Raw genomic sequence first — 140,252 nt, 5'->3', positions numbered from 1 at the left:
CCCCTTCACAAGCTCAGTCCTGGGCTCGATTCTGTCGACTCTACTGCTTCATTACTCCTCAAATGCAGCTCCCGACTGTGTATAGGTGCTCTGAAACCAACCAGGTTTTTTCCATTACACTCTTAACACAGGGATCAGTCAAATGCCACTAGATAGGAGCGTCATACTCCTGGAGGAAGTCCTTCAAATTATGAGGAAGTTGGTCTCTTTTGGAAGAAATGTTCAAATGTCCATTGACGGTTTTCCTGCACAGGTGCTGCAAAGTGGACATGCAGCAGGAGAGAGGTCGGATGAGCTCCAGAGGGATCTTCTGCCCACTGCAGTAAATGTAGTAGATATTCCCACTTTGAATGTTCCCTTTATTCTGAGCCATGTAGAAATGAACCAGCTTGAGAACGCAGTCAAAGTGGGGAACAGACTGAACGTTCTTAGGGTCAGTTTGCAGGTAAAAAGAGTTTGAATCATATTGGATGCGAAGGTTCTTGGTGCCTGAGGCCGTTTTGACACTGAGGGTGAAAAGGTGTCGGTGGTCAGCGCTGTCACGGATCAGAAACGTGCCCACTTTCTCGGAGGCCAGCATGGCATTGGCCTCCTTGCCGGTGATGGTGCTCCAGTAGAAGCCACTCTCCTGGAGCTTTTGAAAAGTGGACAGGACCATCTGATACTGAGTTTTCGAGGTGAAAGTTTTGTAATGGTAAGACAGCCGCATTTTGGAGTCCAAGGGGCTGCTACTCATCGCGGAGTCAAACTTGCTGTGAGTTACCATGGCGCTATGCCCGCTTTCTTGGCAGCTTGAGGAGCACCGGGTGCCGCACAGACGAAAGAAGAGGTGAGGTGGAGAGGGTTGTTTGAGTAGGCAAGAAGCGGTCTGTTTTCAGCCTTTGCCTGAATGAAACACCTGAAGTAAAGAAAGAAGAGGCTTGGGTTAAAACTCAGTTTTGATCACACAGACATTAAAATTCTGATTTAAACTTTAACTACAAATTCAACTTGAATACTCTTAAAACTCCCAGAGGCACTACTGGAAACTTTTTTTTCCTTCCATAACTGTATGTCATGTTTAAAACTTTGGGGCTACCCAGCCTTACTCTGCTCTCCCTGTTTGACTAATATCCTTCAGCTAACTTCCAGCCGTTTCGGGGAAACTTTGTGTATGAGTGTGTATGTGCGTATGTGTGTGTGTAATCTGCCCTCGGGATTGAGGCACCACGGTCAGTTCCAGTAAAGACAGCATAATATTCATTGCGCAATTTACATGCCACGGTCGGCTTCTCTAAACAGTTTGCCTCAGTTAGTTAAACACCCTTGACATGAATTATACATTCTGGTTATATAATAAGGATTTTATGCTACAGAGAGAGAGTGCAAAATGAGAAAAGAGACTGGTCCGTACCTGTGATGTTTCTCCAAAGTCGCTCTTTTAAGTTAAATCCAAAAGCTTGCTCAGATAGTGAGTTGCCCTGCCTCCTTTTGGGTGCTTGAGAAAAAACTTCAAAGTTTTTTTTTGTCTTGCCTTTTCTTTTTGGCAGGTTAGTAAAGAGCCTTCTCTGTGCGTAACAAGCTGAGTGCGCCTCTCAGAGAGCGGTGAACCTTTTTATACAGACGAGGCTGAGTCTTCAGACCCCGCCCCCTCACTTCCAGTAAAGCTGCTCTCCTGGCAGATTGACAGGAAGCGTGTGTTTATTTTTTTTAAAGGATTCCTGCTATGAGAAGCGCACTGCCCCCCTCCCCCCGCTGCTGTTCCTCCAAATGAAGTTAGTGAGGAGTTCCAAGCAGTCCTCCTGCACCTTTGTGTTTTTGTTCACACAAAACTTTTAACTTCATTGTAGATTTCGAGCCTCGATGCTTATTGACGCCGACCATAAATCTATATTTGGCTATGTAGTCATTTTTTTCCTATTAAAAGTTCCTCTTTTAGTGATTAGCGTGAGGTAATGATTCAGCTGCGACGCTTTGTGCAATCGGTTTCTGAGAAATTCATAGTAACAGAGGGTTGAATGCTCATCGCTGCCTTCCCATAGAGGGCGACAGATTTTGGCAAACTTGATTTTATTTCTCAACCGGCAACAGCTGGTTTCCAAGGGCAGCGGATTATTGTTTACTTCTTGTCGTCAGATGGTTTAACAGTTTTCCCGTTTGCGTTTGTGCACTTTTAATGAGCGCCCTGAGATATTTGAGCGCTCTCTTATAAACCTTGATATGCTTTAATGTGACGCGGTGATCATTTGTAAGGTATTTATTATGTCTTGAAGCTACACCTGCATAGTTTGTATAATATTGGACATCAAATAGAGCAGTTTAAGTCCTATGTTAAGCTCTTTATACACGTATTAATACCAGTTTCCATTTTGCTTCTCTACAGAGACTGTGCTGCTGTTTTTCAGCTGAAAAAGTGCCTTTGCAATTGTTTATTTGCCCCCTTTTTGGTGGGTACACATGAATAAAAACGGGTGTAAAGGCAGATTATAAAATAAATGTTTAAAATATGTTTTTAGAGACACTTTGAATGGGTGTTATAAGCCAGTTTGTAGAACTGTTAAACAAGGACTTTTTTAAAAAATTCATCAGAAGTCAGTTGTTCAGTTGTGGAAATGCCTATCTTTGGTAAATTGTGACTGATAGAGTGCTCACACTGTCCACCTCATCTTGTTCCCTGTTGACTCAGCTATGACCATCAGCTTCAGCTGGTTGTTCTGCTGTAGATTAACCCCAGGCTGTTTTTTCATGTCAGGATCTGTATACAGCTTACTCATTAATGCTGAGATCTATTAGGCAGGGCCATGGAATCGTACAGGAATTTGACATTTCTCAACACAAACTGGAATCCATAGAAATAAAGAGAGAAAAACCCAATTTTTTTTCTGTTTTTTTTAACAAACTTCAGGACAAGAGGGGGAGCTTGAGGGAAATAGAGTGACGCCAGAGTGCCTGATGGCCTTTGTTAAAGACCAGCTGTGTCCACAGAGGTGAGTCAGGTGCTGTCTAATACAGGCAAGCAGGATGGGAGAGGATCACTAGGATAGCCCTGTAACAGCGTGCTTGTTTCCAGAAAAACTATGGTGTCATCAATGTAAAGTATTAATTTGGTATTCAAAGGCTCCCCAGGGTCCATACTAGGAATGACTGGAACAAAAATGAACTAGTAAGCTGACTGAAGCTGGGAAAAAGAACCTGCCTTCCCAGTGCTCAACAGGAACAATTATGCACACTATTATGGGATGCTGACTTGGCTGTTTAATGTGTGTACTGTAATTTTACAGGTCGATTACAATAAACTGAGGCTGTGCATACATTTGTCAGTCAAGGTGGCAGGCGAACCAAGTGACCTGTAGCTGAGGCAGCTTTCTTCCCTGTTGCTGTAGCACACTGTGGGACTCCGGTTAAACATCTGTGGCTGGAAGGTTTGGCAATGACACATTTGGTTTTTTAGGCTAAGTGTGTGTGTGCATGTGTGTGTGCCATTCCCTGGCGTATATTTATAGTAGTCTTAGCGAATGAAAATACTACACCAAAAATGAGCATTTGTTCATATTTAAAGGTTCGAATGCATGAGCTACTGACAAACAAATACATCGACAACAACCAAATTTTCTGTGTAGTTCTTCTTAGAATTAGTTCTAAGTGGCTTAGACAAGGCATCACATGGCAGCGGATGCTAGCTTTTAGCTATAAACCACTGGTTAGGGAGAAAAAAAGAGACAGCTGTTTAGGTTTTCCCAGACTGACTCGGAAATTTACCCTAGCTCGTGGTTCCCGTAAACCCACTGGGTATGAGGGCAAAATAGCAGACCTATCAACTGGAAAGGGCAGCGAAAAGCAAAAAAATATTATTCAACAAAATATTTTGGAGCTGCTTTTCTTTTTTTCTTTTTGTGTTTGCACAGCTGAATGCACTGATCCTGAATTCCAGTTGAGTCAACAATACTGGTAACAGCGTTTTTCTTTTGTTTTTTCCTTTTAAAATCCTATTATGCACAGAAGAGCCAGAATAAAATCGTTATTTCCTAATGCGCTAACTTACACAGACATTGTATTTCACGAAAGGAAGGACTGTAAAAGGAAATCTCAAAAGTTCCCGTAGAACTGCTAGACACTGATGAACTAAGGTAATCTGGTAGATTCCTGGTATGCCTGTCAGTCTAAAATGTGCTAGTCTTTATAATGAATGAACAATGGCACTTTGTGTCTCTACCTGCCTATTTCCCCTGTTTCTATTTGTCCACTTACCGCCATTTGGAACTAAATTACTGTAAAACTTCCTTTTTTTGATTGGGCAGGGCAACTTCTGTGTTATTACCAATCATTCAGTAATGATTTCCTGGTAACTTTTTCAGTGTCTTTCTTACAGTGTCGCTATCAATGTCGGTCTTTGTGCTTCTGTAAATTATGGGAAGTCTTATGCATGACCACCGCAGCTGAGAATGCCACAAAAACCCAGATGGCAACATTGTTTTTCACAAGCTACTCTTCTGCTTCTTCTTCTTCTTCTTCTTCTTCTTCAAATTTATATGTCCTTGTATATGTTGATGAAAACATATCCATGTATTTTGTGTTTACTGTAACCATTGTGGAGTTGTCTTTCACGACATACGAGGTTAGTCCGGGAAACACTTGGGAATATTCTGTTCATGCGCACTACGAATACCATTCATCACTCTGATTGCGCAACTCTTCTGTTGCAGATGTGTTCCTGTATTTTGACAGAGACGAGTGCTTTCTTATTAATATTTACTCTTTCCTATTAATGAGAACTGACGACACTACATGAGAAGTAAAACGGTTTTTTTCAGGAAAAAGAAAGAAATTCAAAATAAAATTCCAAAACCGAAAACACACCCTCCATTCAAAGCTCACAGACAATCAGACTGTGCAGATTTTTTTCTCTTTTATTGAATATGCATACTGCCACATAGTTGACTGTATTTCTCTGTGCACGGGTGATTAAACGTGCAGGTTTTTTTTTTTTATAAATGGTTGATTCCCACTTGATGATCTGTAAAGTTGTGAAAGCTGGCACTGACATTGGGTGTCACGTTTTGGCACAGGCAGCATTCCTCGCTTAGTATCACATGGTGTCTATTTATGAATGTCATAGCTGCCTTCTGGGAAGGGCTAAAAGCAGAACGTAGCGCTATTAATTTACTCTTCACACTAAAACTATCATTGCAATGTTTGACAGCACTACCATGGGAGATAAACACAACTCTTTAATCATGTTATGCACCCAGTGCATAGATTATTATCTCTGGACAAAGTGTTAATGTTAGGCTTATTAAATTGCTGGGAAAGCTTCATGAATAAATTATTTTCGATTAACGACTGCAAGCAAACGACCAGCAAACTTATCCAGTCCAAGCAGTGTTGCAATATTTACATTACAACACACTATGGTCCATTTCTGTATAAATGCCAATTATTCTTCTTCCTTCTAGATGAGGAAGTGGAAGTGGAATATACTTGCATTTGCATGTTCACTGTTGGCCTTGAGATCATTTTTCCAGACGCGGGTTTGTTTTCATATTTGCCATCATCATGAGACAAAGGGAGGAGTGCTGTTTTGATCAGTTCAATCTGAAATATGCAAATAGTCATTTTAGAAAATTTCCAGTAAGGATGGAGCTCCTACAAGATTCCTGACATCTTTAAATCATATAAGTCATACAAATCTTAGACCCCCTGGGATTAGTGGCTTTTTCTGACACTGACGTGCATAATAAGCGAAAATTGATTCAGGAAGGCTCTGCGATTGTGTGATTCATTCACTCTGATTACTGTCAAAATTAAGGAGGAAAGGGAAAGAAAAGGAACAAATGGCATCAAGAGTTGTCGCCTAGATCCACATAATTTTCCACAGAAAGTGGCTTCGGGTTGGATGTTTTTTGTAGGTACAAGTGAAGCTTTCTCACAACTGATCCATACCAGTACATCCCATTCTTCACTTCAAACAATAACAGGCCAAACATGCCGAATCTAATGCAACTAAAATGCATTTATTGTTAAAGAATAGTTTCAATATTTTGGGAAATATCCTTATTTATTTCTGGCCAGGACTTAGTTTGCGTAGCAGGCCCTGAATATGCGGCTACATAATGAAATTCCTGGCTCTGTCCAAAAGTAACAAACTCTGTGTACCAATGCCTGTAAAGTTCACTAATGAACCCATTCTATTTTGTTTGCTTAATCCATCTAAAAACCAGAGTGTAACAAGAGCACTTTTCTTTTTAGTGGCCTAAAAGTCTGGCACACAACCACACCATGAAATGAAAAATTTGGGTTTTTAGATATCAGTTTTTGTCATTATGTTAAGTCAGGCGGTGGCAACATATTGAGTCGTATAAATCATCCAGCTCTCAGCTGCGGGAGAATATCTGTGTTTTCCACTGATTTCATTCAGATAACTTAATGTATGAGTGATGCACAGCTAATACACAACCTGAAAAAAAAACAAAACAAAAACATCACATTGGGTTTCACAATCTGCACCTCCTTGATCACTGCATAAGTATGTTAGGGCATACAACCGTGCACAGACCATGAGCTGTCTCTGAAGAATGCACACGTGGCGCGTTCCTTGAAATGGCCGGTGTCCAGATGTGATGGGTTGCCTCAAAACATTCAGATCGGTGCAGATAATATGATTGATGTGACGCTGTCCGCCTATCTTGGCTCATCTGCCTCTGCCGCCACCATTCTTTTATCAGTATCGAATGCTTGGGGACAGAGGGAGCTAATGACATAATCGGGATCTTCAAAATGGACTTTGATTCCCACAAATCCCAGAAATAGCTGGCTGATGTCATTCAGGCAGCTGGTAATAAATCTGTCTGCGCCATAATAGCAGGTTTGCTGAGGGATACTGTTAACCGAGAACACCTTGTTTAAATGCACTCAACTGAGGGGACGTGCTGCCAAAACACGCATGATCGCCCTTGTGTTGCGAGGAACACACACATACGTGCATGCAGACATTTATTATATGCAGATGCTAGAATGATGTAGGGCTCATCCAAATGCACCAACATGCAAACACAGAAACGCAAACTTCCTCTATAACGCAGTAGTAGTAATTTGATCCCATGCTTTGCCAGTAAGCGCGATATTTCCGGAAGGATTTATTGTGTATATGTGCAACGCTCACACACAGGTTTTGTGGTTACTGTTGAGATAAAAGTGCTGATGGAGCCTTGTGATACGGACTAGGGACAGGACAGGGACATTTCAGTGGATCAGAGGGGGTTAACCTGGAAGATATTCTCAAACTGTAGATCAACCTCATCTCAAATGAGGATTTTGCATTTACTGACATCATTCTGGACAATCTAAAAGATCCGACTCAGATATGTGAGAATACGTCTCGGGATATATCAGTCACACGCGGGAAAGCTTTGATCGCAACTATTCTCTGTATCTGTAAACATTTCCGTATGTCTGTGAGACCTCATTGACCTTGCACGTGATCTCCGCGGATACAATGAAGTCATATCATGAGACTATAAATGGACTAAATGTCATTCGCTGGATTGAATGGAGCCTATTGTTCCTAGCGCAGGTGTGTTTCTGTCTGACTCTCTTTTAGTGTTAGAGGAACGTTCTTTCATCTTTTCCATCATCATCTGCTAGTGTTTGTTTCCTTGTGTGTCATAAATCAACAGCTCAGGACAGATGCATTTCTTCTCCTTTTGCAGTTCTGTTTTCTCGATAATCCTGTTTTTTGCTGCCCTGCATCAGAGAAATGCAACTCCTACACTTTGAGGTTTGCGGCCTCCGAAAACAGCAGCTCAGTGTTTCCAAGAGGCCCTAACAGAGGGAGGCCCTGTCTGCATGGCCTTTCCTGCGTATTTCAGATATGTTTTGTGATTACATATTTTACAAAGAAGGACTTTTTACGCTGGCTCCGTGCCTAAAATACAGCAACATTTGACTCATTAGCAAAGACATTAATCACAAAAAAGAACAAGTGTTAACCGGCCCTGAGTTAGAGTTCAGAAAAGTGCTTTGCAACTGCCAGACCTTTCCCGTTCTCTTTCTGCAAGGCATTTCCTTTTGTCCTCTTCTAGTCGGGCACTCCCTATAGACAGGAAATTCTTCTGGACTTGTTCCAAACCACCGCCTCCTTTCCCCTCATTTTCCTGTTCTTAACTAAAAATCTTGGAAGCAAGGTACAGCCTGTTCCAAAACATACGCTTGCATGTAAACAAACAATCTGGCGGTTCCAGAAATTACTCCAGCTTATCCCAGTTTCCTGGAGTTCTAATCTCAGGTTCTTCGAAGTCCTGTGGCTGCAAATTATACAATACGCTTCAATCGACATGAGGTAATCTACAGGACATTTCATTTGGACGTGAGATTAAACCACGCGAAACTCGTAGGGAAGAAAAACAATGTGCTTCTCTTTCTCGGTGCACGCACATACTTACTCACACAAATATTCAGTTTCCCAGAATTAGATCCACCCACAGCTCAACGAATGTGCAGAAAAATTCATAAATTCCTGTTTTCCCACTGAAACAAACAACCTTCTGTCTTTTTTTCCTCCTCTCCATTACTCCATTGCTGTGTGTTAGCAAGTTCTACTCCTACTCAGCTGAGCACTCAAAGCACCACTCTTAGCACTGGTTAACATTTGCACTCTGATATATGCACCGGGGTCAACTCATAGTTCTGTGCGTCGCCCAAGGATACTCCAGAATGAGAGCCTCTGAGCGTCAGCATGTTAGATGCCCTGCTCTATGGGTACAGTCCAAATACATGCATGTTAGGTTAACTGGCGATTCTAAACTGGCTGCTGATGTGAATGTTTCCAGGTGGGTAACAAACTGCTTGGTGCATGGATAATAATAATAACAGCAATCCAATTTCAACCATGAGCCCATGCCACCATTGTTAACTCATACTGAGTAAAACTTTATGCAGAGAGTTGCTAACGCTGCTTTGCTGCTCTCCTCTGCTCTCTGTTTTGCTCTGGAAGCATATATGAAAGTTTGCACTCAAAAAAGTCAATCACAAAATTAAAACCGACCCCTCCGTCACACAAGAATCGTTAGCCCACGCTAAGCCCACTGTCGTGTTGAGTCTCTGATGCGGCTTTGCTGCTCACCTCTGCTTTCTGTTTCAGTTTATGTGAAAATATGAAAGCTTTCAAGAAAAAAAAAAGAAACGAAACAGTCACAACCATTAGTCCGTGCTTGAACACTAAAGGATGCTGAATGGCTGTGATACGCTGCAGAAAGCCCACTGATGCAAAGGCCAAGCCCTTTGACAAGAGTCTGCTCTATAAACCGTCAGGCGAGGAGAGCAGCAAACCCCAGCGCAGAGCTGAAATGGAAAAAAGTGGCCCCAGCGCAGGTTTTGCGTTCACTTTAACGCTCTGTATAATTATATCCAGAGCTACCAGTTACAAAGGAAAGAATTCACATGTAGATGAACTCGTTACCAAAACAGAAGTCAGAGAAGTTTTTGTTATGACACGAACAGAAGGAGTGTAACCTCAATTACTCCACTATATCACAACTGTGTGTACAGACAAGTGGCTGTCTCATTTCTCAGCTACAATGCCGGTAACTGCAATCAGCATACTTTCCTTACAGGTACTAATCAGTTACGCATCCTTTAGTGATCTTTACAACTAAATCATAAATCTACCAGTAGACATTGTCACCTTGTTGATTGTTAAGAGGAACCTGTTTGTGAGCACTTTTTATTTCCTCCAAGCTCTCACAACTGGGTCACTATGTCAGCGATAAAGAGGACGTCCTCAAAATGTATGGGAAAAACTATATTGTTCAGGGAAAGTAAGCAACTGTTAGGAAAGAAGAGGGTTTTTAAGCGAACATGTCTGCTGTTTTGATTTTATCAGAAAGGTTTTTTGTCACGTATCTTAAATAAAAGCTGGAACACAGATCTCCTTCAGTTGGTGTTAATTAGACGTTTTCTGAGATTTTTTGTGCAGGAAACTTTTCAAACGTACACAATTGCATGCTTGAGATAAAAAACACACGCACAAACACTTTGAAAGGAGATGAAGTGAACTTTTTGTTCCATGCAAGCTATGTTTTCCTGCTGTTGACCATCACAGTTTTAAACAGGGCTCCCAACAGCTAGCTTATGCACAACTCACTGCACAGTAAATATGCTGTTTGCATAGTTATAGGGGTATGTCAGGCAGAGTGAGATGTAAGGGGAGAGACAGTTGAGGGTGTGTGTGTGTGTGTGTGAGGGGGGGGGGGGTTGTGTGGGGGGGGAGTCTTGTCTTTGTTGTCTCTTCCTTTTAACTCCCTTTCTCAGAAATCCTGCCCTGAGGTTATATTCATTGTCCTTTACCAGAGAGATTGCTAAAGTGATCTGAGCGGGATCTTTTCTTCCAGTAAACCACCGACACATGTGTCAGCACAGCACCTAAAGTGTACATGCACCTTGAACGCTGCACAATCCTGCATTTGAAAACATGCTTAATTGCCACCTGCAAACGGCTCCAGCCTGTCTGTGTGTCGTGCTTTGTCTCTGTGTGTATTTGTGTTTGCTCAAGCATGATTCTTTTTTTTCTTTTTAGCCATTTGAGATCAGGTTCTTCCCATTGTAGAAGAGCAATGCTGCTTAACATGAATGATGACTTTTAGACTTACTAGATCAGCTTAAAAAATCCCAGACAAACAACACACTCCTGTTTTGGGTTGACTTGGTAATTTTATGCAAACCCGAGGCCCAAGAGAGCAGTCAGAGCAAATGCTGTGCAGCTGTGGATGGGTTTGGGTGAAAACATCCACAATGCTGTGTTGCATCTCTCTTTGCATGTCACAGTGTTTGTATGCGCATGCCTTTCTATGTGTAACATTCTTTGCTTGCATGAACCACTACGAGAGAAGGCCCATTTCATGCCAGCTGAGGTCAGGTCTGGACACCGTGGGGTGCACCCTTCTCCCACAGAGGTGGGCTGAGAGGCAGGGGGAGGATTCCAGTGCTTCTGGGAAATAGTCTGGGCCTAATTGGAGCCTTACTGGTCTCACATGTCTCCACTTACTTGAGAAGACGGAGGATCCTTCTCCCTGGCCTATAAGAGCTGCAGTAGCCCCAGACCTTCCCCCTCCTTCCTCAGCTTAACCACAGAGAAGTGAATCCACCAAGCAAGCCTAAAGTGACAGCACAGCCGAGTGGTGTGTGTTTCAGCGCACAAAGGTCGGCTATGTCATACTGAGCCATGCCATTTATACCGTGCCTTTGTTTTTTTTTTAAGAATATTTGGCTTTGAATAATATTTGTGAATACAGTTTGTTCCCGGGATCTTCTTTCAGTACAGCCCGTCCACTCCTTTCTCCACTCCTAATGAAGAAAATATCACCTTTCCCTTTGTCACGCACACTCCAACGTCGAGTGAGACATGCGAGAAGCGAAGAAGAGTGCAGAAATGTAAAAAAAACAAAAAAACAAAGACTTCCCTGCTTCTGCCGCCGCTTCGCAACCACCACACGTTCAGTTTTTCACTTTTTTTTGTTCTTTCAGTGGCAGCGTGCCTCTCATTTCCCATCAGTCACGATCACCTCCTCGCTCTTGCTCTGCAATTCTCAAAAATCACCCTGTTTCACAGCACGGGTGCAAAATATTACTTGAATGCGGCTATGCAAAGATGATCAGGGGCCATTTACCAACCACTTTGATTATACAGTAATGCACTTAATAACAGAATGCATTGATGCAACGCAGGAATTCAGGGCTACAAATCTCTTGTCTTTGTCTTCAGTGCACATCTGGAACAAATTGTTGCATAATTTGTACCCGTGTTTTCACAAAACACTGCAGGCAATGGCCCAGAGGAAAATATCAAACAAATAAGCAGTTTTATTTAGCCTTGTTTTTAGACATCGCTTGTTTGAAAGGAAAAAAAAGCAACAAGGTTTTAATCTTCCACAGATCACAGAACTTCTGTTTTTTGAGGGTTTTTTGTGTTTTCAGTTAAGATAAACACGTTTCAACTTTAAAACATTTCGACTATCTACATTAATTAAAGCCCGAGAAGAAACAATATGTAACTTTATCAATCCATGTACTCAGAAACAGCTCGTATGCGCGAGGACAATTTAGCATTTCCTGCAAATATTTAGATGGGATTGATTTGTTTAACTTGTGTTTTTGCAGCTGAAATGTTTACCCAAACTACTTTGAAGGGTCTTGTGTGAAATTACACATGGACTGCTGAACATGATGGAAAGAATAGGGAAGAAATATGCAGACCATTCATCAAAGATGGTGTTTTTTCCCCCCACAGAAGCAGCAGGATTGTGACTTTTTTTTGCTTCCTATCATTTACTGCTTTACAAAGTCATTAATAATAAGAAACAATCACTTTTCAGCCAGTTCTTTCCCATGACACTATGACACACGGCATCAAAATGGAACACAAATCCAGCTGCATCTTAGCCTTTGTGACCCCAGATGTTCTCCCTTTGCACTGCATCCCAACAGTTACATCCTGCTGGTTCCTGCATGCCTGCTCCATTGAGAAAGTCATTTCTATTGATTTGCCTTTCCAGGCATCATTTAATATGATACATATTCACTTGTGAATATCGACCTTTCCCTGCTGTCCTGACATTTCTGCCATAAATACTTTGAAATCAAGCCCGTGAAAAGATATGAAATGTTATAAGGGTAAATAAGGCCTGGTTTTAAACAGTAACAGAAGGGGAGGGTGGATTTTATAAGGGCAAATGTTCTTTGGGACTTGTGTGTTCGTTCAGGACACAGAGGGCATGATTCAAATTCAAGGCTGCCCTCAAGTGGAAGTTATAATCACAGCCATATATACCATACCATACCATACCAACTTTATTTCTAAAGCACTTTAACATAAAACCAGAGTTTCACAAAGTGCTGTACATGTTAATAGCATACGTAAAGAAAATTAAAATGAGATACAATAAAATAAATAGATACAATAAATTGAAACATGTTAAAACAAATTGAGTCAACCCCTCTAATCAATGCCAAAGGCTTCAGCGAATAAATATGTTTTAAGAAGACTTTTAAATTCAGAGAGAGAAGAGGCCTGCCTAACATGCAAGGGCAGATCATTCCACAACTTTGGAGCAGCTACAGCAAAAGCACAATCACCTTTAAGTTTATACTTAGTTTTCGGTACCTTAAGGAGTTGCTGATTGGCGGACCTAAGGGAACGGGCAGGTGTATATGGTTGTAGTAGCTCCGAGAGGTAGGGGGGGGCCAGGCCATTAAGAGATTTAAAAGCAAATAAGAGAATTTTAAAAACAATCCTAAAATGTACAGGTAGCCAGTGGAGTGAAATTAAAATAGGGGTAATGTGCTCAAACTTTTTTGTTCCAGTTAAAAGACGTGCTGCAGCATTTTGCACAACCTGCAGGCGCCTAATGGACGCATCACTAACCCCAAAATAAAGTGCGTTACAATAATCCAGCCTAGAAGTAACAAAGGCATGGATTACTGTCTGAAAATGCTGTTTCGATAAGATAGGCTTTATTTTGGCTAATTCCCTCAAATGAAAAAAGCTAGATCTTACAACAGCTCTGACCTGGCTTTCAAGTTTAAGATTTGCCTCTATTTTAACTCCCAGATTAGTGATGACTGGTTTAACATACTGTGCCAGTGAACCAAGATCTATAATAGTGGCCTCAGAAGCGCCACCAAAAACCATCACTTCTGTTTTCTGTTCATTAAAATGTAAAAAGTTCAAAGCCATCCAAGTCCTTATTTCATCAAGGCATCTGAGCAGCGGGTCTACTGAGAAGCCATTTATCTTTTTAAGTGGGAAATAAATCTGGGAGTCATCGGCGTAGCAGTGGAAAGAAATCCCATGTTTCCTGAAAATAGACCCAAGGGGTAGGAGATATAGAGAGAAAAGAAGCGGGCCTAAAACTGAACCCTGTGGAACCCCACATTGAAGAGAAGCAGTAGAGGATACAAACTCCCCTAGTTTCACAGAGAAAGTTCGCTCTGCCAAATAGGATCTGAGCCACTGCAGTGCGGTACTCCGCATACCCACCAACTGCTCTAAACGGGAAATTAAAATATTATGATCCACTGTATCAAAAGCAGCAGTTAAATCTAACAGCACAATAATAACACAGTCACCTGAGTCATTTGCCAAAAACACATCATTAAAAACTCTTAAAAGGGCAGATTCAGTACTATGTAAAGCTTTAAAACCAGATTGGAAAACTTCTAAAATACCGTGTTCTTCTAGGAAGGACATTAATTGCTTGTAAACTACCTTTTCAAGAATCTTTGAGATAAAAGGCAGTTTGGAAATAGGTCTGTAATTCGCAATAATATCAGGATCAAGAGCAGGTTTTTTGAGTAGAGGCTGAATCACTGCATGTTTGAGATTGACAGGTACAACACCAGAGGACAGACTACTATTTACAATGGATTGTACAGCTGATGCTATAGTGAGAAAAACCTCTTTGAAAAATCGAGGAGGGAGAGCATCATAAGGGGAACCTGAGGGCTTCATGTGAGCAACCAACTCCTGCAGGCAGAGCATGGAAACTGGCTCGAACCTGTCAAAGACAGCAGAACTAGGGGCAGGGGTAGAAGGGTCGGGAACGGACTGGGAAGTCTGCGCTTTGACAGATAGCACTTTATCAATAAAAAAGTGTAGGAAGTTTTCACAAATTTCCTGAGAAGACTCGACAGAAGACTGTGGAGCATGAAGGACCATGTCAATAGTCTTAAATAAGACATGAGGCTTACGACAATTTGCCTGAATAATAGTAGCGAAATGTTTCCTCTTAGCATCTTTTACAGTTTTCTGGTAAGAATTCCAGTAATCTTGTAACATTTGGTATGACACCTGAAGTTGATCCTTCTTCCATTTACGTTCAGCTCTCCTGCACTTTCTTCTGGCAGCCCGGGTGTCTTCATATATGTGGCTGACTGGCAACATTTAAACCATAATTTGATTTAGGCATCGATTTGGGGAAAGTGCATTAATTAGCAGCATAAAAGTGCACAATAAACCATTTGCAACGGAAAAAATAGCACGCCTGTCTTTGCAGCACAATGGCCAGTGATCCTTATCACATACTGCCACCTGGTGGTGTCATGTTAAAACTATGATATGCTTCAGTGCTCTATTTAAACGAAACAGAATACAACAGTCAGCATTGTGACAATTCGGTCTTTATTACAGCTTGGTTAAATGGCATTGATAGAAACCTTAACTCAGTCATTCTAACAGAGTGCCAAAGGAAAATGGCAAAACAAATAAACAAAATTAGAAACACAATACCCACTATACATTTAAATATGTACAACTTTGATAAATAAACCAATACTGTCTAGAATTATGATTGTTTTGCATTTTTGCTTAATCCTCTAGGAGTAGTGCGCTGGGAAGAGCAGAGAGGAGAGGAGGAGACCAGGAAACAGGACGGCTGGGGGTGGGATTAGGGACAGCAGGCACAGATGAGATGAGAGACAACTGTGGAGCAGTTGAGACGATGGCTTGGTGTACAAATCAGACCCTATTTGTTTAACTGTACCCTCAAAACTAGTTTTTGCTTTTTTGGTGCCTCGCTAATCAGCCATTCTGCCCTCTCTCTCTCCATATATATATATATATATATATTTTGGTTCACCACAGTACATTCTTCAGTATTGTTTCACCTGGCACACTGGATCCTGAGACAGGGACTAAGACAAGGATCAGATTGTTTCTATAATACAAACTTTTATTTCTGCTCCTTTAAAGCAATATTCATAAACTACAGTGTGTCTTAAACATAACGATGAATGAGGCTGTGCTGAAAATGTTGTTTAATTATAACAGTAAAAGCAAACCTCTAAAGAAGCGTGACAGGTGGGATGAGTGGAACAAAGGAAGAAAAATATATATCTAAATTACTTTTGCTAACCAGCAGCATTTCTCATCACATTTCATCTAGGGCACCAGGCACTGTGCAGCAGTAAAGTAAGTTTTCTGACATTTCAATGACTTTTGCATGATACGGGAATATAATGATTTGGTTTTAGAGTCGAAATGAGACAACGAGGGGGGAAAAAATGGGCCGACTTTTTGCTTCTCCCCCCCCCCCCCAAATCGTCAGACCTCAAAAGCCCAAAGCGATAGACAGGCCCATAATCCCCGGGATGCATCCCCTCCCAGACAAGCAGACGCCTTCTCTGCAGTTTCACATACAAACACAGCTCAGCCCGGGCCTCCGTCGTGCCTTTGAATGCATCTCTTGAGTTGTTTACATGATCCAAGTCAACCCACCCTGTAAAGTCTCTGAACATGGTAGCAATCTCCTGAGTGGCAACTTTTTTTTCTCCTTTTAAAAAAAAAAAAAAGTTTGTTTTCTTTTTTCTATTAAAAAAAGAAAAAAAATCACTAACAGTTGGCAAATTATAACCCTCCCTCCCTCTCATAGCAGCCCCTTTACAGCTTCTATCTGAACATTTTATTCTACAAAAGCAAACAACAAAAGGCTCGAGAGGACTTGACAGTAAAAGCTGTAAAAATAGACACGTATTACCAAAACATATTAAAGCACGTCAGAAAAGATCTTTGCTTTTCTTCCACACAGTGAGGAATATTCTGGTTGGGGTGCCACACTCGGTCAGACCTGCTGAGTTAAAACAATGTGTGCGACGGGGGAGGACTCCATGAAAGTATGCTTGTTGTGATGTTGCGTATGTATGCAGTGTATATGAGAACTGTGTTGTTTTAACGTGTCTTCAAAAGGGACTCTGAGTTGCACAGTAACACTCCCTTCCGGTCTCATAGACAGAGCACATATAAAAGCTGAGAGAGAAAGCAACACATTCAGACAGGAGGTTAGAGGAGGCGCTCAGCCCAGACTCTTATCTAAAAACCCAGCATGCTTTCCTGTTTTTTGTTTTCTGGCCTGCAGAGTCCAAAAGTCAGACCTGTTGTGTATCCTAGAGAAAAGCCTTGGGGAGGTCAGAGGCAGACCTTGGTCATGACCTCTGCAATGGCCCAGGAAGGGCCAACAGACCCCGCGCCCCTTATTCTGTCAAATGCAACGTCCGGAGAGCCGAGTGCCCCTAATGTCTCTTCATGGATGACACCTTCTTCTTCCTGGCTGCCAGCATCTCGTAAAAGGGGTCCCTGCTGATGGCAGCTCTGTGGGTGCAGAAGCAGAGAAAAATGTCAGCAAAATTTCATAAAATGTGCAAACTGACGCACTCATAAAACACTAATGTTAGACACGGCTCAGCTGTGCAAGAAGGTCAAATTTTTCTCTTTTTTGTCTGGAAAAAAAAACATTCTTAGGATGAGTCTAATTAAAGTCATTTGGAAGGCAAAATTCTTCTTCTGTTTAATTCATTCATTTAGGAGCTAGTCAGCATAATCAGACTCAATATACTGTTCTGTACTTTTGAAAGAGCGAGGACAAGAAATCAAAATCTGTTTAGAAAAATATGTGCCTCTGAAAACAAAATATTTTGGGAGAATTAAAAGAAATGTGAAAAACGGACAAAGATTTTACACAAATATGTTCAGATTTAGCAGCTTTAAAAGTCGTTTCATTGCTTTGCATGGCTTTCACAGATATCAGCAGAAAATAATCCACCCAGTAGCGGTTTTTGATATGGGCGACACGGGCGGTTGCCCAGGGCGGCATCACGGGCATCGGAAAAATTTTTTTTTTTTTAATTTGCAAAATTAAAACCAAGAGGAGGAGAAACGAAAGATACAGGTAAGCAGATGTGTCATTGGATAATGGCGGGTTATGTATCCTGAAACAATCAGAATAATACTTTTTTAATCCCTAAGGAAATAATGTGGGTTACAGTTGGTCCAAGAAGAATTGGTAAAAATAGTAACAAACAATACATTATGTTACAGATTTTAATTACAGCCAAACAGGCTAGGACCGCCACTGAATCCACCAATAGTGTTTTTGTACATTTCAGGGCACCTTACAACTGAAAGGTAAAAACTGATTTGTTCTCACTCTGTGGTTGGGTCACTCTTCCACTCTTTAACACCTCTGGGTGTTAAACCCTTATTTCTATTTTCTGAAGAGAGCAGTTTCTGTCACATTTAAGGACTGCAGACTCCAGAACAAATGAGTTTCAATCAGAAGTTAGTGAGGGTGTTTTCTGCCTATACAGCTTACTAGGACTACTCTTGGAAAAACCCTAAACCTTTATTTATATAAACTGAGCTGTCAAAATGTATCATTCAGGAGATCAAATGTTGACTTTAATGGGAGAAAGAGTCAAAAACTCATGTTTTGACATGTGGTGACATTCACTGCCATCACTGAAATTAAGCTACCTCAAAAGAGGTAAAGTAATTAAAAACATATAAATTACTTGATGCTTTTCATCCAATCTTCTTTCTCCTCAGCTGTGGGGGCTGAGATGCGGTAGAAGGTGTGGTTGCCCTCCACGACCCGTCCGTCAGCCTCAGTTTTGCATGCCTTTATCACCTGGTCCTTGCTGTCAGGTATGAAAAGCTCAAAGCAGTTCTACAGAAGTGATGATGATTTAAGTTAGAAATGACAATGCCACAAAAATAACTATTTTAAAAATAACTTGATTAAAAATGCTATTTTGAGTCTCTAACTGTGGGTAATCCACAGATGAACCACTAGAGGGAGCTGTACGTACAGGCTTCTTGTCCTCCACCTCCTTGATACTCAGGTTCTCCAGTGGGATGATTCCTCTTGGCTCTTTGTCCTGCACAAATATAAAATGAGAGCACTGCACGAAGGAGCAACAACAGCAAAGGAGGGTACTCTAACAGAAAAACAACTGTACTCACTGTGGTGTACTCGAAGTAGTACAGACAGTTGTCTGTGAGAATGAACCACCTCCTCTTCCAAGTTTTAACTCGTCCCCCTGTTGAGCACACAGCAAGCATCAGAAATGCTCAGCAAGAGAAAGCGATATGGAAAGAGAAACGAGCACCAAAGCACCGTATCAAGCAGCAGACAGGCAGACAGATGTATGAGCAGACAGACAGATGACGGCTCCAGAGGACTCCCTTTACCTAAGGAACCCCACAATCCACCCTAATCCACATCCATGCCATGTGCTCCCCATCACCACACCACTTGTAGCTATAATAACTATTTTATCATTTTGCTTGTATTTGTTGATTTATGGGCCTGATTGCTATTTTCCAGTCTGATATACTGTTCATATGATAAAGAAACTCCTTATAGGTGATAAATGCATATAAAAACTACCCAGAGTTTACATCTGGGGATTGAGTTGAAAGCTGTTTGCTACTTTTCAATCATATTTTGACATGACTGAAAAAACTGGCATCTCCTCTCTTGGCTCAACACCATTTTACTCAGAGGGCTAGAGAGCCAGAATCAATAGGGAGCATACAGATCTATATGCTCTGCATTCACTAAGCTTGATGAACCACGTATGTTACTGGGCAACAGTTAAAAAGCTGCAAAATCCATATATAAGGGCTGAACATAGAAAGTGAGGAGGGACTGTGGATTAAGTTCTCTTCTTCATTTTAAAGTGCAGCAGGGGCTCATTACTTGACTCTGCTCTTGTTGATCTCTAGCTGAACTCTTACCCCCTTTGTCACCCTGCTTCCTGTGAGGGGAAACATGATCGCAGTACCAGATGGCAGCCACACTCTGGGAGGATAGGATGCCAACGAAGAGAGAGGCAGGAAGCTCAGTGCCTGAAGTTATGCTTAGTCTCTCCACAGGCATTTCAATCTTAAATATCCTGTTTGGGCTTAGTTAAGCAATTTTGCATCTATATAGAAACAGTATTTAGTTATTGGTGAGTGGTCCTTCTAACGATGACCGTCATAAGCCTACTAAGCCAAGTCTAGACTAGGTTTTCCCACCACCAATGTTAGTAAAAAGCTGCATTTTGAAACCCATTTACCAAAAGCAAGGGTTTGAAGATGTTTCTATTGACATGTAGAACACACTTGTATTATCATATAGCAGCAGACACGCTGTATATGATATCCCATCATATTACAGACATCATGACAGGCACAACACTTCAGTCTACGTTTAGTAGCTACAGAAACTGTCGACACGCCTGAACTGGCACACGGAAATGGAGATATAGGGCTCTTCGCCGCACCTTGACTCGTCAGCATGTTGCAACAGCAAAAAAAAAAAAAAAGAAAAAAAGACAAAAGCAGACCGACAGAGACCACAGACGCGATGGCAGAATCACACAGCTGACGGGCTTAAAAGTTGATTGGGTTGGCTAAAAGTAGCGATTGGTCTGATGGCCGTGTCAGTTCCTGTCACTCTGAGAAAAATAAAGAGTTCACTGCCTCCTGTGCAAGAATGTCTGGGACGAGGCGGGACGTCCCAGCAGATTGTTGCAGAGAGGTGTGTGGACGGTGCAAGGCCCGAGTGGGGCTGAGTGGAGTGAGTCACCCATGCAAGATGGGACTGTGAGAGGCTGGACGAGAGGAGGTTAAGAGGTGGTTGTTTATTTGAGGATGATTTTTCTCATTCTGGTCAATTAGCAATTGATGATTAACAAACCCCGAGTTGAATTTAGTTACCCCCTTTTTTGTAATTTAAAGAAAACATGCACCACTAACACCAATATATAAATTTATCATTAAAACAACGTCTGGCTCCTTTCAGCACACTCCTCTGTCCATGCCATCTTCCCACAGCTTGGTCCAGTCCAGGCCAGCACCACACCAACCTGAGCCACAACGTTAACCTTCAGATCCACGTGTAGGAATTATACAAGGAGATAAGGAAAGCTGCATTGATGAAAAGGTGCAGTATTCCCTTTCCATTCAATCAGAGAGCAAACAACAGCTTCCAATGTGTACACTGGTTCATGATCAATTTTTCAAAGCTAAGTCCTTTGTTGCGCTCGCTGTATGGAAAAAAGGTATAATGCAGCTTCCAAAAAACGGGAGATCAAAGAGAGTGACCACCACAGTGCAAAGAGAGAAAAAAAAAAGGCCAAATTGCTCAGTAGTGTGGTCACAAAGCAGTAGCTCCCCGAGTCGAGTCCACAGGGTGACAAATGCACCTGGCGACTGCCCGACAAAGATAAAAGAGCATGGACAAAACCACCAGCTCCATGAGAGACTGAACAGACAAACAAACATCTGAAGTTCAAATGAGTCAATGGGGAGACAAAAAAAAAAAAAAAAAAATCTACACACAAAATAACTCTGTATGAATGTAATAAACGAGGAAGAGAACGAAAGCATGGCAGGCCACCGAAAGCACCTGAGAGCTGAGAGACGGACTAGCGTTGGGGAAGAGCAGGTGTACATACCTCCTGAGGAAAGACAACAGCCAAAATCATGGGAACAAACAAACAAACGAAGAGGAAAAGAAAACAAAAATAATCAAATTAAATGATAAAGAAATATACCACCACAGTCCTTTTAATCTGGTCGCAGTGAGGCTTCAATGCACTGCTTCACAGCTTTCGCCATCAGCAAACTTTCCCATCTGCTGATATCAAGCCAATCCACAAGAGGGCGATCTAGTCTATGTGGACTTAAGAAAGCTACTGTGAAGCACTACATGAAATATATCCCTCACTGGGTTCTCACCTTATTATATCAGGTAATTTTTTGACCTTCCACCCTGATTATTTTACTCAAATCTGCCATTTAGGAGTAATTGGAAAGAGATGATTTCTGACTCCCTTAGTACAGTCTGTTGTAAAGATTCACAGTGACTGAAGGTCTTCACTCTATACATTCATGCATTCTTTTGTGAATTTATACAACAGAGAGAGATATGTCAGAGGAAACAGAAGATGAAGAATTGGCATCCAGGAGTGATTTGAATGTGACCACTGAAAGGTTCGTTACCATCCTGTAAACATTTCTAATGATACAGGTTATGCCTTTGCTTATGTCAAACTATACAGTTGATTTACACATGAGGGACAAAAAGGCCATAGAAATGTCACTAACATTTTCAGATTGTCCCAATCTACACATCTCAAATATCAAATTCAGTTATAAAATGCACAGAAAATGAGAACAGCTTCCTGAAAATGTCTGAACTTCAGAGTGTGTTTTGTGTGTGTGTGTGTGTGTGTGTGTGTGTGTGTGTGTGTGTGTGTGTGTGTGTTGACTTGATTTACAAGTTTTGAAACGCAGTATTTGTGTGCATGTCAGGCGTGTCCATATGCATCATCGTAAATAATTCAAAGATCTCCACATGTGGTGGTCTGATCTCAAGACCACATTTATAATACATTAAAGCGGGGAGACGTGTCTCTAGCCATTCGCGTGTGTTCACAGTAACCTTTAACACACACCCACACTCAGAGGCGATTTACCTCGGGGGAGACACTGGTTATCGGGTTATGCAAAAATATGTGCAGCTTTAATGACACAACAAAGTCATCTATGGGAGCAGTCATGAGGGTGAAAATAGCCTCTCTATGTTCTCGTGTAGCTGTGTACACACTCACCCAGTTTTAGCAGCCAGCCCTCTCTGTCCGGGTTGAAGAAAGTGTGTGTGAGGTCATTGCCGTCGTCTTCTGGTATTTTGAAAGGCTCGTTCTTGATGCTCTCATACAAATTCTAAAACAAAGAGTAAAGAATGTGTGAGATTAAGGAAAGAAGGGTGATTTCAGGGAACAAAGTTTGGGAAGGGCTACCCACCCTGAGCAGATCTTCAGGCAAGTCACCTCCATCGTTTATGCCTCTGTTCATGGAGATAAACCGTTCCACGGTCGGCTTGTCCTTTACATTTGGATTGTGGAGGCTGGTGTTTAGCATGATGATGGCGAATGACAGAATGTAGCATGTGTCTGTAAGAAAAAAACCCCAAACAAAACAAAAGTGGGATCGCACTATGAGAGGGGGTGAGGTTCGAAAGGCAGTGAAAGGTTGCCGTTTACCATAAAAATGGTGTGGGTGTTTAATGTTGCGTTTAAATATGAATGTAAATTAGTCGAGCTGAAAGGACTGCACTTAGGGGACTGCAGTCAAACTGGGAGGAAAAAGGCAGATGTAGCTTCATTAGGGCGCAGAGTGGGCAGGAGAGGAGGACTGCATGTGGGCAACCAAGTATGCATGTGCTGTCTAATGTATGAGTGTGTATACATGCATAAGCTAAAAGACATTGAGGCGAAGCACATGGCTGAAACAGCAGCACTTTATAAAAACCTGTTAAGGCAGTCCCGTGCATTATTTACATCCACCAGCATCCATACTGGATGGAGTTGTCTGTCTGCTAGTGTCATTATTTCCCAAAAGCCAGACACTTCCTGACACAGTTCACCACAACAGACTTTGTGTCTGCTAAATGATCCAGCTTTTACATGACTTCCATTGACCTGTCACTGGATTGCAGCTCAACATGAAAAGGTATGAGTTTAAAGAGATACTACTGATTAATTGGGGTTGCTGTGGCTCAGGAGTAGTGCAAATCGTCTACTTATTGAAAGATGGATGGTTGGATCCCAGGCTGCTCTAGTCCACACGTCAAAGCATCCTTGTGCATGATGCTGAACCTCAAATTGCTCCTGTTTATCATACTGTGAATGTTAAATAGAAAGCCCTTATATGCAGAAATAAGTGAAAGTATGAATGAATGAGACACATTGCATAAAGTGCTTTGAGTGTTCAAGAAGAGTAGAAAGGTACTACATAAGAGCCAGTCCATTTAATCAGGGTAACACAGAAGACATTTGAGGAAATTTACATTCACCAACTCCGTTGGCAGATAATGATCTATTCAACAGGCCAAGTTTAACATCTAAATCTGTATTAAGATATTTTATTAGGAGAAAGTATGAAGTGAAGTCATTTTGTTCTGTTTCACTGCTCTAACATTTATGGTTATTTCTGTTTTTATGACAGCACTAAAAGCTGGGCTAGAAGACACGACGGCTATACCTGTAGACTGGAAAACACCAGGGTTGCAATGGCAGTAGCGCTGAGCAAAGGTTTCCATCATGCGGTCGATCTTCTGGGCTTCTCCCGGCAACCGAAAGCTCCATAGGAACTGTCTGTCAAGGGACACAACTCTGCAGTGAGCAACAGACTTCCTTCAAGTGTCAAAGAATTTATTTATTTATTTCCTTTTCTTTTCCTCCTCGAGACTGAAACTGGCAGCTGCATCCTTACAAACTGCAAATGAGGCTGTTCGTGAAAACTGATGTTAGTGCAGGTGATTTACATAAACCTGCAAGGAAGCAACAGTATGAGGAGTCAGCCGGGTGGCTAACAGATGTTAGGAGGATATCTTACCTTAACGCCTGAACCAGGTTGAGGTCTGTGAACTCATGAAGCTCCACAAAGGCTTGGAGTACTTTGATATTGAAATCATCTCTAAGGTAGATAAAAAAGGGTAAATTGTCCTGTCAGTGAAAATGTCCATATTATATTCTGCTAATAAGTCTTAAAATAATAAAATGGTAGTATGCGTTTGATAAAATTTAGCATTAAATGGGGGGGGGGGTTAATCTGATAAGCAAGAGGTTGTGACGATACAATGGATGCTCCCAGCAAACCCCACATAACGGACCACACACACTTCCCAGCCCTCTTCACTTATCTAAACTAGAGCATGACATCATCCCCGACCTTTATGCCCTTCACAGAAAACAATCTGCCCTCTGGGATCACAGCAAGGCTTTAAAGAGCTCAGAGTCATATCCACTCAACACCATCTCAAGTGGACAAATGACCAATCGTGTCTTAAGACTAGCATGCTGCCACAGCCCCTCCTTACAGAACCAGATAGCTTGATAACAACCAAAAAGCATACGTCAACAGACCACACCCTGCCTGTAACACTGCCATCCCTACAGTCCCCGAGCAGTGCATACCGTACATTAAGCCCATCAATATTTCCTGTATTATGTGTTCACTCTAACACGGATGATCTCTTCACTCGAGTGAAATCTTTAATTGCTTTCAAACACACACATTCCAAAATTGTGAGTCTATTGACCAAGTTACTTGTGAGTAAGATAATCAAGCACAGATGTTGGCTTTAGAGTAACGATCATTGTCTTGAGAGGAAGGTCTAAATGTGGAACCAATAACCTGTGTTTGGGAAAGGATGGGCGTGAGCTTGACCAAGAGGAAATACAGCAATAAGGAAACTATGTGTTCTCTATTTGATACTTTTATCAACCACGTGTATGGTTGCTGACTAATGGGCCAGCATGAATGGAAGACAGAGAGAGAGTGGATAAAATCTTCTTTCTGACCTCTCTCCGAGATAATCTCCGATGGCTGTTTTGTTGAGGCCCTCTCCTTTGTAGAGGAACTGAGCAATGTCGTCGCTGGTATTCTTCAGTAAGTCATTCTCAATCAGAAACTGGATCCCCTGAGAAAGAAAGTGAACCCCAGGTTATATCCTGATTACGAAAACCACAACAAACAAATCATATTTCTAATTGAGCCACGGTATCTTTTTTACCTACCTTTTTGGGGTCCATGTTAAACTTCTTACGGCCCATGGCCACCTGTTTATTCCTCTGCATATTTTTCCTTTAAAAGAGAGAGTTTGTGTTGTTATTTATACTAACATGAACATAATGCAGAATAGTTATACTATGATAACCTGGTGACACAATGACAATGATGGACATAACAGATATTACTTCATTATCAGTTATTTGGTAATTATTTACTGATCAATCAACAGTCTTGTATGCAAAAACAACAATCAACTGATCTGAGGAGAATCAGGCAGAGCTTAAATGAGTAAATCATGACTACAAAATAAATTAGATTTAAATTGCATTGTAATATGTTAATAAGGACCCAGAGCTGCACATATCAAATGTTAAGGAAATCTCTACGTTTTGTATGTTTGAAAGAATAAAATACATATATTGAATTTATACATCAGTTAATATCGGTATCTGTCAGGCTCTATCACCTATATTAGAAAATGGTGAAAAATGCTTGATCAATAAATAATAATCAACTAAAGCAGTATTTTTCAGATCTAGTATATATGAAGCAGTGACAAGAATTTGAAGCTCAGAGTTTTAGATAAACTGAAACACACTCAATTTACTGCTCAATTCACCTATCTCAGTGTCTGTCTCTTTTTAAAAAGGTCTGTCAGGAGCGTTCCCATACTCCGTCTCAACTGTGATGACAAGGTGTTGGTCAGACACAGTTGTTAAAGGTTAGCATGGATATGGGAATGTGTGGTTTCTCAGGCTTTGAGTAATTTCAGGGTCAAAGTGCAATCCTAGAGTCCGCAGTCACCATGGTTACATTTCCATCTCTCCCCACCGATTCAGTCACACTAGCATTCCTTTGGCTTTTGTCAGCAAAAGTCCAGCACTCATGTGAAGAGCAATAACACACACTAACTACTATGTACCATCTCCAATCAATGGATCACAGAAATATCTGATCATAAGCACCCCTAATGGGGTTTTAGGTACCACTGAGAGCGTTTCAGAGATTTCCAGCAGCTGATGGAATCCCTATCCACTAGAGTAGACCAAACCCAAGCACTCCCTCCCCTGAGACCACCTATTGTCTGCTTCTGCCCGAACACCCACTGCATTATTCAATGAGGCCTCCCATCATGAGGGTGTGCCTGATGAAACATTTAAACGGCTTTAAAAGCATAGCCAATTTGGTGAGATGGGAGGCCCAACTTAGCCATCAAACATGAATAATTGACAGCTTCATTTGCTAAGTTAATAGAAAGCAAGCAACTTAGACACAACAGAGAAAGAAATGTGTTTGCAGGGGAGGAAAGTCACTCCAGTTCTCTTACCTCTCCTCAGTGGAACCCAGGTTCTCAATTTCACTAGTAACTTCTGCTATCTCATTCTTCAGCCGCTGCAAAGGAAAAATATATATATATTAGCCTTGTTGGGAGTCAGGAACAGGTTAAACATATGTCCATCAACTTCCCTCGAAGAGGCGTGGAAAGGGATAACCGATGCAAATAACATGCAAAGCATTTGTATTTACAACCCCCCCCTGTCTGTAAGTCAGGTGGCCTTTTGTTGCATAAATACTCACATCAGAGCAAACAGTTTAACAAAGAGAGAAAAGTCACTTTTTGGCCTCTTCAGATAATGCTGCACATGCAACACTGTGTATGCTCCTTAAACTATAAAGTGATAGCAGCTCCTATTTCACAGAAAGTCTGCTAGGATGTGTCTGAGCCAAACAATCCTCTCAATCTGAATTTCACTGGGCGGAAAACATTAGGGGATAACCTCAATACAAATGGAGTAAGTAAGCATGGAAAAGGATTATATTTTGTGTGGTATTTTACCGATTAATGGTCTCAGAGGCAGATTTAGTTGCCAGACCTGCTGGTGCCAGACTGGCACAGTAAAGGCAGAGGATGCAGAGGATGAGATCAGCTTGATCAAAGCATGGGAGAACAGACAGTAGCATAAGAGAAGTCAAATATAGATCTCGTTTGCCTACTAACAGTAATCATCAAGCCTCTTCCTTTACCATGCGTGACAATGCAATATTTCTTGTACACAATGCCAACTTACCAACTGTGAAACCACAAAGACAACATCTGTCCATTCAAGGCCTGCGCAATCACAACGCATTCCTCAGATGCTTATCTGCACAAACAAAGGCTGTGCTCATACAGAAAGTAGAGTGGGTGTGGTGCTGAGGCCTTCACATGCGGGGCCAGCAGAGGAGAGTGTGGGAGCCAGTGAGGAGGAGAGGGGTCAGTGTGCAGAGCACCGAGAAAGAGACGAGGACAGGATAGAGGCAGCGCCGGCAGCCATAGAGGGGGAAGGGCAGTGATGGTGGCCTAAGCTCATAAAAGAAAGGGTGACAGATCACACCTCAAACATCCACTGGGGTCAGCAGAAGCCAATTTGCCCACTGGGAATTCAGGACACCATCATAATTCATTTCAGGGCATGACAGTCTCTCACCTTTGTTGCGAGCTATTTGCTTATTATCGCTGCTTACTGAGTGAGAGGACTGACCTACAGATAGAGCTAGATTCACGAGCTATGCCCTGGTCTCAAGTTTGAAGCCAACAAACATCATCGTGGGCCATGGACAGGAATCAAATAAACCACTTTATGGAAATTCAGCAGAGCTGCTTTGAATCCTGGCTCTGCTTGTAAATCAGGAGGGATATGCTACTAGCTTCCTGCAAACGTGCAGTCATAAGAACATAATCACCTTTTATCTGTGTGTGGAGCCGTTTTTGTCAGATTGAGATTAAGATAACTTTATTTATCCCCAAGAAGGGAAGCTTACCCACTCAACCTAGTCACACAACATACAGTCTTTAAGCTGTGGTCACAAACACTGTTGCACTGTTAGCACAGATCAACAAACAATCAGGATAAAAATAAATAAATAAAAAGAATAAAAAGGACAAGTCTAAAAACGAACAACGCCAGAAAATAATGAAACTAAAATAAACCCTGTTCAGGTTTGATGATCTAATAACTGAGGGAATGAAGGATCCATTTGTTCTACACTCGGGGTATAAGGTAGTGACGAGCAGAAAACAACTTCCTGAACTCAGATGACAGCACATGGTCAGGATGGTTGATGTTTTTTGCCTTCCTTGTCACCTGATTTCCCCAGAGTGAACGCAAATCTCTCTGTTTGAATACCAAGGTTTTCAAGCATGAGTTAAGAATGCTGCTGAAGGAGTTTCTATCCTTGAAAGATAAAACACTAAACTGGCAGATAAAAGAAAATGTTAAAATGTTAACACTTTCAATAAATGAACAATAAAAACGACATCCAATTTCCTTACTAACATTAAAAGAGTCTCTTTTGACGCTGCCTACATATCCTCCTCTAGGATTACCTGAATGTCCTCCAGCAGTTCTTGCTTACGCCGGCGGATATTCTCCAGCTCCTGCTGCTCCTCTGGAGTGAGGTCGTCCGGCACTAGAGACACAAGAGAAAGAAGATGAAGGGTTAGAATAACCAGTGAAATACTGTCCCAGTGTGTGAGGGCTGGTAATTATCCACTAGGGTTAAAGTAACAGCAAAGTCATGATCCAAGTGTGTACATAAGGCTGTACGCAGACAGAGGCATACCATGCAGACGTGCCTGCACAGACACAATACAAGTGCCCTGAATGTGCATCAGTCCTCCACAAGGAAAAGAAACAATACAATAATGGCAAGTTGTCAGCATGCATAGATGACCATGTGCACGTCCACTATGTAGCACAATCCCTGCCATTTTCTATAAATAAATGTCCCTGAAGCATTTCTTCAACATTCCAAAAAGTGATTACACACATAGCAAGGAATGTGGAAGATGGTACGAGGAACAATGAAAACCAGCGGTGATTTATGAGAAGACATTTTCAACTGCAGGGGCTACCGTAAGTCGTAAGACAATACAGTGAAAGTCCTTCTTTGTTAAAGTGTTAGTGATGGCTCAAATAAGCCTTTGCATTACAAACACTAAAGAGTTCAAAACGCCTACACCAACAGAGTGACCTAATCAGCAGCGGTCACATGCGAATCAAACAGGAAATCAGCTATTGTGGAACTACAATTTTTTTTAAAAAATGTCTGGTCAGCCAATCAGCACTGAGCATCAGTGCATAAGAAGCACAAATGTGACAGGTATCAAAGTGCTGACAGTCCTCCTGTCACTCACACCTTAGTTATTATTAGCCTGTTTGATGGACAACGTGCCTGCTTGTCCACTTGAGCGAAAACTAGATGCGTGGACACAGAGCACTGTAAGCACAGCAGCACTCCAAACAGTGCGTTTCATTTGCTTTACATTTGAACAAGAAAGTTTACATTTTCTCTTTAAAAAACAGTGACAGTTTCTTAATAAAGCAATCAGGCTATTCTGTCAGCAGCCCTATTAAGACCAAGCATAACTTTAAAAATATGCTAATAATGACTTAGCTGCATCTTGTGTGTTTGTGTAATTTATATATTTAACATAGTCAATTTCTAAAAACAAGTATTGATTAACTGGTTTACTTGATAAACAAAATGTATGCTATACCATGTAAAATAACAAAAACTAATGGTATGGAGTAAGGGAAGTAGTCACAAAGTGTAGTAGTAGTAGTAAATGTCATTAATCTGCATTGTTCGTAAGGTGGATTCCCGATGGGAAACAACACATAATGACATTTCAATATAAAACAAATAAGACATTGATGTTGACGTTGCTATTCAAATTGTTTCAGTGGCTTCTCTCATAATTAAAATTTTTTCCAAGAAAAAGGTGTGTGCCCAAAACTGTCTGCTCTGCTGTAAAGTGTTGCTTGATAATCAGCTGCCTTTAAATACTTGCATTAAAAAGACAGAAGATACATTATTTGGCATGCGAGGCCATTTCTCCAGTTCCTGCAGTGGCTCAGCACAAGATCTGTTCTGTAACCTCCTCGTTTCATTTCCTCAGCAGAGTTTAAAGGTTAAAGGGGGTCAAAGGTTGGATGACTCTATGGATCTCAGTGAGTCTTCAGCAGTTAACAAAGTAACAGATATAAAGAGACGAAAGCTGAGGACAGAGGACTCAACATAACTGTAGAGGTAAAATTCTTGATTCAATGAGACTGGGTAACACACAGTGTACCACATGTAGAGCTGGGCGATATGAGATTTTTTCATATCACGATATGTTTTTTTCATTTCAGGCGATAACGATATCTATCATGATATAAGCCAAATAACTATATTTGTAAGATTTAAATGTGCCGTTGCTCATAAGTAAAATGTGAAATAATCAGCAGCTTGTTTTTATTTAAATATTTATTTCCCATAATAAGTTCAACAGGGTAGATGTACTTAAGGAACATGAGACTTTTTCAGATAAATAAAGGCAAATATTGCAAACTACACAAAAGGCAGCCACTAAAGCGTTTAAGTTTCAAAATAGAACAAACGAAACAGACTAAATTGTCAATTCCACTTAGAAACAAAATATTAATTCTAAAAATAAATCTTAGTTTGTTTTACAGAAGAACAGACAAAACTGACTAACTTTTGTCAATATCAAATAAACTGAGAACTAAAAGGAAATTCTCAATCTCTCCTTGTTGTATAGCTTAGCTTTTCAAACAGTTTTAACAGTTACTTTAGTCTGACAAAAGCCGAATGACGAATTAGCGCTTCCAGTCAGAGACTGAGGCTACGTCCACACGTACACGGGTATTTTTGAAAACTGAGATTTTCCGTTTTCGTTTTAAAAAATAATCCCGTCCACACATAAAGGCAGAAATGAAGGAAAATGCTGCTATGAACATGCCAAAGCAGCAGGTGGCGCTAGATTCCTAACCGTGCAGAAATGTTGGCCAATCAGAAGTCTAGAAGCCTCGGTGGGGAAAAAGTAAACAAAGCTGGGGCATAGAAGCAGAACCGAGTCGTATGTGTGGACGGACAGTAACTGTGTGTATTTGTAAGCATTTAAACACTGCAGAGAGTAGAATTAACAGTATTGTAGAAATTCATTTCACCGAAACAATAACGTGGCGCACAGTGTGACGCATGCACCAGTTTATTGTATTTCCAGACTTGCTTTCGGCACAATTTACAGTGCACGCTACTCTGTTTTTTGTCAGACTTGAAATAGCCGAAATACCTTCCCACTACGGAACTTCTATGGCTCTTCCGTTCGACAATCTCTCCGGCATTGGAACCATCATCTGTTTTCTCTTCGGTCACGCTCGGTTGATTTTTCTAGTCGGCACACTCATTTCCTCCATTATGCGCTGGCTCCATTACCCGCTGGCTGCTTCCCAAACAAACACGTGCGGCTTGGCACTTGTGCTGTACCTAACAAGTCACGCGACGTGACGCTGCGGCTGTGATTGGTTGGGCTCTGCGCTACTTAATTTGGATTGGCTGACCTTTTTTTTTTTTTTTTTTTTTTTGAGGACAAGAGCGGCGAGGTCTATCGCGATAGCTTAATTTCTCTATCGAGTAAAAGTTATATCGCGATACATATCGTTATCGTTCTATCGCCCAGCTCTAACCACATGTAAAAGTGTTAGTGGAATGATGATGGTTTTATATTAAAAAAAAAAAAAAAAAAAAAAAAAAAAAAAAAAAAAAAAAAGAGAAGCAAGCAATCGAAGGATACAACTGACATTCAGAAATTATCCTAAGCACGTCACTCATAAATGACGAGACACAAACATACAAAAAGCAAAAAAAGAAGAAAAAAAAATCCAACTTTAAATATATAACCAGCAGAAAGAAATCTGTATAACTGAGGATGCTTATTTTAATAAAAGAAGCAAGTAAACCTAAAGACATTGGGGTAAATAACTATGGCATTTCCCAGAATTTCTGATAATATTTAACACAGGGATGATAGACGATGAAAGTTAAAAAACAGGGACTGCTTTAGAGCAGACTGAAGGAGCACCAAAACAATGCCATGCTGTCTTCCTGTTTTGCTTTCAGACAGCTGGGGGAAAATGGGAGTCCACATGAAGCTGACCTTTCACACATCAAACCTCGACACCTTAAGTAATTCTGGCATACCGGACATATACATACCGAGCATTCTGCTATTTAAAGTCACAGTGGGGTCTGAATAAATTTTGTTTATAAGCGGGAGCTGACAGGATGATACTGAGCAAAGACAAACCCAAATATATATGTGCATTTTTTTAAAAATCTGGTCACAATTCCTCCTCGCAGATGCACAAGAAGGCACCACCTAACACACAAACAAAGTGGTGATAGGTCTGAGAATATATGGCCCTCCTTGCATTTAATGACCTTATCTCCTGATTGCCTGGATGAGTTAGTGTCACAATGATGAAATCCAGAGCAGGGGCTTGTGTTCAACAGCCTAAAAAAATAACAACAGGGAGGATGATCTCAAAGACGAAAATTCAATTGTCTTTCTAGAAACACGATGTCAAGTAGGGGGCCTGGCAGACCCTAAAAAAAATGAACAGGACACAGCACAGGACAGCAGGTCCCAATATGAAACAGCCACATTGCTCCAGGCCTTAGAGGAGGACTGACATTAGAGAAGAGCTGCATACAGGACTGTAATTTCACTCCAAGGAGAAAACTGAAAAAATTAGCAAACTAATAATTTTAAGGAAGGAAACTGTTTATACACTTTCCTCTTTTGAGAGCACATAAAAATAGTTTGTGCAAAATCCATATGACAGATGCACGATGGCACCCAGATCCTGCAATCAAAACGTACACTGCATCCCGACATGTCATCTGAATCCGCATAATCACGGAGCAACGTGGTTGAAACCATCGATGCTTTCCTTGCTCCACCCAAAATAACCATAACCACAGCACAGCAGGGAAAGGCCCTAAACATGCTTGCTTCAGAGGTGGGCACCAAGTGGGTGTAATTTCCCAGAAACCAGCAGATGAAGAGGGAGTTCATCAACGTAAGAAAATGCTTGGAGCACTGCTTGGCTCGCATTCAGCAAACCTCTGCACTGACACAGCCGATGAAATGTGGCTGTCATCAGAAATAGGCAGGACGTTAAAAAGAGAGTCAGAGAGGGTAGAGGAAGAATGAAGGGACTATTTGTTTTTGGAACAATGAAAATAAATGGTCTTATTAAAAGATACTTTGTGATAACCACCTACTATCCATATTTTATTGTTGGCATTACAATATTATAGAAAAGGGATAAATTAGGCATTTCCTTCCACGCACACCACGCCTCCTCATCTGTCTGAATTCTTACTCTCTCACATGCAAAAAGGGCAGGGTCGAACCTGTGATGACCACAGGCTCCACAGACTGTTTCACAAGTAAAACACATGACGCCCACATCTCACTGCTTTCGGAATTGCAATGCGTGAAAAATAAGTCATCTAGGGGAATTACATGCAAACGCACATGGGGGCGTGTTTGCACATAGTGCCGTCATGCAGAGAGACCAGGGACAAGTAACATGGACTTGCACACCCACATATAAACTAATGATCAGCACTCTTGCAACTTGCTTTTTGTTTCATTTTACAGCACTAACACCATCTGACTGTCATTTCCAGCACATCATTACGAAACTGTCACTCCCAAAGTGTGTTCACCTCTATTCAGAGGTCAGTATTACAAAGTACTAAATTTATTTTATTTTAAACCAAAGATAATGCGTTCCATTTATATACCTTGCTGAAAAAGATGACAGTGTGAAGCAATTGGTTAATGGTACTGACATAAGTGCTCTTTTGCTAAATCTGGCATATTACAATCAGAGCTCTGTCCTGCAGTGGCCTGGCCCTCATTACTCCTGGGTGCAGTTCAACCCAAATGCATGACTTGAAACACTCAATGCACTCTGCAAGAATAATCATGGCACTTACTCCTGAACTGGTACATCCCACTTCTTGTCAAATACATTCTGTACTTTAGGTAAAGTGCTTAAGAAGTTTTTTTTTAGTTTCCCCAAAGCTTCATTTGAGCCCTAAATCAGGTATAAGAATAATACCTTGTCTCGGTGCACCCTTACTTTTTTAATCTAAGAGTGCAGACTTCCTAGATGGGTGAAGCATTTTTTTTTAGTGAAGGCTGGGTCAGCAGAGCGCACCAGGGAGGTGGCATCAAGAGAGATACCAATTATAGATCACTCTCCCAGGGCAGCAGAAGCCACTAATACTCATCCTGATTGCCATCCTGGCAAAAGAAGCAGACGTCTCATTTCCACCCAGATCACTGAAGAACTCTCCTTGGAAAATACGGAAATTAGAATTCCGAGTGCTCGTAAGATCTTTTAGCTCCCCCTCCCTGCTGATGTGACCCAATTTAGGGAGCTCCTCCAAGCACACAAGGACCAAGAGAAAAAAATTATTAACTAGGTAATTTCCTTACTCAGGCTGCTCCAGCAACACAGATACTAGACATACGTACGTATTGCATGTAAGGAAGAAACTAATGCTGAGCGATCTTTATAGTAAAATGACAGTTTAGTAGACATGTGTATTGGTGTTTTACAGCAGCAGATGAAGACGTCAGGAATATATTTACACCTACAATTTGCTGAGTGAGGGAATATGCGAAGACACACAGATCACTGTTTTTATTTTGATGAAGTGCACACAGTGATGGAGGTAAACAAATGACACTGTCAGCAGCAATCATTCTTTGCACAAGGTTTTGTTGTTGTTTGTGTCTGCAGGTTTTCTCCTTCATGCACCATCCTTCTGGTCTGACCAACTCCTATCTAGGCTTTGCACTCCCTTCTTATTCCAGCCGATCTCATTTGAACTGAGAACATCAGTTTTCTCGAGTCAACATCTACCTGCTCCTCTCCCCCCATTCCATCAGGTTTCTGTTGCTGCTGTTCAACATTTGACCTTATATTTACACTGACATTCCTCCCTTTAAAACCTGGCCACTGGCCTCAAGAGCCACGTAGGCTCCAATCAATTGACCCCTAGCCAATACCAATAAGACCAATGGTCAAAAGAAGCAGTCCACTTCTTGATAAGGTTTAATTAATTCAGCACAGGACACACACAATCGATTATGGTGCTGATTTTCAGTCTAATAAATAACTCTAAGCTTTCTGATTCTTGCTGTGGTCTGCTTAAACAGAAAGTGATTTAAAATGTGACTATCTCATCCACATATCTCAGACTGAATCTCATTACTTTAGCAAATCCCACGGGTACCCTCTCTCATTTATATCTAAAAGCACACACACACACACACACACACACACACACACACACACACACACAGGAATAGACATTCTATAACAAAGCAGATCAAAGGCAACAAAGCTAAGGCTGTTTTGAATGTGGTCACCAAAAGGAGAAAAAAAATCATTCATCTCTGACCTCCTCCTCTAGAGCACACAAAGAAACAGAATCCACACACCGGACTGAAAAGGACCACCAGTTATGGATTAATAAGAAGAAAAAGGCCCAAATCCATTCATTCTGACCTGTTGGTATGAAATGTGAAGGGGGACTGGCAGAGGAGAGACAACAGGAGAAGAAGCCCTGTGTTTAGCCAGGGAAGCGTGGGACAGCAAATGGCAGAAGAACACAGAAACTGTGAGAAGAGAGGTGGGATGATCACAGCTCTCTCTTTGTGTCGACAAGTAGCTTCATTCCTTAACAAGGCCCAAACACATGGGCTGATGATAAGGAATCGCCTTTACTTTTACCAGCTTGATCCTTGTCAATTTTGTTGAATGGACCTATCCCATGTGCGCCATACAGACCCCTGATGATGTGGTGTTTAAGTCCAACTTCTACATACATCCGTCATCAAAAGGGCTTCATTCATACCAACAAACTCACCACTGCTGACATCACTCTGTTACCCAGTTTTGGGGCTCCAGCTCTGGTATACAGTCAACACAACAGGCCAGCCAGGAGATTTAAAACACATAAATATTCATATATATGAATCATCTCCCAGCAGTTTATTTATAAAGCATGCATTTTTTCCAGCTTCATTGATTTTACCCTCAAAACTGTCAAAGGGCAACTGCAGGCACAGACTCAATGAAACGTGACCAAAGTCCCACATGACAGCAACATGACAGCAAGCAACAGAAAACAGCCTTGCAATTAATTAATCAGCTAAACACAGAAGCATCATCAAGATTTGGTGCTAACCTGAACAAGAAAATCTCCCAAGTGTTACTTTTCTGGGTTTCTGAAGAACTCCACTTCTTCACTCCACCTTGTTGTACACAAACAGGCTCACCAACCCTGGCTCCTGTCAGATTCTACCGCTTAATTCTGGCGATTCAAAACATCCACACGTCAAGTAACAGAAGGAAGAGTCCTGCTCCTCCTGACAGGGAGAGAGACACTGCCTGATTTCCTCAGCACAACTATCAGCTGCCAGCCGGCTCAAGGCACACAGCCACTGATACAGTCCATTTGGGAAGGAGCCTTACTCACTAGCTCACCACCTCCTCGCCCTCCCTCTTTCTCTCTCTCTCTCTCTCTCCACATGCTTTCCTGTCTCCACGACAAACATGGTGGCTCCACCCGGTGGTCATTCCTTTAGCTGCTGCCCCTTCTCCCAAAAATATGCTGCATACACACCTGTAGGCATACGTTCAACCCATGCTTATAACTCAACATGCTGAGTCCTAGTTAGAGGATGAAATACTTTTCAGGTAGTAATCAAATTACTCCCCCCCCCCCTCCATTTCAGATTTTTTAAGTGTGGAAATTTGCCCTATTTGTATCAGGAATAATGAAATTAAAAAGCCCAGAACCATAAGACTGAAAAAGAAAAAGAAAAAAAATCCAGCCTTTCTTATGTTCGTAATGATGATTAATAGTTAAATTACCAAATAACTACATGATGATTGGTTCCTCCTCTGCCGTCATCTCCCACAGAGACAGCGATGATATATTCTACTATGAGCTGGTGTTGTGAGTAAGCAATTCAAGCCAGTTCTTCATTCTCCTGACCAGTCATGCAGCCAAAATTACCACCTCCAAACTCCACTTTAACAACGGACTCTGTGCTGGAGGCGAGTATGTGTTTATTGTTAAGTCTAGGCCATGAGTATTATCCTGAGTCTAATGATCTTTTAAGAGAATGGTTCTCAGCACTGCTCCTCACTGTGTGTGTTTTTACAGTATGAGTGTACACTTGCCCCGGGTACGTCTGCAGCACAGAGCAGACATGAGCGCTTGTCTGATGTCTGTATAAAGACGAATGAGTCATCCTGGAGCCCTCTGCCGTGCTGAGTGCACTCTGCAGCCTCGAAGTGACTGAGCTTCTTCTGATAGCTGTCAGGATGGGATCCATGTGCTGGTGAAGTTACACCCATTTTTCACATAATCCCATCTTAGACAAGAATGGAATAGCAACAGTAAATTCACTTGTAGCATGCCTCAGGATTACAATGATCTATGTTGGAGAGTCAAAGGTGTTATTCTCCTAATGAATGTTCCAATAAAACATAATGCAATACAAATGTAAAGTGATTTGAGAAAGCAATAAGACTGACAGATCCCTTTCTTCTGCTTGTGCCATCAGTGCCAATCTCATTATTATTATTATTAAATTCCTAAAAACATCAGTATTGATTTTAAATAAAATTCTAAATTTGAGGGGCTTCAGATGTCACCTACTGGTCACTGAAGTCCTGTGGTGAAGCCAATGGAAACTTGACAAAAGTCTGCCCTGAAGCATATGCTGCTTTATCAACATTCTTGACATTAATGGGGAAATAATTTAATACATACACACCATATTGTACTAATATACTTGAAAATAGTGACTGTGCCCATAAATACACGAGGAAAGGGCTTAATTAGGTCACAGACAAGTGATCTGAGGAAACATCATCTCATGGACTTCTCTGCATCTGGGGTTTGTTTTGCAATCAGAGGACACCCTGACGTTTATTAGAAGGAATGCCACTTTAAGGAGGAGCACTAGTTTCACTTTTCAGTGGATTTTTCCCCTCTCATGTAGTCCAACTTGGTTGTCTTCCAGAGCTCTCAACAGGTGAAAGTGCAAAGCATTTTGTGTTTGTGTGAGTTTTTGTGTTAAGAGAAGATGTTTTACACCCTTTAAAAAGGCACATTAAAAAGTCAATGCCATCGCAAAAGAAGACTGGTCAAACAGAAACGACCCCATCACTCCCCTGACAGCCCAGACATAGTTCACAGTGGGTTGGCTAGCTTTGTTGACGCTGCTGTGCAGGAATGTAGAGACCCAAGGATGTGAGGGGGTGGGAACTGAGCCTGAAGAATGTATAGCAAGGCCTGCCACCCTACACACTGTGTCAGCGTCAGATTCAGTGTAAAGCAAACATGCAGAGTGCCCAACAGCAGCATAGCAGCTGCATGCACATACATAGACATAATCCACGGTAGCAAACACAAAAGATGAGCTTTTTTTTACATAATCCCTGCTCTGTTTTATTGACATTAACTTGTTTTTAGAAGCAACCGAGGAGGCAACTGTGTTTTCCCTCAAAAGCGGAAGTGCTATTTCTTCCCACAATACATGCCTTTGTCCTCTGATGCCGTTAGCCTTGATTCTAATCAGGGCTTTCCCACTAACAACATCCTGCCTTCCCAGTATAACACACACGTTCTGAAAAACATGTGGTGGAAAAGCTGGAAGAGCCAAAAATCTTTATCTTTTAGCACCTTTATTTTTGCCTCAGTGTTGCTTTTTCTGCTGTAGAAGAGTGAAAAAATGGACCCATCACACAAATTCTAGGATGCCTCTTCCTGCCAAGCATATCATCAAACCCTTAGTTTCCTGTTTGGGAGCTGCTCTAACAGATCGGCGGAGGAGTGAAAACTGCGGCGAAACCCTCCCATCCTGTTGGGAAGGGAATAAAATAGGCATTGGTTCACTGTGCTCTGAACAGTGGAGAAACACCAGGAGTAGACCAAGTATGCACAGCTCAAATCCTGAGCTGCTGCACAGCTGCTTGATTGGCAAATCAGCATACTCCTTTAAAAAGGCATCTATCAAGAAGTTCCTCCCAGCCGCCATTTTGGATTCTTTCACATTACCAGCAGAAGTCAGACTTTTTTTTCCTCCCCTTCCCGTAATAAGACAGCAACTCCAGGCATGTCTCTACCTGTTGCAGACGAAGCTGAGTGTCACTAAAAGTCAGTAACTTTGAGAGAGGTGAGGAATAACAAACTGCTAAGCTTTGAGATTGCAGTGTGATTTCCACTCCTAGAGAAAGAATAAAGGAAAAAAAAAAGAGAACTTGACACATTTCTTTCTGAGAAACCGAGAAGGAAGTGAAAACAGCAGTTCAAGTCTTGCTACACCCTTATCTGCACTCTCAGCATCATGACAAGATGTCACGAAATGTGGACAAGAACACAATACTTTTCTTGATTAATCTGCGAAATTTTTAAAAGGAGCTCAATTTATGATTAATAAATGTAAACTACGATAGCTGAAATGCTTGGCCAGAAAGACTTGGACTTCATTTATCTGGGATTATAATAATGACCTGACCGCAAGACATGACAGACTTCCCCAACTAATCATAGCTCGCCATCGTGACGTTACGAAATCATGATGTGCGTCACATGATGTCACATGAAGACCAAGCCCAGTACCAAATAGAAAGTCAGTTGTAGCTGACCATAATAACAATGCAGGTAAATGACAATCCAAAACAAACTCCCCCCCCCCCCCCCTTGCCTTGACTAATTAGAAAGAAAAAAAAAATGTTTGTTCAGCACAGACTCTCATGAAACCATTGCAATATTAATGTGACAGGTCATAGTTTTAAATCTGCACACCCTTCATTTTCTCTCCTCTTTCAGTTGCGAGATCACTATCAACATCAGCGAAAACAGCCAACCAAGTGCTGCTGAGCTACCAAACAGACTTTCAACAACACCTCACTAGTGCTCTCTGCTCTAAACACATTTTCCATTTCAGCACCAACAACGCAGAGTGAACGATGGTCTGAGTGGAAAGGAGCGCTGCAACTGATGCAGAAAGAGAGCTAAAATATGATTATGGCGAGATGATGACGATTATCAAACCACGGGGGCATTAGTGCCAGGGAGGGTACACTGTACCAGAGGCCCCATTAGAGCTCTCAGCGCCACTCATTAGGGAACCATTAGTGACAACTACTTTAATTTCCCAGACCACCCACCGCTAAGTGGCAGAGACAAATGGACTCAAAAGGAATCGAATGGACCTCTCGCTCACCTCGCTGCCTCCAAAAAACAATGCAGCTGTGTGTGCCAGCCAGGTTCAGCCAAGGCTATGGAAGGAAAAGAGAGAGGGGGGCAAAGTGTGCAAGTTCCCAAGAACAATAAAGGAGCAGCAGCATATAACAGGATCAGCCACTGTTCTCTAACAGGATTATTAGTGACGCAAGGCAAAGTTCCTGATTAATGCTGCCAGGCTAACCAAGTCAAAGAGAAAAGATGAAAGAATGATGCTCAGCAACAAAGGCTTTCTGTCTCACACCAAAGGCTGCACACTGGCTCATTATGACTGCACATCATCAAACTGATGTAAAGGAATTACAGCCACAAATGTAATTTGCAACAGTTAGCAAGGCTTCTCTGGCATAATTTCAACTAAAGGTGGCCCATCCAAAGGCTGGAATGATGAAGTATGACTCATGTAAAGCTTGCTGGAGGAGTGCGCGGTCTGCTCTCACACCTGTTGCTGAGTATTCAGTGAAAAATGACACCGACGATATTTACTCTGACCGTGTTAGAGTCTGCATTAAGTCTACAGAGTGTTACTACTAAAGTGCTTGATAATGTTGACACCAGCACTGCTCAAAACTAAATGTGAAAATACAGCCAGCTCTTTGATTTAGTGTACAAATATGTGGTAATGTGCTGAATTTTGTAGACAAGGATCAGTCAATATGATATGGATAAACAAAAATAGACTTTAAAAAAAACCCCAAATGATTGTGTATACATATTTTTTATTTGCTATATAAGGCTCAGAAAAGTGCCGCGCTTACACAAGCAGCAAAGCAACAATAGGAGAATAAACAATGTCGCCAAGGACAGTTACAGTCCACTGAGATTTTCCATTTTCATACCGTCAAGTTATTATCTCTGATATATATATGTATATTTTAAAGGCCATGTGGTGCCATTTAAATTACTTTCACACGAAGTAAAACGTCTCTCCCTGAGTAGCTCACTCACCTACGCCGTCTTCCGACTTTAACACCATGATGTCTGTGCCTCAAGGTTTCGAGTCCGAAAAGTTTCTAGAAGATTTCCGAGAGTCAAACCTTTCGCCGAATACAATTAACGACAGCTTTATTGCCTTTTCAACTCTCAATTGGCGAGTTAAAAGTTACTCCGAGGATTGACTTCTAGCCTAAAACAAGACTGTTTCGGTCCACGACTCAAGGGAGTGGTTTGAAGTGACGGACTTTGACCAACCAGCTTTTGCTCCTGAGAGCGAGAAAGTAGCAAGAGGAGCAGGCTTGGCACAGAGGAGCGCTTCCGGTTGTGCCTTTCAAATTAAAACACGTTTTAAAGAATGTTTACAAAAAACTTTATTTGGATTACACAGTTACAAATTTTTGTTGTTTCGACTCTTTCTGTGATTTGGTATTCATAAAGGCACCATTAGCCAAACCAGTTATCTTCAGGACAGTACAAAACTTAATATAAATTCAAGAAAACACTACTCTTAAATTACAAGAACTTTATATTGATTTGAATATTGAGGTGTATAATGAGACTGACTCAAGACATTGTGGCACCCAAACAAGCATTCAACTGGCTAAATCCCCGTCATCCTCACATCCAAATAATTTCAAAGAATAACTGTCAGTTATTAGTTTGGAATTGCCCTGCAGCATTGCCACATAAACTTGGAGAGGTATACCAATTTACAGAGCTCAAAACTCCTGTTTGCATATGTGTTGGTGCTGGTATAATCAGACCATAACTTTCAGCACATAACTTTCTTCTTTTCTTTTTTTTTCAAATTAGGCTTATCCTGCAGGATCCTACAGGTTTATGTTTTATACAACAGTTTTGATTTGTGTCTTTACGATGCCAGTGAGTAGATGAGAAAAAATAAACAAATATATAAATATATACATGTGCATATAAATATATAATGTACATATTACATTTTTAAATGATTCAGTTCTTCAGCATAAACGACTTCCCGTTTGGATTACTGCATTGGTCTTTTTACTTGTTTTAACAAATTAGCTTTGCATAGTCTTCAGACTTAGTTTTAACCTTTAGGGCCCTACATGGTCAAGCTCCCCAGTATATATCTGACCTGCTGAAACCACATTCATCTTTCCAAGCTCTAAGGTCATCAGCTCAGAGACTGCTGGTGGCCCCACGCGCTGGATTTAAAACTCATGGAGATCGGGCCTTTCTAACCCTGAAGACTAGATTTCAACTAATTTGTTGTTTTATGTTGTATTTTACTGTTTTACATTGTTATTTGCTGTATTTCCATTCTTTTTCATTTTCTTTCTCTTTATTGTGAAGCACTGTGTGATTTTTATGTGTGAAAAGTGCTATATAAATAAATTTTACTTACTTACAAAAAGTAAGGTAGGTGTCAGTAGTTCATATACTGGACTTTGTAATTGTAAGTGAGACTCTTATTTTGAAAGGAATTCGTTGCCTATCTCCGTCTCCTGATTATGCAAACTGATTAGAGCGCAGCGAACGTGCCCTATGACGCGTCTGCCCCACTGTGTTGCCACCCTGTTGCCTTCGGCTCTCTCCCACACACGCACACACACACATGTGTTGGGGTTTGAGTGGGGGCAGGGAGTGAGTTAGACTCACCGAGGCAGAGCAGTTTACTGCTGCTGATCTTGCTCTTTTTAAGGCTTTTGATTCACCACATCCGCCGAGAGTAGACGTGTGTGTGCAGTCAAACGTTTACCTCAGAAACAAATGTTAAACCGTTCTTTAGAAAATAGCAACAACACCTGCACAGACAAACACTTGTGAACACCTGTTGGATATTCAAACTCGCTGCACAGCCTATTCTCACATGATATTATTGCAATAAATAAACAAATAAATCAAAATGTTTCAGTCTAGTGCTTTAATGGCTCTGGATTTATTTCCCACATTATCCTGTATAATCTTTTGTTGTTGTTGTTGTTGTTGTTGTTGTTATTATTATTATTATTATTATTATTGGGGATGATTGAGTGATTCTGAAAAACAGCTGATTTTCATTGCACTCTTATGATTACACCACAACAATGCAGGGGCCTACCAGTAACGATGAAACAGGTTTGGCTACATCTTGGTGATACTCACCAGAATGTTTGTGCCTAATGCAGCTTTACAGTTTTGATGTCATGACCTTCACCTTTCCCCCCCCCTGTGATCAAAGGCTGATCAAAGGTTTGTTGAAAGGTCGTTTTTTCCTAGTAGAGAGATATTTCTTGGCGGCATTTTTTAAGGAAACTATGAGGGATTTACAGCCCCCTGTTTGAAAGTGAGTAAATTAGTCTTCTGTTTGTGTAACACCTGCACAGCCATACTGCTGTCAGATAGCAGAGGATTGAGCCTGTCCTTGCCTGTTGATGAATACCTGAGAGCCAAGAGGAATGCTCCACTCACAGCCAATGACAGAGGCCAGGTAAGGGGAGAAAACAGCTCATCTGTTTTGTTTATCTGACGTACGGTAGAAAAATGTGTATGAGCTGTCCAGCTGCATTTTAAAAAGATTCTGAGCACCGACCCAGGAATCAGGACACAGCTACTAAGAAGACTACGGTAAAGTGCTACAGTCTGCACTGAATCTTCATTTAGGGGGGATCTCAACTTCATTCTGTGACCCATGAATGCTTCAGCTGTGTCGCGCAAACTCAACAGCTGACAATGCAGCCTGTGTGTAGCGACCCCCGTACACACAAAGTTTCAACTCATTGTTAGAAGTGCATCCATTCCCCCAAGCAATGCTGTAAATCTGTGCTCAAGGACCCAGAACAAGAGCACACAGGCAGCTGCCTGACCTTTAAATGAAAAGATTATGAGATGACATAGACACATGAAGATTACAGTTATCCACAGCTTCCTGAACGAGCTAAAGTAGAACGGATCAGCAGATAAATGGAGGATTTATGCACACTTTAAATCAAGACCAAAAAAAGAATAAAGACTGTGCTAAAAGGTGCAGCAGATTTTGAGTTTCAAAGGAAAAGAGAAATTCCTCAAATAGACAAAGGTCTGCTCGTCTTAGAATCTGTAGGACGTTAGTTCTTTTTTTCAGTTTTAAAATTAAAATACCATTACCGCAAAACCTTTAACTATGACCTATAAAAGTCTCAACTATGAGGTCAGCCACAACCAAATGGGGAAACTAGGTTTACCTGTGTAACGCAATATTATTTTCCAGTAAATGCAATAAGATTTATATGAATTGGTGTTGATGATATGACACATTTACTGAGGATATCTTTTTATTACAATTTTATTCATATATTATTTAGAGCATGTATGTATGAAGACCACAAGACAATATTAATTTGTCTTCATGTCAGTAAGTTTGTGTGAAGTTGTTGGCTTTGTCCAAGAAACTGCATGGTGTCTGTAACAGTGCTGCTACAGCAAAGGTAAACATTTACTTTAACACTGCTTAATTATTTATAACTTCTAGATATCCCACGCATGCGTTATTGCTGCAGGCATAAGATTACATTTTATGCAGCATTTTGCAAGATGTACATGCAGGACACATTATATATAAATCAGGCTGTGTTGGATTTGTAGCAAAGCTTTTTCTGACAGCTTTCTGGTATCACCCTCTAAGTCTACATAAGGTGACTGTAGCTCTCTAGCCTCTAGGAATGTTCTGACCTCACACAAGTCTGGCTCGTATTGTGAAATAGCTGTTGTTCAGTCTTACGGTGCTATGTTAAGAATGTGGATTTCAGGTGTGATTGCAAGTGCGAGTCTCAAAAAAGCTTGTGGTTTTAAAAGGTGCCCTCAGCTGAGTGTAATGAACACATGATTGAATGTTTTGACTTCGATCATTAGCACTCATTACTGATGTGCAGGTCACTACCAGGTTTTTAGTATTCAGCGACACCATATAAAGTTTCGTAAGTAGTGATTTCAAAATATGAATCAAGGTTGCAGGATGTGAAAGAAAACGATTGTCAAGATAATTCCAACAGAGGGGCGAATTTTATTTTATGTCTGACCGAGCTCCAAAACACTCCACTTCACAAAAACTACAATTTGCGACTCCCTGGAAGAGGCCCAAAACCAAAGTCCTAGTTTATAAGGCAGGCTTGCCATAAAAATATAGCCTCCTAATCCAAGAAACACTGATGCAATACGTTTTCAAACATCAAAAAAAGTCTTCAAAAACACAGAAGTTGGAAAGCAAAATAATGTTTTGCTTTTTGTGTTTCTGTGTGTGTATATATGTGTAAAATCGGTTGTGGGTGTGCCGGGGCTATTATAAGTGAAACCACAGAGTCAAAACAATATCCTGGCAGCTCCTGAACTAAAAATACATCTTTATTTTAGGCTTTAAATTGCCTGAATTAGATGGAAAATTGCTGTGTGAGAGAAAATAATCCCCATCATTAAGACAAAAGGTACCAAGAGTGACTCCTGCTGATCATTTGTATTAATTACAGCTGCAGGAGGGGAGAAAGAAACCCACAAAGGAAAATTTTAGAGAAATTTATCTTTATTATCAAACAGCAATGATTTCAACCAAAAGCATTTCAAAATTAACTACACTGCGTCATATTGAAGTTGGGTCACTGTACAGAGTCATGTTGCTTTTTTCTAACTTACAAAACATGCAAACAGGAGGTTTATTGAGAAACAGGGGGTTAATATCCACAGACGAGCTCGAAACAAGGCATGAAAAATGGTTCTGCCACCACGACAATTACAAACCTGCACGGCAAATATTCTTTGGCATTAGACATGGCTCTGCTGATCTGCTGCTCGACGCATGAGTCACTGCACAAGTTGACTTTGAAACCACTGCTTTCCTTTTACAGGTGCAATCACAGGTAATGAGACCTTTGGTTCTATGCACTCTGTAATTTTCTGGGTTAGACGGAATTCAGGACTGAACGATTAATTACTGACATGAGTCATGTGCAAAAAAAAAAAAAAAAAAAAAGCAGAATACATCTAACTCTGGTGCTATTTTTCTGATGTTTGCATGTCAGAAAGAACTCTGTGGGCGGCCAATCAATTTGCAATTAAAATAGAGAACTCTACACAGCTTACAGCAGGACCCACCTACACGCAGTAATACTGCTGCCAGAAACTGTTTCAGGAGGAGCATGCAAAATTTCCAGAGCTTCTGATAAAACATGACAGTTGAGAACCTGTTTGCATAAGAAAACGTACTCATCTCATGCTAGTCGTTCAGCGTTCTGCACCGCACAAAGTTTTGACATTTACATGGTGACCCCAACAAGAGATGGCACACGGTGACAAAGCGACTGCTTATCTTTGCTGAAAAATTCATGAGTTTGACTAATAAGCACTCCAGAGAAATAACTAAATATACATTTTGCTCTTTATAAACAGGATTCTATCTGAGTCATAAAAACTAAAAGATCGAGGGCAGCAGGTGCATGCTGCTAAGCAGTTAGCGTTAAAGGTGAAAACTGACGGTCATGTCAGATATAGCCAAAATAGCACAATTATGAACATCAATTCTTTACTGTCCTATCCGTTGCTTGTTCTTTCCTAGAGCATTTATCAAGACATAAAAAATATCTTGAGACATATCCTCCCATAACACCAAAAGGAACCCACTTAGTTAGGTTTTGTGAGTCTCTCTATGTTTTCATACACTCTTCCCTGAAGGAACTTCCTGTCAGACTTCTCACTGTCAAACTCATTCAGCATAAACACTCACAGGACACTTTATTGGGTACTCTGTGCAACCCATGCTTTTGCTTCCAGAAATGCCTTATTTCTTTTTCACACAGATTTAACAAACACTGGAAACACTCCTCACAGATATTAATCCATATAGATATGATAGCATCACGCGGTTGCTGCACATTTGTCGGCTGAGAATATCCTGTCCACCACATCCTCCGGGTGCTCTATTAGACTGAGATCTGGTGACTGTGGATGCCATTTGAGTGCAGTGAACTGTACATGATGTGAATTTTGTGACATTACGCGTTATCCTATTGGAAGCAGCCATCAGAAGGTGGGTACACTGGGGTCATAAAGGGATGGACATGGATGGACAGCATTACTTGTGTTTCTAGGCTGTGGTATTTAAAAGATGCTCAACTGGTACTAAGTCCTCCAACGTGTACCAAGAACATTTTGCACCATTACACTGCTGCCTGCCTGAAACAGGGCCTATATGCACCGAGTGGCTGCCATGTGATTGGCTGATTAGATATTTGTGTTAACAAACAGCTGAATAGGTGTACCTAATGAAGTGGCTGATGACAGCATTTATAGCTCTAGCTCAAAAAGAGCTCAACCTGTAGTGGTTCTGGATGTTGTTCATTGTACCTTTTTTTTCCGTCAAAAAAACTATTGATTTTATCTGACTTGTGAAATATCTCATTATTTTAATAATCAATAATAAACTGATATAAAAGCTGTTAAAATAGATAACAGTACAGTGTAAGGCTCCCAAACCAAAAAAGGCTGGTAACTGCTGCCATCACTACAGTCTCATATATAACAAGCTGATAGGGCAAATATTCTCAAACACACGCTGTTGCTGACGGCCTTGTTGTGCTTTCGCACAGATCAGTGTGTCCTCAGCTGTCCCTGGAGCCCACGAGAGTAATTTCCGCGTCAGAGAGCCTCGGCAAATCCGGGGCACACCTGGCTCTCTGCACAGATGACTGATGGAGCTGTGCTGATATCACTCGGAGAAAATTTCTATCATGTCTTCTATAAACAACACAGTACTTGGGATCGCTGTCATTCTGTGGGCTATGATGATTATTTAAGCATGCCGACTCACAGTGACTGTCACTGTGAGCGTTTGGTTAACAATAACAATTACATTGTGAAAGGTGCAAAACAGTGTGCGTGTGACTCAGTAATTTAGATGCAAAAGGGAACTGAAGAAAATAAATGATAAAATAAAAGTCTGTATTTACTTTGGAGTCTGATATTACTACATGAGAACAGACTAAGAAGGAAGTAATTTCTTTTTACTTCTTCAAAAGACAAGACTAGTTTAATTTCAATATACATTCTCCTCTTAAATAAAAGCATTAAGTATTATTAACATGTCTTATTAGAAAAATCTGATGTAAACAGTTATTGTGGGCAGAATACACTCATTAACCACTTTCTTAGATACACCTGTTAGATACACAGCCATTTGTCGAGTGGCAGTTCTCTGGGTCAAAATGCCTTGCTGATGTCAGAGGTCAGAGGAGAATGGACTGATTCAAGCCACAACAACAGAAGACCACACCAGGTGATATTCCTTTCAGTTAAAAAAAAAGAAAACTGTGGCTACAATTTGCATGGGCAGCATGTTTGGAAAACAGAAGACTGGAAAAATGTTGCTTGGTCTAATGAGTCTCCATTTTCACTGCAACCTTTGAATGGTGCGGTCAGGAGTTAGAGTAAACAACATGAAAACATGGATCCATCCTGCCTTCTTTCAGGCAGGTAGTAGTAGCTCCATCAACCGGGGTTTAATGGTCCGGGAAATATTTTCTTGGCACACTTTGGACCACTTGGTACCAACAAAGCATCATCTAAACACCATCTACCTGAGTGTTGTTGCTGCTGACCGTGTCCATCCCTTTATGACCGCAGTGTACCATTTTCTGATGGCGGCTTCGTGTCACAAAACTCAAATCATCTTAAACATGACATTGAGTTCACTGTATTCAAATGAACTCCACAATCACCAGATCTCATTCCAATACAGCACCTTTGGGATGCAGTGGAATGGCAGATGCGCATCATGGATGTGCAGCTGATAAATCTACATCAACTTTGTGATGCCGTGATTTCAATGTGGACCAAAACTCTGAGGAATGTTCCAAGCAACTTGTTGAACTGTGAAGGTAAAAGGAGTGTAACCCAGTACTAGAAAGGTTTAACTGACAATGTGACCAGTGAGTCAGTAGATAAATTATAGTTTCCGTCAAGCAGTTTTTAAGAGCTTTATATGTTGTGTGTGCAAGAGAGTAAAGCCACCAGATAAAAGTACACCATTTCCTACTGAGATGTCATAACAGCGAAATGTGATGCAATTTGTACGCAAGTACAGAAATCAAATAATTCCCCAACTTATTTCAGGAGTGGTTTACAGTGATAGCTTAGATGACACAACGTGAACTTGCCTAACAACAGTTGGATGAGCCACACATGAGTCATTCGTGATTCACCATTAAAAGCAGAAATACCAACACTAACAGTATCAGCCAATGTCATTACATCACAAGTGGCCCAAACTCTTAACGGTTGCCATCACAACACAAACTTCGTTTTATTGCCGTTTAATCAAAAAACGTGACACAAGGCAGGCAGTTGGCAGCTTTGGTAATACGCTGCCCACAAATTGCAGGGAAGGCTGAATGTACAAATGCAAGCCAGTGTTTTATCTAAGTGACTAGAAACACCCAACATGCCATTCAGTTCTGTTGGCCTGACAAAAAATAAAATAAAATGAGCAAAAGTCTGCTGTCATCACATTTAGTACCAGAACAATCCAGATTACTTCCTCGTTGAATATCCAAATCGACAGGCAGAGCCCTGGTGCTGATGTGGATATTTTGAAATGACTGAGGCAGCAACGCTTCCACATGCTTCGCACAAAGTCAGCTGATTCACTGCCACCCAACAAAGCTTTTTAAGTCATGTCAACACGCAGTTTAAACACCCCCAATGGGAACCTGCACACCATCCTGCAGTGCAATGTCATCGCGGCGCTTAGCAACCAATCCAAAACAACAAACACGCGCACATCAGCTCCATCGCTGTCCAGATGGTGAGTAGCAAACTTCTAAAGAAACCAACATCTTAATCTGTGTCTCTCTGTGTGTAATTAAACCGAGAAACACAGAAAATTCATTTTACCCAGCTTTAGGAGGCGATCACCAGTAAGCACAACACTGCCAGTCCTCTTTGTTAAAGGACGGAAACACAAGTCTTTGGCAGAGCTGAGAAAGTCTGGCTCGCAAGCTGAGATTTCACATGTTGTCGGCCAACATAAGGATTTTATGTACATGTGTGAAAAAGGAATGTGAAGTCATCAAGAAGGAGGCAGCCCTGCTGCAGATTCGATCAGCTGAGTGAGTAATAACATTAGCTCACGCTCTATTAGAGTGCGTGCACGCACAGGGCAGAGGTTTAAGCTGTGCTAAATGAGAGCCTCCCTGAGCCTCGAGAAGCTCCTTCTATTTCTGTCCGACTGTTTGTTTTCATCTCTGGTTTAGTCATGTGTTCCCGCCAGTGGTCACAGAAGCACACATGACCACGCTCACAGGTTGAAAACACATTCAAAAAACAAATGCTCGTGATAGTTTCAACACTGTAGGTTTATAGTAATGATGCCAAAAGCCAGCAAAATGAAAAATGATCTTCCTGAAAACAACTTTTACTTTACCTGGAGCTTCCTCGAGTGGCTTCACAGCAGGGCACAAGAAGGTCTGAAAACTGGACACACATAGTTCACCGACTGTCCCCATAGCTCCGGCGTGTTAATCTCCGTATCTGAGTGTATGTCTCAGACTGCAGCTGTGTATCGTCCTGAGTTCCTCTCTCCTTATGACTGTGATGTGAAAGAAAAGTTGTGAAGATCCCAGTCTCCCCAGTGCACCTGTCACTCCTTGCTCCCAGCTGTTCCCTCCATGGAAGGATTCCAACTGTAAGATCCTGCACTGTGTCACTTTGCTTCACCTAATCCCCCCCCACCCCAAGTTGGATGACGCTCCTCGGCCAATGTCTTACACTAACCTACTTTCTCTTCCCCTTTGTTGAGAATGTGCAACTTGCTATCGGATGCTAAAATCACTTCTGCTTTCTCCCCCGTTCCCCTTTTCCGTTGGTATCTGAACCTCGCTCTTATCCTCCTCTGCTCCCTCTCTCTCCCTTTCTCTTTCTCTCCCACTAGCTACCTCACATACTAATTCTTGACAGGCTGCACACAAAATATATTAACGTATCTGCGACTGCTGCAGCAACCGCGTACGACTGGTCCAATCTGAAAAGTCGCTTGAAGAAGGGATGGAGTTCTGTTGTTTTCATGGAAATTATGGCAAAAATAAATAAATAGATGAAAGTCAGCAGTATGCTTTTTTTTTGTCCACTCCAGATTTTTATTTCCATCTCCACCCTCTGCTGCTTTTAGCTTTTAGTCACTCTTGGTTTTTGGCTTGAAAAGCATTTAAAAAAGAGACAAGATTTCATTGTTGCTTGGCAACAGGATAGAAGAAATAACTAGCTCCTGGGCCAAACACTGTGAGCCATTTGTTTTGATTAGATTATTCTCACACTCGGTGAGGGTTATTCGCAGTGACACGATCGCATTTTGGGGCTGTATAACGCACATGGGTTTCACAACAACAACAACAGCAACGAAAATGTGCTCGTCAACGATCTGTTTCAGATTCTCGCTTCCTCTCGTGGAACAAAATGCAAACGATTAGCTTCCCTCTTGAACTCGTGTCACCTGCCACTCTGCATTACCCCACTTGTCAGTCACTCCTTAATTACTCCTTCTCTGCGAGTCATTCATTAATCCTTCAACTCCGCCCTCTCTGTCAATCATGTTTCCATTGAAAAGCAATATAGGGGTGACTCGATAAGGAATGCAATAAAGTAAGACGTGCTTCGTGGTTATGGAAATCATTATGATCTAACAAGCACTGCCTAGTTCATTATCTGAGGGCACAGTGCTTCAACTTGACCTCTGTATGAACTGCAAAGTCAGTTCTGGGTACTTTAAATGCTGCAGCTGCACATCACCTAGACAGAACAGCTCTGTCACCAGAGGAAAGGCACACAGTGAAGTCAGCACAAATCTTCCGCCTCTTTTTTTTTTTTTTTTCTAAATGCATATTCCTCCCCCCTCGCTCGACAGCACAACACAAACACACTGAAAATGTTTAAATCTGTGTATTCCACTGAACTTTTATGGAGCTATTCTAGTCCACAGAGCAAACTTTAAGTGCTCTAATGAAACTCATAAAAGCCAATTAGCCAAATTGACAACAGTTCATTTGAATTAATTATTTTTGCACTGCAGTTTATTATGGACTAACGAGGACGTCAAGTGCAACACGCAATTAAGCTGCAAATGCAGTCATTCAAAGAGAGATCCCCAAGATGCCCAAACTGTCACAGTTTAAATGCTAATACTGATTTGTTATATAACACACTTTAGATTGCTTTAGTCAAAAAGGCACATGGTAAGTCACTGATTGATTCCTCATGAACCCCAAATGGGAGAAAACATCTAATGACCCTCAAATATGTGAGTAAACTAAAAATCTACAGCAATGCATTGATTACAAAGTAAACTGCACTTTTTCTGCAATATGTAGGATGGCATCGCAAAAGAATTCCCTAAACAAATCAAAAGAGTTTAAATTATACAAATAATTTAATGCATCCATTCCTAAGTGATTAAACCACTAGGAGGCTAACGACTGTACTCTGTCACACCCGATCCAACCCCTACTTGTCTTATAGTGACGGTGCAAGAGTCTGGGTGTTGTCAGGGCTTAATTGCTTATTGTGTTCATCCAACAAAGTATGGATGCCACTTCTTGGCCTCATGCTCTCTGGGCTGTCATTTTTAGCTGAAGTCAATCAAAATAATACCAAATAAAACCAGATCTGGTGTCAGTCTCCACTTTATGTTGTGCTATTGAGCCAGTTCGTAACAGCTGAAGCAGTTTGCTTTGATATGTAAGTCTTGCCACGTACAGCATGAAGGCCTTTTGCGTTTAACTGGCCCCAGATGAACCACTTCCTTGAGCATGGCATGCCATCATGTGGACACTGCATGCAACAACAACTCTTATTTTCACCTCCCCAAGCAGGCTACAAGTCTTCTGGAGTTAGCAGACCCAGATTTAATCTAACTATGAAATCTATGTGGGCTGAGTGCAACAGTCATGAGTAAAAATTGCAATAAGAAAACCGATAACTTCCCCAGAAGATTACACGATTCTGATGTGAATCAGTCATCAGTAAACGAGTAGACAGCTACGGAGGTGAACGTGTTTTCTTTTTCGATACAATCATTTCCCAGGTGGAAGATAAAATCTACAGGAAGCTTCCTGATCTGTGTTGGTGGAACTCCTACATGGCAGCCTAATGATAGCATCACCTCTGGTGACTAATAACTGGCTGAGTGGGGGCAGAGCCAGTGTCTCTGCTGATACAACCAGAGTGAATATGAAGGCTAGAGCTTCTACACCTGAACAGGCTGAATGAGCTTCACAATATCTCCACAATAGCAACATGCAGCACTCGTTGCTCAGCTTTGAGCACTTCTCTTCATCTGCGTCTCTTTTTGATCGGTGCAAATGAAATCCCATTAAACAAACCATTAAATTCATTTCGCTTCTTATTTCTGGAGTTATTACACGATCAAGAAAGTAGAACAGCTGTAGCATCTTTGGTGTGATTTTTATGTAACTACTTATTTCTTGTTATTAAGAACAAGTTGTGTCTGCATAAGCCCGCTGAGAGTTTGCTGCTTCCGTGACAGTGTCAGTATGCTTTGAACATGAGAGGAGCTTAGAGCTGGAGTAAATGTGTCACATGGCTGAAGAGTGACAGTTTAAGGGAAAAAAATTACAAAGAGAAAACAAGAAAAAATACACACACACACGCAGCATTAAGACCAGCAGAAGCATCTCTATTTCTCAGACGAAATCACTCAGATAAAGAGGAGAGGTCAAACTGACAGAGAGAAAGATGACACCCATAACCACAGAAACCACATATACCTGTCACCCTAGAGCACCAGCGCACCACACCTATGAGCAGTTGCACTGTTTCCTTTGTGCACATTTTATTATGCAAAGAGAAACCGAACTGCGCTGACAGGTGCAAGTAGATGGGAGGGGGTGCACACAAAAGAAAAAAAACATTTTGACACCCTGCAGCTCAAAGCCTTTTAAGTAAGTCTTGAAACCCAGCCACGCCTCGTGAATCCCCAGGTAGTTGATTTAGGGCGCCAGCACCTAGCAACATCACTGGAACACAGTTCAGAAACCTGTTTCAATGATAATCCTGCTGTAAATGTAAGAAGGCAGCTACGCAGGTGAAGCCACGACGCAATAAATTATACAAATTACATTAGAAATATAGGCAGCCTCCAGACGAATGTTGTGTTTTGTTATATAAGTCCAGACTAATAATAAACTGCAGTGGGGGGAAAAAAATTGTGCCAAAATAAAACGACATCTCCACTTTTACTTCCATCTGCTTCCCGTCTTCTTGCTCACAGAGGAGATGATATGCTTTGCACTTCTTCATTCAGATTCTCAAGCTGTCGATTTGACTAAGAAGGTGTCGGGGACAGCGAGAGTGTTATCTGAATGCGCTGGGTGCTTCAGCGTGTCTCTTTTCTTATGCCTCACACTTCAGCAGATAATTACATAATCACCAACTGATTCTTTCAGCTCCTTTGCAAATAGGAAGTCGCTGACGGCATATCATTATCCTGTTCTGGGGCTGACAGGAAAACACCCTGCACGGGCTACCCAAAGTCACCACCTATGGACTCTTTATAGCAATTGCTCCTTTGTTAGGAGCTGTGATACTTCCATTAGACTAAAACTTCCCCTCATTTTTGGAAAAGAGATGAGAAGCATCATCCCCCTCCTTCTCCCTTCAGCAGAGCATCAGTAGAATTTTTTTGCAATGAGGCCATTGCTGGAGGTTCTATTTTGAGATGCATTAAGCTCACTAAAAAAAAAAAAAAAAAAACTACTAAATAATTGAGACGAAGGCTCTATCATATTCTAAGCTGAGCCACCAGCTAGCTCATCCCGGTCTGACATCATCAGGGATGTCACCATACACTTGATGACATGATGCTGAATTTCCAGTAAATATGGCTCACATTTTTTTTCAACACAAGTAGTTGTATAAGAAGGCATTCTGTAAAAAAAAGAAAAAAGAAAAAAGAAAAGAAAAACTATGTCAGCCTCAAAATAGATCCCAGCCTGATATCCTATAAATAAATAAGTCCGGATCATGTAAACTCCCAAAAGAGCAGGAACTTTTCTGTTTCTCCCTGCTGTTGTTTTTGAGTGTAAAAATCCGATTTATTATTATTATTATTGTTTTCACAGCTGTCACCCTGCTGTCATAGCTGCAGTGAGATGCTAAATCATTAATTGCGTCGACCTTTTTATATGTGTGCATACCACAGAGACCACCTGTTTTAAAGCTGGCTTTAGATTGCATCCTTCTTCCTGTTCCTGTGTATGCGCTTAGACTACATAAACACGGGCAAGTGTAGGATGAAAACAACACGGCATACAGGCCTGCTGCGGACTAGGACTTACTTTGAAGTGTGACACGTTGTCATTTTTTAACACTTTCACCAAACAGACAGACAGTAGTGTGGACATAGCTCAGTGGGCTGCATTTTTTTTTTTTTTTAATCTCTTGGCACAGCAGGAACACGGACACGCTACGGCAGTGCTGAAAAGCATGCGCTCATGCAGTGTCAGGCTTTGGATCAAAGCGTCTGCTACATGCGTGAAACAGTGCGATGAGGACAAACCGTAATTCTCCCCCTCCATCCCGGTGGTGCTGATGCTGCTGCTGCTTCTGCGGCTGATGAAGGCGTCTCTGTCCGGGGATGTCTCTCTCGAAGCGCCCGCAGCAACTCCGTTACCTGCCGCCCTCCTTCCCTCCCTTTCTCGTCTCTTCTCTGGCTTCGCCTCACCTCCCAGCTCTCAACTTGAAAGCAGGCGTAAGCTTACTTTTGTTTTTTTTGTTTTCTTAGCTTGTTGCTTTTCTGTTTGTCCCTTTCTTTTTGCCGTTTCAGAGGTGTGTGCTGCCGATGCCTGGCTGCTCCGCTGTTATGTAGCTCTCCAGAAAAGCCGGTGCACATGCTGGCCCCTCCCATCCCAGATGTGATGTCACGCTCTAACTTAGCTTCAAGTTTACTAAATGTCCTGCTGCTAGGTTTTATAACTTGCTGCTTATTTGACGGGCCCTGTAACGTGTGCATACAACTATTCATATAATCCATTAAATACAACATCCAGTGAAAATATGAGAAAATTACTAAATGTAATGCGAGAAGCAAAACAGACTTAGGTGATCCTCTGTTTATTGGAGCGTTATTCAGTCTCTTTTAGCTCCCAGACGTAAATAAATCTTCCTTTTGAGCTAATGAATAGACTTCAGTTGCTCACCAGAGCAACTTCATCCCTGTTTTCCAAGAGAAAAACACAGATGGAGTAGAACAAACTCAGTGGCCGCTGCTAACGATAGTCCTTTGTGGCATAAAGTGAACACGGTGCAGAAGTGGCACCTGGTGTGGTCTTCTGCTGCTGTAGTCCATCTGCTAACATGCTCTACATGTTGTGCAATTAAAGATGCTCCTCTGGAGCTAATGAGTGGTTATTTGAATTACTGTTGCCTTCCTATCAGCTTGAAGCAGTCCTTTTCCTCTTACTTCTTCCACTCATAAATATTTGCTGTTTTTCTGACCGTTCTCTGTGAACCTTGGACCCCTGGTCTGACCCCAACATGCCATGTTCGAAATTACTTAAATCACATTTCAATAAGGAGAGAGCTAAACATGATTTACTGAGATAAAGAAATTAGCGTATTGGGCGATTAGACACCAAATGACCCATCATGGCAGAACAGAATCCCAGCAGTGATAGGATTTAAGACAGGACCTCCACAAATGGTGGTAAAGATGAAGACTGAGGCTTGAATAGAGCTGTGGCTGAGGTAACTGAAGTGGAGATGGGGAGGAGGTGGGTTGCATGAAAGAGAATCTGAAAGGGAGAATGGCAGGGAGCACAGATTTAAACCATGCAAAGCCGAGGCTTTTGGCTCAAAGAAGGCAGGCGAGAATTGATTGGACTAGAGTAATGATGTCAGAAATGAGATTGACAGCATGGGAAAGCAGTAGTCCTGTAAACAACAGAAAAGCAGCTGAATACACAGGAAAACAGACAGATGAGTGACTACAGATACCTCCTTATTGAACTTACACTTAAGCTTAATTTCTGCCTCATTCTGATGCTTACCTTGTTTCTCAGCAGGTGATCTTGACCATCTCTACATGGCTAAATGCATTGGGTTACTGCTATGTGATTATATGATGTTGGCATTAAGAAGCTGCTGAACCACTCAAAACACTCTATACTGCAGCAACATTACCTTTGCCACACATATTCACACAGCACTTTATTCTGTACTTGCATGCTTCATCTACCTTGCATTTACACCTGCAGCCAACTGAGAATCACCAGTTGACATATTTTTGTAATTCAGGAGGAAACCAGAGTAATTGGACAAATCCCACCCAAGCACAGGAAGAGTATGCAAAGTCTGCTCAGGAAGCCCTAGAAATCTGGAAGGGATTGGGCATCCATAAATCCAACTGGTATCTCTCATACATCATAGCCACAGACTGGAGGTAAAAGATGGGTTGGTCTGAAATGTCAAATAAAAAAAACAAACCAAAAACTCCCCAACTTAGTTGGTCAGCAGCATCTCCCCCTATTACAAAAATAAGTGATTATACAAAAGTGAATGAGAGACTTGATCTATCACCCACCGTAAACGTCCTGCTAATGAGATCTGGTTTCCATCTGTAGTTTTAGGACTTGTTAGGTTGTTCATCCTGTAGATTAGAGTCCTTTTCAGACAGAAAAAAGACAAGAAAGCAGTGTATACTTTAGAGCTTTGCCTGTGGGTTACAAGTTTTTGGTTTCCCAGTCAGAGCTCACCCTAATTCGTCAGATCTGTTTAAATCAAAATTTGAACATCATGCACAATTTCTTGCAATTGCATTGAGCACCATGTTTCCTTGAAATGGTACACAAATGGTTTTGAGGTCCATTTTAAATGTAACCCAACCAGCAGCATGCTGTATTAACAAGAAAGTGCAGTAAGTGGTTCAGCTTCCATAGATAAAGGCAATACAACATACATGCACCTCTTTTGGTAAGTCAGACTTTCTTAAAGAAAGAACCCTTCTTAAACAGTGATGCTGACCCTATTTGTGCTGTTTACCCACATACCATTTGTATATTTGGAAAAAGCAGAGGAAGACAAAGAGAAAAAAAAAACCCCACAATCAGCTCACAAAAGTCACAACTTTATTGCACCTTTTCAGTTAGCTATTACGAGGTAAGAGCTACTTTCATTATGAAAGCTCTCTTCTCTGGTCAGAAAAGGTGGTGCAAAATATGGAACCATCAATGCAAACATGTGGACTGTCCATTCACGCCAGTAAATGTTCATCTGCCAGTCCACTTCACAGCTATCCTTTGGAAATGACACTGCCCCTCTTGTACTGTACACATTACAGTGACATAAGGAAGGACTTGCATGAAAAACAAATGTCTCTCTTACACACAACTGAACAAACACACTTGTAGATAAATTCTCAACACCCACCGACTACTCTGAGTATTTAGTAGCACAGTAAAGATCTTCTTTAAATTACATATTTATAACATTAAAACCTATGCTTTTTATAGCCAATTCAAGGCAACATCTCTAGAATGAAAAGAAATGCGTGGGTAAATCTTTACAGCGTTGTCGGGGTGGGGGAAACACTGGTAGCACAAGATGGACTGTACAATCTACACTGGCAAAGCATTTGTTTATTTAACTTTAGTTTCTCTACACATCTGTGCCCAAACTGGTGCAAGATGATTAGATGGATTCCACACCTGATATATTTTGTATAAAACAGTTGTTTATAGGATGTACAGGATGCAACGAGGCGGCTTAGGTCCAGGGATGACTCCTACATGAAATGGGGTCTGATCAAGGGTGGAGATGGGAATACAGGAGGTTCTGGGTTCCTGAGTCTCAGCCCAGTTTCTAGACGGCGAGCATGACTGTCAGAAAAATTGCATAGAGGTATAAGATACAAGGGGACAAGAAGATCTCATCATGTAGTTATCGCATCATAACACAGTGCCAGAAGTATAAAATGTAACCCTTTAATTGCAGTATAGTGGTGAAGGAGTTTTTTTCCTTCTTTACAGAAAACAAAAACATGTTTCCAAACTGAGCTTCTCTAAATGAAGAACTGATGAGATGAGCTACATAGTTGGATAGCTGCACAGTAGAAAATTAACTGCGCCAACGAGAGTTCCTCCAGAAACGCCGGCCTCTACGACGCACACAACGATTGCACCGAGCTGTAAGAAAACAATAACTCATGAATAAAAAATAAAACTAACAGCATCCGATGCGTTTCCTCCATATCGATGACACCGAGCATTCCTTTGTATTATTAATGTATTAACATTAAAGCTGAACTTGGTAAGGAAGGGAAAAATCACGTGTGTAACAAGAACTGCGCAACTACAAACGACCCTTCATTTAAAATGGGTTTTGAACCAGTTTAGGCATGCGTAATGAGGAAACAGTGGCTATTTTAAACCTCAATTTTACCAACAATATGCAGGCAAAACTCGGTCCTTAAAAAGAAGCAGTGTGGTACAGACACTAGAGTACAAAATAAAATCCCAACTTATGAGAAAAAAATAATAATAACATAAAAATATTTAAGAAATCTAAAACAAGAATAATGAATGAGTCCAGCTTTGTTATTTGACATAGAATAATTTCATTTTTTGTTAAAAAAGTCACTTTTTTTGCTCAGATTGCGTTTTCAGCGCAGTTTTCAGCGAGGCCAATGAGTCACAGCCTACCTTTCACAATTACGGTAAAGCTTTTTGTATTTCATGGTAGCACATTTTCAGGGAAATAATCGGGGCTCAAAGGACACAAATCTAGCGCGATATTGACGTGATGTTCGTGATGTAAGGATTTTCAATTAAATACTGAATGCATAGAAAACTTTAAGCTGCTCATGGCGGCATCTAAAGGGGAGATAGTGAAATTCAGCTGTCTGCTGAAAACAATATTTCACATTGATTAGTTTAAAAGTTGTGTTGGCAGACTGCTGATGCAGTAATGTGTACTGCTTTTGGCACATATCTTATTCTTGAATATGGGGGATTAAACAAACAAAAGACAAAAGAAAAAAGAGAGAGAGAGAGAGGGAGAGAGAGAGATTGGGTAAATGAGTTTGGTAAGAAAAGTATTTTCTGTCTCAATTTCAAGTCAGCAAGACTTCAGCAGCAATCTGGACTCTCAGCGTCGGACTCCAAAAACTCTCTTCCCTCCGGGTGTTACAGACCACTTGTTCCGCCTGTCCTGAATCTTCTGGAACATGCTGCTGGCCCCTCTCCACTTCTCTCTTTTATACTGCTTTACTTTCTTCACCTGTTAATAAGAGGAAAAGGGGACAAAATTAAAATTAAATAATTGCATATCGTCTCGGAGAAGTATTTTAGTTGTTAATAATCAAAATACTAAACAGGAAAGCAGGGTAAAAACTGGCCATCATAGAGAGAAATAGGGGCGCTGTGTTGTTTAATAACAGAGATTACAACAACACATTTTTAGACAATCTTTCCAGGGATCGTACTTGATTGCACAATATACATGCAAAGTGTCACAAGTAACTGTTTAGGTCCCAAGAGCAACAACGTGTCTGAATCAGAATCAGAATACTTTATTGATCCCTGGGGGAAATTATTTTTTGTTACAGTGCTCCATTTTAAACCAACATTAAGACAAGACAGACAATACGCTAACTAAGAATAGTACAATAAAAAGTCTGGTTAGTGGCACTAAATTTGCCTGTGAAATGACAAATGTAACTTTGACCTCATGCACGTTTTGAGTAAAGACCCATTAGGTGATCACTGTGTGCAAGTTTCACTGAAATCTAACTAATTCTAATGCAGCAGTACAGATTCTTGTGAACTGAACAGACAGACAATGACTTTTTTCATGTTGCATTTCACCCCTCACCTTTCCCCTGTCGAAGTCTTCATCCCACTCGTCGATCACAGTGTCACACCTGGCATCGCGGGCATCTTCAATGGCATCTCTGCTGACAGCAGAGACCTCACCATCCCAACTGAGGACTAGTGAAGACAAGACACTGACACCCTTTAGGGTCTTTAAAAACACATTTTCTTTAAAATTGCATTTAAAAACACAAATATGACTCTGCATCTCACCATTGGCTCCGTAGGCTTTATCCGACGCGTTCCTGAGCAGCTCTTCTACCACACTACTCGTCTTTTTCCCATCCCAAGCTACGGGTGCGGCGCGGGTCGAGCCATCCGATGTACTTCCATCAGCCGCTGGTGCCACGCTGCGCTTGTAGCCGTCCTTCACTTGGCTGTCCCACACTACCACTGTGGCTGGGAATTGAGAAAAAACAAAACAAAACAAAATCACAGAACTGTGATTAAATCTGACATTCTCAAAATGCAATGAGTCACACTCTGCACGAAAGTAGAATGACTGGTCACTCCACAGAAAGGCTGAAAGGCTGCAGAGGTGCAAAGTGATTTTGTCAAATGGCTCCAATCAAAATTTTACATTGACACTCCACAGGTAATCGATGTAATGTTAAGTTCTCGCTCACACACCTGTGCTTTCTTTGTTTATTCTGTCCTTCTCCATCGTTTTCTTTTTGTACGGGGGCTCCGATGCTTCAGTCTCAGCATCAGGACAATGCTTGCTCTCCTCCCACTGCTGCATCTCTTCTTTTAGCCTCTTCTTCACTTTTAATTTCTTTTTTACTTTTAATAAATCTCCTGTATCTTTCTGGCTCCCTGTGGGCTTCATCTCAGAACTGCTTCTGGGGAAAAAGCAGATGAGAGATCGAGGTAATGAAAGGCATATAGCAGAAGCAACTACTTTGTCTCACTCTTAACCCTTAAGGGTGAGAAGATCAAATATTTAATGAAAAAGAATCTTATTTCAAGTCCTTTATGAGAGTTATGAATAATGATAACACATTTAGAAAAGTTCTTGATTCCTAGAGTCAAGCCAGTAATGTAGACTTTCTGAGAGCTTTACACACGAACTCAACTTCAGGTGAAGAACAAACATAACCAGACTCGAACCAACCTTTCTGTTGTAGAGCGTGCAGACACTGTATCCTGCAGAGCGTCTCCTGACTGACCCACATTGTCTTTCTTTTTCTTCTTTTTCTTCTTCTTCAACACACAATCCGTTTCCTGCTTTTTCCGGTTTGACTCACACTGCGATGGAGTTGTAGCGGATAACTGAGGCTTTTTCTTAGACTCTTCTGCACTGGACTGAGGGGTCAGGCTCCACATGCCACTCTGACACCAGTCCTCCTCCTGGCTTGACGTGTCCAAATGAGACGAGACACACGCCCGCTCCTTCGCCTTCTCTCCGTCTTCGTCCAGCCGCTTTCGCTTCTTCTTTTTCCTCTTGCACCTCTTCTCGCCATCGGACTCTGCTGCAGTGCACTGTGTCTGTGGAGCTGGGGATGTGACTGGCTCTGGGACGCTCTCCACCTCAGAATGCCGCCGCTTCCTCTTCTTCTTTTTGTGTTTGACATTTTGAGCGGGAGGGTCGTCAAGGTCTGGTTCTTGAACCACTGAGTTGAGCTTGTTGGAAGACTTGGGACTCTTTGGGCCTGGACAGTGAAGACCGTTTGTTTTAGGAGGAAGGCTCACGCTTGGCTTTTGCAGTGTGGAGAAAAGGGACTGTTTCTGAGGACTCTGCAGTTTGAAGGATCCAGTTGAATGGGCTAAAGGTGATGATTGGACTTTACATGAATGGAATGGATCAGCTCTGGAAAAGAAATAAGGATCGTCTTTGTTTTTGGGTGTCAAAATTTGAATGGATACACTCACATTAAGAGTATACTGACCCCCTAAGTGGCAGAGGACTGTACAACTCAACCATGCCTAGTGTGAGTATTCGCAATACGAAACAGGTTTCCATATACATACCTGTGAGTGGGAGTGGGTGAGGCAAGGGTGAGGGAGTTAAGTTGATTTTGATGCATGGGGTCACTGGACGGCAAACGGGGCAGAACATCAATGCTGTTCGGACTCCGGCTGCGAGCCTGCAGTTATCGACATAAATAAAAACTTGGTGGTCTAAAGAAAATAGCCATGAGTGTGACAAAAATAAGGAAGAGAGTAAATAAAGGAAAAAAACAGGGTGATTAAAAGGATGATTGGGGGGGGGTGGAGAGAGGAAAACAAAGTAGAAAGGGTATGGCAGAGAAGAATTAGAAATGATTAGGAAAAAAGAACAAACTAAAGGAAAAGAAGACAAACTTTAAACAAGTGCTAACATGTGGTTGATTAGACGGTACACTGGAGAAATAAGACATTACATAAAAGGCATAAAACGTAACACAACACCACTCTTTAACTTGCCTGAATAAAAAAGACTAATTGAAATCAACGGTGCAATTTGTGACAGCAGGTGTGGCGTTACACGACAGGAAGCAGAATTATTATGAGTTTGTAGTAAGACAAGAAGTGAGGCAACTGCTGTGGATGGGGATGACGTTCACCTTCTTGGCCGACAGGGCAAGCTTCTTGGCAGGTGGAGGTGACATGGTGCTGGTGGCTTCAGATGTGATGTTGCCGAGAGCCGGGGGTTTAATTTTTGCCGTCTTCTGCTCCTCTGTGCTCTGAGAGCGCTCCACGCTCCTTGCTGGAGACGCCAGGCCGCTGGAGCCTTTCCGAGGAGTGGAGGGAGTCTCTCCTACTGGTGCACTTTTGGGACCAACGGAGTCCTGGTCCAGAGAGAGAAAACCACAGGTGGCGGTTATGCTTTTGTGAAGCTGCAGATCTGATCTTTTACATCAAACATGGCTTCTGAAATGTGAGAGAATCCTTGTTTTCATGCTACTGTAGACTGAATCTCTGTAGGAAAGCATGTTTCCCTAAAGAAATGCCACTGCTTTTCACAGCACTCAAATATTTTGAGTATTTTTTATTACCTGATGATCAAAATTAAAAATCCCTGTCAAGATTTCACCCTTAATGTAACATTTGTATTCATGCTTGTTGACTTTATACCGTACCTTTGACTCAGTGGTGTCAGCAGAGGAGGAGTCAGACAAAGACTTAAATGAGGTAGACGCTGCCATGCCTCTGCCTTCTCCACCTTGTTTTTTATCTCCCTCCGTTCTGCTGACCCCGTTGTTGGAAGGGGTCGGAGTGCTGCTGCGGGATGGCAGCTGGCTCTGCGAAGAGGGCTTCTTCACCTTCTTGAAAGGTTCCTCTATAACTGCGGGTCCACCCGGCAGCTTTGGCAGACCGTTGGAAGAGGATGTCCAGTTGGACAGTCGGGGCTGTGGCTGAGTGCTCACACCGTTCCTGGAAATGGGCAAACCCAAACCACCGTCCATCGACTGGATCTTGCGCAGCTGGGCTGGCTCAAGTTTCTATCAAGAAAACGAGGACTTTTCTTACATTTTTTATCCAGAATGTTAAAAGCTAGAAAGTTTAACACATACATTTACTATTTTACAAAAAGCCAAATATTTCTTATACCTTTTTCACCTGTGGGGAAGAGAGAGGCCCGTTCAAGTTGGACCTCTTTATCTGTTCCGATGGTGCCGTATTCTTCCCGGAATACAACATCCCCTGCTTGGTGGTCTGCCCATCTGCATTTTTCTTGGTTTCAGGTATCCTTTAACACACAAACACAGACTCTAGTTTGTTGGACTGCACATCCAGGAGGTACAGACATCTTTTTTGATCTCTTGCATCACTCGCTACCGTCTCACCTCAAGTAGAAAAGCACATAAGCCTGCTGGTTCAAGACCACTTTGATGTTACTTGAGTGCACCATTGAATCATTCATTTGGTACCATTGTCCATTGCTTGCCTGTGAGGATAAAAGAGGGAAGAAACATAAAATAAAGCCATTTTCCCTGTAAAGATAACTAAAGCTCTCAAATCTTAATCACTAGTTTAGCTGTGAAAGGGATTTGTTAACTTTTAGCTTTTAAAAAGGAACTGAGAGAAACCAATGTGACCCTGACTTTTGGTGAAGATCGATATTTGGCAAAAACTGGCAGCTATCTGTGTAAATGTGTTGTACTGGTATATTCGATGGATACAGCTTGTTATCCAGGTCTGCTATGGTAAGCTATTAACAATCCACTCTCTTGTCCACATATAGTCACTTCTGACTCCACAAAACTGACGTATTAATGGGAAAGTTTCACAACAAGCTTTCACAAACAGTGTAGAAAAGGAACTTTAAATTCAGATCGCTGACACCTAATTTGTCACCTTTCCCGATCGGAATCCACAAGACGGAGTGGAAGGATTTTTAAAGCCAATTTTCCTTCACGTTCCTGTCACACGCACACTAAAAAGATTGTTTATCTATACCGTCTTACCTTCACATAGCAGTAGTAGTGTCCAGCATGACAACTGTAGCCTGAATGCACCAGAACAGCATAGAGGCCGTACATGACAGGATCGCCTGAGCTCTGAGACATGTAAGGGCGGATGTTTAGAAATTCTGGGTAACCAACATCCTGAAAAAGAAGAAGAAAATGACAGAAAGGTGTGAGATATATAGAGGAATGAGGCAGTTTTGCTAAAAATCAGTCCGTGTCGTGAAAATTCTTTAACCTTTGTTATTTTTCCACCGCTGAAGTTTGCAAACCTCTTCAGTGAAAGGGTGAGTACGTTGGATGTTCGATGCACTGTGAAGCGCTTGGTGGCCGGCACTTTCTTTTTGCACCTGAAGAGGACGAAAAATAAAAATTATGACGACACTCTTTAATCTTTTTTTAATTTTAAGACCTTTTCCCCAAAAATTTTAAGATTTACACTCACCACTGACTTTGTTAGATACACTTGTTCAACTGCTTAATGTAAACATCTAGTCAGCCATTCACATGGTAACGACTAAATGCATTTAGGTACGTACACATGGTCACAACGACCTGCTGAAGTTGAAACTGTGCATCAGAATGGAGAAGAAAGGGGATTTAAATTACTTTGAACGTGGTTTGGCCCGTCTGCCATCAACAACCAGTCTATTTCGGAAACTACTGAGCTACTGCAGTTATACTGATCTGCATCACGGATGTGCTACCAACAAATCTGCAGCTGTGTGATGCCATCATGTCAATATGGCCCAAGAGGCACCTTGCTGAATACGTGCCACAAAGAATCAAAGCAGCTCTGAAGCCAAAATGGGGTCCAACCCAGTACTAACAAGGTGTACCTAATGAAGTGTCTGGTGAAAGTATTTTGAATCATTTCTGACTACATGAGAGGGGAACTTACTTGGCACACATGTAGGCATTCTCTCCACTTAAAACATCTGGTTTAACAAACAGTTCCAAGGCTCGCACTATGTTTGCTGCTTGCTAAAACAACACAACAGAAATTACGTTACCAAACTTTCCAAAGACAGAAACATGAACATTTCCATGAAAATAAACGTTATACAATAAGGAGATATCGTGCAACATACCCGAATCTCAACGGCGATATCCAGGTAAGGATCGTACGTATCTGAGACACTTTTACAAATAGAGCATTTTACTGAAAGGCAAAAAAAACAAGTCTCACTCTTCTGACAGTACTTGTAAGTAAAATCTGTTGAAGCTGCAGCAACCTCAGTTCAATTTCCTGTAAACATGAAACTGTCAGGCACCTCAAACAACCTCATCTGACTATTAGAGCAAACTTTAAGGGGAAATTCCTTTTACATTTTAACTCGTTTCTATTTTTCCATTATAGAACAAGCGAAACTCTTGAACCCACATAAAAGAAATTACACGAACTGTTCCTTAACCTCTCACTTTCAATATGAAAGTTAATCATAATGAATGTCTCTTTTAATAAGATTTAAATTCAATTTAAATTAGAATATTTGAGCAGTGGGTTCTTAAGTAAAACACAGAGATTGAATAGTTAAATAAATTTTGACAATGTAGTGTCTTTTTCTAAAAAAATAAATAAAATAATTACACAGGATACCTGCATCTTAAGCCAAGGTAAGATACACACATATGACACCTCTCTGTTTTCCATGCATGACTAAAAAGATTATATTAGCCTAATTTAGTATATTGAGTATTAACCTGCATCAAACCATTAAGACTTAATCTGAGCTGCGTGTTTATTCATCAGTCAATACCTCTTGACCTGAGGTAACCTCCAAAGATCTGGTGAACCAGTGTCGTGGCCTGGGTCTGCCTGTCAAGCCTAAAAACACAAAGACAAAAGTTATTCATGTAATGACTAATGACTAAACAAATATCATAAGAAGCATAAATCCTTACTTCGGATAGCCATTGAGACAGGCTTTCTGCATGGCATCGATGGTGTACCGCAAAAATTCATGGGCGTCCTCTTGACTACCAAAGCGAAAATGTCTTGCAATTTCTGTGGACGACAAAGAACCTGTCAGATTTCATGCTTTACCAGAGTTACATTTTTCCTCTAGCCTCGCACTTACTGAGACAGGGAGGCTCAGAGAAAGGCGTCTCTCACTTTCCAACTTGTCAATAATGTTCCTTGTATTTGATAAAATGTTGATGAACTGCAATGACCCACAGGCTCATTAAAGAAATAGATCAACCACTGACTACCCAGATTATCTGACTGAGGTCACAGACATTTGTTACATATCGTGATTTCTGACAATAAGTGAAAGCAAAGCAAGAAACTGTAGAGGTTCATTAAAAATAAAAAAACCTAACAAAAAATTCATTTCTTATTTATAGCATGACAGCTTATCACTTATGGCCTGATAGACACCAAAGTAAACCATTAAAGGTCACAAATTGAAGTAATATTTTCATTATTAAATAACAGAAAAGTTATTGTTTTCCATAATTTTCTACAGAAATGTTTTTATTTATACACAAACAAAATGTAAAAACTGAATTTTGCTGTTAATTCAAAGATTTTTTTCTATTATTTTTTTTATTTTTGTTGTTGTTTTAATTACACGTCAAAGATCAGGAAGGAGTTACAAGTGCTTTTAATGTTTACAACTTTATTTCTTATAGACAAAGTCTAACAGCAATGCTTTTTACTTTCATTTACTACAGCAGCATTTCTTTACAATGCAGAAACATGAAGACTTAAGGAGAACACATCAGGTTTTTTTAAATGGTCATTAGGTGATTAACCGATTTGTCTGACCCACTGAGATTTAACTGAACTGGCCCACAACGTAAAATTAGGTTCTCTCTATAGTCTTCATAACAAGAATAACTGATTATAGTCATTTAACTATTAAAATATGACACGGCACATGTGCACACTTATAAAGTGAATGGCTAATACAGATAGTAGTGATGTACAACAATCAGTGAGCCGATTCATCGGCTCTCTCTCGGCACTCAAAGGAAATACATGCATGTCGAGGTAATATGATAAATACCACTCCTTTTATAGGCTGGCACTATACTCTTCCTACACTGGCAAACTGGACAGTACAAAACTCTAGCAGTCCTTTGTTTCTTCCTTTAGAAACTAGCACCTCCTGTCCTTTGTGTCCAGTCTCTTTAGCTACACTCCAGCCATCCAAGTTGTCATTTTCCCCAGGTTAACAGTCACACTTTTTTGTAACTATTATAGAAACAGGTTAGGTCAGCACATTCATTTCAAACAGTGGGCTGGCTGTTTCACTGTAACTACATAAAGGTCCTTTATCAGGAAATACAGTACACCCTGCAGCCAATCAAACTAGAGCTTTCACCCAGACCATGGCATAATGACCCAATAAACATGTTATGGTTACAGAGCGGCGTCTAATCTGCAGTAAGAGTCTCATAGTAGAGATAATGTACCCTACTGTTATTTCCTAATGGAAAACTGGATGAGCTATTAGAATGTGGTCATCAACATATTCCCAGCATAGCACCCCTGCACATTCACAACAATGAGTCACCCGAGAGTGGGGAAAAAGGAATATAATACATCAAGCACTAATGATCTATTCCAGGCACTTCCAGGAGAGGAGAGAGGCAACATCTTGAAGACATTAAAGCTGTGGGCATTAATACTGGTGTGTCGTGTTTTTATTTTGTTTGTGAAACCTCAGCTGTGAGATCTGGTGGCAGTTCAGGAATCGGCAGCAGTAAGCTCTTTTGTTTTTGTGCAGTGATATGGCACTGTATTAATGGCCTTTAGAGTTGGACTAGAAATACCGAGGTTGATATTTCAATGTGTGCATTTAAACTGTTCCAGCATTAGTGGCACATTTTAAGCTACAGAGGAGGCCACTAGCTAAATCAATGTATAAAAAACCTGAACACACATACAGCGCATCCTGAGCTCTGATGGGGGGGAGAAAGCAGGTGGCCTGTACATTTTTGTGCTAAAGCCCGCAGTCACAAGGAGACAGAAAGGGCATTGGGAAAGGAGGGAGGCAGAGAAAATGAGGCACAGGAGGTGGAGACATGATTGCAGCATCACATAAGGAGGAAGCAGCCAGGTAGGGAGGGGACTAGGGTGCAATGAAACTACAGCACAGTAACTCGCCGTGTCAGGGCACTACTCACACCTCATCGCTACTGTCTACGTGGGATTCATTCACTAACTGCAGTCTCACTGCTCCACTTCTATACTGCAGTTACTGCCCATTGTTGTCATACGGGACACTGTTGCAACACATTACCCTTGAGAGTAGCCAACCAATAAATGTGACGTCTGAGATAAACCTAGAAGGCATAAACTGCTCAGGCACTGTTAAAGGAGGGCGATCTTACTTTTTAAGTCTCTGATGAAGGAGACGGGCTTAATGGCGTTGCCTGTGTTGGCGAAGGCTTGGATGATATGGTTCTGCATTACACAGATCATACAGAAGCCTGACTGGTGACCTGAACAACAAAGAGGAAGAGGAGTTACACATAACATAAAAGTATAAGCAGGTGTTAGCATTAAATACAAAAACAATACCTTTAACTCAAATTTAAGGGGTTAAAAGGCATTCCACAAACCAGCTGCTGATATTACAATATGTTAATCTTTTATATAGAGTCTGTTTGAATGAGATGATCAAAACGAGTAAAAAAAAAAAAAAACGCTCCAAATAATAAATGTCTTGATGCATGCACAATCATCCAGGTAAGGAAATCCCTGGATGATTGGGAGCTCAAAATAAACTAGCTGAACCAAATGAAGCTACACTTCTTGTTTTTCCTTCTTCAGGCACACACAGGGATATAGGCCAGGTAAAAGTAATTCCCCAAACTGTGTGAGAAACTGTTAGTGTTTAAAATAAAATAAAAATAAGTAAATAGGATAGTAAATCTACTCACAGACACGGCTGTGCTCCTTTGAGAGTAAGTAGTTGGCAAGTGGCGGCGTGTAGGTGAGACACTGCACTGTGGAATTGAGGAAGCAGGTGTTTCCAAGGTTATGGAGGCCGGCTCCCACCCTGTACACACGCTCCCACTTAAGGGTGATCTTGTTCCCCGGAAAGAGCATCTTCTGCGGAGCAGGGATCCCATCGCTCTGGCCCCCGACCACATTCTCTAAGACTAAAGAAGGGGTACAGGCAATTTTGTGACATTAGCCGAGGACAGAACGCCAGAACTGAGCTTTCAGGGTAAGCATCAAAGAACAAAAGGTCAAACATGGAAAATGTCAGGCCATCAAATTCTGCTCAATTTTCAGTTCATTTTGAGAGCTTACCTTGCCTCTTAATTTGAGCAGGCTCTGCAGCTTTCTGTGCTGTAGCACCCTCAGTCCTAGGATTGAGGATCACATACTTGTTCTTTAGGCTGTCGAGCTGATAGGAGAACCCCTTGGTGGCAGGCTCAAACTCTATTTTCTGCAAAAGGACCTTCTTGGCAGAAGAGGCCAATAGCTTGTTGAGGTCACCCTCATCGCCTGTGTCCTTTCGGCCAGGTTTTAAAGCCTCCTTGAGTTTATCCACTATCGGCATTGTTGGAACATCACTGTGGGGACAAACAGATTGAGTGTCAGCATCACTTCTCAAGACTGCACAAAAAAATAAAAATAAAAATGTACCATTTCAATGATATCAATGACATGCCATCCTTTTTTTTTTATATCTGCAAAAAATGCTCACACAAAATTACTTTGTTTCAGAGTTAAACATGAGCAAAATTAAACCTGCAAATACAAGTTAAATTGCTCTCATAGCTAATAAATTAAGCCCGTTTGTTTGCCCTCCAGTGGGCACCTCTCTAGGCACATTTTCTGACATCACCTTACAAGAGAGATAAGGACTGAGTGCTTCCAGCTGGGTCTTGGCAGCTGTCCCTGCAGTTATGCAAGGCATCAGATGTAACATAGGGTGGGGGAGTGTATGGGATAGGAGAGGGAGAGCATTTATGCTTACACATAAGGTGTGAGCAGCTGTAGTTAACTGCCAAATTACATTTATACAAGTCACATTTTGACCTAATCTAATTTTTTGTCATCCTCTCGACTCCAGTGAGTGCATAATCAGCAAAGCTGTAGCTCCTTAAATTTTGTCACAACAGTTAGAGATCTACAGTAACAAGTAATAACAGTAAACCTAAAAGTGTTTTCCATGTACTGTTTCTACACATAAAAAGCAGCTTAATGTACACAAAGACCATTTTAGTGTTGAGAACTGCTGCTTTACACCAGGCAGCTGTAAAGGAGCTCTGATTCAGGCTGCTAAACTAAACAGCTGATGAAGGGTGTTAGTCGATCAAGTTGACTGGCCGGCTGACTGCAGCGGGAAGAAATGAGGAGATCAAAGTCCAAAGGAAAGAGTGACACATTGTTTACACAGCTGATCATTGCAGTTAACAGAGAGCAACTCCAAACTACGGGAGTATTAGAGGGTCGGAGAGTAGGTGACCTGCAATCCCTCGAGTAACACATTCAACTATCAATCGCTGAACCTGTGACTTACTTTTTAAACTTACGAGTAAGCTATTATTACACAGCATAGCAACGCCATATTTTGATGGTGAGTGTGTAAAACATTCAATCTTCTCTCAGTTTACCCATACAAATGATACCGTCCCCCCCAGATAAAGACAACAAAACATCTAAGGAAAAAAAAACAAACAAACAGAAGCGAAGGCTACATCATAGAGACAATACAGCACTACGACTTACTCATCAGAGTAGGCAGTGACGTCATGAAGAGGGAAGGAGGGCCAAACATGCATTGTATGCACAAGGGCATGCTGACCTTCACGTGCTGCTGATACTGATACAACTAAGAAGCACAGAGCCCACAGGGAGAGGGAGCTAACTGCAGTGATGCAACCGTCCAAACAGGCAGCTCTGCTGATGCGCTGACCAAAACACGGATGTTTAATCCGATTGTGTCACATTACTAATAACACAGAAACTTTCTGACTGCTGTTTGGGATATGCTGGTTGCATAACTAACAAATGATGCTATTTAAGACACGGGTCATTTTAAGGTGAGTGAAGGTTTTCACAAACAGTGATAATCTGGGAATAATTACTTACACCGATGCTTAATTTGAGAAAAAAAAGAAAAAAAAGAAAATCGATTAAATCCAAAAATAAAACAAATACAATTCCTCGTCTTGTCAACTCAAGCTTACATCAAGCATAAAATTACACTGGTAAAGCTTTTTAATGTTAAGAGTACTTCAGATATCTTAAAGCCAACTTTAATAAGTTTTCACTTTATGTGGTAATTTATGTTAGCATGGCTTTGTTTTCTGTTCCACTTTCCATCAATGCCCTTTGCCTTTTTCATTGTACATGTACCATGACAATAAAGGGCTATTCCATTCAATGAAGGAAGGGATGTACACAGGCAGACAGTCATTAAGCATAAGGTCTTGTTAAGCCATTTTGCCTATGTAATCAATATGTAGTGCAATGTCAAACTAAACAATACGACTTAAAGCCTATTTACAGGGGTTTAAAAACTTATAACCTGGTTGTTTCCGATTTTAAAAGGTAATCCTCACACTGATATGAAAATATTTCATTCAATTTGTAGGAACACAACTGATATTGAACTTAAATTTAGATGTTTAGAAAACTGACTCGTAAAGGATAGATTGACTCCATATTGCACAGTGAAAGTTCGGAGAACCTCAGTTTGATCCTGAGAGTTCCTTCTGGGATTGCATCACGAAGGGCATCCTGTGTAAACATGCGGCGCGATCCTTTCCGAATAAGTGAGCAACCAAAACTAGCTTTTACTTTTGTAGGATAGATTGCAGCTGAATTAGTTTATTAAGTGCTTTTATGGACAGTCAATAGCAAATTATGTTAGCTACTAATATTTAAACAAAGAATAAAAAAAATAAAAAAAAATGTAGAGACAGTGGGATTACTTTCAAGTACCCTCCAGTGAATACTTGCATTACCCAATACTGACTCTTTATTTGCATTTCGTAAACTATGCATACATAGATCGTGCACATATCCTGCCTAAACTACTGCTGGATGCAGGTGACTTCAAGGGCTACCAAAAATGTTGAATTATGACACAAAACAAACTATGAGAACATTTTTAAAAAATGATTCTTTTTGAATATATATATATATATATATATATATATATATATATATATATATATATATATATATATATATGTGTGTGTATGAGGCAATATATCATTAAAAAAGGGCATTTATTTACAAGGGGTCACCACAGCGGGTAGCTTTACATGTTTTATTTATTTATTGTCTTGTTGAGCCACAGAAGCTTTGGATAATTAACATTACTTACTCAGCATAATTTATCCCTGAAATAATTCTTTCTCAACTACTACTCAAACGACAGAGGAAAAAAAAAATCCATAAACTATTAAAACAAAACACCAGAATATGAAAACATGCATTCAGCCCTCACCTTCTCCCATATCTAAGTCACCCACCACCACTAGAGGAGCATTGGGCCATCCTATATGTTTTTAAAACTGAGGGTTCAGATCACTCTTAAAGAACTTGCTGCAAAGGTTTGTCTAATGACACCAAAAAAACCCCCAAAACTGGACTACTCCAGGTTTAATATATAGATCTACAAAAAGCTACTCACTCGCTTCAACACACTCCCACAAGCACACTCAAAGTGTAGAGATTTCACTTCTTAAATCCCACAGCTTATTGTTTTGACCTGCTTATAAATCTACCTGGACGCATAATTTAAGCTAGTTTGAGGTCTTGTTTTTTCTAAAGGTCGTTAAGAGCTCCATGAAGTAGCCGGTGTAGCTGCTCACCTACTGGTCCCACCACTATGGGCCAATCACCAAAGCTTGAATGCTAGTTTGCTTATCTACAGCCGCAGCTAATCTCGCCCTGAACCGTTTAAAATTTATACAGGAAGCGTCGCTAAATATCGCAACTGCTCGATATTTAATCGTTTATCTGTCCCTGCTGTCGACTGATTCGTGTTCTGCTATTCAATCGTTTAACAGTGGAGCAACGCGGTTAGCAGCCAAGCTAGCTTAACGTGGCGAAAGCCAGCCAGCCTCCCTCAGTGCTGCAATGTGGTTAGCATCCCAGCACCCAGGTAGCTAACAAACCTCCCTAACCGCCACATCTCGCCTCTTAGCCCAACGACAGCACCACGTAAACAAGCAGCGAACAGATATTACACGAATACGCCTTTCCGTTCACTTACCTTTCACTCAACGGGACAAAATAATTTAAACTAGAAGCCTCTGCTTCCTCAGATGAAGCTCTTCAATCTAGTATTTTCGCCCATGCTGCATTATGAGAGGGCGATAGAAAAAAAATGACTGACAGGAATCACGGACCAATCAGAGCACAGGTCACGCTGTAGCCGAAAGGTTCAGCCAATCGGCGCTTAACGTGACGTCGATCTGTCGGGAGAGGGCTACACGTGACTTCCAGCCAGCGCTGTTTACCATTGATGCGCGATACCTGATTATGTTTTTATATAACAACAAAAACGCGCGGAAACATGGCAGGGCCTGAATCACACCGCTAGTCATGCTCATGAAAATTCCCAGAGGAGGGCAACCCCCCCCCCCCCCATTTTACATTTTTAATGATGCTTTTTCATTTGCTTTTCTTTCTAAGATTGCATTTCATTCGATTGTCATTGCAAAGACCAGCAGTGTTATCCTAAGAGTAGGACATTTTAATGTTAGAATAGTAACGCATTTAAAATCTACAGTGAAAAAGGATTGCATGCTGTGAAATGCTGAATGGACTCATGTTTGCTTGATCTGGGCACATGGATTGGCTCGTGAATGTCACGTTGCTGTTGTCTCCAGTAGGCGGCAGTAGATTGCCTCAAACGAGTCTCTAAATTACAGATTTAGTAAGCTAAAATGATGCATGATGATCTGCACTAAATGCACATTCCTAGGCATTTAGATTTAGCAGCAAAGTGTGCTTGCTGCATGTACTGGTATGAAAATACTGAGCACACCGAAAGAGGTTTATGAATTTAATTGTAAGGGTCAAATGTACAGTAATGTTTCAGATGGCTATGCATACAAAAGTCATCTTATCTTTAAAAAAAAGTCCCATGTGAAACCAGCACATCATACTTGACTACAGTTTCAAATGACGAATCTTTTTACACTCTCATATTAATTATTCATGTCACATTTGCGCCACACTGACGGCAATCTTAGTACCGTCAGTGCGAGAAAAATGATTGGTTACAATCTGTTATTCCCAACAAAAATGTATTTTACTAATGTTAAGAAAATATATGGTGTTCTTTATTTAAATATACTGCAACAAAAATTAAGGGAACAATTCAATGATCTTGTTGTTTTCCACTGACCAAGCCGATGAGCCATTAAATTTTTTTCCCACAGTATATACATACACTTACATTTACATATTTTATTTATCAAAAAAAGAGAATTTAAGTGTTTTCCCAATAATTATTATATGTAGTACCTTAAATAAAATATGTGCTCACACGTACTAAAGTATAACAGTGCCTAGAGCTGTGATCTATATATGCAGAAACAAAACAAACAAAACAACAAACCATGGAGGATTTGATCCTCTTTTAATTCCAACATGTTTTTTTCATTACAGACAATATGAATGTTGCGATATAATTATGTTCAAAGTGCCTTCTTGTCTATTCAGGATTATAGTATAAGAAAAGCAGCGACTGTGGTTAAAGAGTCGTGCTTTAACACAAATCAGTTGCCACACATTTAAAAAGCATGCTCCTGTTCCCTGTGATAGCTCTGCCAGGATGATTGTTTCCTGGTGTTATTTATCAAAGCAGATTCACAGAACTTTGATCAGTAGGTACATGTTATTTTAATTATAGAACCCTTTAAAACTTGAATAAAGAATTACAGATTAATAGCTCAGGAAGAAATTGTATCATTGAATTATGGTGTTTTCCCCCCTTTGTTCCAGCTGGAGGAGAAGTGGTTTATGAGGATGTGCTTCAGATTCAGGGGCCGGTGTGGCAAAAAGCGCTGAGCTCATAGGAATGATAAGTGAAAACATGAGATCTGCAATTAAAACCTTTTTTTTTTTCCTTTTTTAAAAATCCACTCTACAGCTTTTTTGATAATTAAAAGAAGGGGAATTTGATGAGTTTTTTATTTTTGTTTTTGATATTTCTATGGTGGCATATTTAAACTGCAGACATGTGCACAGTGGTAAAGTTAAGGGTCTTCGATGTCCATGAAATCCTTTTTGGGCGCTGCAGAGCCTTTGTACCAGGCACAAGAGTTATCACTCCTCTTGATGCATGCATAGTGTTTAGCTTGTCTTCCATTTTCAGTCTTCTCCATCAACCAGTCCAACCAAAGGCACTCGGATGGGCTGTTGATCATGCAGGGGATGGAGCTGCAGGAGGTGATCTGAGGATCAGAAAAAGCACAGTGATCGTTACAACATCGTGCATCTAGCGGTGATTTGTTTTATGCAACTGGGAAGTGATCATCTGGTAAATGTAAACTTTAACTACTCCCTTAGACTTTTAATCATAAATTTTCCATACCCTGCATTCGCAGCCCATTTGATAGCGCTCAGTCAGACCCATCTTCTGAGTGGTAGTCAGGTTGTCCCAGGGTTCAAATAAGCCACACAGAGTGACGTGCATTGTCCCATCAGCCTCCAGCATTCCTACAGTAGAAGGAGAGCAAAGTGTAAATCTAGAGGATATATAAGAATCTATATGAAGCCACATTAAAGAACATGTTTGTTATATTACACAACATGTGCCTTACACTGCACTGAAAGTCATACCTGTGATTAGATACTCTTTCCTGCCGTCAGTCTCCAGAGACACTCCACACATCGCAGAAGAGCGAGCTGTGTAGAAGGCATCGATAGCGTTGCTGGGACCTTTGAACATCTGGGAATTCAAGCAAAAACATTTAGATTCCACTGAAGTTTTTACACATGGAAGAAAAATGATAAATGCAATAGCTTTGTCCTAAATACCTTGATCTGTTTAATGTCGTACTTAAGCCGTTTGATGGAATCCCCATAGACGTCATTGCCAACATCCACCTCTTGCTTTCCGACTACCTTTGCCCTGATAACTGGATAAAGACAAGAAAAAAAGAGAAAAAACAAATTGCATTAACATTCATTTTGTGTGAATGCCAGCTTTGTAACTGGAACGCTGCTTTGTTATGTTAAAACTGAAATGAATCCGCATCTATCTGTATCTGATCTGAGCCCTGCCCAGGTTTGGCATGCTGGAGTTGGCCGCAGCACATTGCTGTGGCTTGAATCTGAGAAGTTTGCATGTGCCAGGTCCTGGGAAGACAGAGGCGCATGAGTGTTTCATCAGCTGCAATCAGAGGGAGGAATGCATGCTGCCTGTTCCCAGGTTCCTGGGCCGACACAGGAGGAAGCCAGTCAGCAGTCTTTGAAAAAGCTGAACTAGAGTGCCCCCCGCCCCCAGGCCTCTCAGCCAGCCTGCCTTTCTGTCTGGAGAGAGGTGCTGACATGCAAATCAACCTCCTCCTTTCACATGTAGCCTCCTCCTTTTCTCTCTTGCACTCTGAAGCTGGAAGAAAAGAGCTCATGTGGAAAAAAAACAGGCTTTAATGGAAAATTACTATTAGAGCCATACAAATGAGCCGTTGAGCTAAAATCCCGAGTAGTCAAAAAACAAAAACAAAAAAAACCCAAATCAACTTGTGTTTTTCAAAGTTGCTGCTCTTTCCATGTGTGTTCAAAATGTGGAAGTGCAGTACAGTATGATCACATGTCAGCTGCAACCAGACACCCGGCAGTTACTGTATATTCACAGGACTGCAAGGAAGCAAGCGACAGAGCTAACACTAACCAGATGTTCTCTCTCAAGTTCCACTTCAGTCCTTGCTTTCCCAAGGTGGCAGCTACTGACTGTCTCTGATCGCTCCTTGCCAAATAATATCAAGCCCTTTCATTTGCCTTTTTTATATGAAGCTATGAAGATGTGAGCCATATGTGCCCTCATTCATGAGGCTTAGAGAACATCTCCTTTTAAGGGTCTAAAGCATCAATCCCAGACAAAAGGAAGCAAGAGAAAAAAGGAGAATGTGCGCACACATGGAGTGATGGAGTGATGGGTCCTGAAGCAAGCACGGGAAGGCAGTCACATTGCTGAAGTATTCTTAGCGTAACAATGTGCTGTGTATACAAGGAGAAGACGGCCCTTTAAAGTCAAGAGGGATACAAAAGAAAAGCTGTGTTAGGGATAATCTACACCAGTCACCGGATTTCTCTTTTTCTTTTTCGTTGTTTACATATCACAAACTCCCTCCCTCCCTCCCTCCCTCGCTTTGATGCAGAGTGAGGTAGCCGTGCCGAGAAACTCTCCAACTTCTCAGCAGAGTGTATTAGCGGTAATCCCCCTTTGCTCCAATGTGTCGAATCAAACAGAGACCTCTTCTTCTACGCCTAAAAGCAGGAATTAGAGCAGGTGGGAATAACCACAGGATGTTAAAGAGGCATAAAGTGAAAAATACTGAAAATGGGGTCTTATGCGCATACTGATATATAATCTTAGCATGTTTTAGAATTAGGTGTAGCTCTTGAGTTACATGTACATGAGAAAATAAGGCAAGTTATCGGGGAAAAAAGGATCTTTAAGCTAATTAATGTGATATTCCTTTGACATGCCACCTATTTGATTTGATGGATTTTTCCTCCACAAACTGTTCGAGCGGTTTAGAAGTACAACTTTATTCTCTGTGCTGGTATATAGTGTGTACGCAAGTTCTTGCCAGAGCCTGGATGTTTACTGGAACAGGCTGACAAAGCCCTTTAAAAATCATAAGTTTCACAGAACTGGAAACCGAAGGAACCATCTAATTTTCTAGTTACTCAAACAATAAACACAATATTTTGCATGCAGTATTGTGGTCATGGGAGGGTTTTAAAAACAAAGAACAAAAAAGCAAATGCATGTCATGTAATTGAAGAGCACGTGCCCTCGTCTTCCTCTCCGAGGAGCCACAAAGCGGTCAGAGTGCGAAAAAGTCAAGTACAAATTCAAACTGACTATCCTGCTGATCCTGTGCAAAGAGATACAGACTAATCTGAGGTAATCCTTTGTTTTCCTTTTAAAAACGGACAATTGTAGAGTTTAAATACTGATCATCTCATTGGTGTGCGTGTGGTAAGCAAAAGGTCCCCGGTACGATTCCAGCCAGGGATACAAATCGCCTTCAGGGAAGAGCATCCGATGTAAAACGCAAACACATGAAGCTATGGACGAAGATAACTTTAAAATCTCATCATCTACATTAGCCGTTAGTTTTGTTATGCCTTGCATAAAAAAATGTAGCGTTTTTAGCGTTTTCTCCTGTTTTTTTTTACAGTCTGCATGTGACTGAGGCCATGGACATAACGTTCACATGCAGTTTCCTAAAGGGGAGTTGCAAGTGTCGCACTGCACGGATCAATCCAGCGCGCTATTGCAAGTGGTGCTGGAGCTTAAGGCAGCTGCTGTGGTTATTTGCACAAATTCTGTCCAGCTCAAAGGACGGAAATCTGGTTTTAATATCAGCTGTGTTTGCACAGCTTGCAATTTATGGGCTGCTTTTGTCCCAGAAGTCGTACCCACTACTTTCTGTTCAGGAACCAATATGACTCATTTTCTTTCTTCACAAAAAGCAGCACAGATAGTTTTTAAATTTAAAAAGAAAAATAAAAGTAAAGAATAATGAGTGTGGTTTATGAATACCCAACATTCCTCTGCCTCCGCCAAGGAACCAGAAGATAGATTTCCATTTATGAGGAAAGATTGCTCTGACTGTTTTGACAGTGGAACTGTTTACAACAAAACTTGATCCTAGGCGTGCACTACAAACCAGGCTCTACAAAGCCAGACTTACTTTGCTGGATAAAACCATATACACCAATCAGTGGCAGTTACCTTTTTCTCCTAATCACATTTTCTCTATCAGCCTCTGTGCTGACTCCCAGTTAAGGGGGGTTCTGACAAGACATTAGACTCTTCTTCTGCACAAAGTTGACCAACAGCTGACTTCAGTAAATAGGAACATAATGGCAGATGGCTGCCCCTCCCTGGTTCTGGTTTTGCCCGAGGTTTCCTACTGTTGTGATTTGGTCCTGTAGACATAAAACTGAATTGAATTGAAAATCATTGTTGTTCCAGATACAAGGATAAAAGAAGTCTCTGATTGTGTGTGTGTGTGTGTGTGTGTGTGTGTGCTTTTTTTGTTCCTGTAGCACCCAGGAGTTGCAATAGATATTAAAAGGTGCTACTTATCCTTAACTATCACTGCTCACTGACATCAAACCAACCCATCTCCATGTTTATCCAAATCTCTGAAAATAAGCTGGTTAAGTCTGCACCATAAGTTACCATGGCGATCAACTGAGGTTAAAAAAAAAGAGAACCACTGTTATGAGATTAAAAACTCTGGCTCAAGGCTTAAGCCTCCATTAATCTTAGTATCAAACTTGCATCTGGAATTTTCATTTTATATCGACTTTCAGGTTATACGAAGGCCCACCTTTAAAAATGACATCACAAGTGGTGTAATGATCTTCCTGCACTGTGGAAATGAACTGCTCTTCAGTAAGTATCTGTAATCTCCAAAAACCAAAACCAGCACTAGCTATGTGAAACTTTAGCAATACTTCCAAGTCAGTTAGCTGTCTGGCACTTATTAAGATAGTATCTTGACTTATTTTAATCTACATAGGAATGCTGTATTTAATACACACACATCATTTATTATAACACAAGTGGCCCATGGTTCAAAGAAAAACATGATTCACCTTCATTTTAAGCCCAAGAAGAATAAGAATTTTGAATGAGCTTGCTTAATGCAAAATTTCATCAACCCACTGAGGTAGCAGTCAGTTCATGGGCTGGTGAAGTGGAATGCCAACGATTTCGTAAATTCCCGAAACTTCTCTCTGACGTTTAAATAAGTTGTGCAAGTGTGCAACAGTTGACTGCCCTCTCTGTGACCCAGCAACTTGGTGAAGTTTTGCTGGCGCTTTTCTTCTCCAACTAGCTTGAGCCCACTCTTAAACTTTGCCTAAACCCCCGAAGACACGAACTCAAGAATATTTGGTCAAGAAACAGATTCCCCGAGACTCTATGGTGGTTTATGTTTATGTGAGGGTCTATCCATGGTGCTGAAGCAGGAGCGGAGGGTCAAGGTCATGTTAGAAACTGACTTAAGAGATGGAAATGAGGTGAATCAGCTGTGAGGCTGAGATGACTGCCAGCATCTTCGTTTTTCTAGAGTTCTGCACAATCTGCCTAATCAAAAAACAGAACTTATTTTAATAGGTTCACTTTGTAAAGCCTAAAGCACCAAAATAGGGTAAAAAGAAAGAAAAATTGTCTTCCCTTTTAGTGCGGTATCTGACTTTCCATTTGTGTACATTCTCAGGTAGCATAATAAAGTTTATTCATCCTCTTGAGCAATGGAATCCAGTGAGTAAAAATCTTTGAATAAGTCACCTTCTGTCCACATGCCACACACTCAGCCATCTCAGAAGCAAGAAAAAAGACCCGGAGCTGGACAGGCTGGTCACTGTTAACAGTCCTGTTAGCTTAAGGTCTGTGTTGAAGGCAGCAACAAGTACTTTTTTGTAACAGGCGAAATTAAAGGGAAATTATCCTCAGGAGCGTTTGAGTAAGATTAAATGAATTTGCCTTTCAGTAAACTATATGATCACTGAGGTGATACTGGTGAAAGAAAATGAAGTTATATTCATGTTGTCATAAACAAGCACAAACACAAATGATTTTGTTTAAAGTCTCCTTAGCAACAACAAGGAATAATGTGGTTTACTGTAGATTAAAAAAAAGCCTAAAATGGTATTGAAGAAGACAAAACTCCAGACAGTATATTGATGTGTCTATGAAAGAGCATTGAAGCTATCAACAGAAGATTAGAGAAAAAGAGGAGGGCAGTGGAAAGAAAGACTGGGGGACAGAAAATTCCATCCTCCTCCCACTGCAACTGTAAACACGGGAGCTGGGCAGTCTCCCTCTCAGAATACGATGGTTTCCTTGTGGGGGGGGGGGGGGGGGGGGAAACCCAAACCAATTTATCCTAGACATTGCTAACTAATACATTAATGGCAAAAACACAACTTGATGTGTTGATTGTTAGTCTAAAAATCAACTTACCGACGTCTGAGTTGCAGAACACCTGCTGGGGATGCCTCGGGGAGCAGCTGCAGGCTTCTGCCAGTTGTTGCACTCGCCAAAGACACAGGATGGCCAGAGTGACAAAACATCTCTTCATCGTCCAGGTCATCTCTGAAAACTACGCTTTCTAACTGAAACTGGAAAAGTGAGTGAGGGTATAGATATAGACCTGCCTGTCGGGTTTAAAGGAAACGAGTCGCTGTCCTTGGCTAGAAGTCGACGCACGACGGTGCTGTGCATAAAATGATGCACAGGGCACGAGAGAAAGTGTAATCCTGCTAAAGACTGCACACCAAGTCTGTTTTCCACTACCCTCAGCAGCAGCAGCCACGTTTTATTAGCAGGCAGCAGCAGCAAACTCCTCCCCCCCCCTCCGGTGGCCAGAGAGCGCAAGAGCGCGACAGAGGTCAGGAGCTGCCGACTTTACACACGCACCCCTTAAACTACGTAAATCTCAGGCTGATGCGTGAGGAGGCGGATAATTGTTTTTAGGAAACGACGGTGATAACAAACAGCATCACCCTGTGACACACGTATTTTGGGACTTGTGACTTTTTCCCCTTTTTTTTCCGTAAGTTTTACGCGAAGTGTTTCCTCACTCTTGCACGCCACTCCATAAAAGTACAAGTCTTGCAGTGAGAGTATGTAGGTATTACCATGAAACTTATGGGTATCTAAAAATATTTTAAAATGTTTTAATTGTTTAATTTTTGTACTTTTTTAAGGCCCCTTCTTTCATTTAACTAATTATTTGACTTATACCTTGTGTGGTTTCGCGCGTGTAAACTCTCGCGTTGTTTTAATTATAGCAACATTTTATATTTTATCATTTTTTATCTGAAGGTTTTTAAGAAATAGTAAATAAAAAAGTGCAATATTTCCCCCCGAAATACGGTAGAGCAGTAAAAACTAAAATTTGGCATAAAAAAAACTATCTGTTCTTCAGTTTGTGTGGTTCCTGCCACAGAGGTAACATTTGTTTCTCTAATCATAATAAACAATTTCTCAGTGGATTATATATAAATGCCTACAAAAGGCATCAAAGAGCTTGGAACCTGAACATCTGGATTCAACTCCAGAGGTAAGAAAGCGTCAGACTAAATCTTACTGACGTTTACAACTATGCTACTAACTTAAAATACAACTTTGGAATGAAAAGCCTTTCTAGATGGACGTGTGTGTGTGTGTGTGTGTGTGTGTGTGTGTGTGTGTGTGTGTGTGTTACTCATTTAAATTGTTAGATAAGGACAGGAGCTTTGTTTGTTTTAATGATAATAAATATGACGTATTACAATGCATTACTATTGTTAATACATGATATTCATTATAGTCTCTGTACTGGACACCATGAGGCAATGGCTCAGCACACCAGAATAGTCTTGTGACTACATTTCTCCACTAACAGGAGACCAAAAGGAGCAAATACTGTGGAAGTTTTAAAAAAGTCTGTATAGTCTCATTAAATGAAGTGGTTCAATTATCACATCCTGAGAGAAATCCCCAGTACAGCAACAACTATATAAGCCATTTGTTGCCGTACCTTTTAAAAACACATTCAGCAATCATGGAGCAACACTGATATTTAGTGTCTTTTAGCCCAGTTTTTTGCATTAACAAACTCCTGGAGGAAATCTCTGTCTTGGCATAAATAATTCTTCTATCATGCTAAAAAACTATCCTATAAAATCAATGAGACTCCTGTGAGGGCAAAACCATTTGGCAAAGCTGTGGCTTGGACAGACAAACAATTTACTAAAAATTGCTATAAATCTCACTTAAGCTGTGGGTAGCGGGAAATTCAGGCCACAGTCCCCTGCAGGTTCATCGCTCAACTCCTTTCCCGTTGCCAGGTCTTGTCACGGCAACATTTGATTCACTGTCACAAAAATATTGATTTTAGATGCTTTAAACATTTGCACACATGATAATTCGCCTATGAGTAAATCCTAACGTGGGTCAGGCTGAGTAATCCGTAGCCCACGCTGCGCAGTTATCTGAGGTTGGAATTTAGCGAGAGTGTTTATGTATCTTATAGTCACTTTCAGGAACTCCTAAAACACTGTCTGACAGAAGGAGGTGTGGCACGGTGGAGAGAAGTGACATCATGCCCTTAAAGTTAATGAGCTCAGTCTGGCAGCAATTCAGCAGCTCCCACCCCCAGCCTGCCGAGAAAGAAACATTATGCTATAGTCGAATTCCTGAGTCGTTCCTCATCCCGTATTCATGTACAGAAATAAATGGAAAGTTTACCGCTGCTTCTGGAAACTGAGGATCTTAAGAGTTTTAGGGTTGCGGCCTCTTGTGTTGATTCTGGCACAGGAGGGCGAGATCACAGTGAGGACATGATGTACAGTATTCAGCGATTAGCGCTGATGATGAATGAAGAAGAATGCCAGAGAGGGGACTGGATCTGCTGTGGCTGCCTCGCTCCCTGACATCATATTTGGCCACTGACTGTGAGTCCTCTGGCCACTCCGGCAAATATTTCCACTGTTTTTCATGGCTGAACAATTTTTGCATGTTTTTCTTTTCCACAGGTCTTTTACTTGATGTCTGTGTTAAAGAAAATTTTTTTAAAAAACACAGGCGGGAGAGGAAGAAAGCAAAATGGTACAACCAAATTGGTGTCATCTGCGTAACTCATTGCCTTTGTTAAATTCAGACATTTATTTTACCGTTGTATTTACATGTACCTTTGGAGTGAGATCACCACCAATGAGATAAGAAAAATTCCCAAACTGTTTGAACTCTGGTAAGTCGTTATGACTCGTAAACAGAGTGCAGTTTACCAGAAACAATAGAGCTTAGAGGGTCAATACCACAGAAGATGGGTGTGAGAAAAATCAAGACAAACATACAAAAGGAAGTGACACATCTGAGACAGAGTTGCCAGAAATATGCTTCTGTTTAATACAACTTTACCAGGGGCACTGGGGGAACACCAGATGCCTTCTTTAAGGCAAGGCCTGCTGCCTCCTGTCCAAACAGTCTGCTTCCTTTACACTCATATGCTGACTGATGTGATGGGCTCTGCTCACATATCACACCCTTGTCCTGAGCTCCTGGGTATATTCTGAGCGATTTCCCGCACTACGACTCTCTCTTTAGAACAGAGTTTTATCCACCAGTCGAGATCTGGATGATTGTATCAACATTTGGTTTTAATTCGTTGAAAGAGGGCGGATTTGTCAAAGAAGTGCAATGTAAGCAGCCCCCTCTGTGTACATTACCAGCTACAAATGCCAAAAGGGGCTTAAAAATGGCCTGAACCTCCATTCCCTAAATTACAGACTTGCAAGGCCAGGAATACTCTCAAAAGGAAGTGCCCAGTAAGGCATAAAAAAGAGGTTTTCATTGTGGGTACTGGTGGGTGCTGTGGCACTGACCCACATCCTCTGACTCCCAAACAGACCCCTCGCCTGTTATCTGCACACATTGCACATGACCTGACCGCCACGCGGATTTCCAACTGTCCAGCCCCTCTTTGCACCCTCAGCCACAACCCACGGGGTATTTCCAATAACTTTCCATCCATCATTGCAGCTATTCGCAATTCACCGGTGACAATGGAAGACAGTGAATCAGCATTAGGAAACTGCTTCAGGGACACCGATGTGGAAGAAAACATCTGTTTGAAGTTCCATGCACTCTGAGGTCAAATGTCCACATCCACAGATGTTAGCAACTGAGATGTTAGTCACCATGAGTCTGCTGATAATATCCACAAAGCTTTCTTAGTCTCTTCAGTGCATTTTAATAAGTGGTGCCTCTCTGGGTAACTACGGTGAGTGTGTTTACAGGAACTTTCACTTTTACCTAACAGGCACAGACTTGTAAAATATCAAGTTTGTGCAAAATGTACAGTCATTTCCTCTGCAGACAATAGCACTACCATTTCGTGACTTTGGTACTGTGGGCAGCTCCTTAAATGATGAGCAACTTAAAGAGGGGAATAGATGTTGTGCAATTTGTTTAACCTGCTAATTCCCACAGAAATCCAAATCCACTAGAAAGCTGTTTCCTCTTACACATGGGAATTGGGACATGGGACTGGTTTGAATATAGTGACTACACCTTTCTATCTAACATTCAAACACATTCATACTGTGAGGAACACATCAGAGACTGGAGCAGCCAAGTATCAAACTACCAACCTTCTCATTAGTAAATGAGCTGCTACGTTCTGAGCTACATCCAACAGACTCAGAGGAAATCAGAAATGTGTTTTCAGTATTCCAGTAGTTGTTAGCATAGTTCTTTTTTTTCTTAAAAAGTCACGTGAAACATCTAAAACGCTAAGAACACCTTCACTGCTACCCTTTATTCCATAGAAATGAAAAGGGTCAGTAGCAGTCAGGTGCTGCTAATAAAATATACTCGATTAACTGAGCATCAGCTAAGTGTGAGCACTCCTTGAAAAGCAGAAGATTTTGAACTTTGTTGGTCTGGGGCATTTAGCTATGTGTTAATATAATGTCGAAATCTTCCAGGAAATTCACCCTAAGGTCAGACTATCCTCGGACAAATTGTGTAAAACCCGAGAGCTACACCTTAGGATCTACAGGCCTCGGTTAGCAGGTTAAATTTTAAAGTTCGTGACAGAACAATTAGAAAAAGACTGAAGAAATGTTGGTTGTGAGGGTTGCCAGGAGAAAGTGTCTTCTTTCACGCAGCTTGCGTTTGTAAAGTTGCATCTGAACAAACCACGAGACTTCTGGAACAAAGTGGAGATGTTTGGCCACATTTGGTGAAATCAAACAGCGTATTAGCACAAATACCTCAAACCAGCTTGAGCTCCTCTGTATACCTCTGTGCCTCCATGTGCCACCTCTGTGCCTTTGTCCTATCATCTCTTTTAGCTCTGTCACCTTGTGTTTGCCACTTCCCTGCTCCCGTTCTGTGACATTTTGAACTTCCTGTATTTCTGTTAGCATTAACGCCGTTTTGATCTCCTCACTCCTGCATTTGGATGCGCAATCTATCTTCTACACAGCTGAACCTTCACATTTGCAAAGAAAAGTGGGGCAAAAACCCTCCGCGATGCTGTGAGACTGAGACCCTTTGCTGCCGAACATTTCAGTATTAATGTGATGCTTAATTCTCGGCATGTTTGCAACTTGGTTTGTTATGTTGTTGTGCACTTTTGCCATAACGACACACTTAGTTGCATCTGACATCGGTGGAAATTGGGAAATTCTGGAGGATGTTCAGATGATGAAGATTACATAGTAAGAAGAACATTGTTCATAAAAGCCATGTGGAATTTCAAAATTCTGGGGCTGACCAAACAAACAGAATATGTCATGACATGCGGGGTTAATTTTTTGGTGGGTTAAGTGACACAATAATGAAAAAGCTGCCAGATATTACTCACAAAGCAAGTCTGCCCTTATGATGAAATAGGCAAACCTTTCCTTCTTGTAAATATATATTAGAGTACATTAAACAATCGCCTTAGGATGGGGCTACTTGTGAATTGATCTATTTTCTATCAACCAAACGGTTGTTCTGAGTTTATACTAGACTAAAGATTAAGTATTTGGTAATCTTTAAATCTAAAGCCCACGCAGATTGCGTAGTTTGATCAACTGGTTCGGTACAGCTCTAGTTGTTTTTCCCACCTGCCTGGGCATGTAGAGGCGCTGCTGTCATGAATGACTCTCAGTTGTGTGAAGATGAAATGCAGGAAGACTTGAAGACAGTCTGGAGGGTGGTAAAAACAATCACCTGGGAAAATTTCATGATTCATGACGTGAGACTGCAATAACCTTTAATCAAAGCCCTGTAAACAGTTTTGTATTCGGTGTCCTACCGGGAGATAAATCTGACAGGCTTAAAATCTGTTGTTTTTATTCATTTTAACTTTTAAGACCTTTAAGTGTGACCTTTGACCTTTTTCACGCGGAGGGTGCTTGTATCATCTTACTTGCCGTTATCTGTGCAGGTACATTGGCTCAAGCACACCCCCTGTGAAGAGCAGTTAAAAATATTGTCAGTTTTTGAGAAATGTGCCAAAAGTCTGTTGTGGAGTGCAGAACTGCATTCACATGTCATCTGTATGAACAAATACATCTTCAGATATTTGTAAAAAAATGATGACAAAGTCATTCCTGAGCCTTTTCAAACTAGCTTCTAGTATAAATCACTCATGTACTTATATAAGAGTATACATCATATACTTTACAGCTTTACAATTTACAACCAGCTTGCAGGGAGGCGAGGCTTCAGTGAGACAAATGACACAAAATTGCTGATTAGTTTTGGAAAGAACAACTGGAGTATCTGCAGTATCTGCCGTAAAGACATTTTATTACTCATATCAGTGTCATACTTCCTTCTCCTTCTGGACTGTAACAAACTGTCTGACAGCAGATGCCATTTAAGCAGGGTTCATGTCTGGATCTGTAATGTATTTGCTAGAATTTGGCTAAAACCTGTGGAAGAAACAACTTATAATATTAATAAATCGGAATGCATTATGTCTGGTGGAATGAATGTATGAATCAATTTGGTGATTAATGTAACATTTATACTTGTCTTGTGTTTCATATCAGGCTAAACTGCCTATTACATTCCACATTATGATTTATTTGTTCTTGTAAGGAACAAATCTTTCAAAATAAGACGAATGCACAAAAAATAATGCGGAAATCACTGTTTATTTGCCAGAAAAATATTTGTCAGTAATAAAAAAGAAAAAGAAAATTCACATGGATTGTAATGAAAGCATCTTATTGCAACACACTAAATAATAAGGAAACAAAGTCACCAGGATTTTCTTTTAATCAGGAACAAATCATTCAAAAGAAGATGACTCATACAATTTTCACAGAAACCCCTTTTCACCTTTTTTAATAAATGATGCTATGATTCTTATATGTGAAGAAGATATGTTTCATATATATGTCAGAAATATCAGTAATCAAAACAATTGGGACTCGCATGGATAATAATGAAGCCAATTGATTTCACTCCATGAAATAATAAGGAAACAAAGATCCTGGACCTGATGGTGCATCACACGTACTCTGGTGTCACTACAATCTGGTAGGTGAACTGGTCACCAGCACAGGGATAAGGAAGGACCTGAGTAGCATTCGCAGAGACGGAAGCCATATTGCTTTTGAAGTCCTGGATTTGACAAACATACTGGCCCTGGCAGACCAGCAAGATCCGGTTACGAAAGAGGATTTCACTTTGGCTGATGTAGCTTTGGGGTGTCAGCCTTGCCACAGGAAAAGACTCACATCTCACACCATGGTTTGAACATTCCTGCCTGTTCATGAGAATATTTGCTTGCCACCTCTTTACAGTGTCCTTGAAGATGAGGCTGTTGTGAACAGGTGTGCTGAATGACTTGGATCTGGTTTGACTGTAAGGATTATAGCCATAGTTGTTATAGTGGTTGTTGTACTGTCCGGACTGGGTTTCAGAGGATGAAACCTCTAAAACGATGCTCCAGGGCTCAGCAGTGTAAATCCTGGGCTGGTAATCCCTATTTTCTTTGCCGAACTTTTGCTTTGTCAGATTACTGAAGAGGAGCACGTTAAACTGAAAAGCTTTCAACATATTATCACGATACACGGTCTTATGAGTGCTGTAGAGTGGAGAGCTGGACTCGATCACATACAGCTTCTCAGCAGGAATCATAGGAAAACGAATGCGTCCCAACAGATCAGCCTGCGTTTCCAAATCGATGGAGTCGCCTTTCTCACTGATCCATCTCTCTACAGACTGCAGCACAAAATATTCATCTGGCGCCACCAAATCTGAGCGAGTAAGAAGAGCTCTAAGAAGCCCCACTGAGAGGCCGGACCAAGCTGGAGACCTGGTCAGGTTTTGGTAGTTCCAGGCCATGTACTGGACACAGTTCTCCTCAAGCACTAAGTCCTTGGTCTCCACTGCATACTTGTAAAAAGACACCTGGTTGTGAAAGGTGGAGTCTTCTGGGAGGATTTTAGAAAACAGTCGGCCAATGTCCTCCATCAGCTGCTTTAACCCAAAATCAGAAGCCATTTGGTGGAGACACAGTGCAGAGGAGAGGGTCACATCTATCTTACGGGTGTAAATGTACCTAATGAAGATCAGATTATCGAATATTAGAATTTGTACACATTTGTAGATGATTGCAAAACATTTAGATGTTTTAAAGAATAAGTCATCTACTGCAAATGCAGCAAAACATTACGTTCATTATACCTGATGAAGGAGGTGAAATGTGGCTGGCAGGGCAAGCTGAGGTTGACTGTGATGTTAGTAATCCCCACTGAAGCATTAAAGAATGGGATTTGTGACAGGATCATTTTGTGGGCACAGATGGTTTTCTCACTTATCTCTGGGGTCCCATCCTCCTGTTTGTTCCCAGTAGGACTCTGCACTACGATCAGGAAGTCACAGCCATTTCCATCATCAAAGATTTGGCCGAGAAAGTCAGACAGACCGATACTGTGGTCCAGTGAGTGAGTAGAATCATTGATGTCCACATTAATGCCTGAAAAAGAATAATTAATGTAATGAACAAAGGGGGAATGAGCGGTGATCAAGCCATATTCAGCATCAATGCTTCTATGGGTTCTACAAAACGTTTGTTTTTTAAGAGTTTTGATACCTACTTCCTGTTTCACAAACTACTCCAACATCCTCTTTGTGCGTGCAGTCAGTTTCTCCCCAGCCTTTGAATTCACAGGTGAAGAGATGTGTTTCTGTGCCTTTACAATTGATGTCATCCAGCCAAATAGGTCCAGGCGCTACAATGGAAATTTAAAGGGAAGGGAATTTGTTTACATTTCTAGCTATGACAGAGTTGTGATTTGTAGTGGTTGTTATGTTGAGCCTAATCTCAACTATTTTCTGTACAGTCATTGCACTGCCCTCTGCTGGAGGATCATTTATATAAATGAAATAAAAGCCACCTTGTCCGTAGTCCTTCCCAGTCACAATAGATTTGGCACCAGGGAAGTTGAGCTGGCGACACAACACCCGGGCATCAGCCATGTCCCAGTTGTCGTCACACACTGTTCCCCATTTCCCATCATGGTAGATTTCCACACGGCCCTCTGACACGTTCTTAGAGCCAAACAGTCTCACATCACCTTCCTGTGGTTCGTGGTGTGTTTCTATTGAAATATATATAAAAATAGGTTATGTGAGCAAAGACCATGATGATGGAAACCACATATTCTAGCCCTTCATTCCAAGTTAATTGGTCACTCTCAAAATCTATTTGTAATTCACTTTCATACTCACATATCATACTCACATAGTCATATCTACTGCATAGCAGCTATAGGATTTATTTGAACTGCTTCGTATGCAAACTGGTGATTACTCACTTAAGATGTCAAATTTGTAAGCCCTTGCAGACATGTGCAGAAGCAGAAGAATCCAAAGAGTGCGTAGATTTTGATGCGTGAGCATTTTCGACTTCCGGTGTAGGACTGACACAGTGATTAACAAGAAAGAAATAATGTGAGAAATCTGCTCCGTCAGCTGCTTTTGTTTTCAGTACAGCGCACTGCAAAATCTACTCAAATTAAATGTCTCGACCAAATTTGTGCATGAAAAAAAAGTCAAAGTCAAATCTAAAAACCTTACAAAAAATAAAGCCACATTACCCTTTTTGTGTTATCGAGCTGCGCTGTCTGCAAATGTGCTCCTGAGTGTGTCTTGCCCAAGGTTCACTCCTTTTAAAGTCGCGTGACAAAGGAAAGAGGGGAAGAGGGGAAGAGGGGGCTAAATGAACGTGCGCTCCTCCAGATTCTGTGAGCTTCACTTCACATTAAACTCCTCTTTTCCAAGCACCTTTCCTAAGTTTCATTTCTCATTAAAGCAGAAGACCACACTGGTTGCATAACTTTTTGTGGGGAAGTCGAAACTTGTCGGATCAAAACGTCTGCACTTTACTTGAACTCGTGATTGGATAAAGATCCCTATGTCAGCAGAAAAGCAGAAAGAACAGACAAGTAATGGAAAAGAAACAACCACTGACTTTGAGATTGTAAAGCCCCAAAAGTTAGTTAGAGGAAATAATTATAATCTGAAAAATCATTCATCTGTATAAGAAAGGAAACACTAATGTTTAATTTTCACCAGTTAACCTGTGAAGAAAGTGATCCATCGCAATACAGCCCTGCATTCTCCGATTTGACATGTATTTTCAAGTGAAGAATAAAATGGGACTACACTTCTGTAACTGTTAGAGTCATGTGTTTTACAGTTTTCAAGAGTAAACGGGTAAACAAACCGGGGTGCATAGATTAAAAAAAGAAAAACGATAATAATAATACAAAAAAATCACCACCATGCAAATAGGTAAGAGTGCTTCATTGGAGACTTACTGTAGTGATAAATGTTTGAGGTTATTTAAACGGAACTGATGGAGTGAGTAGCTGCTCATTTCTCAAACAACCATGCAAAAACACATCTTTCTGTTTTAGAAGGGTCGAAATATTAGCGTGCATTAAATAAAGAGAACAACTAAAGAGACTGCTGAAACGACAAAAACTGACAGTGGTGAAACTTTGTCTTCCAGAAAGAAATGTGGCTGCGTCTTTGATGCTCGTGTTTGGAAATGAGTTTTGGTCAAATCAAATTAAACAGCAGAACTCAAGGCTAGGCTTTGGGGATCAGGACTAAACAGCTGCCATAAGAAAATCACTTGCCAGAGAGGATTTTTTTTTTTTAAAGGCTTCAGTTTGCAACACAGTGTACAGATAGGGCTCTGGAGTTATGGAAAAAAGGACATCTAATCCAAATTTACCCTGTTCCACAGTAAATTTGTCTTCCTACTTGTCAGAAAGACAAGCAGATGAAATGATGCACCCATCGTGTCTGGGGTCTACAAGAACAACCCGGGTTGGTGGCTTTGGGGTGCTTTAGTATGTGAGGTTCAGATTATCGGAGAGTGGTTCAGTGTGCATAAGATATCATTTCCACGCATGGACTGGCTAACACAGAGACCAGACCCAAAACCTATTGAGAATCTCTGGGATGAGAAGACTTTATGGAGCAGTACGACTCTGTCAATATTAACAGAAGAGCTCACCAAATAATTAACTGTGGATGGAAATAAATGTTATTGCATTAGCTTAAAAAGATGCCAAAGCAAATGCATACCAATTCAATTCAATAAAACTTTATTGATCCTGAAGATTGACCCCGAAGGAAACTGGGTTAAGGCTGCCGACCTTTGCCAGCGCCATCTTACCCTTCCGACCGTACATACATTACACAAACATCACATGGGGTAGACAGGTCAGAGAGGTATAACAATGGAAAATACACAACATGAGGAGAGACGAGGAGAAAAAAAGATCTCCCCCCAGACTGAGCTCCAACGGGGAGATCAGTTTGAGAACAGAAAAAAACACCTCAGCACATAGCACATGAATCATCGCATCTCACAACAAAGAAGACATAAGCTTCGAAGGCGTTTGGAGGGAGTGGGGGGTGAGTGTAGGTCTGTGTCAGTGTACATGCGTGTGTGTTCCGTGTTCAGCCGAGAGAAAGTGTCCCTTCACCCGGTTAAGCAAAAGTCAACAATCTTCGGTCGACTCGGGTGGCCTTGAAGGAGGGGGAAGAGAGTCACAACACAGTCTTGTTATCTAAAGGAGAGAATTGTTATTCCTGTCAGCTTTTGCCTTGAGCATCCAGCCGGCACCAGGGGGGTCGTATGAGATGAAGATGATAGCTGTTTTGGTTAGTGCGAACAAACTGCTTCCAATTTTACAGTTGGTCTAATGTCCGTCACTGGTCACCAGGTCTCTCAATTCCTGTTGTTCTTCTTCAAGATGTTGTCCATATTGCAGAGCCATGAGCTTCTCCAAGATCTTATCCATATTGTGTTCCAAAAAACACAGTCTGAGTACTCACAGCCCTGCCCATCGTCTATCATGTTGGCCAGCCTTGTGGGATTTTGAGCAGCTGTAGCCGCTTCTTGTTCTTCGATAAGCCAGGTCTGAGCCAGCTCCAATCAGCCAGAACTCTCTTATCATGGTTCCGAATTGGTAGATGTCATTCAAAGTCCACCATCGAGAGTGTTTCCAGACACACGACGCAACCGACCATCGAGTATCTGGCAGCAAACGTCTCTGCAGGACAATCAGGCTCTCCCAAGCCCAGGAGTTGTCAGTTTCGTTAAGGGACCAGTTGATCAAATCCATAATTCTTCTTTAGGTTTTTAGAGAACAAGTCTGGGAGACTCTCTTAGGGTTAGAGAATAAGCAAGACTATACAAAGACATGAGAAGCCAACCAGGAAAGATAAGGGAGAGGGGAGAGGGAGAAGGAGAACGTGTAATAGAGCAAAAAGTAATAGAGCATGTTGGTTTATTGGTTTGTTTTTTATTCAGTAGCAGTCAAGAGGCAACTTAGCCGGCCTCTTTTGACGATCGTCAAGGCCTTTAGTGGGCTAGTAGCTAAACTGTCCAGCAAGATTATAATATTTAAAGAAAACTAACAAAATAATGAAAATTAGAAGTAAAAAGTCCAAATCCAGAGTCCAATTTGGGATTACTCTGACTATGACTGTGTTTTAGATTAAAGCAAGAATGTTGTAGTGAAATGAGATAAAATATTTATAAAGGGGGAAAATCCCACAAACCTCAAAGTGCACTTGAAAAGCTTGCAGAAGAAGGCTAACCTAGCTTAGGTAAGAGAGCACGCCCAACCCCCATCCCCAGAAGCAGAAGCTAACCCCAGGAAAGGCAACGTGACAGGCAAGGCAATGTCATCTGGACCAGCTGTCTTCCCACTCTTTATAGCAGCCCTCACTTCCTCCTTAGTAATCCTTTGTCTTTCCTTTAAAGGTGGAAGTACTCCTTCCGCTTTTAAAGGACACTCTTCACTTCTCCTTGATCACCCTAACCTGTTGCACAACTCTCCTCTGTCTTTGCTTAGCCAGTTGATAAAAGTCCTTTTTTCCTTCCTTAGTGTCTAGCCTCACGTACAATATCAGTTGGCCGTCTTGTCCTTAAGAATCGGATTATTGTGCTGAATTAGATGATTTGACTGTAATGACATCTGTGTGATGGGCCACCACATAAGCGCCCAGACTTAACAGTGTAAATCCTGGCCTGGTGATTTTTATGACAAATGTCGAATTTATAAGACAAACACAAAAATGGTATCGAACTCGCATTTTATCTGTCAATAAACTATGCTAGGATGGTTATATGAGGCAAAAGATATTTTTTCACATATTTGTCAGAAATACTTGTCAGTAGTCAAAACAATTATGACTCACATGGATAATATTGGTTGTTTCTTTATTACTTCATGGGCTACAGAGTGATTTGGTCAATTATTGAGAATACAAAATGATGAACGCATTGATCCTGAAGCTGACGCTGCATCACACGTACTCTGGTGTCACTACAATCTGGTAGGTGAACTGGTCACCAGCACAGGGATAAGGAAGGACCTGAGTAGCATTCGCAGAGATGGAAGCCATATTGCTTTTGAAGTCCTGGATTTGACAAACATACTGGCCCTGGCAGACCAGCAAGACCCGGTTACGAAAGAGGATTTCACTTTGGCTGATGTAGTTTTGGGGTGTCAGCCTTGCCACAGGAAAAGACTCACATCTCACACCATGGTTTGAACATTCCTGCCTGTTCATGAGAATATTTGCTTGCCACCTCTTTACAGTGTCCTTGAAGATGAGGCTGTTGTGAACAGGTGTGCTGAATGACTTGGATCTGGTTTGACTGTAGGAAGAAGTTTCATAGCCATAGCCGTGGATATAGCGGTTATTGTAGCGTTGCCGTTTGTCAATCGGTCTTGAGTGGGTTTGAGAGGATGATGTTCTGATTGAAAGCTCTAAAACGATGCTCCAGGGCTCAGCAGTGTAAATCCTGGGCTGGTAATCATTATTTTCTTTGCCGAACTTTTGCTTTGTCAGATAACTGAAGAGGAGCACGTTAAACTGAAAAGCTTTCAACATATTATCACGATACACGGTCTTGTGAGTGCTGTAGAGTGGAGAGCTGGACTCGATCACATACAGCTTCTCAGCAGGAATCATAGGAAAACGAATGCGTCCCAACAGATCAGCCTGCGTTTCTAAATCGATGGAGTCACCTTTCTCACTGATCCATCTCTCTACAGACTGCAGCACAAAATATTCATCTGGCGCCACCAAATCTGAGCGAGTGAGAAGAGCCCTAAGAAGCCCCACTGAGAGGCCGGACCAAGCTGGAGACCTGGTCAGGTTTTGGTAGTTCCAGGCCATGTACTGGACACAGTTCTCCTCAAGCACTAAGTCCTTGGTCTCCACTGCATACTTGTAAAAAGACACCTGGTTGTGAAAGGTGGAGTCTTCTGGGAGGATTTTAGAAAACAGTCGGCCAATGTCCTCCATCAGCTGCTTTAACCCAAAATCAGAAGCCATTTGGTGGAGACACAGTGCAGAGGAGAGGGTCACATCTATCTTACGGGTGTAAATGTACCTAATGAAGATCAGATTATCGAATATTAGAATTTGTACACATTTGTAGATGATTGCAAAACATTTAGATGTTTTAAAGAATAAGTCATCTACTGCAAATGCAGCAAAACATTACGTTCATTATACCTGATGAAGGAGGTGAAATGTGGCTGGCAGGGCAAGCTGAGGTTGACTGTGATGTTAGTAATCCCCACTGAAGCATTAAAGAATGGGATTTGTGACAGGATCATTTTGTGAGCACAGATGGTTTTCTCACTTATCTCTGGGGTCCCATCCTCCTGTTTGTTCCCAGTAGGACTCTGCACTACGATCAGGAAGTCACAGCCATTTCCATCATCAAAGATTTGGCCGAGAAAGTCAGACAGACCGATACTGTGGTCCAGTGAGTGAGTAGAATCATTGATGTCCACATTAATGCCTGAAAAAGAATAATTAATTAAGCATTGATGCCACATACCACATCAGTACTATTATGGGTTCTACATAAAGTTTTTTTGTAAGAGTTTTGATACCTACTTCCTGTTTCACAAACTACTCCAACATCTTCTTTGTGCGTGCAGTCAGTTTCTCCCCAGCCTTTGAATTCACAGGTGAAGAGATGTGTTTCTGTGCCTTTACAGTTTACATCATCCAGCCAAATTGGTCCAGGAGCAACAATGGAAATGGACACAACACTCAAAAAAACGGAATCATCTTGCCATAACATATTAGACAGCACTCATTCACTCACCTACCCTTTTGTTAGGTACACCTTGCTGAAACTGGGTTGTACCTCTGGGTTGTTTACACCAAATTCTAACATTACCATCCACATTGTGTAGCAGAAATCAAAACTCAGCACACCAGGAAACAGTTTTTTCAATATCCTATTGTCCAATTTGGGCAAGCCCATGCAAACTGTAGGCAGGGTGACTCAGTTTGTGCAATCTGAGCCTGCAAATTGCAGACAGGGTGAAACAGGGTGACACACACTAAGTGACACTCTCTGTGTCACTGGCCATTTACCTCTGACCTCTGGCATCAACAAGGTATTTTTGCCCAGACATCCGATACTCACCGGATACTTTTTCTTTTTCAGACTGTTCTACAGGTGCTTGTGCAGTGAAATCCAAATAGATCAGCAGTTTGTGAAACACTCACACCGGCCATCTAGCACCAACATCCATGCAACATTCAAAGTCACTGAAATCACCTTTCTTCCTTATTCTGTTGCTCAGTTTGAACTTCAGTGACTCCAACCATGCCTAATTTCCTAAATACACCGAGTTGTGATTGGTTGCTTAGAAATCTGCGTAAATAAGTGTACCTAAAAGTGGTTGGTGAGCGTACACATACATGTAGAGTTGCTTTGTTTAAACTGAAATCACAAACTACAATTTCAATCATTTCACTGCCCTCTGGTGGTGGATCAGTGGAAATAAAAGCCACCTTGTCCGTAGTCCTTCCCAGTCACAATAGATTTGGCTCCAAGGAAGTTGAGCTGGCGACACAACACCTGGGCGTCAGCCATGTCCCAGTTGTCGTCACACACTGTTCCCCATTTCCCATCATGGTAGATTTCCACACGGCCCTCTGACACGTTCTTAGAGCCAAACAGCCTCACATCACCTTCCCGTGGCTCATGATTTCTGTCTATTCAACATAATAATGTATTCTTTTTTTATTAAAAAGCCAGAGTAAATACATACATTTTTATTTCATATTGAACAATATTAATATTGTTAGCTCATTTTGCATCCTGTAAAAGATCAATTAAAGCAAAATAAAACAAAAAACTATTTTTATGACACTCTATTCCAACCCTGAATTTTCTATTTTGCTTTTTGGCTTTTGTTGCTCTCTGAACCTTTGAATTAATTAAACACATTTTTATTTATATTTTGCCAAGAAACTACAACAAGGAAATGACCGTCTATGAGTAAGCACTTGGTGACAGTGGGGAGGAAAAACTCCCTTCTAGCAGGAAGAAACCTCTAGCAGAACCAGGGCGGGGCAGCCATCTGCCACAGCAGCAAGACATTAATAATAACTGACAATAACTAATGATTAAATACATATTGGATAAACAGAGTGAAAACACTATTTCTCCTGTATCTTGATTGAGATAAAACAAACAAAAAAGTAAACAGGCCTTTAATTCTAAAATCTAGTTAATGACTAAATCTGCCTCCCTTTTTAGGAGACATAACCTCGTGAGCTATTTGTTCTGAAAACACTGAGAAAGCAATCAACCGCTGCTGTATCCCACAAATGACTTCATTCTGTGTATAAAAGGTGCCTGATATGAAGTACATCAGTTAGAAACTATTCCAAATCAGCCAGTACATTTATCAAAGATAGTCAAACAAGACTGCATGTAAAGAGAGCACAGTCAGAGCTTCAGGTCTCCAAAGCCCGAGAGCCATTATGTGTAACTAACTAAATGATCATAGTCATTACATAACTTTGACACTAACGTATATTATTTACACTTTTTTATTATTATGTGTAATTATAAAACTAGGAATATACTTAAAAGTATTTGTGGTTTGGATTACTCACTCAAAATGTCAAATTTGTATGCCCTTCCAGACGTACAGAAGTAGGAGAAGACAAAGACTATTTCGAGGCGGGAGCATTTCCAACAGCTAGTGCACGACTCTAACACAAAGACAAAAAAATAAGAAGCGGCAAATGACACATGCTCCATCTGCTTTACTTTACGTCCTAAAATTATCCTCCAAAGAATAAATAATCAACCTGCTTAGTACTTCCAAAGAGTTACTATATATTTCCATGAGATAGAGAGGAAGATCTATTCAAATTCAAACTGATAGCACAAAAAATTAAAAGCTGAAACTTTAAATACAAACTTACCTAAATCCTTACGTGCAATAAAAATGCATTACCTTCTTTCCTGTGGTTACGAAGTTGTGTTTGAGGTCTGTGAGCACATACCTGATTGCACAACTGCTCTTGGTTTAACAGGAACTTGTTTGAGGACAATGTCTAACTTTGGCAGATTGTGTTTTGAACATGTAAAAAGATATGACAGGACTCAGAAAATAGGAATTAAGATTTTACTCAGTCACCTCCCTCCACACACACACACGCACACACACACACACACACACACGCACAAAAAACCAAACAAAACTACATAGGATAAAATCACCAAAACAGTCTTCAAACAATATACAGGATTAAAAACAAGGCTTTTGCTATCCCACTGACAATACTCGTGTGGACAGAGTGATACTGTGGAAAATGGAGCAAAGGGGAAAAAACCTTAGACTTTCTGAGTGTGTATAGTGTGTGCATAAAGATGAATTTTTCAGGGGGAAAAAACCAAAGCAAATCACAGTCTGATAAATTAGCTTTTGTACATTCATTATAAGAAAGGCTACAGTACTTTTTAAGCCCACATTTGGCCTAGGAAGAACGCAGTCCACCACAACCCGATCCGCACATTCTTGAAACTTTACTCTTTCAGCCATTAGTTCTTTTATTTGTATTGACGATGTCACTTCAACGGTTGGAGTTATGTGTTTTAGACTCAATGAGGAAGCAGCGAGTGCAAAAAGTTCAACAGTGACTGTAAACAAACTAGAACCACAGTGAAGTGGCCTCAAGTGTGAGTGTCTCTGTGTGTGAGCCCTCTATATAAACTCCAAGCCCTCATATTTTACATCCCCGATCTTAGTTTCAGGCAAAAGGATGCGCCCATCAAGTGTGAAGGCCATAATGTACGTGGCAATCTTCCCAGCGTCCTCTTCAGACTTGAGCGCCAGGATGATCTGGTCATCAGTGTTGGGGACAAACTTGAAGGAGGAGAAACCGTGGGTAGGATTAAGTACACCCACTCGGCTGACTTTGATGTCGTTGAAATCTGGCGAGCAGCTAAGGACGAGGTTCGTGCCGCGTCTCTCGTCCGCCGTCTCTTCGTAGCGCTCGCTGCTCGCGCGGCGAGGAAGGAAAAACCAGTGCTGTAGGGTGTCGCTCCATGCTGCAGACTCGTGAATCAAATAGCCTGAGGAGATTTGGGGAAATACGGTAATGAGTAAAGCACGGAGATGGAAACGGAGGCGGCTGTTAGCAAGATCAGATCTGCGTCTTTACCTGGTTGCTCTATCCCTGCGGCGGATTTCAGGGATTTGTACTTGGGAACCCAGTTCTTGTGCTGTACGTCGCCTCTGAAGCCCACAACTTTCACCCATTCTGGATTGTTGTTGACAAATTCGCCTTCAGTGGTGGTCCACTCTTTCCCGAGACCGCCAACATACAGGTGCTCGTCCTTCACTGCCAGCCATTCGGCTTTGAATCCTATCAGACGAAGGCACCATGAAAATGCAAAGCAAATGAAAAGTGGAAACAAATCATCTAAAAGTGCAACACCAACCTTTTGCAACGCTGCCATCGCCATCGGGTAAGATGACCCAGGGTACAGCCTTTTCTCCATCTATATGGTAGACTACACCCGTTCTGTCATCGACACTGTAAAGCTTCCCATTGAACACCACCAGCTCAGACAGCTCCATGCCCCTGCCTTTCTCCGACAGGTGGCTTTCCAGCACCACCCTGTCAACATCCCATTCAACGGCCACCTTGTCACCGCTCTCTGACACCAGCAGGTACCCCCGCCGCATGTAGCTGATCCACGTCATCTTCTTGTCGCTGAGAGAGCTGGTGTCCAGGTCAGCGATGACGCCGATGCGATAGCGGGTGCCCTGCGACGTGCGCTCGGGTGGACTGAGGGGGTAGGTGTCGTTGTACTGCAAATCCGACTGGTGGCCGTCGCTCGGGTTGACTCTCCAGCTGCGTGAGCCGTAGGAGCGGTACCGTAAACCCGAGCTGAAGTGCATGAAAAGCAGCAGGATTAAGGCCACAGAGCCAGCTACTGCCACGATGGGCCTCCACTTAAGGCGGAACCGGGGGTCGGTGGCATTGGCCATGGAAGCCAACATGGGGAGGCCTCCTACGGAGATACGCAGCGGGTTCATAGGCTCATTATGCTCAAGTCGAGTATAGCCTGGAGAAGCAGGCATGGGGGAACCAGGCTTGGAGTGACCTACAGAAAAATAGAGAGAATGTGAGTTCACTGTCAGAGAGGCCACTGGAAAATACTTCAGTCTGGTTCTCTGGTGTCAACATGGAGGTTATAGGAGATCCTTTTTTCAGCACCAAGCCACAGTGAGGTCATCTATTCACATAAAGTTGCTCTAGCCCAGGTGTGTCGAACTCCAGGCCTCGAGGGCCGCAAAAGTATTAACAAAAAAAATCGAAAAACGACAATTAGTTTTTTAACCAAAAGGCTCATTTTCGTCATTTCTCTTAATCCACAAATGAGAGAATGAACGCAATTAAAATAATTAACTTCAACTTACACACTTCCATAAGCGATGGCAGGCAGATGACTCATTTCAGGTTATAGCTTCATTCTTTTTTTTTGGTTTAATTATCCTACTAAGTGTTAGAGTCAGAGCGGACAAAAGCGAGTCCACTGGTTGAACATTGATTGCTTAGAAGGAGGAAGAAACCGCTCTAGGTGAATATCAAATACAAATACAGGCCATCAAGCGCCCGACAATGAGTCTTGTCGACGTGGTGATGGGAGGAGCTTGCTCTGAGGTAATAAGAGGGCGGCTGAACAAGTTATTCAGGAAGTACACAATCACTGAGCAACTGTCACACTGATGAGCCGTCACATGTAGTGTAATGATATGGTAAACATGAGTGTTGAAATGTTTTGTTTTCGGATAAAACACGTGATAGTGAGATAACAGATAAACAGCGGGATTAATTGGGAATAATTTAAACAACGCATTTTTATTTTACTTTACAAGCTCACGTAGAGCTGAAAGGCCTGTAACTTGGGAAAACTACATTCCTGTTATTTGCTTACACACCCAATAAACTAGTGCGTGTGACCTTTCAGCTGAATCAACACAACCCAAACACAGCAGTGGAACTGTCCGCTGTTAGAGGGTCTCCTGAAAAGCTCTGCAACCCTAAAGCTCCTCTGGGCCCAGCTGCCGCAGGATCATACCCCGAAACCTGAACGCGTTTCTTAAAGGGGAGCAGGAGCTGAAAGGCTCTTTCATACGAGGGCCCTGAGCCAAACAGCCGTCCGTTGTGGCAGCAGCATCGGGTCTCCCTCTCTGAGGCCCGCCACTGTACCTAAACTCAGTGAGTAGCTGAGAATAGAAACAGTGTTGCTGATTGACTGTTGGTGTAAAAATTGCTTGTGCCCCACAACACAATCAGATGACGCGGCTTACCCCTTCGTCTCCTCCTGCCCGCACGCTGATCCTGTGTCATTAAGTTTACTCCACGAGTCCTTCCACAAGTAGTCCTGAGCTCGAAAGCTGTCTTTCTCCCCACTGATCATTTGCACTGCAACCATGACTATGTTGTTACAAAGCTTGTGAACTTTACCTACACTTGGAGGATTATCACCAAGTCCAAAGGGGCAAAGCCTTTTGAGAGACAACGCAGTTCATTCAGTTTGTTATTAATCACCGCCTATGAATGAACAGCTACCGAGGGTTACGAAAACCTTTATTAAGTGCTCAGCGACTATCGGCATAAAGGTGAAAAGCCACAGCCCTGGACATATGAATAGAAGTTAGCTGCAAACCTACAATCAGAGGCGTTCCTGTGATGTAATCATTACACTGAGGACTGCGAGCAGCATAGTCGCACAGGAAACCTCACTGACTCTGAGACGCAGTAATGTCTGTTAATAAGTGATTAACAGCTTCTGGACTTTAGTTGGAAACATATTAAGAGCACAGACAGCTTCTTAAAAAGCAACCTTTCAGCTTCTCAGCCCGATACTTTCATGTTTCAGATTCCCCACGCAGTGAAGATGACCTAATAGACAAGACTGCAGCGCTGGGTGATAAGAAGACTCTTAAAAGTTTGGGATGAATTTGAAATAGCCTTTGTTTTTAAAGAAAAGCACAGATGTTTCCCTCTAATATAACACTGAACTGCTTAGAATTGGCATCCTAGCTGATGGTGATGATGGTGAAAGGCTGCTCATTGGAATGATCACGTTCCACTTAGTTAAAAAGCTGACGGCATTTCTCCTAAAATGAACCAATAGATTTGTGTCTCTGCAGCTGCACCGCACCTCAAAACAACCGTTTGACAACATTAAACAAGTAAAATTAAAAACGTAAGAGTTCAACCTGAGCATCAGAATGGGGAAGAAAGGTCACTGAAGTGCCTTTTTACTTGGCATGGTTGCTGGTGCCAAACTGATGATTTTTCCACACAACCATCTCTAGGGTTGTGATCCCTAGAGGATGGTCCACAAGGGAGAAAAATACCAGTGAGTGGCAGTGGGTGGAAATGCCTCTCAGAGGAGATTAGTCTGGGCTGCTTCAAGTCGTTAAATGAGCACTTATTAGAAGCAAGGTATGCATGTCTGAATGCACAACACATTGCCCCTTGAAGCAGACGGGCTACAGCAGCACAACAAGTGAGATAAAGACTCCAGGAACACTTGTGGCCTTCATCGGGGTCATTCAGGCCACAAGCCGAAATGTGTTGGCCTGCTAATAAAGTTGTTCCCTAGTGTTTCATGTGTTGCTGGAGTCTTCACCTCACCAGGTCCATAGTGTGCCATGGACCTCTTCACGCACCTTGGAAGTAGGTGAAGTTGTGCCAGAAACGTTTGGATCTCTACAGCAGCAGAAGACCACACCAGATGTCTCTCCTGTCAGCCAAGAACAGGAAACTGAAGCTACGGTTTACACAGGCTCACTAAAACTGGATAATAGATCAGAAGAATTACAATCAGACACATTATAGTCAAGCATTTTAATCTGTGTTTGCAGGTCTCTAAGTTACTTGAATAATTTAAAGTTCTCTAAACCCACCCCTGCCTGGTAGCAACTGTGCATAATGTTGAGTGAGTGTCCTTTCAAGCGCCTCTCTGACCATAAACTTGCCTCTGTGCTCCCATAATCGATGACATCTGGTAAGGCTGACCTTCAAAGTGTGTGTGAGGCCAATAAACACTTTTACTGAGTACTTTAACTCGGGTTTTAAATGCCCTGCGTGTCAAGGAGCCACAAACAAATGTGCATCACACACTATGGACCTGATGTTACGTGGTTGCGCTGTCTGCAGTTTCCCAGAAGATAACAAGCTGCGGGTGAACGAGGACAATACCCAAGTTTTTATTTCCAGGCCTTTAAGCGCTGAGACACTAAACCTGTAAGGGAATTAAATGTCTGCCGGACCATCATAGTTGATTTTCTCGGTGAAGAAGGCGAAGCTTTTGGACTGACACACGCGATCATCTCATTTGCAAGCGTGCTTTTAGCTGCTGTGGCTCTCTCCTGCCAGGAGCGCAGAGGTTAAAACGCAGATGCCGTCAGTAACGGCCACCTGAAACGTTTCCGATCAAACCCCTCTTCCCGCTTCGTTACTCACCGCAGATGTGGGGTCTTCAGCTCTCAGTCCGCCGGTGGTCGGAGCTTGGATGTCATTATTGTGTCGCTTCCTTCCTCGGCCCCTTTTCCTCTTTTTGCGTTGTCCGGACAGCCGATCATTACTTCCTATGTCAGTTTGATGACGACAGCACCATGTCGTGCTTACGTGTAGTCGATGCAGAGGGAGGGGGGAGAACGCTGCCTTCAGGGGCTGTCGGAAATATGATAACTTAAAGTTTCAGCCTACCTGTGAGAATTATTATACTTTTATAATGTTTTATGGATTTCTTTAGAATTTAATTTAGTTTTACATACATTAAATAATGCAAAGAAAGACCAAAATTTAAACATGTCTCTCTATTGGTGAAAAAAAAAACAAACCAGAATAAAGAATACAAAAGAGACTTTGAGATGTTTCATTTATCTATTTAAATATTGTGTGTTGTGGATGTTATTTTTTACGATGCATTTTAGAATCTTTTTTTATGTTATGGGTTGTGTGGCTGCTACCTTGGCCACGAGATCACATCTATCTTTGTTTCTTTTACAGGTTGTGTTTATCACATTTAAGAAGTTCAGAACACGTGTCACATACACACTTTGCTCAAAGGTATAAAGGCTTTATACCTTTATGCCTGCAAGCCTTTATGATAAAGGCTTACAGTACTGTAAGAGATAAGCTACTATTCCATGTTTATTATGATTCATATTATTGGATAGAGAAGACAGGTGTTAGAATATGAGCATTCACTCTAGATTTTGTGTAGATTTCTCAAATAAAAGTATAAACCGGTGTCTATTTAAGTTTGTTACAATGAAAATTCTGCCGTAATTAAGACAAAAACCTAACTTTTAATATATTTCTTTGCTTTATTGCAGTTCATTTTTAATTGATATTTTTATTTTATCCTGTTTTAAGCCTTACTTTTTAAAAATCCCCTTCAGGGTTGCATCAGGAAGGACTACTGCTGTAAAACTCAAATCAAATGTGGAGCTTCCCGTTGTGGTCTCCTCTTAAGACAAGGGAGCAGCTTTCACTTCTACTTACTTTTATTTTAACCTATAATGCATTACTCAAATCTTAGTACCTCAGTTGTTGTCTGGATCCTGCTGTCTCCACACCTCAAGTGTTCCTCCACATTTACTATTCAAATATTTGACAAAGGGGCAGAGGCAGGAACTACACACAGTCTTGCCTTTTCTTTTAAAGAAGTCAGACTCAGAGTTTTAAAACCTGTTTTTATTTGGCACACTCCGTCTGATACAGGATCACTGTGCAAGGCACTTTAATGAGGAACATTTGCAAAGCGGTGACAAAGCAAAAGTGCAGAGGAGAAGAAAAAGCAAGGGGGAAAAAGAATGTGGAGAATGATTCAATTTGATTGTCATGTACCTGAATTTAACAGTATTAAAAAAGAAAATAAATACCAAATTTGCCACAACATCAAAGAATTGCTAAACCTATGGCTGAGACATTTATGGCATTGATTACTTTAAAAATCCTAAGCAAAGAATTCAACAGAAGAATCCAATACAAATCAATCAAAACACCTGTAAAAGCCAAACTATAAAAAGAAACGAATGTGACAAATTAAAATGTCAAACAGAAACAAACTGAGTTTTTCAGTGCATGAAAGCCTATTTAGTGGTTGATTACTTAATAAAAAGACACAAACACGTGGCATTACAGTAGTTATAGACTTCCGATACTTCTGATCTACCAACTAATTGAATAATATGAGTTTGCAATGTGGTGAAAGAGCAGTATACTCAGCTGTATGTTTGAATTGCAGTTATTGAAGTAAACACTGAACAGTTACATATTCAGTAAAAATTTTCAATGCAAACCAGATTTCCTAATGAACTACACTAAGTCTAACCTTTCTGATAATTAGTGCTTTGATAGGAACAGCAGCAAACTGCACTCGCAATAGTAACTAAAGGAGGCACTGAAAAATCTGCAGCGGTTTTGGTACAAAGGCAACTCAGGCGTGGCCACGCAGCAAAACTTCCACCATTGCAGGAAACTAAAAAGATATCAGTGCACCCAGAAAACCAAACGCGTTCAGCAGGAACAGAAGGGGGAGTGCACAGAACGGTCCGGCTCTGTAAAAGAAACAACTGGCACACATATTTAAAAAGAAAAACTTCCTCATTTGATTCCTGCCTTTGAATCTTAGTCTTTCAATAAGATGGAGGCTGATACGCTCCTGGAGTCTCCTGGGTGTTGGAGAAAGGTGACTGCTGATAGCCAGAGGGCCCGCTGGTGCTGGAGTAGGGGCTGCTCTGGTAAGGAGCATTGTGGTCGTTGGCTGGGTCTCTGTATTCCTGCTCGAATTCATTCACTCCTTGGCGATACCTTGCAAGTGCAAAGTAGGTCAAGAGGCTCTGTAGAGAGAACTTTGAATTAGTGCTAGGATCTTTTATCACAGCAAATTCAAAGCTAATGCGAACTCTGCCTCAGCCTCACCCAGGTGATGATCGAGAAGAAGGAGAAGGCAATGACACCTCGGGCAGCGTCGGCCACGACTTGTTCGTTTGTCGTCTTGGACCACAGGCTCGTCAGGACGCAGAAGCAGATGAACCACAGGAACGTCCACACCGCTGTCAGGTGTTCACAGGAGAGAAACATGTTTCATGTGTTAACTTTAAGTCTCACTTCCTGATTTATGGCACAGTTCCTTCATTAAACTATGTGGTGAAAAAATGAAAACTAACTCTTACCAGAGAAAGCAAGATCACTTATTACAATGTATTTTCGGTCTTTGGCATTGCTGATGTTCGGGAAGTAGGCATCTAGCATGAGGAACAAAACACAAGCCAAGAAGGCCAAGACTCCGACTCCCACCCCGTAACTGCAAGCACTGTCAGAGTTGTGGAACATGCACTCGTTTTCAGCTTTTTCCGTCGTGTTGGTGTAGCCTTCGGCTGTGATGGTTGCAAAAACCACGATAGAGAATATCTGCAAAGACGGGACACAAAAAGGTCAAGGCCAAGTTTAAGCCACGCAGCTATGGAGTTTGCGAAATTACCATGACTCACATTACAAGAAAGCTTCTTTAATCAAAAAAATAATATCTGTCAATCCAATCTAAACAAGTATAACGCCACCTTTTCAGCTATTCGTGACCCACATCCCCTTTTTCATAACACAGCTAACATGAAAAACATTACACAATTACGTGACACAAAATGAAAATACTACTTTTAAAAGGCAACCGAATCACCGAGTCACTGTTCACTCATGTTCTAGCTTCTTAATTCATGAAGACTTCATGCATTTTGTATGATTTTGAACAGGTTTTAAGCATTCTTATAAATACTCTACATGAAGACATCTGAAGAGAATATGAACTTATGGACAACCATTTGCCTGCAAAACCATGTTGGTTTTATTTATAACATTTGAACACTTAAACTTTCCTACATTAGTTATTATAGTTTTGCATTCTTTTGAATTGTATTACATAGTGACTTTTCATTTTTCTTTCGGTTTCCAGACTGGATTGACTTATTGCAGTTTACTTTATATTGTTTGAAAAGGTTTTAGTTTAATATTTATAAATTTCAGTGCTAGTTTTAGCCTTTGTTTTGATTATTATTGTATGGAGGGTGTATGTCAGAAGCGAGATTTAGGAAAATCAGTGCAGGAACCTTTTGAAAACAGTTGATTCATAGTTTTAGTTAAATAAAATATCCTTGTTTTCTACCCGTCTTGTTCACAGATGTAGGTTTTCACTAATAGGCCCACTGAACTTAAATGCACTTACCGGAAAGCAAATACTGTAGCATAACTTTTACTTGTCTGTTTTCTGTTAGTATTGCTTTTTCTTTTCTTGCAAAGCACTGTGAATGTATGCTTTAGTAACACTGCATACTTAAGCTTCCACTGCAGTGCCTGCACATTAAGCATTTCCAATCACCTGACAACTGGAGTTGACTTGACAACAGATGACGGCGGAAGCTTCAATTTCTGACAATTATCTAAACTATAAAACTGCAAGAAAAAAGCAAACAACTCCTGTTGTTTTAACCTGTCTCGTTTTTAAACCACGGGAACACAGAAACTTTAAATTAAAAGTCTGCAGATCGCTTATCATCATGTGGCAGTTAGTGTAGTGACACAGCACTGGTCAGTTGCTAGTTATTATTAGCTACCATCAACCAGAGCCACAGAAACACCATTTTTTACACTTTACTGAAAGCTCATTAAAATGTTTAAACGTGACACTCAGATAATGTCCCGCGTTGACCGCACAAAAAGCTAAAAAAACAAAATTTTCACTAATTTGGGTGGGCGCTAGCAGCGCACATCTGTTAAGCTAAACTAGGTGCAGTGACAGCTGGCTAACTGTGATGCTAACGTTTCCGTGAAGTCACTCACCCAGCTCAGGAAGCGCAAAATAGTTTGAGGCTGTTTTAGAAAGTTCGCTAAATCAAAGGCGCCACCGGCCAAAGAGGCCCCGTAAGCACTGTTCTGCATTTTCCCCGTGAAGAAAACCCCGACAGTCAGACAGTTTAAGGACAAACTGACAAGTCTTCCTGTCACGACTGCGGCAGTTTCGATTTGTCAAAAAAACTTCCTCAAAACTTTTTTAACGCCGCCCCTGCGGCGATGCGTTCACGGGACTCCCGGAAGTTTAATTCCTCAACGCCGTGGATCTTACGGAGGCCGTGTTATTATGTAAACTTTGCTTTTACCGTGTTTGGTGTTCAAGGCCCCTTTTCCCACCCAGAACTGCTTTAATTCTTCATGGTGCAGATTCAACAAGGTGCTGAAAAGATTTTAGTGCATATTGACATGATAGCATCACACAGTGGCTCCAGATTTGCAAGCTGCACATCCATGATTCGGATTAACCAATCATGTGAACGATTCGAACACATCCCAAAGGTGCTCATTGAGCTAAGATCTAATGACTGTCGAGCACTGAATGTGAGGTAAAGAAACCAGTTTAAGATGTTTCTGACCTTTACCTGTCAGAAGATGGTAGTCATAAAGGGATGGACATGGTCAGCAAGGTTATGGCATTTAAATGATGCTCAGCTGCTGCTAAGGGGCCCTAAATCTGCACAAAAAATAAAATAAATAATAATATCCCCACACCATTACACCACCGGCAGTAGCCTATACCACTGATACAAGACAGGCTGGGTAGACGCTTTCATGTTCAGAAATCAAGAATCATCAGTCCAGGTAACAGCTGTCTCGTTTTCTTGAGCCTGTGTAAATTGTAGCCTCATCCTCACGTTCTTAGCTGAGCTGGCAGTATGCCCATGGGGTCTTCTCCTACTGTAGCCCATCTATGCCAAGGTTCAAAGTGTTGCGTGCTCTTCTATATACCTTAGTTGTAACAAATGGTTATTTGAATAACATTTGCCACAGATGAGCACACAAAAAAAATCCCTCATCAAAAAAAAAATCTAATAAATTTTTACACAGCTGCATATCTGTTACATGCTGATTTTTTTTTCATTTCACACAAACACTCATAATCAACAGATTTCTACTAAATTATCACTTCACACTGAGATGAAAAAAGAAACTGTTTTGCAGAAAGGGCAGGATCAAGTGTCCCTGAACCCTTCCTTAGTTCTACTGCAATAGTGCTAGGGTGCTGGGGGCTTTCTGCTGGGGGCTTTCTTTCTTAAATAGATAACTATCATATCTGATATCATATCTCACAGTACAATAATATTGAATGGGTTGCATTGTTGTATTTTGTCATGTTTCTCAGGTCTTTGTCTGAATTTCTACGAACATTATTGCTAAGGATTGTCTTATTGCATTGGAGTCACACTGGGTTAAATATGTACACTTGGGTTTTAAGGGGTATTTATTATTTTCTTCTTTTTTTGGGGTTGTATGGAAGCCCCAAACGCAATTTCATTGTTCTTGACAATGACAATAAATAAATAAATACTAAATACTAAATTAGTTTTCCGTTTTCAGTCACCCATGCACCTCTTTGCATTTAATCATTAGCTATTTTGATTGTTATATAATAATAGACAGAAGACACCTGATTGTTTTGGGGTTCTCTCTATTATTGCAGGTCTTTACCTTACAATATAAAGGCAATTGTCATGATTTGGTGCTATATAAATAAAACTGAATTGAACTTAAGAGAACAAAAGGGCAAGTATTTGAGCACCACCAGGAGTCTATCTGCCTATCAGCTCCAAGCAGCCTGGATATTCTTCTTTGGCATCAACGAACAGTGCTGGGGTCTTAACTCAAAAACGAATGCATACTCCTGCGCTTTTGTGCAATAAAAATAAAGATACTGTTCACATCTCCACTCCTCCCCTTTGCCATCCGTTGACTGTAGTGCAAGTGCACAAGGAGAAAAAGGCATGTTTGATTTTTATGTTTTATTCCTTTGCGCCTTTGTAACGGAAGTAATGACATCACTTTAAAGTGGTTACTGAATTTAGTACAGCATTACATTATTACCTCAGTGCTGTGTGTTTATTGTCCTTCTGCATTCAGTTCTCATCTGATCTCTTCCTTTCGATAATTAGCTTATTTTTGCAAGGTTTGTGCTAGTCCCTCAAATTCACTACACCAGAGTGAGAACGGTCATTTCTAAAACAAGCACAGGGCTGGAAATAGCCATTTAACCATGAAGTAACCAATCATAATACTATTCACTCACCCACTCATAGGTAACCAAAAGGTCACGCACATTGAAACAAATTACAAAGCACAAACTATTTGCCAACAATGGTACAAAAATAATTATACAAGAAACAATGACATATACTCTCAAATGCATGAAATACAGTACTACAATACATTGGTTTTGCCTTTATTTCAAAAGCCTGTATATTTTTTCCTGCAACTCATTTAGCTTCCTAATATAATGTTGTAGTTTGTTATTATGACCACTGGAGGGTCAACCATAACTCAAAATGCTCATCTTATTCTTCCAGATGTCTTGAATGCAAATACAAATGTTTCCAGTGGAAAAAAATGAATTAGACGTATTTTCTATTATTGCTGTTGTGATTGTGTTACAGTTATTCATTTACTTTGTCCCCATACAAAGAATGGTCATGAAATGTTATAGCAAACAACTGAAAGGAAACATTAATGTCTTTAAAGAGTCAAGAAAGACTAACCTAACCTCCTCCTCTTTGCTCTGTATTCATATTCAAATGATTAAAGAAAAAAAAAGAGATTGTAAATCAGGAAGTTGTTAATACCCCAGCGGCTATGATAAAGGTTGTGGCAGGATGTCACAAGTAGCAAAGCAACACTGTGAGGTTATCAGAGAAGTAGTTAGACAGTGTGACAAAATAAAGCATCATACTCATTTGCAGATAGTTTATTTTCAGAAGTGCAACACAGCACTGCTCCACTACACAGCAGACTTGGACGTCGTGTTTGAGATAAACGGTGATCATCAAAAACCATGGATTACAATGTGAACATTTGTGAAACAGATATCGACTACGAGTAAGTCTCTTTAAAAAAAACAAAACTATATATATATATATGTATATATAATATATATATATATATATATATATATATATATATATATATATATATATATATATATATATATATATATATATAGTTTTTTTAAAATATTTTTCTGTGACGTAAGTAAGTAATAAAGATGTATTTCTATAGCACCTTTCCAGGTAAAATTACAAAGTGCTTCACTTCAAATAAAAATAGCAAAAAGGGGGAATAGACAATGAGACACAATAACATGCTACCTAAACGCTAGTTTGCAGTTTATTAATTTGGTTTGTCAGAGAAAAAATATAATGAAACTGTTACCACAAATCAACATTAATTAGATTAGGGTATTTCCTGTAAACATGTTATTTATGCACTAGTTTGCTTATAAAAACACATAATTCACATGTTCAAGGCCTGGGATAATAGGTGATGCGTTTAATGCCAGAGGAGTGCCGAGTGTCTGTTTTAACCATGACTAACGAGGAACACACATTTTCTCTAGTACAATTTAAAAATGTCTTGTTACACAGCTGATACAAACAACGCATACGAGCCTGAGGAGCAGAGCTTTTTCTAATCCGAACATTTTTTAAATAATCAAATGGAAAGTCTTTTACAGACGTAGCTTCTCATTGGTTGAAAATGGTTGTGTGGGGTTTGAACAATCAAAGTCTATGCTGTACAGAGGGCACCGTGGGAGAGAGAACATCTATTCAGAATTTCCATTTCCAATGATTCTGGGAAATAAAGCAGTCAGCCACTCACAGGTGTTCAGGTTTACATTATACCTTCCGTATGCAACGTACGCCAAAACAGCCTGTTGAGAGAAATTTGAATTAGTACATTAATTGTTCGCACAAGAGATTCCAAACCAACTGTGAGTTGTATGTCAGACATACCCAGGTGATGATTGAGAAGAAGGAGAAAGCAACGGCAGCTCGGGCAGCATCGGCCATGACATATTCGGAGTTAGTTCTGGTCCACTGGTTGAGCAAGACACAGAAACAGATGAACCACAGGAAGGTCATAGCCGCTGTCAGGTGATTCAAAGCAGAGAAACAAATTCAGGGGAAAAGATTACAGCTGATGAAAGCTTCAAGTTATGACAGGCTGCACTTCCTTCTTTTGTACTCTTTTGTTCCTTTAATGAACTATATGGCATAGCAGTTAAAGCTGACTTACCGGAGAAGGCCAGATCTCCTTTGACAATGCGATCTTTCGCTGTGGCACTAGAGATCTTTGAAATGATGACGTCCAGGATGGGGAACACAACACAAGCCACAAAGGCCAGGACTCCAACTCCCACCGCATAGCTGCATGCGCATTCATTGTTGTTAAACATACAGGTGCCATTTGTTTTACTCGTGGGGCTATAGTAGCCTTGGTCTGAGATGGTTCCAAAAACAACAATGGCGAATACCTGCAAAGTGGAGACACTCAGGGTTCAGTCCCGGGTGAAGTTGCAAGATCATGACATTGCAACATTGCAAGATTATGAAATTGCAAGAAAGCAGTCTAAAAAAAGAAAACAAAATAGAGACGCCTTTCTGTAGAAGTAGAGCTCTGTCAACATCAACTTGCTTGCCTACACAGAATATCAAACATAAAATAAACATGTTTGACATTTGTCCGGAAAAAAGATATTCACATAGTCCTGTAGGTGGGGCACTGCTCTGGACTACAGATCAGTGATTGCAGAGAGAAATCAAACTACTAACCTTCCACCTGTTTTACCTCCTCCTGCTGCAGCCATGGCAAACACTAAATAAATATATGAATATAAATACTTTAAAGCATTGACTTCCTCGTTTGTGATAGTGTTGATTTGCATCTTTAGTTGTCAAGTTATTTTTATATAGTCAATTAGCTACGCTTAGTATTGCATGATTAAGAGAAAATGCTGCTTAAAATTTTGTGCTATGAAAAAGGAAGCGCACCTTCTCTGACTTTTAAATGTAAATTTCAACTACAGGAGCAAAAAACTTTAAAGCCTTTAAGACATGTCACTCGTCATCAGGTGGCAGTGTGGTGACACAGGGTTATTTGCTACTATCGGTCGTTGCATAGTTTACATTTAATTTACATTTAATTAAAATGTTTAAACCTGTCTACACTGGGTGTTCATGCCTCATGTAGACAGGTTTAAGCACATATATCTAAAAGCCCGCATTAGTCACTACTTTGCAGTGAGTAATGTGGCTGGCTAACTCTGATACTAATATAATTTCACTCACCCAGCACAGGGTGCGCAAAACAGTCTGTTTTATAAATCTCCTCCAATCAAAAGAATCATTATCCAATGAGGGTAGATTGCCAGTGTTTTCCATTTTACTCCACAAAAATTGCCTATCAGACAGTTTTAAGTTAAAAAGAAAAGCCTTCCTATTACAGTTGGGTACTTTCGATTTGTTGAACAATCTTGCTGAAAAGCACCTCGTAGGTGCCGTGGAAACTGGCCTTACAACATGCTATGCATTAGTGTGAAAAAAAGAACAGGTTAATCTCGTTTGCAATGCATCTGCCAAGTGGATGAAAAGTTGTGAAAATGATGAACACGACGCGCACACTCATGGGGAGATGCCAGGCTATAACTGACAGTGTTTCTACTGTGTTTTTATTCTTTTTTTATCCACATCTGCTTTTACTGCATTGTTGTGCTTAAAAATGAAGCCATTGCCAATCACAGGTTTTCCAGATTGCAGTTTTGCATGGTGATCAAAACCTGACGACACTGTGTTCGTAATTCCATCAATTCTAGCAAAATGCCCAACACAAAAAATGTAACCTATGGTCGAGCCGCCACTGTGTTTTAGAACTCTAAACACTCATATCTGCACCTCTGTCGTTACGTCTTGCGTACATGTTAACCATGATTTGAACCAAAAACTTTCCAATCTGGGTTCATCGCTCCATCAGACCTGCTGCCACTGATTTTCACTCCACTTCTTGTGCAACTTGGCATATCTCGGACAAACACTGAAAACATTTCTGATGAGGTTTCAGTGAATAGAAGATGGATTAAATAAAGTTTCGAATGCATCTTTTAGGTCCTGTTTTTGGTCTTACTTCGAAATTTTTTTCTATTTTTTATGGATTTTCAGATCCTGTCCATTTGCTGTATATATTATTTCCTTTTCCTTTTACGCTCGCTGCTTCTTCTTTTGTGGTCCACTTGTTTAATTTCCTCAAATTCGCAAGGACTCACTGACCAACATGCAAAGATATGCTTTTTTAAGTTTTCAGCTAATAGCTGTTTGAGCTAAAATATACAAGAGCCTAAAGATACAATTTAAAATGGTCAGTCGTGGTTGTTTTCTGAGTTGTCTTTGATGTGTAGACATAACGCTGTTTCCTCACTTGAGTTAGGGGCCATTTTTATGCATAAATGATGCAAAGTTAAGAGTTAGGCGGCGTAACAGATGAAAAAAGCACTCCCCTGAAAATAAGTGAAAAAGCAGCCAATGTCCAAAGAAAAACTCCAAAAGCTATTCATATAAAACAACATGAGCTATAAGTCCTCTTCATGTTGGTCAAAGGTTTTGGGGACTTTTGGTCATTATTCTGTTCATTGTTGTAGGAATCTGGCAGATGGAGAACCAGCTCAGGATTTCTCCTTCAATCCCATCAATGAGCCAGAAACCAGCACCCAAAATTGCCCTGAAATACTGGAGATGGAAGTCTTTAAAGAATGCACAGGTACAATGACTCAGTGTTTGCTGTTTACACCCCAGCGAAATGTTAGAATCCAATTTCTATCTGTAGTTTTATTTTTGATCTACAGATTATAAAACCTATAAAACCTATCATTTCGTAGATGTACAGTCAAACAGAAGCAGTTACACGAGTGACGAATCACACGACAGAGAAGAGATCAGCCATCTGCAGAGACACGGCTGGTCGGCTGCAACGGTAAAGGTGCTCGCCTCGATGCCTAGTCGCACTGCAGGTGAGGGGAAAATCTCTCCGTGCTGTCTAAATGTTTGCTAGGATTTATTCACACGTGTTAACTGCAACATTTGTTCAAAACGAAATTCCTCATCCACACAGAATTAAATAAATCCCGGCGAGTGCGATATCAGGCCTCATCCCATGAATCTCCTCACCTCTCCAGACCAGTCCAGGGTGCCTCTGTTCTGGCAGAGGCGGAGGAAATCAACACTGAAGGTGCCATTTGCTATTTTTTTGACAGGTGTTAACAAGTGTTTTCGTTCTACTTTTAACCCTCTCACTACAGTGAGATCTGACCTCTCTTATTCCACAGATTCCAATTTGTGCGCCGCTGAAAATAATATGGACCAGCTGGTGTCCAGCCTCCAAGGCCTCTCAGTGAGTGAAGGCACCCGCAAGCTGCGAGCAATGCCACTTAGCTTGGCAGATAAGATCGAAATCCGGTATGTGAGACACAAACCACTGGCGTGACCAGAGGAGTCGTGCAATGGAAATCACAATCAGTACTTTACGTCATCTTCAAGAATCTTAGAATCTATTTGGATGGCGTCTCACCATTTTTCTCCCTATCTTCTTCTAGAAAAGTTGCTTTCAGTTTAAAAACTGAAAGTTCATTCATCGGCAGAAATATACCCTGCTACACTCATCTAAGCATGTACATTTCAATGGTAAGTGCAAACAGCGTACACAGTGATAAGATTTCACCATGTGTGTAGGCGACACGCTCATGTTCCTTTCCCCTCAGACTTGGCGCCACTGCCTCTTTAGCTGCCTGCCCGTCTTCAGTTCGTTCAAATTGTGGCATTCAGCCTTGAAGACACTGAGCGGACGTTACGGAACCGGTGTGCTGTCCTACTTCCTTTTTCTGAGAACACTCCTGTTCCTTAACCTTCTCCTCTTTGTCATCACTGGCTTGTTCCTAATCATCCCACAAGGCATCAACCCTCCTCCTAGTCCTAAAGCAGACTTCAGTGGTATTGAGCTTCTCACGGGCACGGTGAGATGGCTGTACATCATATCCCAGCTGTATTTACAAGCTTATTTCAGCGACAAAGAAACCAGAGCTATCTTTAATGTTTTCGTTGACAGGGCTACTTTTCTGACAGCTTGATGTTTTATGGCTATTACTCCAGTGAAACGTTACCTGGAGACCAATACCGAATGCCAGCAGCCTATTTCTTTACCATCGGCTTCACCCTCTTCATTATCTGCATCATCCTTGTGTACAGGTTGAACTCTAACTCAATTACTTATGCTTTAATTCTATTTTTGTTGTGTCTTTTTTTTAATACTGTTTTTTTTGGGGTTTTTTTGACAGGTTGTCCAAATCCTTCGGAAAAAACTTTCAAGTCCTCAAATCTAACAAGAATCTGGCTGTGAAAGTTTTTTCTTGCTGGGACTTTAAAGTGAGCAAGAAGATATCTGTCAGACTCCAGTCTGAGAAAATCAGCACTCAGCTCAAAGTACGACTTTATATGAATACTCACTGAAGCGTGAAACGTTTCTTTTGGTTCTTGTTTTGTTGAAATTATTTTTAAAATAGACCAAACCAACCAAGTTATTTAAAAAGGGTTTCTTTACACTGAATGCTCTCTTGATGATTCTTAGCAACAAGTATTTCAGTTTTTGCAGCAGTCTTTGTCAGTTTGACATCACACATAGTAGTGTTTGTGGTTATCGTTTGCTCACAGGAACCTGATCACATGTTCACGTGTTATGTCACCCTCGGGGCCATGTCCTTAGTTTAAAAAGAACAAGCACCTTATTTGAAAGGCTTAGTTTACAAATGGTGCTTTTCCAACAGGAGCAGCTGTCTGAGATGATCAAGGGAGAAGACAAAAAGACCTGCATGCAACAACTTCACCGCCTTATTGTTCATCTGTTGGCGTGGACCGCATGCTTAATAAGCATTTTCTTGGGCACCATAGGAGTGCACAACCTGTCAGGAAAAAAAATCAACATCAAGGTACATTGTTGGGAAAAGGAAATGGTAGCATTCATGCACAGTCAAGCACCACTTTAAGTATGTAAATTTTAATTCCCCACCCACTGTGGTTAGCTACTTCTTCTTTTCTGCTAGACCTTTTGATATCTTTGTCTGTCTACTTTGTGTGATAATAAGCGCCCCCCACCCCACACGCACACACGCACACACACACACACACACAACCCCCCCCAAAAAGATACTGGTGTTTCAAAGCTTTTCTGTGCAAGGACAAATAATAATAGAAATAACAGGAATAATATAGAAGTAATAAACTTTTGTGTTATCATCTCACGACTCACAAGGCTCAAGATGGTCCTGAAAACCTGCATATACAGCGCGGTGAAAAAGTACTTGCCCTCTTCCTTATTTCGTAGATTTTTGCATATTGCACACGTTTCAGACCTTCAAAGTAAATGCAACATGCAGTTTTGACATTATTTCATTTATTAGGGGAAAAAAGCTGCCAAAACCTACCTGACAATGTGTGAAAAAGTAATTGCCCCTAAACCTAACAGCTGATCATATCACCCTTGGCTCAGCTTTCTAAAACATTCGGTTCATCACAGTTAATTCACGATTTAACAAGACAGGGCAACTACTTTTTCACAGCACTGTACATACTCAAAGCGGTGTCGCCAATTTCACTCTTCTCTTTCTGAATAAGTCTAAAGACAGTTCTTTAGTAATAACGCAGAATCAGTCAACGTTAGAGAACTGCAGATTGACTTCCAGTATAACCTGGACACGTCCCCATGATGTCAAACACAACTGCAGGTAGATGGTGTAAGAGGATTACTGATACTATAGCAATACTTCATTTTTAAATATCATGGTTGTCAAGACGATCTCACTTCAGTTGCATATAATGTTTAAGCGGAACTTCATTTCCTGTTTTGATTATAACTTGTCGGTCTGCATTTTTCATTGTGATTTAGACCACTTTAAATCTGCCCAAAGACACTGAGTTGCTGGTCTTGTCAGCAGTGGTGTCGGGCATTAACCTGTTACTCCCTGGCTTCTTCAACCTGTGCGTTTGGGCAGAGCAATATGAATCACCTGGCACACGTGTCTATGTCTCTGTCTTCAGGTAAGGAAAAAAAAAAGGAAAAGACGCAAAAGAAGTTTTCAAATGAATAACATAGTTCAACACGATGTAAAATTATTGTCTTTGTTATGTGATTTGATTTTTATAAAGTTTAAATATTTATAATAAAGTATTTGATCATTTATTTTTCAGGAACCTGCTGTTGAAGGTCAGTGTTATTGGAGTTCTATGTTATCGCTGGCTGGAGAGCATTCCAGCCAATGGTCTGGAGGTTAGTAACATCCTCACGCTCTTACATGATTCAGCACTCAGTTACTGTATGCAATCGTTTTTATTCCTTAAAGAAAGCTTTTTGCACGCAGATGTTTAACACATGCGATATTATAGCTACAGTTTTGGAATCTGAAAGCATTTAACATCCACATTTTTACATTTTTTCAGTGTTGGGAGAGTTCAGTTGGCCAAGAACTGTACCGGCTCCTTGTGATGGACTTCATCGTTACGGTGCTTTACACTTTTTTGGGAGAGTTCCTATGGAGGCAAGTTTACCAGTTAGAGCAAGATCGGGTGATTGGTTTTACTTCTGTTTTAAGCCAAAACCTAATTCTTCCCTTCTAGGGTCTTTTCCCAGACAATCCTGCAAAAGAAAAGAAAGCCAGTGTTCGACATTGCTCGTAATGTGTTGGAGCTCATATATGGGCAAACTCTTACATGGTGATTATTCAGTAAAAACACAGCTTTAATATCAGCGATAAAAAGGAAAATCAGTGGTCATGTGTTGCATTTCTTCTTGTAGGATCGGAGTTCTGTTTGCACCACTTCTTCCTGGAGTCCAACTAATAAAACTGATTGTGTTGTTTTACATGAAGAAGGTTGGTAGAGTGTGTATGCAGTGGGGCTGTAGTACCGTATGCCAAGACTGCATTGCAAACATGACTCTTCCGCTTTGTTTTCCAGAGAAGTCTCATTCTCAACTGTCAGGCCTCGAGAAAGCCCTGGAGGGCCACTCAAATGACAACGCTGTTCATTTGCATACTGTGGTTCCCCTCATTTCTTGGCACTGTCGTGACTATCATTTATACAGTATGGACGTAAGTATAACAATCTTCTTGGAATGCACGTAAGCCTTTTCATGCTTATAGCGTGAAAATGCTTGTGAGCGTTTCAAAACCACAAACACGCAGCTCGCTAAAAACAAACCTTAAGTAAAATAACAATCTCTTAAGTACAAACTAAAACTACAACTGGTATATTTTTACCCTGAAGGTAAATGGCCTGGAAATGACATTTTCTCAAGAAAGACCAAAACCAATAGTTTCAACTTAACGATTACAATCTATGTATTCAAATCTTTCTATATTCACTTGCTACTGTGAAGTAACAGGCTAGACACTCTTTTGCCTTCAGACCTGCTGTAATGAATCAACACTGAGCTGCAATCACACAGGAAGAAAACAAAAACAGGAAATAAGAGTAGGACAAGAGACATCTGGTAGATAAGCAGGCTGAAGGTTCCCACGTGATTCATCTTGAGTTCACTTGGAGTTTTCTCTCTGCGAATTCAAAACTACAGGAAAAGACAATGAGTTTACAAACTCGTCAACTGATTCAGATCAGAGTAAACAAAAAAACACGAGACATAAAGGATCAGGCTAAAAAAAGATGATATATATATATATACACACACTCTTTACTGTATCCCCTTAAATGCATCTGCCTGTCATGCACAGAATCAAACCCTCGGAAAAGTGCGGCCCTTTCAGGAATCTCACAACAATGTTTGAGGGAGGGCAGATGTCGACCAGGCACCTGGAGGATGCTCATCCAATCCTGAAGTGGCTCAGTTGGGTCTACGACTGTTTGGTAGAGAATCCAGTGTTTCTATTCCTCGCCAGTGGAGTCTTTCTGTGAGTGGTAATGATTACGCTCCTGTTTCCGCTATGTATTTCATTTCATTAATTAGCAAGTCAGCGTTGTTTGTTGGTAGCAATTCGTAGCAGCAAGCATCTCCTCCATTGAAACATTTAATGTTCGCGACTTACAGAAATGGTTTTACGCTCTTAAAATTTTGAAATGATCCATTGCTATTTTTGCTTTTGTTTTTGCAGAATGGTGATATACTTTCAGGCTCAAGTTGTTGATGGCCAGAGGAAAATCATCAGCCGGTTAGAAAAGCAGATTGAAAATGTATGCATGAGTTTGTCTATGTTAGCGACATTTGTGAGTTTAAGCGCTAACACTCGCACCATGTTAAGGCTGACACTGATGGCGTACTTTTAAAATGTACAAGTAGCATTTGAACCGCTTTTAGCATTTCCCCTGATGATGGCAGCGGAGAAAAAAAAGGCATCGCTAAAGATGTGAAAATTCCTTCTGAGTTGAGAGACAGAAATGACAAAAATGAATTCAGCATCCTAGTTTGAATTCATCATCTGAGTATATATGGTTATGTTAAAATTCTTCTTTCGTCTCTTCCCTCCTGGTTTTCACTTCTTCCTCCTGTCTTTTTGTCTGTGACATCATCTCTAAAGCTTGCAGCCTACGGTCTCTTCTTCACCTCCCTTTTATACTGTCCTTTGCTTTGGATGGTTGACCCAGGTATTTAAACTCATCCATCTTCAGTACTTCTACTCCCCTCATCTTCACCTTTCCACCTGCTTCCGTCTCATTCATACACATATACTCTGTCTTACTTGTACTGATTTTCCTTTCTCTTCTCTCCAATGCATGCCTCCACATTTCCACTCTCTCTTCCTCCCGTTTTACCGACACCCAATCATTTGGACATTTAATACACGCTTTAATTATTTTCCTGTCTTGATCATTGTAACTGACTTTTCATGTGCTTTTTATAATGCCGCTTCATGGTGATCTGAACAGACAAAAGAGCTTCCAGTGCTACTGAAAGGGCTTGCTACAAGCGTTCAAAGATCTGTGAAACATAGTCCAAAACATTAGTTTTATTGGATTGTGCAGAAGTTGTTATTTAAATAGTTTTAAAAGACCCCTGCACTGAATAACCAAAAACAACTTCAGCTGGGCTAAGACACAGGGATCCTTGTTTAGCTTCCCGTATTGCACATACCATTAGTGGAACTCCTTCATCCCAGTCATTACCAATAGCCAAACAGCACTTCTGCAGCATAGATTTAATAGTCTGGTGCCACCTTTCCAGAGCTCCCTAGGACTCAGGATGACAGGCACTAGAGACCACATGTTTAACTACTAATAGTCTGCATGACCTAGTTAAAGAGCACTCAAAAGAATCTGTTGTTGGATGAACACAATTTAATCATGGCACCTATTTCCACGTGATTTAACCAAGTACAATAACCAATTTTTGACCATGTCAAACCAACACATTTGGCATTTGGTGGTTTAACGTAATCAGATTACATTGGATCAACGTAGTATACTTACATTGAGTTGAAGTGATTTATTTAAGTATGAAATCTGTTTTAATTCATTCTACACAAGTTAAGGAAAACGCAAAGAAATCTTGTTGCTTGAATAACTACTTTGTTAAGCAAGACAATTACTGCTAGTCTTGCGTAATGAACCAATACAGGGGTTGATGATTTTATAGAGAAAAACAACCATTTACACTTAGATTCATGGGTAATGCAGAATCACCAATTAACCTAACTCTAATTACACACAGCAAACTAGCCAGATTGTGGATTTGAACCCAGGTCCTTCTTGCTTTGAGGTAACAGCATTAACCATCACACCACCAAGCTGTCAACCCAGGCTTAACAAACTAGGAAAGCTATGATTACAAGGCTTGATGCAGCATTTTCTGTACGTTTTTGTCCTTGACAGGTTAAACCGCAATAAATAGCAATGCCATACACGTGGTGTGGGTGTAGTTGTCTGCCTCTTAAAACTCCAGCGATTTTCCTGCAGTTTGACATCTAATGTGATTTTCGTGAGTCCAGGCAACGAACCACTCTTACTAGATTGTATCATGTCATCTCAACAAGAACAAATTAAGTTGCTGAATTTCATGCAGATGCTACATGATTTAATTACGTTCACCATAGAAACATGAAATTATTTAGTTCAAATTACAAGTTGTACATGTAACAACCACCCAATTTCATCTTTTTGAGTGTGTTTTGATAGGAAATTTATGCCTTTGTCTGTCTGAACTACTTTGGATTTTGGGAGGCCAAAGATGGTAAAAAAGCCTTTATGATTAGAGGAGCTGACTCACTCAAGGGCAACAAATCAGTGACTATCAGTGACCGAGATCTACCAGTATCCCTCAGGACTTTTATAGTTTGCTCAACCTCTGGTTTGCTTGTTAAAGGCAAAGATCCCTGAAAGATAAATTGTTCAAAACATGGATCAGGCTCTGGGTTTGAATTGTTTTAATTAACCCCACCCCGGCTCCAACTTCCAAAGTTCAAACTCTGTCTGATGGTTTGGGCTTTATCCTGAGCCTCCAACTGTAATCCTGCTAAACATTCCTTGAGAAATGCTTCTTCCTTTATTCCAGGAAGTGAAAAGAACTAATTGAGCTAGGTCAAGTGGTTATTTTTGCAATTTTGGGTGTGTCTCGATAGCAGCCAATTCCCCATCATCCACTGGCAGAGCAAATTTTGCTTGTGTAGATCTATTAGGTAAAACTGGAGGACAAGATGAACCGAGCCCAAAAGTTTGTTTGAGACCACATTTCTCAGATCTCTCATAAGCATTTGCTTGCTCACATTTAATTCAAAGTGTTATGCTATGGACGACAAATCATCTTTTCTACACAAATACAATTCCGTCCATGAAGCTTCCTTCAGAAACTTAAGTCAGAAGCAACAGCTGCCATACTCAGTCCTGTTAACAGTCACCAAAAACATAAGATAAGATAAGAAACATAACATATAACTTTCACTATCTAGTGTTTGGTTGAGAACAGGACAGATCAGTCAGAGTTAACAACCAACATCAAGCTAGCCACAAACATAAACCTATCAAAAAGACCCGACGTGGGTAGGCTCCTGCCTACATAGCAGAGCTTATAACAGCAGTCAGCTTCTCTGATCGTCGGTTTATAGTTCCACACTATTTATAACCAGAGGTGACCACGCTTTTCACGCAGTAGCTCTAAAACTTTGAAACAGCCTTTCTCAGCTCATCTGGTTGGCTCAGTCAGTATTTTATTACAGTTTTTAATTTATTGAATCAATTTATTTTTTAATAACTGCTGAAATCAAGTTTTTGTCATTATTAATGTCAATGCATTGTGTTTTGTTTTAATGCTGTTCAAAGGAGGGTAAGGACAAGAAGTTCCTCATCGCCAAATTACAGGATTTATGCAAATAATCATCCCACTTCCCCTCAAGGGTGAGTATTCTCAATACTGCAGCTCTTCACTGAGGCTACATAATTTTTGTTTTGTTTAGGTTTTTTTTGCTTTGCACTGGTATTTCAAGTCAAAAGATGAACTTTCTTTTCTTCCCCAGTCTCTGGCTGAACACTGTGAACAAAGTGCACTCTCTCACTACACATCTCTCACTACGCAGCAGTTTGGCTCACTGAGAAGTATTTTGGCTTCGATATTATCTCAAAGCTGAGTTGATTGTCCAGATAAACAGGAACGTCTAAAACATGCTACAAACATGAACAAAATAAAAGTAAAATCAGTAACCGTGAAGTTTGCTGTTTTTAAATATATGTTAATCTTGGTCATCTCTGAAAACTGAATCACTGACAGTTGGCACCTCAGCAGGGTTATTAATATTTATTTATAGGCTTTTATTATCACAGTGTACAATGATCTTCAATGTATTTTATGACAAGACAAAATAAAATTTCTTCTTTGTTTTTGTCCCTGTTGTTTCTTTTATCTGATGGCAAGTGTTAAATTCCGGTTCTTTCGGATTCTTTATGGCCAAAAAGACACGGCTCAAAAGTGGTCTTTTTACTTTAAAAAATGATCTTTATTTTACATATCCGGATATGGAGACCTTAGCACACAACACACAACCCAAGATTCTTTAAAATCAGTCATCATGAATACCTTCACAATGGATTTCTTAAGAACACATTCCACGTGACATTGTTTAACCGGTAAAATATGCAGAAGTGCGAAAGAAAAAGTAAAGTGGGGTCCTGTTGGATATGTTGTCAGTGAAGAACGACTTTTGCCTGACTGTAAAACCTTTTGAGAACACATAAAGGTTATGTGAGTAAAAACTTACCTGAGCTGACTTGAAGTTGTTCTTTGATCTTTTTGTTGTTCTTCTTTTCCAGTACAAACAAATTGAGTCATATTCATGGTATAGACCACCAAGTTCTAGTCAGTTCATCCTTGAGTTCAAGTGAACAATTGAAGAACATTTGCCAAATCTGAAGGAATATGTTTCATCAAAAGAAATAAAAATATTATAATTATTTTATTTACATTCTTTTTACTGTTTCAATGAGAAAAGTCCAGCTGGATGAACCAACGGTCTAAAAATATGACAACTTGCTCCTGCGTACCACCATGTCCAAATACAGTAAGTTAACTAGCACATTGCTACATTAACAAGTTTTCAGTAATGCCAGCCGTCCCTAGCCACCATACAGTTTCCCCCTAGCTGCTAAACAAGTTAGGTAACTCTGAACAGTTATTCAAAAATTCTTCCTGACTTTCCTTCATGAAAACACAAGAATGAAAGTGGGAGGAGTTTTCCTACCTTACATATTAACCCACTTTGCAGCAGGTTATTTCATTCTTTACCTTGGTCTAATCTGAAGTGCAGGTTTGTCTCACATCCGACTCTCAACAATGACTTCTGGTAAGTAAGGGCTTTCTTGATTTCATGTCTCATCTTTAAAGAAAATGAAATTACAAATTGTTGTGCGACTGCTTTAGATGCATCACCCTTCTATGTTATAATTTTCTTGCTCATCTTTCCCCCAGGCGGCATGAAGACAGCGCCTAACAAAAGGCCGTACATCTGTATTCCGAAAAAACTCATAGATCTTTTGGCCGAGCAATATGAACTTGTAAACAACTTTTCTCATTCCCATATCTTTGAGCAAAGCTATCATTTTATTTCCTTTTATCTTTTTATGTTTAAATGTTTCATGAAGCTCTTGAATTTCTGCTATTTAACAGGAACATGGACTGCTTGTAGAAGATCTGAATCCCTATATAAATGAAGGATATATACAAGCTTACTTCCGAGAATGGGGCACCGTCAAATCATGCAAAGTAAAGACTAAAGAAAAAAACTATTGGTTTGCTTTTTTTTCCTACAAGAGACCTGCGATAAATACTTTCTGTTTTATACTGGATCTTAGATTAGGAAGAATCCCAACTCTGGGAAACAAAAATCGTTGGCCTTTGTGAAGTTTTCTTGTGAGGAAGAAGCAGACATGGCAGACTGGGTCGGTCCTCACAATATCGGTGGAACAGAAGTTAAAGTGAGGCGCTTTGTTACTTTCAAGGTGAGCAAATGACAACTATTTTATGTTAGGGACTTTTCCAATCACAGCCTATCATAATTAAATAATATTTTTTTAAAAATGTCTTGCAGGGTGAGGAGGATTCAGAGCAAGGGGTTGATGGAGCCACAGTTAAACCTCGACCACGGCCTTCAATGGGTCTTGGCTACCTACTCGAAGATGCTCAGTGGTTAGACGAAGATGAATGAATAAACAAAGCTTTGATCCAAAGTTGACCAGCTTGAGGGCATTGGTTGTTATGTCAGTACCATACATGAGAACATACAACCTAATGCACATGTATTTATGTATGTATTTCTCTTAGTTTTACTAATAAGTTTTACTTACTTACCAATAACTGTGAATTTCTGGCTAAACAATATTTTTTTGTTTATTGTATATTTTGGAAATGTATTGTGTTTATGACATTTTAGTTAAATGTTTGTAAAGGACCTACAGATGTCACACTATAAGTGAAGTTAGTCATGTATTCCTTTGTCCAGCCACTGTTGGTGAATGTGACATGATTGTTGACTTTATGGTAACAAGACAAAATTGTGAAGTTGTAAGAAAATATTAGTTATTGTTGGTTTTCTTTGCTCAGGAATAAATACAAAGAAGTCAAAGGATTCGTGCTCTTCTGTGTTGCTGTTTTTCTGTTTTTCCTCCCATGGTAAATGTTTTATTTGAAATACTATTTGCGAAAACCAAAATATTTTTGTTCGTTTATATTATTTTGTTGTGTATTATATATAGCAAGAAAAATATTTATAAATACATCTAATATATATATATATATATATATATATATATATATATATATATATATATATATATATATATATATAATTTCAAATCTTTCTGTAAAAGTCCTGTGTACTGTACCGTCTACATGAGTTTTGCGTCACGGGTCAACAGGCAATCGCTACGTAGAGCGCCAAGTTTCTTCTACAGCGTAAAAACAACATGGCGGAAAAGGACGTAGAAATTTCCTTTAAAAAGGTAGGAGCAATCAGCCGTTTGTTTTTAAGTGTTTATGCCTGCTTGTCCCCCCTCGTGTTTTAATAAAAAAAGCGAACTTCTTTGTCGCCGACTTGTGTGTTTCCACGCCCACCATATAAACACAACATGTTTTGTCAGACGACAGCTAACACTTTACATCTTGTTAAGATATTCAGATATTGCGGGGAATAACATTGTAACTACCACGCCGAATAAAAGACTGGGTCCTAGCGATTGCTTTAAGACCACACTTTCCAGGACAACTTCCGTTTTTTGCGCGGACAGCGGAGAGCCCTTTAAATCGCCAAATTCACCAAAGACGTTTGGTTGGCGAAAACTCGAGAAGGAATTCGACGGACAAACTTAGCTTGAAAGCCAAATACGGGTTTTTTCAAAAGTGGATACGCAGGCAGGTTTTGTTGTGTCTGTGTTGCGTTCATTTGTTATTTTTACTAAATCGTGTCTGTTTTGCTTTGTTAGTGCTTTACTAATACACTCAACAAAAATATAAACGCAACACCTTTGTTACTGCTCCCATTCCCCATGGGATGGACGTAGAGACCTAAAATTTATTCCAGATACACAATATAACCATCCCTCCCAAACAGTGGTCACAAATCAATCCAAATGTGTGGTAGTGGGCACATCTGCAATATTGAGATAATCCATCCCACCTCACAGGTGTGCCACATCAGGATGCTGATCTGACATCATGAGTAGTGCACAGGTGTACCTCAGACTGCCCACAACAAAAGGCCACCCTAGAATGTGCAGTTTTTTGCGCTATTGGTGACCACTGTTTGGGAGGGATGGTTATATTGTGTATCTGGGATGAATTTTAGGTCTCTACGTCCATCCCATGGGGAATGGGAGCAGTAACAAAGGTGTTGCGTTTATATTTTTGTTGAGTGTACTTTCTTTGGCCAGCTACTCAGTGGAAAACCTTATGACTAATACACTCTCCCACTTTATGTGCTCTGTTCTGCACACAGGATACAGTAAGCAAACTTTTGTCTAGTTTCTTCAAAGAAGACAAAACAAAACGTGAGTGGGATAACTATGCTGTTATCAGTGACGTCTTGCTCTCTATGTGACCGTGCTGATGAAATGCCACTGTGTTGCAGTAAGCGGAGATGCCACACTGCTCATGGTAGAGATGCTTAAAGTGTTCGTGCAAGGTAAGGAGCTTTGACACAGTTGCACAACATTTGAGACACAATAACAGACTGGCTAATGATAACACTCTGAAGCTGTTATCTCCTTTTTCAGAGGCTGCTGTGAGATCACAGAAACAAGCCGAATCTGAGGACTGTGACCAAGTAGACATTGAACATTTTGAAAAGATCCTGCCTCAGCTGGTATGTGGCTCAACAGGCTCAAGAAATGTTTTCGTTTCACTTATTTCCGCTTGTTTGCATAGTCTTATCTTTAGCCCAGATTACAGCTAATACTTAAAAATAATGGGATTACTGGGCAAGTTTTTATTTTTCTTTGCAGTAAAATATATTTGTTGCATTAGCTTTTGCACTTTGTGTATGGTTCGGGAACAGCTTCTACAAATCAAAATCATCATGGGTCTTCTGCTGAACTATCTAATATTATCTATATTTAAATGGTCCATCTACTCACTTCCTTCATGCTTTTTGTTTCTCACTTTGAAATCTAAGGCAGTAGACACTGCAATAGACAGCTAGTGACTATGTCTGACTGGTATTTAGGCATATTTCACAGTGATGCAAAGCACAGTATTTAGAGTACTTTTTAACATAAAATTTTTAGTTGCAAAAATGCTGTTTTCATTCACCTTTCATGCAGTAATGATCCAATATGGCAATATTGTACAACAAAAACAAAAATATCAGTAAATGGCCTCATCCGAATGCAAGAACATTCTGTAATTTCCAGATGGTAATCTAATTATAACTGAGAAAATAACTTTGTAAGCATGCACTTTGCCCTGGAGTTTAAAATACACTAAGTTATGAAAAGCTCAACAAGTATTGTAATATCATTCTTAAGTATTTATAGTAAAACAATTAAGATTAATTAAAAAGGGATTAGTAGCTCATGTCACATGGGTAGTATTCTGGTACTGACTACCAGAATGAATGCTACAAGAATTGTAATATATATGAAAATCCTACATTGTTTAGCTTTCAGTAACTCTAAGTATATTTTAAACCTGGTGTCTTGTAATTAAACTGAATTATAAAACTCTTCCAGGGTAGCAAGTCTTGAAACAGTAGCTAGAGTAGGCCTTTAAAATGAAAGATATGCACATATTTGACAAATCATTTTCTAATCTAATCTCTGTACCATCTGTAAATTACAAAACTGTGTTCTGTTCAGAGCAGACTATCTGCTGATGTTTTTAACTTATTTTTCTCAATCCAACAAAGCTTTTTTATCAAATGCCATTTTTAAGACGTAGAATGTTATAAAGTGTTTTTGCAGTATTGATAAAAACATCTGTATACTAATCTTTTGCAATGTGCATTTGTTATTAGCGTGTGCTCAAATATGGAACTTTATAGGAGAGCTTGATTTTTTTTGTTGATGTTTTAACAGCCAAATACTCTGAGATTTTCTTCATGTATCAGTCCCAAATTACAGATCCTGCTTTGTTTTGATGGTTAAAGAAGGCGGTGAAAAATTCTAGCTTTTATCTTTAATAGGTTTTGAGGTCTTTATGCTCAATGACTGCTTCTGATTTTAATCCATTAAAAAAAAGGCCTGAAAGTAGGTGGAATGGCCTTTTAGAAAAGAAAAAAATCCGGAAAGATATTTGATATATGAAGCTGAAATGTTGCAGCACTCATTATATATGTTCACACTTTTAGGCACATTGGAGATGGTTGAGTAGAAAATGTGATGATTTGAAATGGAGTGGTAATGCAAATTTTTTCTGGGGATACGTAAACGAAAACCTTAAATGTGTAGATGCTATGAGAGCTATCATTAATCTCAAATGTATTTAACCTTTCTGCAAAAGACTTTTATGTCTGCTGTCTGACAATCTCAAATTTCTTCAATTTTCTCCAACACAGCTTCTGGACTTCTAGCACAGTGATACCACAAGATGGAGCCAGAGTGCTGCTGAGATGTCTCTCGATCAACAGTCCCCCCTTCCACAGTTCCACCAGCTAAAACTTTTCATTTTTTAGTATGACTGCAGTTTCATAAATCCCCAAATCTGAGATAACGTTGAGATTATGTTTTTATTGGAGCTGCACTATTTTAGCAGGAAGCCCCATTGCAATCCGCACGCTACCACGCCACCACCAATAAGGGCCACCTGTGCTCCTGTGTGCAACAACAGGTGCTTCCAGCATGCTCCGTGGCGCCCTTCATCAAAGCCTCCCGGAGCAGTTGGAAGCAATTAGAGTAATAAGGGGAGCAGCCAGTCCCTTAGATGATGACAAGTGCCAGGAAAAAAGGAGTACCCCCTCCGGCCACTTTGAAGTTCCCTTTTGCTGTCCTGCGATGTTTAGTTAGAGGAGGGGGGGAGGGCAAAGGGGACCTCTGGCACAGAGGGAAAGTTGAATGGGAGTGTGTGTGCACGTATGTGTGCGTGTGTTAGCCAAACACGGCCAGAGACCACACGCGTAGATATTCTATTTGAAGGGAAACATAACAAAACACATTGGAACATGGTCCAAGAAGAGCAGGCTGTAATTCTGAAGGTAAATAAACAAAAGAGGCGAGTAGTGGAGGTGCTCTCTCTACTTTCATCACAGCACAGGGAGGGAGAGGGCGGGGGGTGAAGCTGGGCCTACAAGGAAGAGGGTAATGTGGGGTTTTCTAACCTGAGCGGCTCTGATGGTTTTCCACCAGCGGTGTGTTTGACCAACGCGTCCTCGCTGTGAGTCAGCATCGCTGTGCAACACCTCGCAGTACTTATTTGTGGGGCTCTTGGGTGACTTACGAATGCTACTCACGTTTACACCTGGAACCAACTTAGGCTAAAACCAAGAATCCAGCCCTGAATAGGTGTTCAAGGACACGACACCTGGAATTTGACCCAGCATCTTTTTAGTAAGGCTCACGCTGGATTTGTTGTTTCCCAGGGGTAACTTCCAGACCACACTTTCTTGTAAAAAAAGAAAAAAAACTTGAGCACAGCTTAAGTCATCACCAGAGGAAGAAAAAAAATTGTAAAGGGTTTCGTTTTGTGCGTAGCCTTTGTGGAGATTAACTCAAATTGAAATGGATCTTTCCCAACAGTTGATTCTTGTGCACAAAATAAAAAAGATTATTATCTTGGATCTGTCACTGTTTTTTTTTTCCTCCCCTCCTTATGCGTGTTAGTGGAGAAAATTCATCTGAAGTCGGTATTATTAAACATACGAAAGCAGTTAGGACAAGAATGGGGAGGGGCATTGTAGAGAGTAATGAGTTAAAGCTTTTCTTGATCATACATTAAAGGCAGGGAGTGTCGACAGCCAGTCCAGACGCTTTGGAGAAGCTCCGCAGTGAGAAGCTTTTCCCAGGAGACGGAGACTGATCTGTCTCCAGCTCCTGCCTGGTCTTTGGACAGCGCCGCACGTGGGATCGGGCACTCGGCATGGCTTCAATACATCCACAGTCAATGTCAGTAGAAGCACCTGTGACTGCCATGATGGATCTTCATCTTTTTTGTTAAATTTGGCAAATTAATTAATAATCAGTGGGACTGTCAATGACAAAACTGACCCATTATGATTAAATATAACTGAGGTTATTGTCATTCTAGGAATGCCTGATCTATGTGGCTGTCTACTTTAAAGAGAGCTGGATGTTTACATAGCTCTGATAAGTTTGTGGTTCATGGTAATGTTTGTCTGGGGTGGAGTTGTCTGCATTTGTCTAAAGTGTCCCTGCGAGAGTATGTCAGGATTATGTCAGATTTTTCTCCTTAATTCTCCATTTACAACTCGGTGGTGTTTTTCTTCTGTTAGAGTCTCTGTCTCCAAATTTCTGACATCTCAAAGCTCCTTTCCTCTGAGGCCCAAAGCAAAAGGCTATGACATGTCATCATAATACGCCCTTTTCTCCCTGATTGCTGGCTTTTTTGCAATGGCAACATTCAACCAGTCAAAGAGTATGAGCTTACATCAAAGTCAAGGGCTTACATGGCCCATAAAATATTTAGCTTTACCATGATTATGTGTTAAAAACCATTTAAAGTGCCAAGTAGAACATTGCCATTACTAATGCTGCAAGTCTGAACCCTTTTCAGGCAGCAGTCCTTCAGCTTCTTTAAACATTTAGTTCTGAAAAAAGCCATTCTGACAGTCGAGAATCATAATCCAAATGTGGCGACAGGTGTTATCGGCCTGTTGCCATTTTATTTAATCTATGCATGTTGGGAGGCACTTGCATAAATAAACATGTAACGCATGGCGTCTGTTTCTAGATGTCTGTGCGTTCGTTTATTCTATGTGCTTGCATGGATGTTGTGCTTCATCGGAGGCTGTGATAAATTAGGAGACAAGAGGCCCTTGTGGCCCCCTCGTGGGCATGAAACTGCCTAACCATGGAGGAATGCTTCAGAGGACAGAGTGGGAGCATTCCTTTCAGATACCCCATGGGTAACTCTCACACTCGTGAAAAGTTACCAGTGTTTATGGTGCTGTCTGAAAAAGACAAAATATGGTAGCAGACGATTACTGCGTGTGTGTTTTACAGGAAACTCATGTGTGTTTTGAGGCAGCAGCTCTGCTGACTGTACATACTGCTGTGACATGTGGGTTTCTGGGAGGCCCCGGGCCCCACTAAGCGGCCACGGGCCCGTGCTGGGGATGATAAGAACATACCTGGCGGGTTGAGCCACTTGGGCGCTCTGCTGGGATCACTCCTAAATGGTTGTGGCGCTTGGCTGTTAGTCTGAGGCAGAAGATGGTTTGCTGCTGTGCTCCGTGTATCGGCTGGAGCTTTGGTAGCCACAGGGGCCCTAGGGGACGGAAAGGATTCTTCCGGAACCAGTGAGGTGGATGATGAGGTCAAAGACCTTGGCACGCAGCTGGACAGGGAATAGGGAGCAAGAGAGATGTACAATTAGGCCGGCGGCAGGGTTATTTCTGGAGCCCTGCGCTACTACCTTAACTACATCACCCTCCTCTTCCACCCTAAGTCCTTTACTGTCTGTGTCCACCTCCCTCCTCTGTGTGGTGGCCTATTTGGTCTCTGGATATGAAATAACAACAAAGTAATCCCCTTACATAACACTGCACAAACTCAGCGAAACAAGACCATTTAATTAATTTTGGGAGCATCTAAAAATAAAGAAGCAGTTCGTTTGAGGTGACGTGCGGGAGGTGGACTCATACCCCAAATGAGCTGCTGAGGAGCAGAGGTCAGCAGAGAACTCTATTTTTAGGTCCCATCAAAAGTGGTGATATAAAAATACTCCAGAACTGAGCTTCACAATATGTGTCAGTCATGCTTAGAGAAGCAGTAAACCTGAAGGTCACGCACTTGGAATGATGAAAGGGCCGATGTTTGATGATATTTAAAAAGAAGCCAAGTAATGACCAAAATCTCTTTAGCTGGTGGCAGGTGGCACAGTGTGAGGTTGGCCTTTGTTAGACTTGTTAAAAGACTTCATCAGCTGACATGTGAAGCCCTTGGCAAAGGGCTAATATTCGCTACGATAACACCAAAAATGTGGGCAAAACTGGTGAACCGCTGCCCGACTCTGACGTCCAAATTAAAACAAAGACGAATAACAGACAGTCGAACTGACGGTGTTAGCATTGCGCTTCTTCACATGCGCCTGGCTCTCAAAAAGCTCAAAATTGAGAGAGGACAGCGTAACGAAAAGTCAAGCGTACGTTAGCTTTTTTTGTGTGTGTGTGTTTGTGTTGGGTCAAAATAGTCCGTCTAAAGTTTCCTCCAGAGGCCAGCGTGTCGACTGTCTGTCCTCACAGTGGTCGGGGGCACCGGAACTCTAAATTAGCCCTGGTGAGTCAACAGGACAGCTTTCATGTAGACAAGGGATCATGTCAGATTGCAGGAGAGGTCAGGATCTAAGGGTTAGAGGTCAGGATGCAGTGTTGGTCCCTGTCTTTAACAGCTTCCTGTCTGCCATGTTGTGCAAACTTGGGCAGTAATCCCTTGATACAGGTTCAAAGTAGGGAGATCTATCTTGGTATTACACTGACGCCCAGGTAGTTTTTTCTGCATTAACAGTGGAGTGAGTCTTAGTAAGTGACTAACTTATAGATAGAGTTGCATAAAATTTCATACATTTTAATTTTATATTCATTGTATAAGGCCTTTACCAGGTGTGTGGCACTTTTATTTTAAATGTGTTGTTTATTGTAGATGGTTCTATTTTTATTCTTTATCAGGCTGCTGTAACACAGCATGCTGGCAACAACATTAATTTTAGTCACATGATTTAAAAGAGCACCCCAAGAAGAAGAATCACACAGTAGTAAAACTCTGTGATTGACTAGTGTAACTAGTTCTAGTGTAAGTGTAAGAATAATGCTTGTCAGCTTAAAGCTGTAAAAAAAAAAAGGGTGTTAGATTGGAACTGGGCATCAACAATCTGACTCGATCAGTTGAGGAGTGCTAGTGCTGCTAACATTTGCAGACTGCAAATGTTAAAGTACAAGTGCTCACATAAATGGGGGTCCTAAAGGTGAAAAAACTTGAAATCCCAACTCAGGACAGTTACTGCTGGTGGTTACTGTTTATAGGTACAGATAAATCATGATACACTCCTAAAATAAAATAGATTAAATACATATTGTAGTCTTTATTGTTGTCACATATTAAAAAAACAAAAAGCAGGGTGCAGGTTTAGCTCAGCTGGATGAGCAGGCAATCGTATGCTGCATGGCTGAGAGCGGCCGGCCTGGGTTTGAATCCGACCCACGGCCCTTTGGCGCATGTCTCCCTCTCTCTCTTTCTGTCAGTCTTGTCTTCACTGTATCTGTCCAATAAAGCCAAAAAATATATGAAAAAGACAACTTGAAATGTTTACATATGCTGTTACATATCCTTCGTGGTGTATATATAGCAGCATTTCACTTCAAGCAAATTCAAAACTGCAAGCTTTGCTTTTAAAAATGCGTTTCTTTGACACCTGTTTCTGAACGTGTTCTGTAAGACTGCAGAGAAGCTCAAACTGTCGGGTGTGCAGTGATGTTTGATACTGTAGGGCTCTGCGATGCCGGCAAATCGCCCGTTTTTTTTTCTTTTTCTTTTCTTGGCTCAGTGGCAATTTCTAATAAGGTACTAACTTAAGTGGCCTCATCTTTGAAGGCAAGTATGTTCTCTTTATCCGACAGACAGGGTAATGCTTTTATTTCCCCAGACATAAAATATAAGCCCTCTCCTAAAACAGCAAAAGAGCAGATCCACTCACAATGAGCTGTATTAAAAAAAAGAAAAAGTAGCTCTCCTGGAAAAACAACAATAAATTTGAAAGGGCTTCAAAGAGCTGGTGCTCTAACTTTTCTGTACATAAAACAAAAGCACCGGCAAGTTCAAAAACCACTCAAATGTTCAGCCCATCGTGAAACAAATATCTTGCGAAACACTGAGAGAGACAGAGAGAGGTGGAAGGAGACGAGGAGAGAGATTTCTTTGAATTTGACTTTCTGTGTAAAGGTTTTTATGGTTTCTGACTAGAGGACTCCTTTCTCTTTTATATGACTTTGTTTGCAGTCATTCTTAATATGGTGATATTTTGCTGCAAAGGACAGAAGTGGCCAAGAAAGCTCCCTATTTGTCTGCATGCTTAAAATCTGTAGGTTCCCCATTTGTTCTAACAGCTAAGATTCTGTCATATAAAAGCATAGACTACTGCAACCAGATATCCTGGAGGAGCAGTTGGATACACTCCACAGGCGGAGGAGTTTCAGGACGCACATCAATGGGAGGGCAATATCCTGCATTCTGATTCTGTCAAGAGGCACAGCCATGACATGTGTGAGTGCCCAAAGAGAAAAGGCCAGGTGTCCCCGGGTCCTCTTCCATTTCGTCCAATCTAAAGCTGATCTTACTAACTAACAGCACCAGGGATCTACCACCCCTGGCACAGGAACCTGAATCACTGAGCTGTGGAGCTGCGTGGAAATGAGGAATTAGATTACTTTCAATTGCTCCCTGGCAAAAGACAAAAAAAAGGAAAAAAAAAAGGCTGAAAGAAGAAAACAGGCGCTTTAATGTGGCATTTCAGTGTTACAGCAGGATGTTAGATGTTCCAGATTCCCAACACTCCGGCTCTAACCATGTAACTATACAGTGCACACTAATGCCTGTCTCCCATTTGACATTTAAATGTTTAAATAAGCTGAACTGCAGTGTGCAGCAACAACAATTCATCAGGAATGTGCTTTGATTTGGGTTAGCTGATATATATATATAAATATATATATATATATTTTTTTTTTTTTCAGTTTTCTGGTTTGGGTAAAGACCTTTGACAAAGAAAAAGTGTCACATAGGGACGTCGATGATATAGTATGAAATTTATTAAATTTTAGTGAGAAAAGAAAAGTAAATAGAAAAAAGCCATTACAATATTAATAGGATCCAAGTTGACTTAAAACACTAGCTCTGCAAATTGGTATTGACTGATTCAGTATTTTGTTATTATTATCAATAACTAATTGAATTATTAGCCGATGAAATTGCAGAGGCGCACAACGACTGACTCAATCTAAAATGTGAAAAATCAAATCTCAAGGAAGATGTTGACTTAATTTATTTGAAGAAATACTTCAAGAGGATTGATCCTCTTTGAAACATGGAATTAAAGCACAGCAGAAAAAATATATTTATAGTAACTTATATTTTATATTAAAAGATTTAAATAAAAATGAACGGACGCAGCTCAGACTTGCAAAAAAGGTAAATATACCACTTTGTTATCACACGTGCAAGTCTATAAAGAATCACAGGCTCCAGATTTGGTGCCAAACATTACGATCGCTGCAGAGAGAGATACTGTCTTTAAAAGCTTTCTTTTTTTAAAGCCTTTGTTATGTGTTTTTGGGGGATAGGGCCAAAGAGCTCTCTAAGGCCTTCAGTAAGACTAAGAATGAATTTAAAAAGATCCCGAAATTATTTGAAATATATTGAGTGCCGTCAATTTTAAACGGTCAGTTTGTCCAATACGGGCCACTTCAGTAAAGCCAGGCCCTGCAGGTGACTTTTGAAATGGATGCAGTAACAGGAAGAGGTTGCAAAGGCCGGGAAAAAATCCTTTGGTCATCAGGACAGGCTAAAGTTCTTTGAGAAGAAATTCACACCAAGCATGGTGGTGTAAATCATAGGGTTTGGGGGTCTCTGGGTCTGGGCATTGTGCAATCATTGTTTAACACATCTTGCAGAGACAATATACAATATTAGGGCATCTATGTGAAAGTTGAACTTGAACAGGCAGCAAAATGAAGCAGAAAGTTAATTTTGCATGCAATCAAACAGTCAAAGAGTTGTTACTGCCATAAGCTTCTGAAGCTAGATGCTACTGAATGTTAGACTTATAGGATATTTAATTGAATACATGAATGATAAATCATTACAAAACTACTACACTATCTTTAAAACCAAGTACAAGAGGATCAAGTGAAATGTCTGTTCAAATGTGTAAGGAAAGCCGACAATTTGTTGTTTTAGTTAATGAACCACAGTGATAAAAAAAACTGAAGATAAATGTTTGCCGTTTTTGCACTTTAAATGAGTGGACTACAGATTACAAAAAACTGCAATTGTATGACTTAATATTAAAATAAAGCAGAGTGTACAAAACTGTTGCCTGTGAATAATGATAAAACTACTCCTTCTAGATATAAATTAGCATCAATCAGACGACTTGTAGCCCTCATAGGATACATTTTCACTCCGCTGAGGTCATGGGTAACATGTTTACAGAAAGTGGAGTCTTACGGTGCGGTGCTGCTGACCCAGCTAGTCAAAACACAGAGAGAACTGGACGTGCCGTTCGCTGTGCTTCTGAGGTTATGAAACCTTGTATTTGCTGACGGCACCCGTATCTCCTTCCTTCATCTTTCTTAGCTGAAGAAATATTGTCACAATATGAAAAGGAAGGTTAAATGCTTAGCAGCAATGTAAAACCACAGCCACTGCTGATGCTGAGAAGGGAAGCAGACCTTGTTCATCCACAGCTAAATAAACTACTTAAGTCTATCTTATATGACTACAGACGTGATTTCTTTAATGGAAAAACCTCAAAACATGGTAATGAAAGGGATATATAAACATAGACACGGTTGATTGCCAGACTTCCTTTTGTGATTTCGCAGTGTGTTCGAAGTCTGGGGAGAGTTAGTGAAATCGTACATTGCTGCACTTTCTCTGAATCAAAAACCAGCGATAAAAATCTGCTGCATGAGATTCACAAATACGTCTACAGGCAGCCAGGCCTCTAACATCTCTTACTGTCCAAATCAAATCTCAAATCAGCTGTGTTAAACCTGACAGCAATAAGGTAACCTCTGGGTCTTGTTTCCTGTGCTGCCGATAAATATGGCCTAATTACTCTCCAGTGGAATTGTTGGGACAGATGTTACAGTTGCATCCCTGCTCCTTGCCGAGGTACATGTTGATGGTTCACAGACTGTTTACACGCT

The 140,252-nt window shown here is 40.8% G+C and overlaps 12 protein-coding genes and 1 long non-coding RNA gene across 21 annotated transcripts in view; 4 read left to right on the top strand and 9 right to left on the bottom strand.

Annotated features, from left to right (window-relative positions):
• Nucleotides 1-1,587, bottom strand: part of LOC147332660 (suppressor of cytokine signaling 3-like) — a 2,544-nt gene extending 957 nt beyond the window's left edge. Inside the window, exons 1-2 of the mRNA XM_086289335.1 lie at nt 1,394-1,587; nt 1-898 (exon numbers count right to left, since the gene is read on the bottom strand). The exon at nt 1-898 is cut by the window's left edge and continues 957 nt beyond it. Of these exons, the coding sequence (XP_086145461.1) occupies nt 149-766 (618 nt within the window). The 5' untranslated portion in view covers nt 767-898; nt 1,394-1,587 and the 3' untranslated portion in view covers nt 1-148. The remainder of the gene's footprint in view (nt 899-1,393) is intronic.
• Nucleotides 1,588-2,117: 530 nt separating this feature from the next.
• Nucleotides 2,118-3,398, top strand: LOC147332659 (uncharacterized). Its single transcript, XR_015128834.1, has 3 exons — nt 2,118-2,232; nt 2,885-2,966; nt 3,261-3,398. It is a non-coding gene; the product is annotated as an uncharacterized LOC147332659 (long non-coding RNA).
• An 11,733-nt stretch (nt 3,399-15,131) lies between these two features.
• cyth1a (cytohesin 1a) lies at nt 15,132-56,209 on the bottom strand. 4 transcript variants are annotated; one of them, XM_086289333.1, is made up of 13 exons: nt 56,034-56,209; nt 28,737-28,819; nt 26,697-26,761; nt 25,375-25,441; nt 25,159-25,277; nt 24,191-24,271; nt 23,837-23,949; nt 22,598-22,746; nt 22,404-22,516; nt 18,764-18,842; nt 18,610-18,678; nt 18,313-18,467; nt 15,132-17,113 (listed from the first exon to the last, which is right to left on the bottom strand). In XM_086289333.1, exons 1-13 carry the CDS (start codon nt 56,050-56,052, stop codon nt 17,035-17,037), a joined length of 1,191 nt encoding a protein of 396 aa, XP_086145459.1. In that variant the 5' UTR covers nt 56,053-56,209; the 3' UTR covers nt 15,132-17,034. The 4 variants fall into 4 exon arrangements, with proteins under 4 accessions (XP_086145459.1, XP_086145457.1, XP_086145458.1 ...); XM_086289331.1 differs by lacking the exon at nt 56,034-56,209 and adding an exon at nt 50,889-51,163 and having other exon boundaries at nt 18,764-18,840; nt 22,405-22,516; XM_086289332.1 differs by lacking the exon at nt 56,034-56,209 and adding an exon at nt 41,498-41,758.
• A 3,231-nt stretch (nt 56,210-59,440) lies between these two features.
• usp36 (ubiquitin specific peptidase 36) lies at nt 59,441-75,085 on the bottom strand. 2 transcript variants are annotated; one of them, XM_086289329.1, is made up of 20 exons: nt 74,933-75,085; nt 71,005-71,270; nt 70,629-70,850; nt 70,077-70,187; nt 67,638-67,740; nt 67,493-67,560; nt 66,824-66,894; nt 66,634-66,716; nt 65,971-66,082; nt 65,733-65,873; nt 65,112-65,212; nt 64,876-65,014; nt 64,404-64,766; nt 63,888-64,112; nt 63,313-63,428; nt 62,456-63,151; nt 61,972-62,183; nt 61,555-61,740; nt 61,343-61,458; nt 59,441-60,748 (listed from the first exon to the last, which is right to left on the bottom strand). In XM_086289329.1, the coding sequence occupies exons 2-20, from the start codon at nt 71,255-71,257 to the stop codon at nt 60,617-60,619; spliced, it is 3,450 nt and encodes a 1,149-aa protein (XP_086145455.1). In that variant the 5' UTR covers nt 71,258-71,270; nt 74,933-75,085; the 3' UTR covers nt 59,441-60,616. The 2 variants fall into 2 exon arrangements, with proteins under 2 accessions (XP_086145455.1, XP_086145456.1); XM_086289330.1 differs by having other exon boundaries at nt 61,972-62,180.
• A 629-nt stretch (nt 75,086-75,714) lies between these two features.
• Nucleotides 75,715-83,233, bottom strand: timp2b (TIMP metallopeptidase inhibitor 2b). The gene is made up of 5 exons (XM_086289328.1): nt 82,886-83,233; nt 77,710-77,810; nt 77,512-77,620; nt 77,264-77,388; nt 75,715-77,123 (listed from the first exon to the last, which is right to left on the bottom strand). Exons 1-5 carry the CDS (start codon nt 83,013-83,015, stop codon nt 76,926-76,928), a joined length of 663 nt encoding a protein of 220 aa, XP_086145454.1. The 5' UTR covers nt 83,016-83,233; the 3' UTR covers nt 75,715-76,925.
• Nucleotides 83,234-89,546: 6,313 nt separating this feature from the next.
• On the bottom strand, nt 89,547-92,713 carry LOC147332655 (galectin-3-binding protein A-like). The gene is made up of 6 exons (XM_086289320.1): nt 92,521-92,713; nt 92,239-92,343; nt 91,819-92,022; nt 91,519-91,653; nt 91,106-91,397; nt 89,547-90,980 (listed from the first exon to the last, which is right to left on the bottom strand). The coding sequence occupies exons 2-6, from the start codon at nt 92,321-92,323 to the stop codon at nt 89,924-89,926; spliced, it is 1,773 nt and encodes a 590-aa protein (XP_086145446.1). The 5' UTR covers nt 92,324-92,343; nt 92,521-92,713; the 3' UTR covers nt 89,547-89,923.
• A 3,440-nt stretch (nt 92,714-96,153) lies between these two features.
• Nucleotides 96,154-100,316, bottom strand: LOC147332654 (galectin-3-binding protein B-like). Its single transcript, XM_086289321.1, has 6 exons — nt 100,208-100,316; nt 99,893-99,991; nt 98,780-98,983; nt 97,868-97,963; nt 97,478-97,769; nt 96,154-97,352 (listed from the first exon to the last, which is right to left on the bottom strand). The coding sequence occupies exons 3-6, from the start codon at nt 98,859-98,861 to the stop codon at nt 96,257-96,259; spliced, it is 1,566 nt and encodes a 521-aa protein (XP_086145447.1). The 5' UTR covers nt 98,862-98,983; nt 99,893-99,991; nt 100,208-100,316; the 3' UTR covers nt 96,154-96,256.
• Nucleotides 100,317-100,396: 80 nt separating this feature from the next.
• Nucleotides 100,397-105,951, bottom strand: cant1a (calcium activated nucleotidase 1a). Of its 5 annotated transcripts, none has more exons than XM_086289327.1 (5): nt 105,776-105,951; nt 104,980-105,106; nt 101,730-102,398; nt 101,450-101,653; nt 100,397-101,360 (listed from the first exon to the last, which is right to left on the bottom strand). In XM_086289327.1, the coding sequence occupies exons 3-5, from the start codon at nt 102,373-102,375 to the stop codon at nt 100,990-100,992; spliced, it is 1,221 nt and encodes a 406-aa protein (XP_086145453.1). In that variant the 5' UTR covers nt 102,376-102,398; nt 104,980-105,106; nt 105,776-105,951; the 3' UTR covers nt 100,397-100,989. The 5 variants fall into 5 exon arrangements, with proteins under 5 accessions (XP_086145453.1, XP_086145452.1, XP_086145451.1 ...); XM_086289326.1 differs by having other exon boundaries at nt 104,980-105,053; XM_086289325.1 differs by lacking the exon at nt 104,980-105,106 and having other exon boundaries at nt 105,776-105,950.
• Nucleotides 105,952-106,999: 1,048 nt separating this feature from the next.
• On the bottom strand, nt 107,000-110,365 carry syngr2a (synaptogyrin 2a). The gene is made up of 4 exons (XM_086289319.1): nt 110,159-110,365; nt 108,499-108,736; nt 108,245-108,378; nt 107,000-108,162 (listed from the first exon to the last, which is right to left on the bottom strand). The coding sequence occupies exons 1-4, from the start codon at nt 110,255-110,257 to the stop codon at nt 107,959-107,961; spliced, it is 675 nt and encodes a 224-aa protein (XP_086145445.1). The 5' UTR covers nt 110,258-110,365; the 3' UTR covers nt 107,000-107,958.
• A 2,683-nt stretch (nt 110,366-113,048) lies between these two features.
• Nucleotides 113,049-126,079, top strand: tmc6a (transmembrane channel-like 6a). The gene is made up of 20 exons (XM_086289318.1): nt 113,049-113,236; nt 116,829-116,947; nt 117,066-117,197; nt 117,299-117,415; nt 117,513-117,642; nt 117,780-117,867; nt 117,945-118,196; nt 118,289-118,428; nt 118,518-118,662; nt 119,004-119,165; nt 120,122-120,273; nt 120,424-120,502; nt 120,673-120,770; nt 120,850-120,945; nt 121,028-121,103; nt 121,189-121,322; nt 121,962-122,138; nt 122,340-122,396; nt 125,497-125,571; nt 125,691-126,079. Exons 1-20 carry the CDS (start codon nt 113,193-113,195, stop codon nt 125,764-125,766), a joined length of 2,349 nt encoding a protein of 782 aa, XP_086145444.1. The 5' UTR covers nt 113,049-113,192; the 3' UTR covers nt 125,767-126,079.
• LOC147332651 (synaptogyrin-2-like) lies at nt 113,905-115,691 on the bottom strand. Its single transcript, XM_086289317.1, has 4 exons — nt 115,486-115,691; nt 114,434-114,671; nt 114,151-114,284; nt 113,905-114,068 (listed from the first exon to the last, which is right to left on the bottom strand). Exons 1-4 carry the CDS (start codon nt 115,576-115,578, stop codon nt 113,961-113,963), a joined length of 573 nt encoding a protein of 190 aa, XP_086145443.1. The 5' UTR covers nt 115,579-115,691; the 3' UTR covers nt 113,905-113,960.
• An 861-nt stretch (nt 126,080-126,940) lies between the features above and the next one.
• On the top strand, nt 126,941-128,291 carry LOC147332649 (heterogeneous nuclear ribonucleoprotein A2 homolog 1). The gene is made up of 5 exons (XM_086290632.1): nt 126,941-127,010; nt 127,136-127,221; nt 127,334-127,429; nt 127,519-127,665; nt 127,755-128,291. Exons 1-5 carry the CDS (start codon nt 127,001-127,003, stop codon nt 127,869-127,871), a joined length of 456 nt encoding a protein of 151 aa, XP_086146758.1. The 5' UTR covers nt 126,941-127,000; the 3' UTR covers nt 127,872-128,291.
• A 294-nt stretch (nt 128,292-128,585) lies between these two features.
• Nucleotides 128,586-132,929, top strand: cenpx (centromere protein X). Its single transcript, XM_086290631.1, has 5 exons — nt 128,586-128,664; nt 129,657-129,708; nt 129,789-129,842; nt 129,934-130,022; nt 131,712-132,929. Exons 1-5 carry the CDS (start codon nt 128,629-128,631, stop codon nt 131,724-131,726), a joined length of 246 nt encoding a protein of 81 aa, XP_086146757.1. The 5' UTR covers nt 128,586-128,628; the 3' UTR covers nt 131,727-132,929.
• The last annotated feature ends 7,323 nt before the right edge of the window (nt 132,930-140,252 follow it).

Source organism: Aulonocara sp. 'chitande type north' Nkhata Bay, linkage group LG4 (genome assembly GCF_057382095.1).
Source record: "Aulonocara sp. 'chitande type north' Nkhata Bay isolate Kocher_YH1m ecotype deep benthic linkage group LG4, A_spYH_male_GT1.1, whole genome shotgun sequence".
NCBI classification, from domain to species: domain Eukaryota; kingdom Metazoa; phylum Chordata; class Actinopteri; order Cichliformes; family Cichlidae; genus Aulonocara; species Aulonocara sp. 'chitande type north' Nkhata Bay.
Note: the sequence above shows the minus strand (reverse complement) of the source record. Positions and strands in the feature narration are given on the sequence as shown.

Coding starts and splice junctions, on each gene's coding strand:
- cyth1a (XM_086289331.1), bottom strand. CDS start 50,970: ATGGGGACAGTCGGTGAACTATGTGTGTCCAGTTTTCAGACCTTCTTG. Junction 28,820..50,888: donor GCCACTCGAGGAAGCTCCAG/GTAAAGTAAAAG, acceptor TTGTGTCTCTAG/TGCCGGACGACCTCACTCCA. Junction 18,679..18,763: donor ACTACTTCGAGTACACCACA/GTGAGTACAGTT, acceptor ATATTTGTGCAG/GACAAAGAGCCAAGAGGAAT.
- usp36 (XM_086289329.1), bottom strand. CDS start 71,257: ATGCCGATAGTGGATAAACTCAAGGAGGCTTTAAAACCTGGCCGAAAG. Junction 70,188..70,628: donor AAAGGAGCACAGCCGTGTCT/GTGAGTAGATTT, acceptor TTTGTTGTTCAG/GTCACCAGTCAGGCTTCTGT. Junction 65,213..65,732: donor ACTACTACTGCTATGTGAAG/GTAAGACGGTAT, acceptor TTATCCTCACAG/GCAAGCAATGGACAATGGTA.
- timp2b (XM_086289328.1), bottom strand. CDS start 83,015: ATGACCTGGACGATGAAGAGATGTTTTGTCACTCTGGCCATCCTGTGT. Junction 77,621..77,709: donor ACGACATTAAACAGATCAAG/GTATTTAGGACA, acceptor TTGAATTCCCAG/ATGTTCAAAGGTCCCAGCAA. Junction 77,124..77,263: donor AAATGGGCTGCGAATGCAGG/GTATGGAAAATT, acceptor TCTGATCCTCAG/ATCACCTCCTGCAGCTCCAT.
- LOC147332655 (XM_086289320.1), bottom strand. CDS start 92,323: ATGCTCACGCATCAAAATCTACGCACTCTTTGGATTCTTCTGCTTCTG. Junction 91,654..91,818: donor TGGGAAGGACTACGGACAAG/GTGGCTTTTATT, acceptor TTTCCATTGTAG/CGCCTGGACCTATTTGGCTG. Junction 91,398..91,518: donor AGTAGTTTGTGAAACAGGAA/GTAGGTATCAAA, acceptor ATTCTTTTTCAG/GCATTAATGTGGACATCAAT.
- LOC147332654 (XM_086289321.1), bottom strand. CDS start 98,861: ATGGCTGACGCCCAGGTGTTGTGTCGCCAGCTCAACTTCCTTGGAGCC. Junction 97,964..98,779: donor TGGGAAGGACTACGGACAAG/GTGGCTTTTATT, acceptor TAAACTGTAAAG/GCACAGAAACACATCTCTTC. Junction 97,353..97,477: donor CATTTCACCTCCTTCATCAG/GTATAATGAACG, acceptor GATCTTCATTAG/GTACATTTACACCCGTAAGA.
- cant1a (XM_086289323.1), bottom strand. CDS start 103,648: ATGACACAGGATCAGCGTGCGGGCAGGAGGAGACGAAGGG. Junction 101,654..101,729: donor CGATGGCAGCGTTGCAAAAG/GTTGGTGTTGCA, acceptor TTCGTCTGATAG/GATTCAAAGCCGAATGGCTG. Junction 101,361..101,449: donor CGCAGGGATAGAGCAACCAG/GTAAAGACGCAG, acceptor AAATCTCCTCAG/GCTATTTGATTCACGAGTCT.
- syngr2a (XM_086289319.1), bottom strand. CDS start 110,257: ATGCAGAACAGTGCTTACGGGGCCTCTTTGGCCGGTGGCGCCTTTGAT. Junction 108,737..110,158: donor TTTTGCGCTTCCTGAGCTGG/GTGAGTGACTTC, acceptor CCGTCTTTGCAG/ATATTCTCTATCGTGGTTTT. Junction 108,379..108,498: donor AAGTGATCTTGCTTTCTCTG/GTAAGAGTTAGT, acceptor AACACCTGACAG/CGGTGTGGACGTTCCTGTGG.
- tmc6a (XM_086289318.1), top strand. CDS start 113,193: ATGGATTACAATGTGAACATTTGTGAAACAGATATCGACTACGA. Junction 118,663..119,003: donor AAATCAGCACTCAGCTCAAA/GTACGACTTTAT, acceptor CTTTTCCAACAG/GAGCAGCTGTCTGAGATGAT. Junction 120,274..120,423: donor GTCTATGTCTCTGTCTTCAG/GTAAGGAAAAAA, acceptor TTTATTTTTCAG/GAACCTGCTGTTGAAGGTCA.
- LOC147332651 (XM_086289317.1), bottom strand. CDS start 115,578: ATGGAAAACACTGGCAATCTACCCTCATTGGATAATGATTCTTTTGAT. Junction 114,672..115,485: donor TTTTGCGCACCCTGTGCTGG/GTGAGTGAAATT, acceptor TCCACTTTGCAG/GTATTCGCCATTGTTGTTTT. Junction 114,285..114,433: donor AGGAGATCTGGCCTTCTCCG/GTAAGTCAGCTT, acceptor ATCACCTGACAG/CGGCTATGACCTTCCTGTGG.
- LOC147332649 (XM_086290632.1), top strand. Junction 127,430..127,518: donor GCACCGTCAAATCATGCAAA/GTAAAGACTAAA, acceptor ACTGGATCTTAG/ATTAGGAAGAATCCCAACTC. Junction 127,666..127,754: donor GGCGCTTTGTTACTTTCAAG/GTGAGCAAATGA, acceptor AATGTCTTGCAG/GGTGAGGAGGATTCAGAGCA.
- cenpx (XM_086290631.1), top strand. CDS start 128,629: ATGGCGGAAAAGGACGTAGAAATTTCCTTTAAAAAG. Junction 128,665..129,656: donor TAGAAATTTCCTTTAAAAAG/GTAGGAGCAATC, acceptor TTCTGCACACAG/GATACAGTAAGCAAACTTTT. Junction 129,843..129,933: donor GCTTAAAGTGTTCGTGCAAG/GTAAGGAGCTTT, acceptor CTCCTTTTTCAG/AGGCTGCTGTGAGATCACAG.